The following is a 127,497-nucleotide window of genomic DNA, read 5'->3' on the forward strand; positions in this document are numbered from 1 at the left end:
TTACATGTTAGCATTGTTTGTTTGTAAGTTGCTGACTGCTGGGTTTTCTTCTATTCTTTTAAATAGTGTTGCACTTTTCCCGGCAGGCAGTTAAGTTATTAGAGATGGACTCTGTCCTTTTAAGGTATGGTTTAAATGGTTTGGGGGTGGGTCTACAGTATATTCTGGAGCTAATTTAGCTACAGTTCCATTATGTGACCTTCTCTGGTCACTCGAGTGCCCAAGTGCTGGTTACATTTAATTAAGGCTTTCCCAGTGTTGGGAATACACTGCTGGAGAGGATGGGGAAAAGTCTTGGCTCCAGGTGAGCATGAAGAATTTAGTCAGGAACCTCCCAGGTCTTGCTCTTTCCTTAGAAGTAGTCATTGTCTCACAAGTAAGTATGTAGTAGAGTTTCGGGGTTCAGTTCTGTGTAGACTTTCTCAGGCACACGGCTCACCCAACACTACCCAACGTGAGCCTCCCTCCCAAATTCTGATCTGTATAAGAACTAGATGCCGCTTAGGTTCCCCTGCTGTTCTATAGTCCGGGAGTGACTTTAGGCAGAAGCCTTAGACAAGTGGTAGGTCTCACTTCATTCTTTATTTATTTACTTACTTATAGTCAGGCAGTTTTTGGTGTTTGGAAATAGATTTTATCAAGTTGTTATGTAGTGTGTGAGTTTAGCTCTCATGGCCGAAAGGATTTTTTAAAAATTATTTTTGCTAATTATCAGCATTTTAACTAGTATTTAATAAGTATTAATATTTTTGATAAATATTATTACTTAACAACTATGATTTGATTGTTATTATTTTTGTACTTTAACATGCGTGCAGATGACCATGGTGGCTAGAAGAGGGCTTTGAATCGCCTAGAACTTGAGTTATGGGTGGTCATGAAGCTACCCAATGTGGTTCTGGGAACCCAACTCTGGAAAAGCCACAACTGCTTTTAACCACCGAGCCATCTCTCCAGCCACCAGTTCTTTCTTTCTGAGACAAGACCTCACTGTTGCCCAGGCGGGATTTCATCTCCTAGACTCAGGCAATTTTCCTGGTCAACCTCCTGATTAAGCAGGACAGTAGGGACATGGCAATGTCCAGACCTCTGAATGTTCTCATGTTGTCTGAGAGATCTAGCAAGGCCCCCTGGATCAGTTAGTTTTCACATCAGGCAGATCTTATATGCCCATCTAGCAACCTCGGACCTGGCTGGTGGTGGAATAAACCTCACAAAGCTGCTTCCTTTGTCTCCTACAGTGGTTGTCTCCATCAGAGGCTACTGAGTGTTTCCTGTCCAAAGAAATCTGGCTGGCACCACCGCAGTTCTATGAAATGAGAAGACTTGAAACTTTCGACTCTCTCTCTGCTCTGTACAGATTTTCTTCAGATCACCCTTTAGAAATAACTGAGAAATGGCTGCCGATAATACTTTTAACTGCTGATGGCTCCATCAGTCTTCTCCCAGGTGAGTTGGGGAAGTACCAGTGCTCTGGTTAGTATTCACCTTAAGATTATCAGACCAGCCCATATCAAAACATCAAAAGTGTTGTTATTAAGGCCAACATTAATGTTAATATTTAATAGGCTAAAGAGAGCATGAGGTAATCCAAGACTTACAGTGTTTGGCTGGGATGTGACTTGGTGGAGCACTTGCCTAGCTTGCATCAAGGCCTCAGTTTTAATTCTCAGTGCTGCTGAAATAGATGATAAAATAATTATAGTTCACAACAGAAGCACTGTAGTCATCCATTATGATGTGCCCAAAGAAAATGCTTGTCTTGGGGTAGACATAAGTAGGGATATTAAAATCCAACCAAGAGGGCTAGAGAGCTGGCTAAGTCAGTAGAATGTTGGCCTTGCAGGTGTGAGGGCCTAAGTTTGGGTCCCCTGAACCGGGGTAAAGAGCCAGGCATGGTGGTGCCAGGCACCTGCAATCCCAGCATTGTGGGGCGGAGTGGGAGGCAGAGCCAGGCGGAGCCTTGGAAGTTCATGGGCCAGCTAGCCTGGCCTAATTGGTGACATCCCAGGCCATAAGAAACCCCATCTGGAACAAAGGTGGAAAGTTCTGGAGGAACAACCCCTGAGGTTGTCCTCTGGCCTCCATGAGTAATTGCCTCTGTAGTCACGCACACACACTTGGTGGAGGGAGAGACCTAACTCTAGCAGGCTGGTCCCTGACCTCTTCCTGTGTACACACACACACACACACACACACACACACACACACACACACACTGACCTCTGCCTGTACACACACACACACACACACACACACACACACACACCCCTCTCTCCCTTTCCCCTCCTCTCTCAAATGTAATCAAAACTTGAAACAGGATGAGAAAGAGTCTGAGTGGTCGGAGGCTGTACTGCTGCTCTCTCAGAGGATCTGGGTTTGGTTCCTAATACCCATGCCAGGCAGTACACACACATGCATATGCATACCGTGGATTAATAATAAATTTAAAAATAAATTAAAAGTAGCAACAAGAAAAACACCAACTAAGCTTCAACAAGAAATACATAACAAAAAATACTGATTTATATCAATATATTGGGGTGATTTATAAAACAATGCTTTGCAGAAACAAATTTTTACTATTTTTCAGGAGATGAACTGTATGTGAAAGACTCAGATTTCTTAGAAAAACCAATGTCTACTGACAAAAAGACTGAAGAACTCGTGAAGGAAGGCAAAGTAGTTAACCGAATGGTGATCCACAGTCTCCACCACTATGAAATCTATGTGTCTCTGCTGTCCAAGGATAAGCTCGTGTACCCTAAGAACTACGTAGTGAACAAGAGCCTGCCTGCCCACTTGTGAGGTGCTCCACTTGTGGGGATCGACTGAACGTGTCTGAAATACAAGGACTGTGCCTGTAAAGTTGTGTCTGCCCTGTTCCCTGTGTTGTGTGTGTTGGCTGCCTGTCTTCAGACTGCACAACAAGCTCTGAGGGTACAGTGTATGAAGTGTTAAGGACCTGGTTACTGGATAAACGGCTTCACAATGGTTGTCTCTTCTGTGTTTTATTAGCTTGAACATTTAAAAAGGGGTGTCCTGCCGTCCTCCAACTGCCCCACGGGTTAGCAGGTTTCCTGACGTGCGGTGGAGATGGAGCCCTGGATCTTTCAGGCTTTCATCAGGAATTAATTTGGGGTACCTGACTAGATGGTGTTAAGTTCGAATGTGGCATTTCCTCCACGTGGTCCCGAACTGGTAGCCCTGTTTTGGCAGGTTGTGAAAACTGAGGGGCAGGCTTTAACTAGAAAAAGTGGGTTGCTGGTGTGGGTGGGTCTTGAGGGATTGAGTCCCACCTCTGTTCCAGCAGAATTCTGTTTTCTGACCGGAAGAGATCTGAGCAGGCTGCATCAGGTTTCTGCCTCTGTGAATACCACATTATCTTCAGCACCGTGAGATTGGCTGAACTAAACCCCAATTCTGTGTGGTCTCTGTGAGGCATTTGATCATAGCAAATAAACAGTGATTGAGGCATCCTTCAAGAGTGATGCCATGTCCTTGCCAGGTATCTAACTTGGTAATTAACATACATGGCCCACACCTTTAATCCCAGCACTCGAGAAGCAGAGGCAGGTGGATCTCTGTTCAAGGCCAGCCTGGTCTACAGAATGAGTTCCAGGGCAGCCAGGGCTGTTACACAGAGAAACCCTGTTTCAAAACAAAGGCGGGAAAACACAATATTTGGTTTAAAACCAAATAGCATTCATTTTGACATCTACATTTTATTTTTATTTTTTTTATTTTTTTTTTTTTTATTTTTTTTCCATCACAGGCAATTTATTTTGTTCTATTCATTCACAGTTAATACAAAAAATACTTGGAAACATTTCCATATACTGTTTGACACAGAAATCATCAAATAGAAGTATACAATGTTGACAGGAGGCAGTACATTTATAATTTATAACCCCAAATGTATTTATAAATTAGAAATGGAAAGATCTACAAATGAAATTATGAAGGTTCACCAAAGTCATTTAATCTGTCAGTTTCTCATTCATTTTTATGTCTTAATAATATTCTATTGTATGAATAAGCCACATTTTATTTCTCTCCAGTATTTGATAGCTATTTGAGTTGTTTTAACTTTTTTACTATTAGCAACACACTGCTGTAAACCTTCATGTACATGTTTCATAGGTGCACATTTTCAGTAGTTTGAGGATATATTCCTAAGGGTAGAATTGTTGAGTAACAGAGTAACAATGTTTTGCATTTTGACCAACCACCAAACTGTTTTGCCAAAGTGGCACACCATTTTACAATCTCACCAAATCCTTGTTTTTAAGGCTCTGATTTTTGTACAAAAGCATTCATTCTGTCAGACCAAACCAGGAAAAGTAAGCTATAGTTCAGAGCTGTTCTATTCCATTTACTATGCAAAGCCATTCTTGGCGTTTGCAACTCTCAGCCCTTTTGAGTATTCTTGCAGTGTTCACCTTTTCCTCCACCACTTTTTTTTTTTCTTCTTTTTTTTCTGGTTTATTTCTATCTATTACAAATGTATAAAAAATCCTCCATCAACGCTGCTGATAGCAGCAGAACCTTGAGAAATATACCTTTGGTTTGCCTCAGAAAAGGAACACATATTGCACTGTAAAGTTTATAAAATTGGCGCAAAACATTGTGATAATGTTACAATACCAGTTTTAAGAGTTCAGTGACTAATGGGGAGCCAATGGGATACATGCAGAACTGTGAAAGCGATCTCACTTAGCCAGCTGTACACGTAGACTGTAAATCTACATTCAGATCATTTCTGAACTAAGACTATCATCTCAGTTTATCTGTTGAGGTCAACCAGGAAACCCTAGAATATACCTTGATTTTTGCAAAAATCAAAATAGGGGGAGGGGTTTCTTCAGCATTTCAGTCCACGAGTAACAGTATCCTAACAGGCAAAATGTTCTCTCACTGTCAACATAGAATGAACTGCTGCTGGAGGTCAACTTGGGCTTTAATTTGCATTAGCACTTACATGCATAGTAGTCCAAATTGTTGATCTCATGACTTTAAAAAGTAACTCTAAAAAAGGAAAATGGCCCTTCTTGGAAGACTAAAGAAAGACATCCAGCCATAGTTGTAAAAAGTCTCATCAAAACAATATACCCTTTTATGAATTATGCCTCAATTAAAAAAAAAAATGTAGCCCCAAATAAGAAGCAGCTCTGAAAAAGAAAATATAACTTAAGATATTTGAAAAAAACAAGGTGAATACAGGTTCAAAAATAATTAAGATACATCTTCTTAAGGCTACCTAGAATTAGGCTTTAAAGAATTCTACCATTTCAAGTTTACCACTAGTTACTAGATACCTATTTACAAACAAGATGTTCACCTTTTTTGTTCCTTTATCAAGAGAAAAATCTACCTTCAGACTATGAGGGTGGTGATGGGGAGGGACTAGAAAACAAGATTTAAACAATCCCATGCAAATATCACATTTTTCAAATGGAAGAACTCCAAACTGCACTAGAAGATCCAATCACTAAGACACTTTCCATTGAAATGATTTAAGTATAACTACATGGCACCAAGGTTTAGGCCTAATATAGGCCTGACAACCAAGTCCTTGTTTTCTGGAAGAAAGGCCTCAAAAGTCCCACTCAATTCCACATAACAATACTTCAAAGATCAATTAGGTTTTCCTTTCCTTAATATTTTTGTTTTTGACTTCTAATCTTAAAGACTAGATTAAAACTTAGCTCATTTCCCCGAAGGCATTGCTTCCCTTTGCTCTATGAAAGAGTCCACCAAGACCTCTTCCTCAAAACCATCTAGCCCCAGCCTCCAGCCTGTGCTTGTGATGCATCTTTCTCAACATCCTGAAAAGGTAATGTAGGTAAAATATGCTCATAAACATTAAAACTAGTTGTTAGAAAGACGTAACTAGCTTTATAGTTTAAGTTTTAGAACATAAATACTTGCAGCTTAATCTGCACTGACAATGATTGTCGAAGCCCAGAATTCAACATTTACAAATTCTCATTCACACACACAAAACACACTATTATCACACAACTTGTGTCTTGACAGAATCTTCTGCTTTTTAAATCTTTGGCCTCCCAGTCAATCCCAAGTTCAACCAACTTTTCCAAGTTCTGGTAGTTACCTGGACCACTGAGGCATTGCCACAAGACTTCTTCTCTTTTGAAACATCCTTTTCCTCTAGATATTAGGATAGCTACACCAGCTTGTTTCTTCTGTGGTATATGTTGGTGTGGGATTATCTATTGCTTGATTTTTCATGGATGTGTTTAGCTTCTTTGGGTTGAATTTTCCCTTCTAGTGCTTTCTGTAGGGCTGGGTTTGTAGACAGGTATTGATTAAATCTGGTTTTATCCTGGAATATTTTCTTTACTCCGCCTATGGTGATTGAGAGTTTTGCTGGGTATAATAGTCTGGGTTGGCATCCGTGGTCTCTTAGTGTCTGCATGAGATTTGTCCATGATCTTCTCGCTTTCATAGTCTCTATTGAGTAGTCTGGTGTTATTCTGATGGGTTTACCTTTATATGTTACTTGGTCTTTTTCCTTTGTGGCTCTTAATATTTTTTCTTTGTTCTGTGTGTTTAGTGTTTTGATTATTATGTGGCGAGGGGACTTTTTTTTTGGATCAAGCCTATTTGGTGTTCTGTAAGCTTCTTGTATCTTCATAGGTATTTCTTTCTTTAGGTTAGGAAAGTTTTCTTCTATGATTTTGTTGAATATATTTTCTGTGCCTTTGAGTTGGTATTCTTCTCCTTCTTCTATCCCTATTATTCTTAGGTTTGGTCTTTTCATGGTGTCCCAAATTTCCTGGACGTTTTGTGTTATGACTTTTTTGTCTTTAGTATTTTCTTTGACTGACGAATCTATTTTCTCTATCGTGTCTTCAGTGTCAGAGATTCTCTGTTCCATCTCTTGCAATCGGTTGGTTATGCTTGTTTCTGTAGTTCCTGTTCGTTTTGTCAGGATTTCTATTTCCAGCATTCCCTCAGCATGTGTTTTCTTTATTGTCTCAAATTCATTTTTCAGATCTTGGAATGTTTCTTTCATCTGTTTAATTGCTTTTTCTTGGCTTGATTTGATTTCTTCCCATTTTTTGTTCGTTTTTTCTTCTATTTCTTTAAGGGAGTTTTTTATTTCCTCTCTAATGGAGTTTTTCATTTCCTCTTTAAGGGAAGTTTTTATTTCCTCTTTAAGAGAGTTTTTCATTTCCACTTTAAGGAAAGTTTTTATTTCCTCTTTAAGGTAGTTTTTCATTTCCTCTTTAAGGAAAGTTTTTATTTCCTCATTGAGGGAATTTTTTATTTCTTCTTTAAGGGCTTCTATCATCTTCTTAAAGTCATTTTTAGGGTTGATCTCTTCTGTTTCTTCTGTCATGGTATGTTTAGGTCTTGCAGGTGTAGAATCACTAGGTTCTGATGTTGCCATATAGGTCTTTATGTTGTTGCCTGTATTTTTGCACTGGCGTCTACTCATCTTTTCCTCTGTGCGGTGCAGGTGGTGTCTGTGTCTGAGAGTGCCTCTCTTGTTCTAATTTTTAGTCTTGGTTTAGTAGGGGTTCTTGGTTAAATTGGTGCTATTGGGCTGTTTCTTCAGGGACAGCTGATTTCAGTCGGTGAATTATATACTTATGATTCTGGTGATCTGGTTTCGTGGCTGGGTAGCGCCTTCTGTGTTCCCAGGTCACGTTTTGTTCATTTGTCAACTCCTCAGCTGATCTTGTTTCTTCAGACTTCAAACTTTAGGCATCTGAATCCTCTCCCAGATGGGTTTCAGCTGAGCAGGGTAGTCTCACCAACACCTCCAAGTTGTTGGGTTTCACAGGATCAGCAGTTGGGCCCTGGGTTGTCCCCAGACGGAGTGCCCAGACTTGCCCTGGTTCTGACCCACGGAGATAGCCTCTTCCCCAGGTGTTGGAGCTAGGGGCGTCCCCGTTCTAAGCTGCGTCCGCCCCTCTCCGTCCCGGGCCTGTCCACCCCTGTGGCCGGCCGCCACAGGCCCACCTGCATCCACTTGTCTCTGCCTCCGGGCCTGTATGTCCCTGTCAGCTGCCGCTGGGTCTGTCTGCCTCTGCGGGGGGCCAACGGGCCTGTATATCTCTGCCGGCTGCCACCGCGGGCCTACCTACCTCTGCTTGTCACCGCTGCCGGGCCCATTCACCTCTGCGAATTGCCACCAGGCCTGTATGTCTCTGCCGGTTGCCGCTGGGCATATATGTCCCTGTCGGCTGCTGCCGCCGGGCCCTTCCACCTCCGCGAGTCGCTGACCTGCGTCCGCCCTTCTTCGCCCTGTGGCCTGTCTACTTCTGTGGGCCGCCGCCGCCGCCGCCGCCGCCAGCCGCCGGGCCTGAACGTCTCTGTCGGCCGCTGCCACCGGCCCGTTCACCTCCGTCTGCTTATCTCCGCCACAGGGCCTGTCCACCTCTGTGGGTCGCCGCTGGGCCTATATGTCTCTGCCGGCTGCCACCGGGCCTAAATGTCCCTGTCGGCCGCTGCCGCTGGACCCGTCAACCTTGGCGGGCCGCTGCCACAGGCCTACCTGTGTCTGTTTGTCTCCGCCATCTTGAATCGAATCTACATTTTATTTTTTATTACACTTTTTTACATGCTCTTGCATGCGCGCGCGCGCGCACACAGACACACACACACACACACACACACACACACACACACACACACGAGTGCATGCCCTGAGCAGTGTGGAGGGGAGAGAACAAGTTACAGGAGTCTGTTCTTTCCTGCTGCATGTTGGTCTGGTCTGTGGAGCTCAGGTCACCAGCTTCGTTTGGCATACTCTGCTTGCCAAGCCATCTTGCTGATCGATGCTTCCCACATTTTGAAGACTTAGGAACCAGACCAGAGCAGGCTGGTGAGATGGCTCAGCAGTAACGGCACTAGCACACGTGCCCGGTGACCTGATTTTGATCCCCAGATCCCATGTAAAGGTGTGAAGAGAGGGCCTGCTTTTCAGAGTTGTCCTCCACCTCCACACATGTGCCATCGCATGTGTGCCCTCACATGTGTACACAGACACACACCAGAAAACTCATCACCCTTTGTGCACATAGGAAGTAGTTAATGAATGTAAAAAGGTTAGAAAGAGAATGTTAAATTCACGGGTTTAATGTGTTTGATGTGGGTGATTTCTTTTTGACTTCATTAAAGACAAATAATCTATTGACTAACGGTGAGAAATGATAGTTAAGGCACAATCTGTTTTGTTTGCTTTGTTTAAGACAGGGTCTCTACACAGCTCTGGCAGTCCTGGAACCCACTGTAGACCGATGGCTTCAAACTGACAATAGATATGCCGACTTTTGCCTTCTGAGCGTTCCGATCAAAGGTGTGCACCACCACACCTGGTGGGACACTAATTCTGTTTGGTAGATCTTTGTGTTATGTTTTGTAGTGGATTTCACTTTTCACGAAATGTCTTGATTTACCCGCTAACACAATAAAGTCAATAATAAGTAAAGCCATACATATTCCTAAGGGTGTGTGTGTGTGTGCGTGCGTGCATGCGTGCGTGCGTGCATGTGTGTGTGTGTCTGTCTGTCTGTCTGCATGCATGAGCATACATGGAGGCCAAAAGAGAGTAGTGGATCCCCTGGAACTGGAGTTACTGATGCAGGCAGCCAAACCCAAGTCCTCTTTAATACTCTTGATGGCTAAACCATCTCTCCAGCCCTTGGAAGCTGTGTGTTACTTAACCCCCATTAGAGGAATAAGAGAGAGCAGCGGTTCTTAGCTTGTTTCACGTCTTCTTAGCTTGTTCAAGCTGTCTGGAAATGTTTTCAGTTGTCGCAACTGAGGAGATGATTATAGTGCCACCTAGTGGAGAGACAGCATAGGTACAGGAAGATGGCCTGCAGTGTATAGGAATTAAGTTACCAGACCTGGAGTAAAATCAGGCTTGGTGGTACAGATCTCTGATCCTAGCTACTCAGAAGGCTGTGACAGGAGAATCAAAAGTTCAGGGTCTGCCTAGGTTACAAAGTGAGTTCAAGACCAACTTTGACAACCTTGTGACCCTGCCTTAAAAATTTAAAAGAAGGCTGCGTAGCGTGTGCAGAGCTGTAACTTTATTTTTTTATGTATTTGTTTTTTTCAAGACAAGGTTTTATTGTGCAGTCCTGGCTGCCCAGGTACTCACTCTGTAGGTCAGTCTGGCCATTTTAACTGTTGGTGCATACGCGTCCCTATTGGTATATGTGCATGTGAGTGGGGTCCCCACAGACCCAGAAGAGGGTGTTGGATCCCCTGCTGGAGTTTTTGGAGGTTGTGAGCCACTCCATGTGGGTGCTGGGAACTGAATTCAGGTCCCGTGCAAGCACTGCTGAACCATTTCTCTGGCCCAAAATCTATTTTTTTAAGTAAATGGTTCCAATATGTAAATTTGAGATCCATAGATAATAACATTCTCTGTGGCTTCTCAATCTACAAAAAATTCTTAATGATTGTTGGCCTTGAGCATAGTGTTCATGAAGGGCAGAAGCACCTTGGCCTGAGTACTGCCCTTTGGACTTCAGACTCCTAGAGCGGGCTGAGAACCTTCCAATGGCTGACCAACCTCCTCCCTAAAGCATAGCAATAGCCATTATTCATCTTTAGTTCTCTAGAAACCTCATGGCTGTTCCTAACCACAGAAGGAACACTTGAATCTGATTGGCTGGACTGAAAGTCTTGCATTGTATATCGATTGACAATGATGGAAAATTCAAGAAAGCCCCTAATCTCTAAATCCTGATCGGTGAAAATTATAACTGATTTGGCAACAAATGTTTGTAGATTTTACACTTATAAACCCCACTTCTGCCCCTACTCAGGGCTGTCAGGAGAAACGAGGCTCCCAAGTCCTTGTCCTGCAGCCCTGATGGATCAGGGACCTGCTTAGGTGGTGAATTATTAAGATCTTTGGAACCCATAAGTGTTTCTCTCCTTCCTTATGGCACATAACGGGCTAGGTGTAACAGTTCATTCTCGCAGAGCGTTACTGCTGGGAGGGACCTCGGGAATGGCATCATTCTGTCAGCGAGGAACTTGAGAAACAGATGCACGCAGCGAGTTTCCACCCTAGCTAGGAAGAGATAGTAGCCCTGAGAAAAGATAATGATTCCTCCTGACCCAAGGAGACCCTTGTCAGTGCAAGACCAGGCAATGATAGGTGCCTAGCTCCACTTATTGTGCAAATTAAGCTTCAATCCTCCCTCTTTTATCTCAGCCCAGGTATTATCCCTACTTCTAAAGATCCCCTTAAGAAAGTGCCTTTATGGAACCAAATACACGGTGTGATGCGGGTTGCCTAGCAACCGAGTAAACTTCCCTTCCCTACCAGAAAGCAGCACAGCTGCGATAAGCCGAGACAGAAATGGTACCAAGGAAAAAAAGAGTTTTACTTTACTGGTGACTTATACTGACACACAGACTCCTAACCTATTTAGAATCCCCTAATTGATTTTAGCCCTTAACTGACCCTACCAGAGAACTCCCATTAGTCATTTACAACCTTTTGGGTTGTAAAAGAAAGCCTGACAGTCGCTGCCTGAGGTAAACTCTTATCTGCCTTTATGACCCGGAAAGAATTCAAGACTTGTGACCTTGCTTTGGCCAGAGAATCACTGTATGTGTATATGAACTGGAAACTTCAGAGACTAGGGAGAACTAAGAACAATGAGAGAAAGTGGGAGAAGGGACAGAGAGGAGCTAAGTGTGAGAACAGAAAAGAAGCTGTGTGGAGAGATTTGACTTAGAAGAATAAAATGAATGGACTAAGAGCTCAGTGTGCTTAGATTCTTTCCATATCCCTGAGTTTAGATCCTCAGCTGATTCTTCCACGGGCCCTGGGAAAGGGCTGTAGGGGCTGGACCCCAGTAGCTCTTGTTAGTGCCACACCAAGCTGGGTCTCATTGATCTCCCTTAGCCTCGCCCTGGTGGATTCTAGGGAGGTGCCCTACCACTGAGCTATATCACCAGCCCCTTTTTACTTTTTCTTTATACAATTTTTTGAGAAAATGTCTCTTTTTGTAGCCCTGGCTGGTCCTGAACTTACTATGTACAACAACAAAAAGTTTGTGTGTGGGTACATTGTTGGTGAAGCGGCGGCGCTCGTGGCTGGCCGCTGCATGCCGACAGAAGAGAGCGCCGGATGCTGCGGTGGCGGAAGAATCACGAGCCATGGTTACCCTTCTAGAGCTTTATTAGGAGAGAGGGAGAGAGAAAGAGAGACTGTGTGGAGGACAGAGGGAATATGGGGGTGAGGGGGGTGGGGGGGAGAGAATAAGGAAAGAGGGAGCACAGAGAGGGCACACCCGCTTTTGTCGCAGGCTGGTGACATAAGGACATAATCCTTACATACGTGTGTCTGTTGATGTGTGTGTGTGTACACATGTCTGCTGGTATGTGTGTGTTTACACGTGTCTGTTGCTGCGTGCGTGCGTGTGTGTATACACGTGTCTGCTGAATCTTTCTCAATCATTCTCCACTTTACCTTTTGAGACAGTTTCTCATGGAACCAGTATGCCTCACCCAGACAAGCTGACCCGCCTGTCTCCACCTCCCCAGCACTGGGATTCTAGGCACTGGCCACCATATCCAGCTCTTTACACGTGCTGGGGATCCAAACTCAAGTCATCATGCTTGTGGCATTGAATCAGCTTCCCAGATGGTTTTTGTTCCAGGACAGGGCTCATAAAATTGTTTGGGCTGGACTTGAACTCACTCTGTAGCCCGGGCAGACCTCACAATGGTGATCTTCCGGCCACAGCCTCCTTAAGAGCTGGGATTACAGTGCTTTACCACCAGGCCCAGCCTGGTACCACAGATCCATGGGTTGATAAACTCAGGTAGGGATTGGGAAGATGTCTCAGTGCTTACTGTACAACCTCGGGTTCTGAGTTCTTATCCCTAGTGCCCCTGAAAAAGTTGGACATGTTGGTCTCCTGTAAACCTCAGTTCTGGGAGGTGGACACAGGCAGATCATGGGGACCGGTTCAATACCAGCTAAGGCAGTGACTACTAGGTTCAATGAGAGCCCCTGTCCTAAATAAAGTGGGTTACCCCAGCTTGACCTCCACATTTGAGATTAGCACAGTCTCCAGCCTTCATCAGAGAAACCTCTTATTGCAGAGACCTACAACTGGCCAACGTGCAGAGAAAAAGAACAACAGAGAGCTTGGCCCTAAATGGGACATTTATATTGCCTCGCCAAGGCTCGAGCATTGAGGAAGAGGGGGCAGAAAGAACGCAAGAGCCAACGGATGGGGAGATGTGCAGCAAAATGATGCCATCACATTCATGAACTCATTGCCACTGTGGTTATCTTCACAAGATTGGGCTTGTCAGCATCTCATCATGGATGGGGAGGGGCCTCCCTGAGGGAATATTGGCGTCAGTGGTTGCTGGGTGATGTGGCATCCTCTTCTTCAGTGGTGCAACATGCTCCAGTAATAGCCCCACCTCCACCCCTGCAAGTAATTAACTCAGGGGTTCACAGACAAAAAGACAGGCAAGTGGGAGGGGGCCTGTTGGGGAGAGGGTTCCAGTAGGAGGAGGAGGGGAGGGGATGGGGCTCAGATGACTAAAATTCACTGTATATGTCATGGTGGCAAATCTTGGTAGTCAACTTGACATGCCTGGGAGAAGGGAACCTTAGCTAAGGAATTGCCTCCATCATATTGGCCTGTGGGCATGTTGGTGGGCCTCTCTTGATTGTTGGTGGATGAGGACTCAGCCAACTGCCGGCAATGCTCCCTGGAGCAGCCAGGGGCAGCAAGCCACTAAGGTGTGTTCCTCCAGGGTCTCTGCTTCCGTTCCTGAGTTACATTCCTGCCTTGATTTCCTTCAGTGATGGACTGTAACCTGGGAGCCAAATAAGCCCTTCCCTCCCTGAGTTGCTTTTGGTCATGGTGTTTATTACAGCAGTGGGAAGAAAACTAGATCATATGTGGATAAAATGGTCAAACAACAAAAGATATGAGAAAAAGGTGGAAAGTGAGCAGAGGAAGACAGCCCAATGTCAACCCCTGGCTGCTACATGCACCTACACATACACGCGAGTGCGTGCACACACAGACACACACTCACACACACACTCTTTACACACACACACACACACACACACACACACACACACACACACACACACTCACAATGAGCCAGGTGATTATATGGTGATTATACAATTATACCTATAATTTCAGAACCTGAAAGGCTCACTTAGGAAGGATGCTGAGTTTGACACTAGCTTAAGGCTAGCTTGGTCCACACAAAGCCAGACTGGGCTAGAGAGTGAGACCTTGCCCTAATAATAAGTAATGCATAAATAAATAGAATAACCTGATTTTAAGGAACAAAAAGAAATAAGTTACAAATGTCCCAAATCAGTAATGGGATAGCTGGATGAGATATGTAAAATACTGATGGGGGGGAGTGCATATACTTAATAATTTTGTATCAGTTTCATGTAAAAGCTATAGAAATAATCATTTGTATGTGGACTCTGAAGATTCCCTATCTCTGAAAAGAAGTCATGGATAGAAATTCCATAGATAACTGAAGTATTAATCAAATAAAAATTCTCTTAATAAGACATTTATATTTTTATGTGTAGGTGTTTATGTGTACTGTGCATGTGCGGGTACCCAGGAGGGTACCTTAGCATTACAGTTACAGGTGTTTGTGAGCAATCTGATGTGGGTATTGGGATCCTAACTCAGGTCCTCTAAAAGAGTGGTAAGCATTCTTAATCACTGAACCATCTATCAAACCCATATAAACTCTTGAAATAGAAGTGTGTAGTAGAAACTCTAATGACAAGTATAGGAATTAATGAAATATAAGCAATAAGTCTGAATAATTATTTATGGCTAGAAAACATCACAAATATTTAAAAGAACTCAAATATTAGCCTGTTTAAAAAAACCTCAGATATTTTTTCAAGTAAAACTCATGAAGATTCTAGATTGCATTTTCATAAGTGTCTATGTAAGGGATAGGGAAGAATATGAGAGGAAAGAGTTGATAGTTTCATAAACGTTGATGCTACACAGAACAGAAATATACCTGTGGATAGTATGATGCAGACAGGGAAAACAAGTATAGGGGAACTAGTGACTGGATCCCCAGGGTCAGCTCCCTTTACGATACTTTTTAATTTTGTATTATCCCAGGTGTGGTGGCACACACCTTTAATCCTAGCACTCCGGAGGGAGGCAGAGGCAGGTGAGTCTCTGTGAGTTCCAGGTCGACCAGAGCTATGTAGTGAGACCCTGTCTCAAAAATACAAAGAGAAATTGTTATTGTTGTTGCTGCTGTTGTTGTGAGCCAGGGTTTCACCAACTTGCCCTAGCTGGTCTAGAACTGCCTACGTAATGCAGGTTAGCCTTGTATCTGTTCTCTTCCTGCCTTGGCCTCTGGACAACTTGCAGTTGTCTTGACCGTTCAGGGTCATGTACACGTAATTCTAGTTTGCTTAGACCATGTGAAAAAAAAAATTGTAAAACACAATCCCATAGCATGGGGCCCAGTCAAAGTAGAAAGTAAGTGTCCTGCACTGTAACCGAGAGAAGCCGTTTGATTTGCCCACACTTTCCAGAGCCTTTAAATACATATTTGTGGGTCCTTGTGAAATCAACCACAGCAAACCGTGTGTGTGTGTGTGTGTGTGTGTGTGTGTGTGTGTGTGTCAAGTTCTTCTTATTGTAGTCCAGGCTGACCTCAAACTTGAAATCCTGCCTCGTTCTTCTGCTGCTGGGTTTATAGTCATAAACTACCATGGCTTCAGGCCTATTTCCTGTGTGTATTTGTTCCTGTGTGCCTGTACCTATGGATGACAGAGGAAAACCTCATGTGTCAACAGTGATCCACCTTGGTTTTGTACATGTGCGCACACACACAAGTGAACACAAGGAAGCCACCATACCCTCTCTATTGTAGTACGTACCATCAACAGTGTCTCTCACTGAATCTGAAAGTCGCCATTCTGAGTAGGTTGGCTGGCCAGGCCAGCAGGCTCCTGGGAACTATGGTGTCTTTCCCTCAGTTCTGGGATTACAGGCATCCAGAGCCATGCCTAACTTTTTACATGAGTGACGGGATTTGAATTCAGGTCCTCATGTGTGCACAGTAAGTTCTCTCGCTCACTGAACCATCTACCTAGTTCCACTTTTTTCTTTTTCTTTTGTTTCTCCATCCTCCAGGCTTGCTGGTCATCAAGCCTCAGGGATCTGCCTATTTCTTCCTCTGTGGTACTGGGATTGTACCACCACATTTGGGTTTTTAAAAATGGAATCTAGGGATTGAACTCGGGTCCTCATGCGTGTATGTGGCAACAAGCCCTTTATCCATTGAACTATCTCCACAGCACCAAGCTTACTTTTTTGTTTGTTTGTTTCAAGTCAGGGTTTTCTGTGTAGCCCTGGCTGTCCTGGAAATTGCTTTGTAGACCATGCTGGCCTCAAACTCACAGAGATCTGCCTGCCTCTGCCTCCCGAGTGCTGGGATTAAAGATGTCATACACCATCACCTCCAGTTCCTCAAGCTTGCTCTGAAAACTGGATGCTATGTGCACATTGTTTCCCAAACACATGACCCCCTCTCCTCCAGTTTCCACACTTTCTTGAAGCCAAATCTCTTTGCCATCTTGAGTACTTTACCAGAAGATGAATACAATTGAATACAAACTGAAGCAATTTTGTTTTCTTCAGAATTCAACCATTAAAGAATTCTTTTGTAAAACCATTTAGGTCTATCACCTTTTCAGAGTCGTGGTTCCTTTAATTTTAATGGACTATTTTCCCACTTCGTTTTGTTTTTTGGAGGTGCCTGAGGAGCACTGACAGCTAACCTTCCCTGTGCTTCTGAGTGGCCTTTGTTTCAGTGTGACAGATCACATCTAACTCAGAAACGCTATCCCCCAATACGAGATGAGAAAATGAGGAGTTTAAAGAAGCCCTGTGCTAACACAACAATGAAATACAGGTGTGGGCAGAACCTGGCTCAGGAGGTGAGGCCTTGTCTGGGATGTGGTCAGGTGGAAATGATACCAGGAAGCCGCAAGACCTGAGTGGCTGATTAGAAAACGGTACCGTGGCTGCAAGCCAAAGTCAGGTATTGATATGGGAGAGATCCAACAGAAGCACTATGCTGGAGGATGGAATCTGGTCCAAAGGTAGTGGAGAGCAGGGTTTCCTGGCAGGCAATACTGGTAAAGCCTTGGCTTGCATGCAGCCACTCCATCCTGGGGGGGGGGGTAAGTAAGACCCTGTGCACTGGAGGAGAGGGACTCTTTTCTAACCTTGTAGTTCACCGCCACGCCTCAGGGTGGCGCTGTACGCAGCCAGGCCGTTATCCAGGCCGTTGGTGCGCAGGTGCTTTCTAGCCCTCGCGAGGCCTGTGCGCAGGCGCAGGGTGAACAGCGCGGGCCGTTGAAGGTGCGTGCGCGGGGCTTGCGAGGTCCCTAGTGCCCGAGGCAGGCTGCAGCGTCCTCAGTGTGGTGGTGAGGGACGCGAGCTGTGGCACCCAGAGAGCTGTGTGGTGTAAGGGACTCTGCATGAGAAGGACGAGGAGGCGTCGGCGGGATGCTGGAGGTCCTGGTGCTAAAGGTGAGGCGCACCGGCCACCTCCCTCGAGGCGCCGCCCCACGTGCGGCTGCCATCTTGGGGTCCCCGAAGCCCAGCTGCCGAGGCTCACTTTCGGAGGGACACAGTTGCACACCCTGGTAATGTAGGCTGCAGATGCGATGGCGAAGGCTAATAGCCATCAACTATCCAGTATTAGGGCATGAAGGGAAAATCACAGTGAGTTCCGGGCCAGCCTCGGCTACATCCTGAGAACTTAGTTCACAGATACCACCTCCCCAAAATTAAATATTCATTGATGAACTGATCTGTTACAATTAAATTTATTATGTAAAATTTGCCCTTGTGACCTTGGTACAGTCATTTAATCTAACATATTTGTGTTACCTGTGAGAGTGCATGTGCAGATATAGAGGTCAAAGGACACCTGACCTGAAGGTTGACATGAAGTCAAGCCTGTTGGCAAGTACCTTTTACTGGATCGGCTTACAGGCTCTCCTCCTCCTCCTCCTCCTCCTCTCCTCCTCCTCCTCCTCCTCCTCCTCCTCCTCCTCCTTTTCTTCTTCTTCTTTTCTTCTATTTTATTTTATTTTTTCAAGACAGGGTTTCTCTGTGTAGTTTGATGCCTGTCCTGAATCTCGCTCTGTAGTCTAGCCTGGCCTCGAACTCACAGAGATCCACCTGGCTCTGCCTCCCAAGTGCTGGGATTAAAGGCGTGCACCACCACCACCCGGCCCCTGTTTATTTTAATTAATTTATTTATTTTAGGGTCTCAATTCTGTAACCCTGATTTGCTTGGTACTCCTTATGTAGACCAAGATGGCCTTGAACTTACAGAGATCCACCTGTGTTTGGCCCTCCAGTGCTGGGATCAAAGTCATGCTCTCCGACACCCAGCCATCATTAAAAATGTATTTTTTAATCTGTGTCTGTGTCTGTATATGTGCACGTGAGTGCAGGTACCCTCAGAGCTGTAGTTCCAAGCAGTTGTGAGTCACCCGATGTGGAGGATAGGAATGGATGAGAACTGAATTCAGGTCCTCTGCAAGAGCAAGCAACCAGTCGCTCCTAACCAGAGCCATCTCTACAGCCCACCAGGCATCTTTTCACAGGATGATTGGCCACCTGTTCATTGGGAAAATGCCATTTCAGGTCGTCGGTCCATTTTTTTTTTTTTTTTTTTTTTTTTTTGAGTGGTTCAGGTTTATGGTGTGGTTGTTGAGTCTTAGAAGTTCTCTTTACATTCTGAATATCAGTCTCTTACCTGAAAAGCATTTGCAAAAATTTTCTCCCCTTTTATGGTGCACTGGTTACTTACATTTGATATAACCTAGAGTCATCTGGGAAGAGTGTCTCAATTAGGAATTACATAGGTCAGGTTGGCCTGTGGATGTGTGTGTGTGTGTGTGTGTGTGATTGTTTTGGTTGTTAATTGATGTGGGAAGATCCAGCCCACTGGGGGCCTTGGCTTTCCCTGGCCTGGCATCCCGGATTGTATAATTAGGAAAGTTAGCTGAGCATAAGCAAGCATGGATGCAGGTGTGTGTGCTCACTCTGCTCTTGACTGGATGTGATGACCTAGCTCCCTCCCGAGTTCTGCCTGCCTTCACTTCCCTGCAGTGGCCGGCCACAGAACAAACCCTTTCTTCCCTTGCATTGTTGATCACCTCAGCAGAAAGGAGACCAAGACATGTGGGTCGCTGTTTATTGATAATCTTTCTGGAGGCGTAAAATACACTTTTGATCAGTTCAGTAGTTTATTTTCCCTTTTGTTTGATGTGTCATATCCAAGCAGCCAATGCCAAAAATAATGTGAAGCTTTTGTATTGTTTGCATCTCAGACTTAATAGTCATACATCTCACAGTTAGGACTTTGGTACATTTTGATTTAGTTTTCTTTCTTTTGTACATTTTTTGTGTGTGGGTACATTCATGTTCATCATGAGGAGGCACAAACTATAGCATATGTGAGAAAGTTGTAGAGCTAATTCTCTTCTTCTATGTTCACATACGTTTCAGAGATTGAACTGAGGTTGCCAGGCTTCCCCAGCAAGTGGCTATCCCTGCTGAGCCATCTTGCCAGGCCCTTGAAATAATTTTTCTATATGGTGTTAATAAGTTCTTTCCTTAGCATGAAATATTCAGTTTCCCAATAATACTTTTGGAAATACTATCATTTCCCCATAAAATGATTTCTGACCTTTGCCAACTATTATTGGACCACATTTAAAGGATTTCATCCTGGGCTTTTTATTCTTCTGGTCTTTATGTCTATGATTATATAATAGCACCACACTGTTTGCATTATTGTAGCTTTGTAGTAAGTTTTGAAGTCAGGTATGGATCCTTCTAGCTAGTTTGGTTTTGATACAATGTCTCCAGCTGAGACTGGCTTCCACCTCCTTCAGTAGCCTGGTCCTCTCCTCCATCAGGAGTGCTGGGATTACAGGCATGCACTACCATGGTCAGTTTTTTATGTGATGCTGGGGATTGAAACTAGGACTTCATGTATCGTTAGATAAGCATTCTACCAACTGATCTACATCCCCAACACTTTAGCTTTGCTGTTCTTTAGAGGTTTGTTGGCTACATAGGGGCCCTTAAAATTTTGTTTAGAAAAAAAGACATTAGGATTTGATAATAAGAATTGAACCTGTAGTCAGTGTTAGCATCTTCATTTATGTCAATGTTAATTCTTCCAATCCACAAGTGTAAATGTATTTCCAGGATTTTTTTAATTACTTATTTTTATTTTATATGCAATTGGTATTTTGCCTTCATGTGTGTCTGTGTGAGAGTGTCTGATCCCCTAGAACTGGAGTTATAGACAGTTGTGAGCTGCCATGTTGGTGCTGGGAATTGAACCTGGGTCCTCTGGAAGAACAGCCAGTGCTCTTAACCACTCAGCCAGCTCTCCAGCCCTGATTATTTTTTTTTTAAGATAATCTCACTCAGTAGCCCGACTTGCCAAGGACTCACTATGTAGACCAGGCTGGCCTTGAACTTAATGAGATTTGTCTCCCTCCTGAGAGTGCTGGGACTAAAGACATGTGCTCTGGCTCTTCCTGTATTCTTGTGTCTCAGTTTCTTTCATCAGAGTTTTATAGTTTCAGTAGTAGTTGTAATATATTTTTATAGGATTCTTAGGATTTTCTATGTAGACAGTTATGCTCATAAAAACTGTCAAATTTATTTTCAGTCTTCCTGACAGTCTTGTCTTACAGTATTATCTAGCACACTCCAGCCAATGTTCACTAAACCACTATTAGATTTTTATTTCCTGTGTTTTACTTCCTGTCCTTGAAATAGAGATCCTATTTGTAAATACTGCTGGGTGCCGTGGCACATTCTTGTAAGCCTAGCACTCAAAAGATGGAGGCTAGCTTGGGCTATGTGAGGCTCTGTCACAAAACCCCAAACACAGCAAAGTCCCATTTCATAACTAAGCTTCTTCAGACACTGTAGCCATCCGGTCCTTAAGTTCTTGAGCGTACTGTAAGAGCTACTTTCAAGTCCTTGCCAGTTAAGCATCTAGGCAACTTGGGTGTCCTCCCTCTCTCCCTTTCTAGGATAGAGCTCTGGACCTTGAGGTATTAGGTAAGTGCCTCCCACTGCGCTGGGGGTACCCAGCCCTGGGGTCACTGCCTAGTGAATTTTCTTGCCCGTGTATCATGGTTACATTCTTCATATGCCTATTAACTGGTTTTACTGGACCTTGATTTGTCCCTTCCTTGTTGTATTAAGCATGAAGGTGACTTTTTGCTATTAATTATTTGACTACAGACTACAAAATCAGAATGACTGATGTCTTTCCCCACCCTCCAATTATTATAAAATTCTTCATACATCCAATGATGGTGGTACACACCTTTAATCCCAGCACTCAGGAGGTAGATAGAGGCAGGTAGTCTTTGTGAGTTTGAGGCCAGCCTCAAACATTGCCAGTTCCAGGCAAGTCAAGATACATAGTGAAATCTTGTCTTTAAAAATAATAGCCGGGCGGTGGTGGCGGACGCCTTTAATCCCAGCACTTGGGAGGCAGAGGCAGCCGGATCTCTGTGAGTTCGAGGCCAGCCTGGGCTACCAAGTGAGTTCCAGGAGAGGCGCAAAGCTACACAGAGAAACCCTGTCTCGAAAAACCAAAATAAATAAATAAATAAATAAATAAATAAATAAATAAATAATAGCTGGGCGGCAGTGGTACACACCTTTAATCCCAGCACTTGGGAGGCAGCGCCAGGCAGGTCTCTGTGAGTTCCAGGCCAGCCTGTGCTACAGAGCAAGATCCAGGACAGGCTCCAAAACTACACAGAGAAACCCTGCCTCAAAAACCTGAAATAAATAAATAATAAAATCACACCTTCAGAAGAGTAGAAAATACTGCATCAAACTTTTATCGCTGCTCTCTGGTGTGTAGGATGCGGAGTTGTGGTGTCTTGTTGCTCTAGTCCCTCCTCTCAGCAGGCAGAGGTAGAGCATGCATTTGCAAAATCCATGGTGGTTTTAATTGGTGTTTTTAATTCAAATTTAACTTTTTCCACTTTCTAGCTTATCTCTAAAAATGATACTTTGTGCAGTTTTTAATTTTTATTTCTATGTGTGATTGGATAAGGATAGGCTCATAGATTTGATTGCTTGGTCACTGGGCATTATTTGAAGAGATTTGAAAACTTCCTTGTTGGAGGAAGTGTCTCAAGAGGTGGGCTTTGAGGTTTTCAAAAGCCTAAGCCAGGCCCACTGGCTCTCTCTTCCTGCTTGTGAATCTGGATGTAGAACTCTCAGCTCCTTCTCCAGCACCATGTCTGCCTGTGCGGAACCATGCTGATAATGGACTAAACCCCTGAACTGTAAGCCAGAAACAATTAAATGCTGTCATTTTTAAGAGTTGCATACTCAGCCGGGTGTTGGTGGCGCACGCCTTTAATCCCAGCACTCGGGAGGCAGAGGCAGGCGCATCTCTGTGAGTTCGAGGCCAGCCTGGGCTACCAAGTGAGCTCCAGGAAAGGCGCAAAGCTACACAGAGAAACCCTGTCTCGAAAAAACCAAAAAAACAAACAAACAAACAAAAAAAAAGAGTTGCATACTCATAGTGTCTTCACAGCAACAGAACACTGACTATATGTACCTGGGTTATACCGTGTGTGATGGTGTCCTTGAAGGCTAGAAGACGGCATTCGATCATCTGGAACTGGAGTTACAGGTGGTTTTGAGCTCCCAGGCTTGAGGTCTGGGAATGAACTCAGGTCCTTTGGAAGGGGAGCAAATGGTTTTAGCTGCCACTTTCTCTTCATCTCTTGTAGGTCTTTTTATTCCATTTTAATTTATTCTGTGCGTGTGTGCTTGGCAGCAGGCATGTAGAGGTCAGAGGACAACTTAACAACTTGTGGAAGTTGTCTCCTACTTTTTGGGTTCCAGGGATCAAACCACTCGGGTCTCGGCGGCAGGCAGGCACCTTTATGGCCGAGCCATCTCACTGCTCTGATTGTTTTTAAATAATAATGTATAACAAGATAAATTGAGATAGCTCTGACTTCAACCTTCTACTCTACTCTTCCCTTTCCCCAGGTAATAATTTATATTTGTTTGATTTATCTGTTATCCTATCCCAGCTTTTTTGGGGGTCTGGGGAGGGTGGTGCTGAGAGTGTAGTCCAGGGCGTTGCCCATGCTAGTTAAGTGTAATCTACCACTGAACCGTATCCCAGCCCCTCGTTGGCTTTCTTTCATTCCTCGTCCTGCCCCCATCCTCCCTCTAGTCCTTGAACCCCCTGTGTAACTATGGATGTTGTTGAACCCCCATCCTCCTCCCTCTGCCTCCTAAGTGCTGGGATTCCAGGTGTGTGCCAACTCCTCCCATTTTATGACATGCTGGAGGTGAGAGGAAAATGTCAGACATACAGGGCAAGTGTGTTACCGCCTGAGCTCCATCTCCAGCCCCCATCTCTCTTTGAGTGAATAATAGACTGTCAACATGCACTGCGTCCTGTGTGACTTTGACTTAACCTGACTGAGGTGAATGAAGAAGGGATAGATACATAGACACACACACTGAAAGACTGGGATATGGTGGGCTGTGTGTACTCTGATGGAGCAGCAACAACTGTGCTCAACCAGAACCTCAGTGAGTTCATGAGGGGTTAGCTGGTCCAAAAGGAGTCTTGGTATCAGAGCCTTCTGGAGTTGCAGTCATCCAGGAGGAGGAAGCTGTAGTTGTTTGTTTTTATACACACTGTCACCATCCACACTCCAACCAGAGGAAGGCTTTGCTGACTCCCACGAGTCTGAGGCATTGGTGTCCATGACGTGCCTGTGCCCATGTCAACAATACACATACTTAGGACTTTATCTACTCCTTACAGACTCACTCAGAGCTTCCTTGGCTTCCCACATTTACGTTATTTTATTTTGTTTTTGTTTTTTGTTTGTTTTGTTTTAAGACAGGATCTATCTTACATAGCCCTGGCTGTCCTGGAACATGCTCTGTAGACTGGGTTGGCCTAAAACTCACAGAGATCCACCTGCCTCTGCCTCTGCCTCCTGAGTGCTGGGATTAAAGGTGTGCGCCACCACTCCCAGCAGATTTTTTTTTTCTTTCTTAAAAAAATGGTGCCATGCGAACTCTGTGAGTTCAAGGCCAGCCTGGACTACCAAGTGAGTTCCAGGAAAAGGCGCAAAGCTATACAGAGAAACCCTGTCTCGAAAAACAAAAAAAAACAAAACAACAACAACAAAAAAAAGTTTATAAATACTGTCCATGGCTTGCTTATGTATATCATGTATATTTTGAAATATTGGAGATCAAGGGCATCTGTTTGCCTTTCTGGGGTGGGGTGGGGGTGGGGGTAGAATTTGAAACAGGAGTTAGACCCATATTCTAGACTGTTTTTGAACTTGTTATCCCCCTGCCTCAGCCTCCTGAGTACTACTATTATACACATGTGATGCCATGCTTAGTATCCTGTTTGGTTTTGAATTGTGCACATAATTGAGAATTGCTTGCCTATGCTTGTTTATGTGTTTGGGGATTTTCAGTCTGACCTTTTTTGTTTTTGTTGCCTGTTTTTGTTTTTATATTTTTTGTTTGTTTGTTTGTTTTTTTCAAGACAGGGTGTCATTATGTAGCTCTGGCTGTTTTGGAACCCGTTGTGTAGACCAGGCTGGCATCAAACTCACATAGATGTACCACCATATCTTCTTCAATCTGACCATTTAAGACAAAAGTGCTTGTCAAGCATTTGTTAGATCCCTTAACGTTAGAAATAGTTACTGTGACATAAGGTTTTATATATCACATGACTACTTCTAAATCATACATTGTTCTGTCTTCTTAAATATTTACAGATTGAAGATCCAGGTTGCTTCTGGGTAATTATAAAAGGATGTAGTCATTTTTTAGAACAAGAAGTCGACTATCAAAAACTAAACAGTGCCATGAATGACTTCTATAACAGCATGTGTCAAGACATAGAAATAAAGCCATTAATGCTGGAAGAAGGGCAGGTATGTGCCTTCTTATGTTGTCATTAGGCCTAAATGTGCTTCGATGTCGGTGTTTAAAACAGCACTCAAAATGCAAAGCGTTCTCCCCCTAGATGGTGCAGGCCTTGGGACAGTCAGCAGCTCCTGTCATCGCCTGGTGCTAGTTGACTTTGCCCAAGCTAGAACCTAGTCTTGGAAGAGGATGGTTGGGCAAGATTCTCCAACCGTGGGGGCTCCAGGGTCAAACTCCATTGGCCCTGCAGCAGGGACCTTCACTGGCAGACCTATCTCCCTGCCTGACTGTAAAAGCACATGGTCTGTCTTCCTGGGGCTGGGAGCCAGAATATTCTAGACCCAGTGTGTACATGGAGAGTCTTCAGCAAACAGGACGTGGGATTCTAGTTAGTGCTGGTGCCTCTTTTTCTTTTCTTTTTCTTTTTTCTTTCTTTTTTTTTTTGGGGGGGGGTTATTGTTGTTATTCAGGCTTTGGGCAACTTGTGTTATTTTATTCTATTTGTTCCATGTCGTGGCCCCTCTGTGTTCTTACAACATAAACTCCATCGTCCACAGTCTCTTGCCAGGCCTTTTTCAGGAGAGTGGGCTTTTACAAGAGTGTGATAGGAAGAGATTTATAAGCTTGTTTTGAGAAAAAAAACTAGAAAATATTTGTGTCCCCCCCCCATTATCACTATAACATGATGTATTATTTTTCATGTAACACTAAATGTTAGCTTGAAAAATGAAAGTAGTCAGCTGGTCTTGTAAGGTGTGTGTGCATGTGCATCTGTCTGTATATTTCAGATACCTGTTTACTCTTAAGCCCTCCCCTTTGTCCTCTATTTCGTGTAGACTGATAGCATAGTGAAATGTTTAAATAGATTTGATCTCTCTTTCCCTCAGTAATAGTTATGCCATGAACTTTCTGTTGTATTCATTTGGGAGATAAGGCTATGTTGGGAGGTTGCCTGTGAACTGAGATTGCGACAGCCTGGTCTCACCCTTGACATTACCATCAGTGGTCTACTTAATGGTCTCTCCATTCAGTAGTGGCTACCACTGCCTAGATCAGCTCTTTGATTTGTGTTTTTTTTTTTTTTTTTTTTTTTTTTGGTTTTTCCGAGACAGGGTTTCTCTGTGTAGCTTTGCGCCTTTCCTGGAGCTCACTTGGTAGCCCAGGCTGGCCTCGAACTCACAGAGATCCGCCTGGCTCTGCCTCCCGAGTGCTGGGATTAAAGGCGTGCGCCACCACCGCCCGGCCATGATTTGTGTTTTTGACAGAAGATTTTTCTCAGTCCCTCTGCATTCCGAGTTAGGATTCATAAATCCAAAAGTAGAATTTTCCCTCCTTTGTTAACTAATAAATTATGAGATAGTTAGCTAGGTGTGTTTCCCTCCTTTGTTAACTAATAAAGTATGGGATAGTTGGCTGGGTGTGGTGGCACTTGGGGGAGGCAGAGGCAGGTGGATCTCTGTGAGGTCCAGGCAAGAGAGCCAGGGCTCTGTAGAGATACCCAGTCTCAACAACAACAACCAAAACAGAAAATAAAGAAATAATTTGTAGTGTAAACACTTAAGAATGATTTTTTTTAAATTTATGTATGAGTGCTGTATCTGCACATACAACTTTATGCCAGAAGAGAGCACCAGATCTCATTACAGATGGTTGTGAGCCACTATGTGGATGCTGGGAATTGAACTCAGGACCTCTGGAAGAGCAGCCAGTGCTCTTAACCACTGAGCCATCTCTCCAGCCCTCTTAAGAATGATTCTTGGCCGGGCGGTGGTGGCACACGCCTTTAATCCCAGCACTCGGGAGGCAGAGGCAGGCGGATCTCTGTGAGTTCGAGGCCAGCCTGGCTACCAAGTGAGTTCCAGGAAAAGGCGCAAAGCTACACAGAGAAACCCTGTCTCGAAAAACCAAAAAAAAAAAAAAAAAAAAAAAAGAATGATTCTTATTCTTACAATTTTTCATCTTAGTGATTGATGCCCAGTTATCCAGTATTCAGAGTCTTCTCTGTTTATTTACTTCATTTTTCTGTTGTACTAGTGATGGACCCCGAGCTTCATGCAGGCCTCTGAACTGTACCACAGCCCCTTTGCACTTGAAAGTACCATTTTCATCTTTGTGACTTTCTTTTTCAAAAGCTACTGTGTCTGTCAGATGCCCTTAATCCAGGGGCTTGGTGCTGCTTCCCCAGAAGGAGCATCTTTCCTAAGCTGCTTTTCTGCACGTGGCTGACAAAAGATAGGGTATCAGGCAGCATGCAAGAGTGCAGTTTGCATGTCTCAAGACCATGGTAACTTTACAGCATCCTGGGCATTTCACATCCATGAGATAGGAATGGGAGCCCTGCCAGGCACTGCTTCTTGTGTTCCCTCTTTGTCTCTTGAAGAGGCATGAAGGAGAAGGCATTTTGTTTGTTTGTTTTTGTTTTTGGAGCTGAGGATCGAACCCAGGGCCTTGAGCTAAATCCCCAACCCCGAGAAGGCATGTTTTTATAGGGAGGTTGTCACTACCAGAAAGGTGTGTGTTTTGAATAGTAGGGATTGAAGCCGCGTTTCTGCATATAGATTCACTACCGAGCTACATCCTGTTCATTATGTGTAATCAGTGTTATACTTGATAGACTGCTGTAGAATAAGAGTTTCAAAATATGCTGAGTGAGGACGTTAACTGTGCAACATACCCCACAGGTGTCTTTGATTTTGGCATTCAATAGAAGTTGCCCTCATTCTTTGCCAGAATTCTCTCCAGCTGTAAAGTTCTTGTGGAATGGCTGCACTGTATTTTCCAACTTCAGTTTGCAGGGTGGCCTTATAAAAGCCTATGGTCAGCACATGGTTGGCCTGGGTGTAGATTGCCAATCAAGTGGCCTGCGGCCTGGTGGGGCCTTGTGGTCCAGTAAGGATCATCATGGTGGTTCCTTTAAGAGCAGCTGCAGGCATTCAGTTTTTGAAGACTTAGTGTATGGCAGGCAGTGTTGTCAGGCCTGCCAGCAGTCAGCTGGGTAGCTGGGCAGAGGTGTGCAGATTGAAGAAACAATGAAGAAGACAGAAAAGAGTCGAGAGGTCTGCCGGTCAGTGCCGCACAGCCCCGAGTTTATTTCACAGCCAGCTTATACACATTTTGAAGGACGGAGGTAGAACAATGCACAGCACAGGCATTCAACCACTATCTATCCTGCCTTGTGTCCAGGAGCAGGCAGTTTCATTTTCTATTTCAATGTACCTCCGGCTGGCATCAGCAGCCTGCGTCTAGATGGTGTGTTCCCCCTTGTGGGTTAATCAGGACTTTCTCACAGCCCTGGAGCAAGCAAGCTTGAATTCTATTGACTCAGAATAGACTTCAGATTCAAACTGGGAAACTGAGTCAGTTATGGGCTCCCACACAATGTATATTGCCCAAACAAACCCCAGAAGAAAGAGTTCATACAGTCGTAAAACCAGAAACTGTTTATGCCAGACAAAAAATAGATATTCAAGTGTGTGAGGCCGTGGGGAAAAGGAACCAGGGGCGGAAGTTTCTGACGTCCATCGTTCGTTTTGTTCTCTGACTAAAGAAGAGAACAGTGCATTTTAACTCGCATGTTGTAGAGACAGCCTGGCTAAGGAGCTACCCTGCTAAGACTGTTAGAGATCTGAGTTACTGCAGAACGTAATTTACAAAGACACTGGCAACAATAATAAAGTAACATCACCATGACAGTATACTATAATAAAAATTTGCTCTAGGGCTATTTTTAGGTGAAATGAAGGTTACTTGAACCAAGTGTTTCAGTCCTGTGACAGCTGGCCTGATGTCCAAGACAGGATGACTGCTGAGTGATTAAGAGACCGGTACTGTTTACATAGTATGTGCTGGGCAAGTGAGCAAGTCGTGTTCCTAGGCTCAATGAAGCAAGATGGTGTAAGAATTCCTTATGCGACTTGGAGCAGATGATAAGTAAAGTTATGAATTGTTTGCTTCTGGAACTTTCTTTATCTTTTCAGATTATAGTTAACTGTGAGCGATGAAAGGAAACTGCTATAGTAAGAAAACATTCCCTGAACTTCTGTCCTTGGGCAGTGGTCCCTGTAGCTCTAGCCTGTGATGAGCTGAGGGACTTCTGACGTCTCATGTGTGACCGGAGATTTGTTTTCATTTGCAGGTGTGTGTGGTGTACTGTCAGGAGCTGAAGTGCTGGTGCAGGGCTGTGATTAAGTCCATCATCTCTTCCGCAGACCATTACCTGGCAGAGTGTTTCCTTGTGGATTTTGCCAAGTATATTCCAGTAAAATCTAAAAAGTACATATGTGTTCATTTTGCCTTATATGCCTTAAGGAGACAAATGCCAGTTTTAAAGGAAAATGTCAATAAAGGAAGCACATTTAATTCTTATTCTTAAAAAATTATGTGTTTTAATTATGTGTACATGTGTATTGTGTGTGTGTCTGTGTGTGTGTGGCAGAAGACCATTTGATCCTTGGCAGTTATGAGCCACCTGATGTGGGTGGATAGGACCAAATTCAGGACCTCTGCCGTAGCAGCTTATGTTCTTAACTGCTAAGTTATCTCTCCATCAAAACCAACGTCAATTTTTAAAGGAAGGAGAGGCTCGGGAGCACAAGTGGTCAGAATGGGGCTCAGAGGTGGCTTCTGTTCTGAAAGCATAAGGCAAGCCTTTCTCCCTGCATCTCTTGGTGCCTCTGTCAACTGCTGTCCCCTCAGCTTGTTCATGGACACCGGAGGTCTTACAGGGAGATTTGGTTCAAGAATGATGCTGCCAAGAGGTAGAAACTTTTTGTCTCATAGAGGAGAAGGATGCAGAGAGACCACCGTTAGGGTACCCAGGACAAAGTATGCAAGCATACGTTCTTGGTTATCTGGCAGGACACAGGAACCAAATGTCCATTGGGCAGGCTGCTCCAATTCTGGGGCTGAATGTCATGGTTTACTGGAACTAATAGGCCAGTTTTTGTATTTGTGCCAACCTTTCCAGTTTCCTTCCCAGAATAAAAGTGGTCAGTTAAGTATATATGAGGACCCTTCTTCCCGTGGATAAGGCACTGTACAAAGTAGACTGCAGTTACTTCAGACATGTGGCAAATGGGACATTAGGGTTTATAGAGAGTGCAGGAAGAAGCAGCTTGTGTCCATAGCTTTACAATCTCGATTTTTTTTTTAAGGACGAGAGAATTACATGATGAAAGAGTCCAGGAAGAAGTTCAGTACAGCCACCATTTTTCTAACCTTTCCTAGATAACAAGCCTGTGTAGTTGCCCATGGAGGGAATGGTGGGGACCCAGGAAGAGAGCCAGTTGATATTTAAATGTGATAGGTTAAAGTGACCTGTAGTTTGCCTGAAGAAAAATAGCGTAATTTATCAAATCTTAGTCCTCCAGCTCTTGTGACAACATGTGCCTGTTTACAGGAACTTTTGTGTGATTCTGACACGTTGTGTGTGTTGGGGTTGATATTTAAGCCACAGTACACACATGGAGGTTAGGAGACAGCTTGCAGGGGTCAGTCCTCTTCCTTCCCTTCTGAGCCCCATGTGGCTGTCTTCAGAGGTCAGACTCAGGCAGCAGGCTTGGTGGTACCCCACCTGCCTGATTTTGGTGTTTTAAAATCTTAAATAGCAGCATGGTGATTCTGACACATGCCTGTAATCCTAGCACTTGGATATGGAAGCAGGCCTGTCGGAACTAGGTGAGACCTTATCTAAAAGAATAAAAATAAAATTTCAAATAGACTTCTTCACAGGTTCAATTGGTAGTCAAGCATTTCTCACCATTTGTAGCCTCATTAGATGTAGTTTTTGCTGTGCCATGAAATTTTAATCACATATTATGTATAATATGTAGTCCTTTATACATAAAACTTAAGTTGTCTTTTGCTCCATTGGGAACAGCTTATAGTCAGATGTCTCTAAGCATTGTAGCTATATTAGGAAAAGGAATAATTGTTTTCTATATAGAGATATTAATTATATAAGTGGGCTTTAAATGAATTTATTATGTGTAATTTTTACTTATAATAGAATTATTTGTATTTTACCTTTAAGCATCCGAGTTGCAGTAGAATCCTTTATGCAGCTTCCTTATAGAGCAAAAAAATTCAGACTTTACTGTACAAAACCCGTGACATTGCACATTGACTTCTGTGAAGACACTGCTGAAATTGTGTAAGTACAGCTTTTTTTTTGAAAGCTTAAAATATTTGCACCCTTTTAATTTTTGTATGTGTTTCCATCATTTGTTATAAAGAGCACAATCAGAAAGTAAAGTGTAGTTAATTAAAAGTTGATTCTACTTGCATGCAGGGTTGGGCGAACAGACCTGCAGTGCCATGGTTGTGCCATTGTAAAGTCAGTGTTCCCTCTAGATTAAATCTTTCCTGAGATGATCTGACATAAGACGACAGCCTTACTGAATAAGGGGATAGGATCTGGTGTCCTGGTTATCTTAGAAATAAAAGACTATGACCTGTCACACAAAACACTGCGGTTTTTAAATTCTCTTTCCTAGTAAGCAGCGTGGGAAATGAGATGAAAAGGCTGTGAAGTGTCCTGAAAAAACTTGTGTGGATTTCAGGGTGTTTGAGTGTAAGGACAATGTCTGTCTGTCTGTCTGTCTGTCTCTCTCTCTCTTTCTTTCTTCCAGCAAAATGAGTAAAATAGCTGTTCTAATGTGCAGATTTTGTATGTGGGGGCTCTCCAGTTACTTTCCTGTTTCTTTTTATTTTGAGTAGATTTGTATACTGCTTAGGTTCATTTGCCAGCAAGGTGAAGTTGCTTTACTTCTATGAATTTTTTTAATTTTTTTTTTTTTCGAGACAGGATTTCTCTGTGTAGCTTTGCAGCCTGTCCCGGAACTCACTCTGTAGCCCAGGCTGGCCTCAAACTCACAGAGATCCACCTGCCTCTGCCTCCCAAGTGCTGGGATTAAAGGAGTGTGCCACCACCACCCTGGCTACTTCTATGAATTTTTTCTAAAATTAAAAACAGGGAAATCTGATGGTTGTGAAAATGAAAGAAGTATAATAAGCTGGGTGTGGTGGTGTCTGCCTGTGATTCACATACTCAAGGCTGATGTGAGAGGACAGACTGCTTGTTGCTTTGGTGGTACTGTGAGATTTGGTCTCCAAAACAAGCAGAAACAATACAAAACATAAGTTCTGATAAGTGCAGTAGTGAAAGTGAGTATTTTCCATTTTCATCTTTTTTTCTTGTGAGAAATTTATAATGAGACTTCATTACCAAATTTTTTCCCAAGTGTTCACCCAACATAAACCTAACTGCTTTGAAAATGACCAAGCCTCCCTGAATGATATTTCCCCCCATTTACTGAAAATGTTTTTTTTCTCACATAATACATCCTGATTACGGTTTCTCAGTTCTTTCCCTCATCTCCTCCCGTTCCAATCCACTCCCTTTCTATTTCTCATTATAAAACAGGACTTTGAGAGCTAATAATAAATACATAACAAAATAAAATAGAATAAGATAAAACAAAAACTGCCACATCAGAGTTGGACAGGACAAACCAAGAGAAGGAAAAGAACCCAGGAGAAGGCACGGGAAGCAGAGGCTCGCTTGTTCCCACACTCAGGAATCCCATAAAATCCTTAAGCTGGAAGCCATAATGTATATGCAAGGGACCTGGTGCGGACCCATGCAGGCTGTGTGCATGCTGCCTTAGTCTCTTGAGTTCATGTGTACATTGGTCATGGTGACTTAGAGGGCCTTATTTTCTTGGTGTCCTCCATCCCCCCTGGCTCTTTACCCTCTTTCTGCCTCCTCTTCTTCGGGGTTCCCTGAGCTTTCAGGGGAGGTATTTGATAGTCATCCCATTTAGGGCTGAGTGTTCCAAGGTCTGCCACTTTCTGCTTCTGTGGCTGTGGGTTACTATTTGTTCCATCTGCTGCAGGAAGAAGCTTCTCTGATGCAGGAAGAAGCTTCTCTGAAGCCAAGGCACTGATCTATGTATTGTTGTTTGTTTTTCTTTTTGGGGGGACCCACCGCCCAGCTCCCAAATAAATCATAAATGGAGGATTACTATTATTTATAAATGCCCGGCCTTAGCTTGACTTGTTTCTTGCAAGTTTCCTTAACTGCTGGACCTGGTTCATCTTCGACAGCCCACTGTTGTTGTTTTCTTTTTGCTCTTTTGGGGGGCTGCCACCCAGCTTCCAAATAAATCACAGAGATGAATCTTACTTATGAATGCCCAGCCTTAGCTTGGCTTAGTGTCTAACCAGCTTTTCTTAACTTACATTATTCTGTCTACCTTTTGCCTCTAGGCTTTTTTACTTCTGTAAATCTTACTCTTACTCCGTGGCTTGCTGTGTAGCTGGGTGGCTGGCCCCTGGTGTACTCCTTCTTCTCTGGCTGCTTCTTTGATCTTTTCTCCTTCCAGATTTCTCCCTCTATATATCCTCTCTATCTGCCAACCCTGCCTATCCTTTCTCCTGCCTTGCTATTGACCATCCAGCTCTTTACTAGACCATCAGGTGTTTTAGACAGGTACAGTAACACAGCTTCACAGAGTTAAACAAAAGTAACATATCGAGGACTATGGGGTCCAGCCCCTCAATAGTCTCTGGGAAGAATCTACAACCAGCAGATAATTAATCTTTGATGAAAAGAAATGAATCTATGTACATGAAACTCCTTAGTCCATACATCTTATTATTTTTTGTCAGTTGTCTCTCTACAAGCTTCTACTCTGCTCTCATTTTTAGCTCCTTTCTTGCCTGATTTCTCTCTACATGTATCTGCTGACCCCTCTAGGTTCTATCTAAATTCCTTCATCTTAGTTCTGCCCCTTCTAGGTTCTCATCCGTCTAGTTCTTTCCCCTATCAGCTCCTCTCCCGTCTCCTTCTCTCTCATCTTGTTCTTCCCCATCTGGCTCTTCCTCATCTTCCATCTTGTTCCTCTAGTATTCTCTTCAGGACTCTCTTCTAGCCCTTTAATCTAGTTCTTCCCCATCTCAGTTTGTTTCTCTCCAGTTCTTACCCATCTAGTTCTTCCATTGTCTTTTCTCTTCTCCAGCTCCTTATTCTCTCTGTTCTCTACGTTCCTCCTCCGAAGTCTCCTAGAAATCCAGTTATAAACCCAAGCCATAGCAAGCCCCTGGTTGAGCAAGGTCACCAGGCTTGAATTCTACAGGGTCATAAAGGCAGGTAAGAGTTTTCCTCAGGCAGTGACCACCAGGCTTTCTTTTACAATCCAAAATGGGAGTGGTAAAAAAGGAGGTCAACTGAGTGCTAATGACTGTTAGTGTATGAAAAGGGGGGGTCTGTGTGTTCAGTCTACATTCTAAGAAGTGGTTAGGTAAGAAGTTAGGGATCTATAAAGTTAGTAAGGCTGTAAGAAAGGAGGGTCCGAGCTAAATTGTGTAAAGCTATTACTTAAGGTCCACCTGACCTAGTCAGTGTCTCCTTGTGGAATTTACCTTAAATCAGGAGACTAGCATGTGGTGGTCTGGACTTGTTATTTCTGTTAGTCCTTGAAAGTGGCTAAGGGACATATCTGATTCCAGTGCTGAAAGGGGAGAAACAGATGGGCCTGAGGGAAGGAAGCCTTTCCTGAGGCTGTTCTGCAAATACCTTGAATGTTTATGTCCAGAGAGTGATCAGTCCACACTGTTAGCACTTCTTAGGGAAAAATCAATTGGGAAAACTATGAAGGCACACATGATTTTCATAACAGAATACAGCTGATATATAACAAGCCAAATAACACCAAAAGCTCCTTGGCATTTGGCTTCCTCTGAAGTAATTCCTTGATCCCTTCAGGTAGTGGCTTTGCCATAATCAGCCGAGTTCATATAATAGATATATTCCTGCAGTAACACACCTTAAATAATATCCTACATCTATGAGTAGAGCAGATGTCATCCTGTTGATATCTTTAAACAATAACAAAGCCAGCAGTTTTTGGTTTTATCCTAGGTCCCTCAGCTATCTAGGCTCTGGTTCTTGGTCACCCAAGCACTGTCAGGTATGGGATCCATTTCATGGAGTGGGCTTTAAGTCAAATCAGATATTGTGGTTATTCCCACAAGCTTTGTGCCACTGTTATCCTAGCAGTGGATAGGCAGGTCACCATTGTAGATCCAAGGGTTTGTGTTTACATTTCTCTTTGGTAGTGCACAGAGTACCTTCCTATCCCAAAGACACTAGAATGTTGAGGTGAAGGCACCAGTATGTAGGCACCAGCTCCACTTCTCCATGTTCAGTGAGTTGTATAGATATGATCTTCAGCAATGCAGCCTTTCTGTCAGGTTGTGGAGAGCAACCTATAGTCTTGCCAACAACCTAAGTTGTTTGAGGTTTCGCATGGGACCCCTTTAACCAACAACTCAAATCATGGGACCCCTTTGACCAACAACTCAAATGTAACCCAATCCTAGTACTAGAAGCTTCATTTGGTGACAAGAGATGGCTAGTTGGGACCTTGTCTCCCCTATTACTTGGTGATTTCATTTAGATCACCTTCATTATATGTATATATTTTAGGAGGTTTTTGCTTTATTATGTTTCCATACTACCATGAAAGGGCCCTTAATTCTAGCTGTTTCTCACCACTTGATCCTCCCATTCCAGCCCCCACATCCATCCATAACTCTATATCCCTTTCCTAAAGAGATCTATCTGTTCCAGACTTTATACCTAACTCTATGATTCTACAGACTGTAGCTTGGTTGTCATTGACTTAACAGCTAATGCCCTCATACAAGTAAATACACACCATATTTGTCTTTCTGGATAAGGGTTACTTCACTCAGGATGATTTTTTTCTAGCTTCATCCATTTACCTGCATATTTCATGATGCTGTTTTTTTAATTGCTAAGTAAAAATACTCCATTGTGTTATTATACCACATTTTTTTAATGTGGTACATTATCTGTTTCTTTATTCATTTGTCTGTTGAGGGACATCTGGGTTGTTTCCAGTTTCTGGTTATTATGAATAGAGCAGCAATGAACATGGTTGAGCTAGTGTTTGTGTGGTAGGATGAAGCATCTTTTGTGTATATGCCCAAGAGTGGTGTAGCTGGATCTTGGGGCAGATCAATCCTGAGGTAGATCCTGAGGAACCACCACACTGATTTCCATAGTGGATGTACAAATTTGCATTACTGCCAGCAATGGGTGAGTGTTCCCCTTGCTCCACATCCTTGCTAGCATGAACTGTCATTTCTTTTATTGATCTTAGCCATTCTGATGGGTATAAGATGAAATCTCAAAGCAGTTTTGATTTGCATTTCCCTGATGGGCTAAAGATGGTGAACATTTCTTTAAGTGTTTCTCAGCAATTTGAATTTCCTCTTTTGAGAATTCTGTTTAGCTGTGTACCCCATGTTTTAATACCTAGTTGTGGTGGTTTAAATGAGAGTGGCCTCTAATGGCTCATAGATTTGAATACTTAGTCACTAGGGTGAAAGGATTAGGAGGAAGAAGTGTGTCCTTGTTGGAAGAAGTGTGTCCCTTGGCTTTGTAGTCTCTTTGTTGCTTCTGCCTGCAGATCATGTTGTAGAACGCTCAGCTACTTCGCCAGCACCATGTATGCTGCCATGCTTCCTGCCATGGTGATAATGGACTAAACCTCTGAAACTAAGCCACCCAATTAAACACTTTCTTCTACAAGAGTTGTGGTCATGGTGTCTCTTCACAGCAATAGGATGCTGTCTAGTTTTTTGAGTTCTTTATATATTTTGATATTAGCCCTCTATCCGATGTGTAGTGGGTAAAAAATATTTTGTATTCAATATATTGCTGAGAGTGATTATCAGCTGTTGGAGTTCCCAGTGGAATTTTGGGCCACTTACATATATTATCATATCATTTGTAAATAGGGACACTTGGACTTCTTCCTTTCCAGCTTGTATCTTCTTGATCTCCTTCAGTTGTCTTATGGCTCTAGCTAAGATTTTAAGTACTATATTAAATAGGTATGGAGAGAGTGGACAAACTTGTCCTGTGCCTGATTGTAATGGAATTGCTTTGAGTTTCTCTCCATTTAAGTTGATGTTGGCTATAGGCATGCTATAACTAACTGCCTTTATTATGTTGAGGTATGTCCCTTGTATTTCTAATCTCTCCAGGACTTTTATCATGAAGGAATACTGGATTTTTTGTCAAAGGCCTTTTTCTGCATCTAATGAGATGATCATGTGTTTTTTTTCCTTCCAGTTTGTTTATATGTTGGATTACATTGACAGATTTTCATATGCTGAACCATCTCTGCATCTCTGGGATGAAGCCTACTTGATCATGATGGATGATCTTTTTGATGGATTCAGTTTGCAAGTATTTTATTAAGAATTTTTGCATCTATGTTAATAAGGGAAATTGGTCTGTAATTCTTTTTCTTTGCTGGATCTTTATGTGGTTTGGGTATCAGGGTGACTGTGGCCTCATAAAATAACTTTGACTATGTTCCCTCTGTTTCTGTTTTGTGGAATAATTTGAGAAGTATTGGCGTTAACTCTTCTTTGAAAGTCTGGTAGGACTTGCACTAAAACCATCTGGCCCTGGGATTTTTTTGGTTGAGAAATATTTGATGGCTGCTTCTATTTCACTAGCGATTATGGGTCTGTTTAAATTGCTTATCTGATCTTGGTTTAACTTTGGTAAGTGGTATGTATCGGGAAAATTATTCATTTCCTTTAGATTTTCCAAATGGATGGAGTACAGGCTTTTAAAGTACGTCCTTGTGACTCTCTGGATTTCCTTGGTGTCTGTTGCTATGTCCCCCTGTTCTTTTCTAATTTTGTAAATTTGGGTATTTTCTCTCTGCCTTTCCGTTAATTTGGGTAAGGTTTTGTCAATCTTACTGATTTTGTCAAAGAACTAGTTGTTTGTTATATTCATTCTTTGTATACTTTTGTTTCTATTTTATTGACTTCAGCCCTGCATTTGATTATTTATTGCCATCTAATCCTTTTATGTGTATTTCTTCTTTTTGTTCTAGAGCTCTCAGGTGTGCTGTTAAGTTACTAGTATGAGATCTTTCCAATTCTTTTATGTAGGCATTTAGTGCTATTAACTTGCCTCTTAGAACAGCCTTCATTGTGTCCTATAAGCTTGGATATGTTGCGTATTCAATTTTATTCAATTCTAGGACGTATTTAATTTCTTTCTTGACTCATTTTTCATTCAGTAGTAAGTTATTCATTTTCTGTGAATAACAGCAAGCTTTCTGTTGTTATCCACTTTTAATTTGTGGTGGTCAAATAGAATGTGGGGTGTTATTTCAGTTTTCTTGTATCTGTTGAGACTTACTTTGTGTCCATGTATGTGGTCAGTTTTGGAGAAACCATGAAGTGCTGAGAAGGTATATTCTTTTGTGTTTGGGTGAAATGTTCTGTAAATATCTGTTAGGTCCATTTGGTTTATAACTTCGGTTAGCTTCAGCATTTCTGTTTGGTTTTTGTCTGGATGACCTTGTCTATTGGTGAGAGTGAAGTATTGAAGTCACCCACTATCACTGTGTGAGGATCATTATATGAGTTTAGCTGTAGTAGTGTTTCTTTTACGAGTTTGGGTGCCCTTGTGTTTGATGAATAGATGTTAAGAATTGGGATGTCCTCTTGGAATGTCTTATTTTCTCCATCTATTGTGATTGAGAATTTTGCTGGGTATAGTAGCCTTGCCTGGCACCTGTGGTCTTTTAGAGTCTGGAGCACATCTGTCCAGGCCCGTCTTGCTTTTAGAGTCTCCATTGAGAAGCAGGTATAATTCAAATAGTTTTGCCTTTGCCTTCATATGTTACTTGGTCTTTTTCCCTTGCAGCTTTAATAGTCTGTCTTTGTTATATATGTTTAGTGTTTTGATTATTATGTACTGAGGGGACTTTATTTTCTGGTCCAGTCTACTTGGTGCTCTGTATGCTTGATAGGCATCTCCTTTAAGTTAGGAAAATTTTCTTCAATGATTTTGTTGAAAAAATTTTGTGGGCCTTTGACCTTGGTTTCTTCTCCTTCCTCTATTCCTCTTCTTTTCTTTCTTTCTTTTTGTTTTTTGTTTTGTTTTTGAGACAGGGTTTCTCTGTGTAGTCCTGGCTGTCCTGGAACTTACTCTGTAGACCAGGCTCGCCTTGAACTCACAGAGATCCTCCTGCCTCTGCCTCCTGAGTGCTGAGACTAAAGATGTGCATCACCACTGCCTGGCTCTTCATATTATTCTTAGAATAGGTCTTTTCATAGGGTACCAGATTTTCTGGATGTTCTGTGCCAGAAGTTGTTTGTTTGTTTTGTGTTGTTTTAGACATTTTCTTTGACTGATCTATCCATTTCTTCTTATCTTCAGTGCCTGAGATTCTCTCTTTCATCTCTTGTATTAGGTCTATAATGCCTACCTTTGAGCTTCCCCTTCAAGTTCCTAAACTTTTCATTTCCAGATTTCCCTCAGTTTCTACTTCCAGGTCTGGAACTGTTTTTATTCATTTCCTTCCACTCTGTGTTTTTGTAGGTTTCTTTAAGGACATCTGTCATCTTCATCCAGACTGCTTTAAAGTCTTTGTCTTGTAATTCATCTGTGTTGGAATATTCAGGGCCTGCTATGGTAGGGTTTCTGGGCTGAGCTCTAGTGGAGACACTGACCTTACTTTTAGTGATTGTGTTTTTACACTGGCATCTAGGCATCTGGGATTGGGAAGATTGTAATTTAGATGTTGATGCAATTTAGATACCCGGTCTTGTCTTTGTTGGGTGAGTGTTTTGTTCCTTGGCTTCTGTTTCCTTTCTGGTTCTTAGGAGAGTGTGGTGACTGGATGTTGCCTTAGGAGAGTGTGGTGACTGGATGTTGCCTTGTAGGAAATTCTTCTGCCAAGTAAAATGTGTTTCTGGGTCTTGGGAACTGTTGCTTAGGAATGGGGATGAACTGGGTGTTAGGCTGAGGGGGTCCACAGGAGAGAGGAAAGCAGGGTGCTCCCCCAGGATCTTAGTCTGCTGGAAATGGGGCAGAGGGAGAGGCCACAGCAGAAGGTCTGCTACAGAGCTGAGGATGAGAAGAGGGGGGTTGGACTTGGAGGACTAGAGGGAGAGGTGGAGATCTGCACTAGACCACTTAAGTCCCTGGTCAGAGTGGGCTCCCGGGGAGTGCCTGCTAGGGTAGAGCAATGAGTAGGTGGAGGTAGATTAGAAGGGGAAGGTCTGTGTGATAGACAGAGATGAAGGCAGGGTCAGGGAGGCTGCAGCATGTATTCTGCTGCAGAGCTGGGCATGAGACCAAGGGATTGGATTTGCAGGAGCAGGGAAAGAGGTGAAGATCTACACTTAGCCTACCTGCTTCCCTGGCTGGAGTACCGTGTGGGTTCCCAGTGCACCACCACCAGCTGGCTAGTCTAGTGTTTGGTTTGGTTTGTTGTGTTTTGAAATAATCTCTAAAAAAAAAAAAATGGTGAGTGATCAAGGAAAGATACCTGACATTAACCTGACCTTCCACACATATCCTTTTTTTTTTTTTTTAGATTTGTTTATTTATTATACATAGTGTTCTGTCTGCATATATGCCTGCTTACCAGAAGAGGGCACCAGATCTCATTATAGATGGTTGTGAGCCACCATGTGGTTGCTGGGAATTGAACTCAGGACCTCTGGAAGAGCAGCCAGTGCTCTTAACCTCTGAACCATCTCTCCAGCCCTCCACGCATATCTTATGTTAGGATCAAGTGAGGGAGACCTTGGTGGGTTGGGACCAAGGTGTGCCGCTAAGAGACCACACTACACAATAGATCTCATGCAAGAGATTTATTGGGGAGGAGAGGAGCAAAAGACTGTCTCAGAGTGGGAACATGAGAGAGAAACAGACAGAATGGCTGGGAGGCAGAACGAGAGAGAGAGAGAGAGAGAGAGAGACAGAGAGAGAGAGAGAGAGAGAGAGAGAGAGAGAGAGAGAGAGGGAAAGGGAGGGAGAAGGAGGGAGAGAGGGTGCACGTGCACGTTGAGCCATGAGGGCAGGCTGCAGAGACAGACACCTGATTTCCAACACCACAAGCGTGTGCACACACTGCACACACATACCATACACAAATATAAAAAAAAATTGAAAAGATTCTTTTAAAAGTGATGTGGTTTTCCACATAATGCTAAGTGTTAATGGTGTTATTGGATATCTCTTCCTGTGTTCTTTTGTGCTTATTCTCTCACACACATCCAAAGAGAGGGGGGTGGGGATGGGGAACCGGCAGGCAGATACCCACCCATTCATACTATATTGAATTTTCTTTTGAGTTTGTTGCTCAGTAGGAACTTGATATATATTTTCTTTAAAAAAATTACTAGGAGCCAGGCAGTGGTGGTGCACACCTTTAGAGGCAGGCGAAGCAAGTTCCAGAACAGGCTCCAAAGCTACACAAAGAAACCCTGTCTCAAACAACAACAAAACAGTTTAAAAAAATTAGATGTTTTTCATGTGTAGTGTGACTTTGGAATCATTCTCTTTTGTTTCTTTGGTTTTGGTTTGTTTCTTTGGGGTCCCCCCCCCATCTCGACCAGCTTGCTTAGCGCACATCTTTACTACACATCACTAAGAATGTCAGAGGAAGAGATGTAAGCACTGCAAAAGCAGGACCACGTAGTGCTTAGAAAGAACAAAAATAAAGCTTGTTGCTCTTAGGTCCAGAGGAAACTCCAGTTCCCCGGACTCCAAAAGGCAGTCTAGATATCCAGAAGTGGGCCCAACCTGGACTATAGGAGGATTTCTGGTGGTTAGATGAAATCTGGCATTCCTTAGGATCTTGTGAAAGTGGTTCCCCTCTACTAGAAGGAGTCACTTCCCTTCTTCTGGCAGCTAGGACTTATGGTGCCTATGAGCATATCAGAGCTCTTGATAGCCTCCAGGCTCACTCAGTACCACGGGTTTCTGTTACACATTTCAGAGGTCTCTATCTTAGCCCTCCTCCTCTCCTCTCCTCCCCTAAACTCCTTCCGGCGGCGTTCTCTCCCACCCACACCCACCACGCCTGCTCCTCACTCTCCTAAACCTTGGCTGCTTTGGCTCTGCCACCACTCCCACCCCCACCCTTCTCCAGGCTCTGCTCCTGCTTCTCATTGCTTCCTGTTTTCTGTTCTCTCCTCTCTGCAGATAGCCATGTCAGTCTACTATTCTCTCTCTCTCTCTGGACTCTTCAGATGCCTCTGGCTGTTCTCTCCCTCCTAGCTACAATAAAAACCTTTCCCTTAACCACACCAAGGAGCAGTCATGTCATCAGCTTACACACTTACTACAAGAAAGCTCATGTTTGCAATGGTGTTAGTCATTAAAGCTGCTACCGCTGCCCTCTAATAACTACTTTAAAGATTAAATAAGGTGATGTACATGGCTAATGCCTGGACATAGTTGGTATTCAGAACTATATATTTCTTTTTACTGAGAGAATAAACATATTACTTTCAGGAAACTGTAAAGGGTCTCTAAAAAGAGCAAAATAAGCCGGACTGTGGTGGTGCATGCCTTTAATTCCAGTACTTGGGAGGCAGAGGCAGGCAGATCTCTCTGAGTTTGAGGCCAGCCTGGTCTACAGAGCGAGTTCCAGGCCAGGACAGTCTTTCAAGCTACACAGAGAAACCTTGTCTCAAAAAAAAACAAAAACAAAACAGTAAACTAAACTCCAGTGTACTAAACCTTGGAGTGAGGGCCACCCAGAGAGAGTAGCTGGCCTTCCCAGGGCGGCCTCTGGGGCTGGCTGAGCAGTGTGTAGTGCCGTTCTCTGGGGCAGCCAATGATAGATGGCGCACACTTGGGCTCTGTTCAAGGAGCTCGGACTCTGCTTGGGGAAAACGGATTTGTTGCAGGTAACTGGGGACAGTGGTGTGACAGAAGGTGCCATACGTTGGAATGGGAGGCGTGTCATCTCAGCAGGGCCTCTGTACCCGTCTGAGCTGTGCAGATGGCATGGTCAGATAGAGCTGGAGTCTGTGCCCCGAAGCAGAGCGGGCATAGGCTCCTGGTCTGCGTTGGATGCTTGATAGTTAGTGTGGAAATACCCATCATCCAGCTAACCAATTGGCAGTGCTGTGTTAGCCTGCGGTTTTCACTTCATGACGTGGATCTGTTTGCTGTTCCAGACCTGCCACAAAATGGGACAGTGCAGCTATCCAGTACTTTCAGAATATTCTAAGAGGTAAGGCCAGGGCATGTTTGCAGAATTGATACATATGGTGGCTTACACTTCTGTTGCCAGATGTCTAAGATCCACATGCATGACTGTTTGGCACTCCTTAAGTTACTCGGAGCCCCTTCCATGCCAGCTGTCACACTGATTATGTTCCTATAATTTTGCAGGTGGATTTGGATGTCAGTAATCGTCAGCTGAAATAAAAAAAAGCTGGCTGGTTGTGTAGAGGACCCCTCTCACAATAACAGCCCCTGCCTCTCTCTTAGATTGCTTTTAAATGCCGAGGGTGTACCAAGTGAATGTGTGTGTGTGGAGTTTCTTGATCCAGCATTTGGTGAAAAGCCTGACTTCTTTTAGGAGCAAGGGATAATAAGTATACATTTGTTGTGTAACAGTTATTGCTAACTGAAAGTATGTAAAATGTCTTTGTCGACTTTTGCCAACCTATGCAGGTCTGTCTGCGAGACCTGGGATTTGAAGACCTTAAAGAATAGGGTTGACTACAGTCTACTGCTGTAAACACCTTTCTTCAGTTTCAGTGTACTTTTTACATGAATGTAACAAAAAAAGCAGTAGTCCAAGGAAGGCTGAGTTCAGAAAAACATGATTAGAAAATCATGTAAATAGCTTCAAGTAAGCACACACTAATATTAACAGAGCAACCTTTTCCCAGAACTTTCTCAGGACAGAACAATTTAAACACAGTTGCCTAGCATGTACCATAGATTATATCTGAGAAAGCACAAAAGCAAGGCAGAAGCCATAACTGGTCAGTACACTGACCAGATTGGTTCTATAGCTGTGTTCTGACATCCAACAAGAATAAACATGTCTTATAAATTGAATGTAAATGTTTGTCACAGGAGGCATGAAATGACATCTAAGAACAATCCAGGGAACAAAATGCATCTTAGGTAAAAGGCCCCTCTCTGCCTTTTTTCCTGAAGCCTCTCTCACCGTTCCTCAAGGCGTTGTTGACCTTGTCATTCTTTTGACCGTGTTCCGACACTGTTTATGTTGCAGTATCTCCTAACTCATGTCGTCAGTATTGCTGTGCTGTGCCACCTTTAGGACTGTTCTGAAGTATGAGTGGATGTGAAAGGCCTAACTGTTACCAGTTATCTCGTGAAACTACGCTTGCTTTAAAACAAAACCAAACAAGCACACCTTAGTGTCAGCTCACTTGTCTGCCCATTTATTGCCATTCAGCAACTACCCAAGTGGAGGCCAAACTTTGTGCTGTGGAAGAAGATACCTTTGAGGTTTACCTTTATGCAACAATAAAAAATGAAAAAGTAAGTGAAAAATTTGGGGAGGAGAGGGTTGTTTTCTGGTTTTAGTTTTTTTGAGATAGTCTTGTGTAACCCAGGCTAGCCTTGAACTTTCAGTTTTGCTGAGGATGACCTTAATTTTTTTTTTAATAAAGTATAAGAAGATAAAACAAAAACTGCCACATCAGAGTTGGACAGGACAAACCAAGAGAAGGAAAAGAGCCCAGGAGAAGGCGCGGGAAGCAGAGGCTCGCTTGTTCCCACACTCAGGAATCCCATAAAATCCTTAAGCTGGAAGCCATAATGTATATGCAAGGGACCTGGTGCAGACCCATGCAGGCTGTGTGCATGCTGCCTTAGTCTCTTGAGTTCATGTGTACATTGGTCATGGTGACTTAGAGGGCCTTATTTTCTTGGTGTCCTCCATCCCCCCTGGCTCTTTACCCTCTTTCTGCCTCCTCTTCCTCGGGGTCCCCTGAGCTTTCAGGGGAGGTATTTGATAGTCATCCCATTTAGGGCTGAGTGTTCCAAGGTCTGTCCTCTTACTCTTCTGCATAATGTCTGGCTGTGGGGCAGTGTACTTATTCCCGTCTGCTTCAGGAGGAAGCTTCTTAGCTGATGGCTGAGCAAGGCACTGATACATGAGTGTAGAAGAATATCATTAGGAGTCATTTTGTTGCAGTTTTTAAAAGAACACTAGTATTTGGTTTTACCCTAGGTCCTTGGGCTATCTAGTCTCAGGTCCTTGGTCACCCAAGCAGTGGATGACTTTGTATTCTTAATTTTGCCTCTGCTCCCAAGTGCTAGAGATTGCAGGCATGGGCCACCATACCTGGTGAGATTTGTATTTTGGAAATGTTTATTCTTATTTTAAACTTTAATTCACACAGTGGGAGTTACTTTAACCATTGAAGGTCTAGCTTAGAATAGAAGCTGGTAGGGCTATTCCTTCAGTCATTCCTTCCATGTCTGTGTGTGTGTCTGTGCATGTGTACTAGTGAGAGACAGACACCTGGGGCCGTGCTGGGGCTCGTACTCTATCTCCCTTTCAGCCGCATTCCTAGCCTCTTTTGTTGGTATTAAAAACATTGACCTAAAGCTGGGTGGTGGTGACGCACACCTTTAATCCCAGCACTCGGGAGGCAGAGCCAGGCGGATCGCTGTGAGTTCGAGGCCAGCCTGGGCTACCAAGTGAGCTCCAGGAAAGGCGCAAAACTACGCAGAGAAACCCTGTCTCGAAAAAACCAAAAAAAAAAAAAACAAAAAAAAACATTGACCTAAAGCTGGGTGGTGGTGGTGCACACCTTTAATCCCAGCATTTGGGAGGCAGAAACAGGAGGATCTCTGTGAGTTCGAGGCCAGCCTGGTCTACAGAGCAAGTTCCAGGACAGCCAGGTCTACACAGAGAAACCCTGTCTTGGGAAAAAAAAAAAAATTGACCTGATCATTTTATTTGGATAGCATTCTTAGTTCTGTAATTTATTTAGTGTGTGTGCCCGTCTTGCTTGTTCATGAATATGTGTGGAGACCGGAAGTCAGTGTTGGTTGTTTTACCCTACTGCTTTGCAGCCTATTCTGTTTGTTTGAGAGTGCTGGGATTAAAGGCGTGCGCCACCACTGCCAGGCAAAGCATTAAGTTTTGATAGGATCTAGTTTTTTCAGTTTCCCCTTTTATGCTTAGTGCCCTCCCGCCAAATCTGTGCCTGGCCAGATGGAGTTAGCTTCCTCTCCCTCCAGGGTACATCTTGATTTCCTACAGCTTCTTATAGCTATTTTCTCGTGAAAACCATTAGGGCGTGCTAACATAGCAGGAGTTCCTGTCAAATTATGCTCCATGAAACATTTTTCAGGAATTTGGGGCTGAGTTTGAAATACTGATTGACTTTGTGAACATTGACTACACCCATCCAAATGGTAATTCATAAAATGTTTACATTTTTATAGGTTTGTGTAAATGATGATCTGGTTGCAAAGAACTTTGCTTATTACGTGTCGCCCATGGGGAATAAAAACCTTAATACTTTTGAGAAGCCCAGGCCCAGTCTCCATTCGGTGTCCTGCTCCAGTAAGCTCAGCCCGTCACTCACTCTGTGGCCGATGCTTCTGCAAGGAAAAGACTGTCCTGGACCAGAAAGTGAGTAGTATTTCATGTTGCTTCATCCTCCGCATACCAAGTTGTGTCTAAGCTCCTTCCTACTCGGAGACAGAAGCTCAGACTCCGTTTAATAACTAGTTTACTTCTTAGGAGCCTCTGATGGGTATTGTGGTCCTGGAGATGCTACTCTTTGTATTTATGAGACCAGGAAATTCAGACTTTATATTAATATTGAGCTACATTTTTCAAAAGTCCAAATAATACGTGGTTTAAAGATTTCAACAAAGTTGAACAAAGGTTTTGAATAGTTTTCAGACACTTTAGAGAGCTTTTTACTACAGATGATGCTTAGTGTGGACCATGGATGCAATTTCAAGTGTTCCTCTCTGCATTCAATTTTAGTCCCTCACACTGCTATTCCTTACTAGGTCTTCTATAATTTTTCTGCATAAGCAAGAGCAGAAGTAAATAATAAGGACTCTTTTTTGTTTGTTTGTTTGTTTATTTTGGTTTGGTTTGGTTTTTTTTTAAAGATTTATTTATTATGTATACAGAAGAGGGCACCAGATCTCATTACAGATGGTTGTGAGCCACCATGTGGGTGTTGGGAATTAAACTCAGGACTTCTGGAAGAGCAGTCAGTGCTCTTAACTTCTGAGCCATCTCTCCAGCCCTTCTTGTTTTGTTTTTTGAGACAGGGTTTCTCTGTGTAGCTTTGGAGCCTGTCCTAGATCTCGCTCTGTAGACCAGGCTGGCCTCGAACTAACAGAGATCCATCCTCCTGCCTCTGCCTCCTGAGTGCTGGGATTAAAGCCATGCGCCACCACCGCCCGGCCAGGACTCTTTTTTATTTCATGTTTTAGTTTTGAAATATTGTATGTTCTTTCAGACTCACGGGGCTTAGATTCTCTGGCACAGTCTCTCTAGCACACATGGCGTAAGGATGTTGCCAGTGACCTAGGGCCACCTGCTGCATTACTGGGTAATTCTTGCCAGTTTGGTTTCTTTCATAGCCAGCACAAAATCATACTCTGAGTGCACTGGAGAGTGAGCCCAGGGCCTCACACACGCTCTGCCACTGAGCTTTATTAAACCTCAGCCCATTTTTGTCTGTTTCAGACGTGGGTTCTTTGTTCTCTCTCTCTCTCTCTCTCTCTCTTTTTTTTTTTTTTTTTTTGGTTTTTCGAGACAGGGTTTCTCTGTGTAGCTTTGCGCCTTTCCTGGAACTCGCTTTGGAGACCAGGCTGGCCTCGAACTCACAGAGATCCGCCTGGCTCTGCCTCCCAAGTGCTGGGATTAAAGGCGTGCGCTGTCGTCGTCGTCGTCGTCGTGTCGCCGCCCCCACCCCCACTCCCCCCCACCTCCCACACCCCCACCCCCCCCACCCCCACCAACACCCCCACCCCCACCACCCCACCCCCCCCACCACCTCCCCCCCCACCCCACCCCCACCCCCACCCCCACCCCCACCCCCACCCCCACCCCCACCTGAATTCTTTGTCCTCAGAGTCTGTGTGCTGCAGTCCCTCTCAGTGTGGTTAGGTCTTCATGAGGAGACCTAACTCTGTGATGCCAGAAGGGGGAGGCCTGGCCCTGATAGACACCAAGCCCTTAGGACAAAAGAAAACCAGCACTGACTTGGTCCCCAGCACTTGCACACCGGAAAGACAGCGCCCCAGGAACCAAAGTGGCCAGCGCTTTGATCATGGATTTGCAGCCTCCAGAACTATAAGAAAATACATTTCTGTTGTTTAAGCAACTCACTCAGACTGATACAAATAGTTCTTGGGTATTTCTGTTTGAACATTTTTTTTCTTCTGTTTGCTTTTCCTCTTTGGAATTTCCTATGCCAGTGTGTGGAACAGGAATATAGATCTTAGTGATTGCCAGTTACACTGCATAAGAATTAAGTTTGTAGAAAGAAATAAAGGATAAGAGTTTAAGTAATTTCAACAGCTAGAGCAGCTTTAATTAACCTGAGAGGTGGCATCTCAGATCTGGTGCAGTGATCATGCAGATTCTAGGTTTCAAGCTGTAGCTAAGGATAGGAAAGGGGAAGGGGTTTTGTTTGGGGCAGAATGGGAAGTTTGACAGCTGAGTTTGGAACTGCAGGGTCTGTTGTCTGCAGCCAGCTGGCTGGTTGCTTCTGCAGTCTCCAGGAGTCTGGGGGCGGCAGCTGCTTTTTCTTTGGCAGTTCCCAGATAGCTGGCTGCTTGGGAATTTGAGCTCAGTTTAGGAACTTGGCTTTCTTTCCTTCTTTTTCTTTTCATTCTTTCTTTTCTTTTTGTGGAGGTTGATGTCCTGTACATTGTAGAAAGAGCATGTGTGTTGGATACATAATTGTGGCCTCCTTTGAAAAGTACAGCTTGCCAAGTTAGGAAAATTGCTTTATTCTTAGTAAATTGGTATATGAATTTCTACCACATTTTAGAAAAAAGGATTGAAGCAAAAATTTTTGAATTGCATTTATTTAGCGTGTATGCGTGCATGTGAATGTGTGCATATATATATGCCATGGGTGCCTGTGGAGGTCAGGAACAACTTACAATAGTCGGTTTTCGCCTTCCCGCATGAAGGACCTGTGATCAAACTCAGGTTGTCAGGCTTGGAAGCAAGGGCCTTTACCTGATGAGCTGTCCTGTCAGTCCCAAAGCAAGATTTTTAATTTTTATCCCTATAAGTTTAATATTAAATCTGCTAGATAATAATTCATGTGTTGAGATTTTGTAACAATGTTTGTTTTTATTATTTTTGTCCAATTTTATATAAATAGTTTTCAAGGTAGCTTTTTATTATCTTCATTTTGCAGATAAAGCTGTAAAATGTAAGGATTCCTTGAGAGACTCACGTAAAATTATGTTTGAGAAGAAGCAGCAGTGCCTCCCTTTAAAACACATAAACAAGGTTGTATGTTTAAATGTTCACTGAATATAAAGTTCATGTGACATTAATACTCCATTATGAACAGAAAGTGTGTTTCATATTTAGAAACCCATGAAGGATGTACTTTGTATGTTTGCTTTGATGGGGCAAGGTAGCTACCTCCTGCTTGTTGAGCTTCTGTTTCTGGGGAGTTGGAAGTGCTCTGTAAAAGGTTGTTGTGCTCACTAAACACAGATGTGTGACGGTCTGGATCAGGGGGACATTCACATAATTAATTTCACTTCTAATGTGCCTTAGAGTTCTTTTGACAAAGACAAATGAAAGTAATTATAGGGCATTTTAAACACTCATGTGAATACCAGTTGCCTGCTGTTTGACATTTTAATCTAATGATTATAGTGATGGCATTCTTTGACTCTGTGTGTGTGTGTGTGCGCGTGCGTGCGTGCACATATATGCATATGCATGCATGCATGAAAACTGTCTGGAATGATTGTTGATGAAAATAATTTCCATTATATTTTGATTCCAAAAATATAAATCTTAAAAGTGTGTGTTTTCTCCTTTTCTTCCTCCCTCCCTCTCTCCCTTCCTCCCTCCTTCCCCCCTTTCTTACAGTGTATTGAGTCTTCAGTATACTGGCCAACAAAAAGAGGCATAACCATATATGCTGATCCAGATATTCCAGCAGCAAGGTATTATTTGAAAAATCAGTTTAGCCGACTAGATCCATAGGACAGTATAATACAGCTTTACATAGTCATCTCTTCATGTTAGCGTTGGGGGAGGGGAACTTAGTTCCGGGACTACTGAGACTACCAAGCTGTGTGTGCCCAAATCCAAATATAAAAGTGGCATCATAGTTACATATACTCTACAACATTCTCATGTATATTTTAAGTCATCTCTAGATGACTTCTAATACCTACCTAATGCAATGCAAATACTATATAAGTAGTTGCTGTACTGTATTGTTAGGGAATAATGTCAAAGAATGAAATCTACGTGTTTAATACAGGCAGTTTGTTTTTGCCAAAATTTCCAGTCTGATTGGTTGATTGCACAAATGTGGAGTCCACAAATGCAGAAGGTCACATGTACAGTAAGTATGTAAAAGGTTGATGATAGACATATCTCCTACACACACACACACACACACACACACACACACACACACCACCACCACCACCACCACCACCACCACCACCAACAACAACAACAACAACAACAACAACAACAACAAAGGTGGTCTTGGAAATTTTGGCTCAAAATACACTACTTTAAAGGAAGGAAAAAATTCTTTTTACAACTGATTAGCTGGCAACACAGTGGACTGAAAGCTGGTAGTGGGTCTAGAATCCCTTTGTTGCCTAGTTGGACCCAGCTGTATCTATAAGGCACCTTCAGTGAACAGAGTGGCCATGATGTGAAGGTCGAGTAAATGCAGGCCACAGCAGCATAGCTGGGCAGGTTACAAATTTGGAGAAGCCCAAAGATGGCTCCTTGTCATCTCCCAAGTCTCCAACTGTAGCCCTGTCCTCTTTACGATGCATGGGATAGTATCGGTGAAATTAGAGGAAAGCTGTCCCACTTTCTGTGGATGTAGGACATATTGCTGATAGCTGCAGGGTTGGAGGTGGCCTTGGGGCAGGACCAGAAGAGAACAGAGACAAGAAGAAAACAGTGAGAACTCCTCAGGCTTGGGCCACAGGGCCCTGCCTCCTGTCTCTCTGCATGGCGGGCAGTCTTGATAGCTACATTTTGCTATGCAGTTGAGCATCTAGGCTACCCTCAGCTTGCCGGAGGAGGGGAAGATGAAGCAGTCTCCAGAATTGTGTTAGTTGCCAGGGTGTTTCTTACCCCGTGATTGCTTTGGGCCTGACCAGTTTCTGTTGTGGAACTAAACCAGTCTCAGCAGCAGAGGCTGTGGCCAGTACCAGGCAAGGGTCCATAGTCAGTGCTTAGCCTCTGTTCTCACAGACGCGAATCTAGGTAGATTAAGTGCTTCCTAACCACTGCTGCTTAAAATTTCTCCAGGAAGTAGTTATTTGTGGTTTGAACAAATTTGATAAAGTTTCCAGCCCAGTCTCAGCTTTGTTTTGAAGCAACTGATGGAAACTGTTCTGTCTCCAACTGGGTTCTTGTCAAGTAATCCTCCAAGAATGGAATAGGCAGGCTGTAAGGAATACAGACAGGGAAGTCCTTTGTCAATCAGGATGAACTGCCTTAAACATGGTAAAATAACTTAAAATGATGGCCATCCCAGATTTAAATGAAGCCTTTCAACTCTGAGTAGCCACAAGAACAAGGACAGGACCCTGTCCTCCAACAGTTCCTCTGTCATACAAGTAGGGCCTGTGGTTCCTCAGCAGTAGGGTCCCAGCATCTCGGTTCTAATGGGGACCATCAGCAGTGGCAGTTGCCTGTTTGAACTTATGAATAAATCTCTTCATGTGTTTTGGTTTCCAGTGGGTTTAGCCAGAAGCCAAATGAGAAGCCTCTGCGGTTGACTGAAAAGAAGGACTGTGATGAGAAGAACGGCTGTGTGAAGTAAGGCTTGGTTTGCTTGGCTGTGTGTTTCCCCTGACTCGAATTGTTTACTGAAACAGTTGTTGAAATGATAAGCAGGAAGAATTTACCTCTCTTGTTTTCACTTCAAACCTCCATTCTTACAAGACAGCAAATATCCAGGAAGTCCCCTGTAGGCTTTCAGCTGTGTCAGGGTGGAGTCGGTTAAATCTTAGTTCCAGTGTAAGGGGTCTTCTCATCCTGGTCCCTCGGTGAGGTGGACAGTTTTTAAATTGTGTTAGGTAGAGTTTTATACATTCTATGGCTCTTGATTTAGTGGGTGGTGTTTGCTTTCCTTCCCAGTTTTCTGATGATGAATGGGTTTGCCTCCTGTTCTCGTAACAGCAGAATAACTTCATTTGATACTTGTGTAGTCCATAAAACTGTCTGTACCCATGCTTCCGATTTTCCTATATTAGACTACCTGTAGCTGGAGTTTTCTCCAGTCCTGCCTGGCCCACAGTCAGGACAAATCTCTCTCAGCCACCAGTCCTGCAGTGGCTCAGACCCAACCAAGTAAACACACAGAGACTTATATTGCTTACAGACTGTATGGCTGTGGCAGGCTTCTTGCTAACTGTTCTTATATCTTAAATTAACCCATTTCTATTAATCTATAAGTTGCCACGTGGCTTGTGGCTTACCGGTATCTTAACATCTTCTCATGGCAGCAGCTGGCAGCATCTCCTGACTCAGCCTTCCACTTCCCAGAATTCTCCTCTCTCCTTGTCCCGCCTATACTTCCTGCCTGGCTACTGGCCAATCAGTGTTTTATTTATTAACCAATCAGAGCAACACATTTAACATACAGAACATCCCACAGCAACTACCAGCTGAAACTGTTTCACCTATGAGTAACTGGCTGCTCTGCAGTTACCAGACTGACAGCTTACAATAGTGGGTCCATGCTGTATCACTGTTCTTTATAAGTGTTAGCCTGCCGAGCCCCTTCCAAAGCCACCCCAAGCCCTGTATGTCCTGACTAGCACAAGCCCCTCAATGTTGAGGAATCAAGTGTGTTGAAGGCTGGTGTGGGGTTCACGGTGGGGCTGGTGGCTTCTAATACTGACACCCCCTCCCAGAGACTCCCTCCTGCCTCGTGCTTGTCATTTTTACTGTTATAAGTGACTCTTTTCCTTGGAACAAATAACTCTTTAGAAATTACAATTTACTTTGAGATGATAATTGTCTTCTCTTTCGTGTCTCTATCATAAAGCCTTGTCATACCTAGTAACTTGCTAAGTGCTCTTTGCTTAGTCCCGATTGGTGGAAAGTACAGTGGTTATTTGTCACCTACCATGTATTCCAGGGAGCTGAAGAAAGTCAGTATCCTAGTTAGGATCTCTAGTGCTCTGATGAAACACCACAACCAAAAGCAAACTGGCGAGGAAAGGCTTGTTTGGCTCCTTACACTTTCACATTATAGTCCTTCATTGCAGGAAGTCAGGACAGGCTTGAAAAGATTATTGCAAAAACATTTATCTAAAACCCAACTGGAACAAGGGCTAGTCAGGAAAAACAGTAGCTCTTGAGTCCCCAGGAGTGTGACTTAAAACACAGAGTAGGGCAGGCAAGATGGCTCAGTGGGTAAAGGCGCTTGCCACCAAGCAATCATGAATTCAGGCCCTGGGTCCCCACATCGTGGAAGGAGAGAACCTACTGCTTCAGATAGTTCTTTGATTTCCACACTTGCATAGACAAATGTGTGCAAAAATAATACATGGGTATTTTTTGTTGCTTTTTTTTTTTTTCAAGACAGGGTCTCTGTGTAGCCCTGGCTGTCCTGAAGCTCACTCTGTAGAGCAGGCTGGCCTTGAACTCAGAGGTTCTGAGTTCCTGCCTCTGCCTCCCAAGTATTAGCATTTAGTGTGGAACCAATGTAGGATTCAGCATCAGAGTAACTTGGTGGGTGTGGGCCAAGGTATGCTGCAAAGATCATACCATGCAACAGATTTTATATAAGAAGTTTGGGGGGGTGGCTGGGGCTGAGGTGATGGCTCAGAGGTTAGGAGCACCAACTGCTCTTCCAGAGGTCCTGAGTTCAATTCCCAGCACCCACATGGTGGCTCACAACCATCTGTAATGAGAGCCGACACACTCTTCTGTATATGAAATAAATAAATCTTAAAAAAAAAAAGAAGTTTGGGGGGAGGGCGATAAGGCTGTTTCTTAGTGGAGCCATGAGAGAGAGAGAGACAAATGGACAGGGAGACCAGAAAACAGAGAGAGCAAACAAGATAAATGATTTGGGATGGCAAGGATGTTGTATTTACCGGCAACAAGAACAGACCACAAAGCACATCAGAACCCACATTGAGTTTATTTGGTATGGAGTGAAGAAGGGGAAGGGATGCGTAGACTGGCTTTGAAAGAGGCATGACAGGAGAGGGAGTGTGAATCAGTGGAGCCTGCTTTCTAAAGGGGCCTTAGTGCGTGTACAAAGGTTGCGCAGCCACACACGTGCGTAGATTACATGGCGGCACACAGCCTAAGTCCCTGGGCTGGCCTGAATACTGACAGTGTGTGCATGGCAGTGGGGCCCTGTACGCGGCTAGAGATGCTGGAAATGCTGACATTCCACCCTTTTGTTTATTATAAGAAGGGAGAAGTTAGGGAGGCAGTGGACAGCGGTGAGGGTGCCAGGTTCTCAAATCTGCTTCCTGCTGACCTGGCGGGTGTTGGTCATCTTTGGGGGACTTGAGAAAGCTGGGGTGTTGCCTCTTGCACTTTGCTGTCCAGACTTTGTGGAGCTGGCAAGATGCTTGGCAGGACAGAAGATAAAATTAAGAAGAATTTTCCTTAGATCCTGGTATTGGAGAAATTATTTTGGCCACTCCACGTAGTTAAAAGGATATTTATTTAATGGCGTAACTCACAAATTAAGTGAAAGGTAGGTCGCAGGGTCTGGGGAAGGTGTAATGCAGTCCAGCGGTGTTCTCCGGAGCTCTGCACAGTCTACTTTCACCGTTCAGTGTCCCGGCACAGAGAGCACGCACAGAGAGAGCGCTGGCCCATCCAGCTCTCAGGTCTCCAGGCGCCTCCCCTCGCCCCGCCTCGTAGGCTTGACAGTTGCCAGAGTCTCAATGGGGGTTGGAACTTCCAGATCCAAGCTGGAATGGCTACCCACTACATCCTGATAATTTGGGGGTGGGGATGTCCCCAGACCAAGGAAAGGTGAGATAGTACTTATCTGGAGTGAGTCTGGCCTGTTTGGGGTGGGGGAATCCAGAATAACTCCCTGGAGCTTACAAGAATTCTTAAGTTTAAAAAAGATAAGTTTTAGACACATTGAAAAGCAACCCAAGGGAATTTAAAGTCCTGAGCTTGTGGCTATGATGATGTAGTGGTAGAGTGTAGTGTTTGATATTGTGCTCAAGCTAGATTAATGCTTATCAGAATTCTAACGATTATGGACAGTCACATAGCAAGAGAGCTAGGAATCTGGAGTGGGCTTTATTCTCTTATTACCAGTTAAGCTTTCCTATGTCCATCTAAGCAAACCTTAAGGCACCTGTTCCTTTACCATCATACCCTCGGGAGACACAGGTGACTGATTGCTGAGAGTAGTCAAAAATAAGGAGCTGTGTTACAGTGAGTCTCCCTTTAAGTATGGGGTATGAATATCTCTGGGGTGGTGTTGTTTCTTACCACCCAGCTACATTTGACAGTCTTTATGTCTCTAGCTCTGTGGCTAATAGTTGGTAGTCCTGTAACAACAGCTAGTTAGTTTAATTAGAGACTTTGAATATGGTATTGGAAATTGATGAAGCACAGTGTGATTAGTAAAGACAGGAGAAGGCAGAGGGGGGGGTCAGGAAGGAAAGCATATGGGGTTCCTGATCCAGTAGAGTTGAGTACGGTTGTGGGATGAAGCCTCATTCTTCTGGAATTAGAGACAGGGTAGTTGATATTGATTTCCTCTGGAACTTAAGAGAACAAGGCCCTGTTTGGGTTGTGGTATATAAGAAAAGATTATCCTGAGGTGGGGAAGTAAAGGGTTTGAGGTGAGATAGGGGAATGCATTGAGGGAGGTTCTCAAGCTTAGCAGCTATGGGCATTACAAGAATTACTTTGAAGGGGCCCTGCCATTTAGGGAAAGGGGGTGAGGGGCGTTGGTCTGGAGGAGAGAGAAGGACCTGATCCCCGATGTTAACTGGGGGTGGACAGGGGTTAGCATATGACTGGGGTAGGGAGTAGTCAGTAAAGTTCCATAGGAAGGAACAGAGATGATGGAGTAGGGGGGGTCAGTAGGTGATCAGGAAGAGGTGAGGCTTTGGATGGGAGGCCTGGGGTTAGAACTGGCCCTCCCAAACGTGAGTTAAAATGGTGCGATTGAAAGGGGTCACTTGGGGAGGGACCGGAGCCTGAAAAGAGTTTTACCCAGTCAAGGTGAAGTTCCTGTGACATTGTAACAGCAGTATTTTTTAAGGAGTGGTTAGTTTGTTCTGTCTTTCCTGAGAACTGGGGGTGATATAGACTATGAAAGTGCCAGGGGATGCAAAGAGCTGTAGATGTTTGTGAGATCTTGGAGGTGAGTTCAGGACCATTGTCTGACTGGAGAGAGGTAGGAATCCCAAACTGACTGTCTGAGCCCATTTGTTCGTAATTGGAAAAGCTTTAGTCCAGCCTGAGAACGTATCTACTAGAACCAGGAGATACTTAATGTGTATGACTCTACAGTGTAGGCACGTGAGTAAAATCAAGTTGCCAGTCAGTCCCCAGGAGGAAGCCACTAGCCTGGTGGGTAGCAAAAGGGATGTGATGATATTTTGATATTAGGGTCTGACCTTTGACAAAGTTTACAAGAGGCAGTAATAGTTTTTATAAAATATAAGCCCTCGGGTGGGCTGGAAGTGAGCCTTGAAAAATTGAGACAGAGCCTGGCTATTAGGATGAAAGAGCTGGTGTGGATAGGACAGAGTGTCGGGGTGACTGTGAGGATGTGGGTTGTGTATGGACTCGCTGTGGTGGCTGAGGTGAGTGTGGGCCCTGGAGGGCTGCTGCTCTAACTGCCTTGTCAGCTCCGTTATTTCCTGAGAGATGATGGAGCTGTAGCTCTGATGAGACTGGCAGTGAATAATTCCTATAGCTTTGGGGAGGTGGGAGGCGTTTAGCATGGCCATAATTTGACCTGAGTTAGTTATGGATCCTCTTTTTGTTGTAAATACTCCACACTCTATTCAGATGGCAGCATGGGACAGGAGGCTATCGAAAGCATATTTGGAGTCTATGTAAACATTATGGACTGTCCTTGTGCTCATTGGAAGGCACAGGTGAGAGCCAGGAGTTCAGCCTGCTGGTTAAGTGGTGTGGGCGGGGAATGTCTGTGTGTCAGCCACCTCAGGATCTGACACTGTGGTGTAGTCTGCTTTACGGGTCCCCGCATGTAAAAAGGAGCTGCCGTCTGTGTACCAGGGATAGGTGGCCCGAGGCATTGTGCCCGCCTGGATGGGTGAAGATGGGGCAGTAGATCTTCTAGGGCTCCAGTGCAAGAATGGGACGGGGGGTGGTCAGCATGGGGTTGAAGAGGAAGGCTAGAGATACTGAGGGGTGGGCAAGATTGAAAATAAGTGTGGCCCCTTCCGCTAGTGCCGCTTGGAGAGAGAACTCGGGGAGGAGGTAGAGTTTGTAAGCCTTTGTAAGTTAAGAGATGGGACAGGATGTGAGAGGAGGAGAGAGTGGTGGGTGACGCAGAGGTTGGTTTCTTTGCTCTGTGAATGAGGAGCTCGGCAGCTGCTGAAGCTCGTATGCAAGGTGCCCAGCCTGAGTGGTGAGCTCTGGTTTCTTTGACAGGTGTGCTACAGGTGCAAGGGGGTCCAGCTGGTGGTCTAGGACCCCAAGGACACATCCCTCTTTCTCTGTTATATAGAGGGAGAAGGGACCAGTTAGGTCTGGGAGATGAAGGGTGGGCCTGGAGGAAGGCTGTTGGAGCTTCTGAAAGGGCTTAGTAATGGGATGGAGGAGGGGTCATGTGGAGGGCCAGGGCTGCCTTGTGTAAGGGGCGAGTGAGGAGAGAAAAGGGGGGAGCCAGGAATGTAAGAAGCCAGCCATTCCTAGAAGTGATAAAATCTCTTCTTTAGTAGAGGGGACTGCCAGAGACTGGGTTAGGTGCTTTCTATCCAAAGTAATGGCTTTATGGGGTAATGGTTAGACCCAAGTAGGTGACCTGAAGGGTGGACAGTTGGACCTTGGAAGGTGAGACTCCTTAGCCCTGGCTGGACAAGAAGTGTAGGAGAGCAGAAGTGTTAGTTTGGCTAATTTGTAAGGATGGGCTACAAAGTAGAATGCCATCCACATACTGTATGAGTTTAGATTTGGGGAGAGATAGAGAGAGAGGGTCAGAAGCTAGGGCCTGGCCAAAAAGATGTGGGCTGTGCCTGGGTCCCTGGGGTAGGACAGTCCAGGTGAGCAGGGTGGTGAGGTGGGTGTCGGGGTCGGTCCAGGTGAGCTGGGTGGAGAGGTGGGAGTTGGGGTCTGTCCAGGTGAGCTGGGTGGAGAGGTGGGTGTCGGGGTCGGTCCAGGTGAGCTGGGTGGTGAGGAGGGTGTTGGGGTCGGTCCAGGTGAGACTGAGTGCTGAGAGGGATGGAGAAGAAGGTGTCCTTGAGATCTGGAACTGAGAAGTGGGGGGTTCTGAGGGGACAGTGGAGAGGAGAGGAGTGTGTGAGGGTAGGGACCACAGGATGGAGGGGGGCCACTGCAGAATCAATGAGCTGGAGGTCTTGAACCAGGCAGTAGGTTCCGTTAGATTTCTTAACCTGCAAGAATAGGGGTGTTGGCTGGGCGGTGGTGGCACACACCTTTAATCCCAGCATTCGGGAGGCAGAGCCAGGTGGATCTCTGTGAGTTCAAGGCCAGCCTGGTCTCCAAAGCAAGTTCCAGGAAAGGCACAAAGCTACACAGAGAAACCCTGTCTCGAAAAACCAAAAAAGAAAAAAAAAAAAAAAAAAAAAAAAAAAAAAAAAAAAAAAAAAAGAATAGGGGTGTTAAAAGGAGAAGATGTAGGGCAAAGCAGCTTTTTCCTTAGAAGGTCAGAGGTAATAGGTTGAAGTCTCCTAAGGCTCTGGAGTGAGAGAGCCTGCTGGGCTTGGGTAATGTTCCAGGTAGAGTCCTGTAACTGGATGGCAGTGGGGGAATGGTGCCTAGCAACAGCAGGGTTTTGAGTGTCCCAGACTTGGGGGTCCACCTGGGAGGCTGGCAGAGGAAATGGCATGTTGGAACCAGTAGGGCGGGTGGCTAGGAGGATGAGGAGAAGAGGAGCTGCTGGCAAGTCTGGGATCGGGCAAATGGGGGGAGCAAAAGAGATAGAAGTTTCCACTTTGGCTAAAAAATCTCTTCCCATTAAGGGTACAGGGCAAGTTGTTACAACCAAAAATGAATGGGTGAGAGGGGTACCCCTGAAAATGCAATTGAGTGGTGGGTCTGATGAGGTAGGTAAGGCTGTGCCCTACCCCAACAATAGGGAGACGAGAAGGAGAGGTGGGTCCTTAAAATTCCCTCAGCACCAGGTAAGTGGCCTCGATGTCCAGAAGGAAGGAGATGGGCTGCCCTGATCCCGTGATGGCTACCCTTGGCTCCCTGTCAGAGATGACAGTGCTCACATCAAGGGAGCCCCAGCAGCCTCAGTGGCCAGGCTTGCAAGGTTGGCTGGGGGGTGGTCTACACTTGATGTTCCCATGCCACGAGGTGCACAGGGGTAGTCAACTGACCAGTGTCCCTCTTGGTAGCACTTTGGGCATAGCCCAGGTGGCCCGAGGGGATTAGGACAAGCCTGGGCCCAGTGACCTTCCTCACCACAACTGAAGCAAGGACCCAGTGGTCTGCGAGCCCCAGGGGGTAAGGAGCCTGGGGAAGTCACTGAGGCCAATCAGATGGCTTTAGACAGCATTTGGTATTTTTGTTTACAGGTTTTTTTCATTCTCCCATGGTTCACCTTAAAGGCTAGCACTAAGGCTTCTGCCTGTGGGGTTGGGACCCTCTCTCTAGACGCTTAAGCTTGGTCTTAATGTCGGGTAATTTCTGGGAAAAGAAATGGGTCCTAAGGAGCTGTCTGCCCTCTGGGTTCTCAGAGTCTAGGTTAGTATGTTATAAGAGGGCTTTTGTGAGACATTCTAGAAACTGAGATGGATTTTTCTATCCTGAACGATTTCCTGGAGTTTCTTACAGTTCACTGGTTTAAGAGCAACCTTACAGAGACATCTCAGGAGGCAGGTTGTAATTTGGTCTCTAGCTAGAGCACCTCCTAGGGTGTTACAGTCCCATCTAGGTCTTGATCAGGGACTGCCTCTGCCCCAGGTGGATGAGCTACATTAGTCTGGTGAATTTTGTCAGTGTCGATCTTTCCTGATCCCAAATTTGCCTGCTCTCCTCAGGAAGTAGGTTGTTAGTTAGTATCATATATATATCCTGAAAGGTGAGACTGGGTAATATATTGGAATTCTTTCATGTAAGAGGTATAAGAACACAGTTTCTTTTCTATTTGAGAGTTTTGCTACTGCAAAGGGAGAACTGTGGCCAGGGTTCCTTAGTGGCTCAAGAATTCGTGACAGGAGGAATGGAAATCGGTGCCGAGTCCAACGGTTGGAGAGGAGGGAGAGGCTGGAGGAGCTGAGGGAGCAGCTGTATGTTGAGGTCAGAAAGCGGGATGGGGGCCGGGGGGTTCACTAGCAGGGTCCAGAGTAGTGGGGAGGGTTCCTCTAGTTCAGATTGTATAGCTAGGAGCACATGAGCCAGTGAGCAGGAAGCACAGACAGGGTTTGGAGCTTAGGTAAAAGAAAGCTTGTATTTAAGGCAACTCTTTCCATCTACCCATCTGCTGGCAAAAGTTAGAAAGCTCCCGTAAAATATGAGACTCTAAAGTGCCATTAGGCGGCCATTTTAACTGGTTTTCTAAGGGGTATTTGGGCCATTTTTGGGTGCAAAGGTGATTCGTTTAGAAGCCTTTAATTAGGGCATTAAGCATGGAGGTTTGAGATTTTCTAAAAGGCATCCCAGAGGAGATGCTGGGCTTGTTCATTCATTCATTCGTTCATTTATTCATTCATCCATCCATCCATCCATCCATCCATCCATCCATCCATGTATGTATGTATGTATGTATGTATATTTTATGTGCATTGGTCTGTCTATCTGTCTGTCTATCTATCTATCTATCTTTTATGTGCATTTGTATTTTGCCATGGGTGTCAGGTATCAGAGTCTAAATCCCTGGAACTGAAGTTACAGATGGTTGTGAGCTGCCACATGGTTGCTGGGAATTGAACTCAGGTCCTCTGGAAGTGCAGTCAGTGCTCCTAACCGCTGAGACATCTCTCCAGCCTCTGAGATGCTGGGCTTATATTGCTGGTAGGCTTATTCCCCATGAGTGAGGAAAAAAAAAGTCAGGTCCAGTGGCTTAAGAGAGGATCGATTGAGAAGGCATAGGCTGCTCAGTGAGTCATCAAAGAGCAGGGGCCCGAGGGACCCAGGGCCCAAGACATGAGAAAGTCACAAACTGTCCATTGAGTTGTCACTCAAAGAACGGGCTTAGGGACAGAAGGTCCGAGAGCCACAAACGGGGCCTCACTTGTGGGTGATGGACAGAGATGATTGTCAGTGAAAGGGACCAGCTGTAGCCCTGAAGGCGGTGGCTGGGGGTTCCTCAGCCTCCAAGAACACCGGTGGGGTGCCAGACAACTGATTCCCAGGGGAGCGTTTGTGCTGATCAGGAGAGGGAGACCCACCAACTGTAGCAGCCAGTGTCATGTGGCAGGACCTGGTCACCAGGTAGTTGGAATGTGGGCTGTAGTCAAATATTATTTTAAGGTGTGTTACTTTTGTTTATGTTGCATTTGTTTAACTCTGTGAAACAATCTGATGATCTAAAACACCTGATGGTCTAAATAAGGAACTGGCCAATAGCAAGGCCAGGAGAAAGGGTAGACGTGGCTGGCAGGCAGAGAGGATAAATAGAAGGAGAAATCTGGAGGAAGGATCTAGGGATGAGAGAGAAGAAGGAACCAGAGAAGGAGGAGGACATCAGGGGCCAGCCACCCAGCTACACAGCAAGCCACGGAGTAAAAGTAAGATTTACAGAAGTAAGAGAACAGGAAAAGCCCAGAGACAAAAGGTAGACAGAATAGTATAAGTTAAGAAAAGCTGGTTAGAAACTAAGCCAAGCTAAGGCTGGGCATTCATAAATAAGATTCATCTCTGAGCCGGGTGGTGGTGGCACACACCTTTAATCCCAGCACTCAGGAGGCAGAGCCAGGTGGATCTCTGTGAGTTCGAGGCCAGCCTGGGCTACCAAGTGAGTTCCAGGAAAGGCACAAAGCTACACAGAGAAACCCTGTCTCGAAAAACCAACAAAAAAAAAAAAAAAAAAAAAAAAGATTCATTTCTGTGTGATTTTATTTGGGAGCTATATGGCAGCCTCCAAAAAGAGCAAAAAGCAAACAACAACAGTGGGCTGTCGAAGATGAACCAGGTCCAGTAGGGTCTCAGTGCACCCCGGGGCTCCAGGAGGGCCTATTGAGTCTCAGCACCAGAATGCTGACAATGCATGTGCGGTCATAGAACCCTGGAAGTGGCTAGAGATGCCAGAAATGCTAACAAAGGACCCTTGAAAGGATTGATGACCAGTGATGGTGTAGCTGCTGAGTCCCTGAGGCCAGGCTGGGAGGGTGTTTAATTTCTAACATTCCTCCCTTTTGTTTATAAAAGATGAGGAAATAGAAAGGGGTGGTGTTGAGGCAGCAATGAGGGCATCATGCTCTTTAGACTACTTCCTGTTGTCTGGGGGTGTTGACATCTTTAGGGACCCAGGAAAGCTGGGATGCTGGCCAAGTCCTGGAAGAGCACCCACTGTCCAGGCTGTATGGGATCATCTGGGGCTAGGAAAGTGCAAGCCTAGTTGAAGCAGTCTGTGAGGCTGGGCCACCTGGGGCTAGCTGTTTTGAAGCTGAGGGTTATGGATGTTGAGGGAACGCCTGGACGTGGCAGATGGTGGATCAGATATATATTAGGGGCAAAAGAAAGTTAAGGAGTTTAGCAAGAATATTTTCCCTAGGTATACATTTGAAATTTTTAGGCCCATGGTCCTGGTAGTTGAGGGAAGGTAGTCCCAAGCACAGGGAAAGGGGAAGAGATCTACCCTCAGGAATAGGCATGTAGAGAAACAGGCTGTTATTGACAGGAGTTCTTATCTGGAGTCCATTTGAACCATGAAAGGTGGATTCAGGCCAGATCTCTGAAGCTTACAAGAAAATTTCTAAGTTTACAAAAAAGAAATTTTTTTAGCCATGTAGCATCCTCACTGTTTGTACAGTGCTGAGATCCACAGTGGAGAAAAGCTCAGAGCGGACAGAGAGGACAAAGGCTCACTTGATCTTGATTTTCAGAATGAATACAGACCATGACAGCTGGGCAGCTTTCATCTCTACCAGAAGACTGGGTGTATATAGATTATAGACATTTTTAGCACAATGAGAAGCACTTTTAAGTCTATACTTAGAAGACAACCAAAGGAAATTTAAAATTTTAAGCTTGTGACTATAATAATAGTTGTCAGTACTTACCAGAGGTAGATTAATAGCTTATCAGAATTCCATTGATTAATGTTAAAACTCTGAATTTTGAAGTCTTAGTACAATAGTAGCATATCGAAGGAAAGAACTCTAGAGCATTTTTCATTCTTTTTAAATACCTTAAATCACTCTCTTATAACTTGAGCTTTCATGTCCTTTGACCTTACATGACTTGCATTTACCTACCTTAACATCTTCTTAGACCCTAAAACATTTTCTTAGGTCCTGTGGTGGTTTGAATAGGCTCAGTCCCCATAGACTCGTGTGTTTGAATGCTTGGCCTATAGGGAGTGACACTGTTGGGAGGTGTGGCCTTATTGAAGGAAGTGTGTCACTGTGGGGGCAGGCTTTGAGGTCTCCTGTGGTCAAGCTATGCCCAGTGTGGCACACAGTTCACTTCCTGGTGCCTCTGGATCAAGATGCAGAACTCTCAGTTTCCTCTTTAGCACCATGTATGCCTGCATGCTGCCATGCTTCTCGCCATAATTATGGACTAAATCTCCGAAACTGTAAACCAGCCCCAATTAAATGTTTTCCTGCATAAGAATTACAGTGGTCACTGTGTTTCTTCATAGCAATAGAAACCCTAACTAAGACAGATCCTTAACTCTTAAGCTTTAAACTTCACACCTTTTTTCTATCCAATCATTCATCTCAAGATACAGGTGGTTGATTACTGAGAGCAGTCATTGTAAATTAAAGCAAGTTCCTTTAAAGAAATAGTAAAAAGATACTTTGAAATCTGTTTTGTAGTTTATCTCTTTTTGGAGTCTGATAGCAAGGTACACTGTGTCTAGATCTAGTAGTAGCTTTAGAAGAGTGAGGCCTGAGGCCTGACTTAGGTTTGGAAAGAAGTGAGAAGACAGCTGAAACCTCTGTTGCTGCCTTGAACTGACAAAGCCATCATTAGCCTAGTTGTCGACACCATCAGAGATCTGAGAAGGGCGGATTTCACCTGAGGAAGCAGAAGTACAGACCATGCAGCTTCCTAATCTATTGAAAATGACAGGGACTTACTGGCTACTTGGACAGTCACCCTAGGTTCCTCTGTGGCCATCGGGGGCAGAGGTCTCAGGCAACATCAGTCTTCAGCCACCAGGCCAGAAGACCCAGCAGACTTTCCTGTGGAGGGGAACTTCTGGGGCGACTGGCCTACCTTGTCTATGCAAAGCGGGGTAATCAACTCCCCAGTGTCCTGCTTGTCCACAGTTTGGACATGGTCCTGGCAGCCATCAAGGTGAAGGGCAGAATTTTACCCAGTGACCAGCTTTGCCGCGTTTAAAGCAAGATACAAGTGGAGTTCTTCCGTGTGCATCAACTTTGTAGAATGTCAGGGGTGCTGCCAGGAGCTGGCATGGCTCTCTTTCACAAAAAGCTTTTTTTAAAATTTAATTTATATTTGATGTGTGAGTGCTCTGCATGTATACCTACATGCCAGAAGAGGGCATCAGATCCTGTTATGATGGTTGTGAGCCACCATGTGGGTGCTGGTAATTGAACTCGGGACCTCGGGAAGGGTAGGCAGTACTCTTAACTTCTGAGCCATCTCTCCAGCCTCCACAAAAAGCCTTTTGATTAAACATTTTAAATGCCATATTCAGTAGATCTCTGAAAAATTTGAAGACTATTTCTCTATTAAGTATACCTGATTTAGTTACTTGCTTTAGGCTTAACTTTTAAAACATAAACAAGAGGCTAAATAAGGCTTATTCCTGTAATTCTTTCATACTTGGCATGACTACAAGGATAGTTCTGAACACATTAAATAATTTGATCATTTATAAGGTGACTAGCCATTAACTTTCATTTCTTAATTATCATTAGCAGTTTTATAAAGACTAGGACTTTACATTCTCTCCCTGTTAGGTTGAGCCTTAAAAATAGTATTTTGAATTGAAGCTCTTCCAGTATCAACACTTTTAATCATAGATACAGTCCATAGACTGGCAACTTTACTGATCCTTTTATAGTGCACCATTATAAACTAGGCAGAAATTGCTATGAATCTGAGTAGAACTCAAGGATTTATAAACCTTTGATTTTCAGATAAACCTTACTTATCAACATATAGTGTTACTTACCTAAATATTCTATTCTAGCAGCTTGGTGTTAAACAGTTAGCAAAGATGTAAGTAGTTAGACATACACTTTAAATCAGCTTTTGTCAATCTCAGTAGACCTTTGTAACAAGATATATATATACTTTTTTGTTTTGTTTTTTCAACACAGTGTCTGTGTGTAGCCCTGGCTGTCCCGAAACTCACTCTGTAGACCAAGCTGACTCCAAACTCACAGAGATCTGCCTGCCTCTGCCTCCTGAGTGCTGAGATTACAGACAGGTGCCACTACCTATACTAGGTGTAGAGGTCAGAGCTTCTCCAAAAGGTATACTAAAGGAGAACATGGAGGTAAAGACAGTGACACAGTTCCCATAGTGAGGGAGAAGTCCAAGGCCTGAAGTCCATGGCATCCTAAAACTTAGGGCTGAGTGAAGGACAAGCTGAACAGTAGATTGTTACCATATATTTCAGGAGCCAGGGCTAAAAGCCCAAGGAGACACAGGTGCCTGGTACCAGGACTTTTGAATGAAGCCAGAAGGCAAAAACCAAGCCCTACCCAAGGGAAATGGTCAGAGGTGGGTACCTCCACCTCCAAGAGTGCCAGAGACTCAGAGAGCATTTAAGACAACTGAGAGGGATCATTCACCAATTGCTGCTTATGAGTGGAAGGTCAAGCAATTGGTGGACCAAAAGGTGGATCTGTTGCAGGTGGACTAGAGATAAGTGATAGGGTCCCAGTGTGGCTTAGACCCCCAACAGGAACCCTAAGGCACCAGGAGATCCTACTAAGTCTTGGCATCCGTGTTAGGATTTAGCAGCAGAGAACCTTGGTGGGTCTGGGACAAGGTATGCTGCAAAGATCGCACCATATAGCAGACCTCACAGAAGAAGAAATTCATGCCCAAACTGGCAGTTCTCTTCAAAGAAGAAAAGCATAAGGATGCCAGCCAGTTCTAGGCAAATCTCTGGCAATGCTTGTTCTCAAGAAGTGCCAGCAGGTAGTGAAAATCCTGAAGGAGCAAGAGTGGCTGGCCTACATCAACCCGGACTTGACTTTGAAAGAAGGAAGAACAAGGACTACAAATGCTTCCACAAGAGACTACTCCTAGGACATGAAGTCCTGTATAGAAGTCATGAGATAACCAAAGAGATGCCAGAGGGTACAGCTAAGCTGCCTGCTACATCAGACTCTTGGAGCTTGAGCTGCTGCTGTACAGGGGTTTGATGAATCTGTCCAGAGGAGCCAACCTTCATTGAGGGTTACATGGGGAATGCATCAAGTCAGTAAGCAGCGTTCCTTCATGGCTTCTGCTTTAGTTCATACCTCCAGGTTCCTGCCTTGCCTTCTCTCAGTGGACTGCGACCTAGTTTGTGTAAGCCAAATAAGCCCTTTTCTCTCCAAATTGCTTTTGGTTAGTTTTTTATCACAGTGGTAGAAACCTAAGTTACCATGCCCATAGCCAGAAAAGGAGCACTTGGGATCAGCAGTACTGCCTGAAGGCTTGGTAACCGTGTTCATTGTTTATGGCACATTATTTCTGCAGTGAAGGCCAACTTAAAGGAGGTGCCCTTTCCTCAAAGAATCCTGCCTTGTCTTTGAGGACATTTTCAGGCTAAGAACCCAGTTAGCCTTCTCTGCTGAAGCTAAGATTTCTTTTCCTATTTGTCAGGATAATGGCATATTCGGCCTGTGAGCACCTTCAGCCAGGTGTGTTTCTTTCTTAGGTCTATCCCTTTCACGGAACTCATATGGAAACTCAAATAACAGTACATTTAGATCACCTCGTGTTAGGCCATCTTCCCTACTCTGGATTGCATGCTGCCCTTTCCTTTGGAATGTTGAACTCTTGAGTGGTGAAAAGTGTGTGGGACACACTTCCAGAGCAGAGGTCCAAACAACAGTGCTGTGTTCCTGGGGAGGCATGAACAAATGACTGCTCACTGTAGATAGGACACCGACACAGACAAACGTACGGATATCACCAAAATCCAGCTCCACAAGCTAGGGAGTTGGTTGGGGTCTCTTAGAGGAGCAGTAATGACTTAAGACAACCAAATCACAAAAGGCCACTCCAGCATTGGGAGCAGTTCTCAAAGCTGGAGACCTAGAGTGCGCTGCAAAACCTGCCCACAGCTCAACAGGTTAGTGTTCTTTCCCGACAGTTCAGCTGGTCTCTGCTTCGCTGATCTGAGGCTCTCTCTCATCAGTCCTTTCAACTTATATATGCTTGGGGAGGGGAGCCTAGTGTATCTGGTCAGTTTCAAGGAATTCCTGAAGCCTTTGAGTTGTCTACTTTCTAAATTTAGGGAGTGTCCCTGTGGTGGTTTGAAAGAAAATGGCCCCCAAAGGGAGTGACACTATTAGGAGTTGTGGCCTTGTTGGAGTGGGTGTGGCCTTGTTGGAGGAAGTGTGTCACTGTGGGGTTGGCCTTTGAGGTCTCATATGCTCAACCCTCATTCAGTGTGACACTCAGTTCACTTCCTGTTGCCTTTGGATGAAACTGTAAGGAGACTTAGCTCTAGCACCATGTCTGCCTACATACTGCCTTGCTTCCTGCCATGACGATAATGGACTAAACCTTTGAACTGTAAGCAAGCCACCACATTTAAATGTCTTCTTTATAAGTGTTACTATGGTCGTGATGTCTTTGCACAGCAATAAAACCCTAACTAAGACAATCCCTGAAAGATGGACTGTTTCACCTTCCCAGAGAACACCCTTTGGTTTCATCTGCCTGTAAAGATTCTGTGTCCTGGAGCTTCCTCCTTGTTATTTCAACTGCCCTGTAACCTCCTGTGTCTTAAAAAGCTTTTCCTCCAAGATGAAGGTTTGAGTCTTGGAGGAACTGCAACACAACAGGCAGATCTCTTTAGGGAGTGTTGGTGTTGAGTAGAAACCACTCTTTCCTCTGAGGGCCTCTCTAGATGCCAAGAACCTGAAGTTAGACAGATCTAAAGCATATTGTAGCCTCTTGCCAACTTCATCAGCCACCCTTGGATATATGTGGGATGAGATCCCACTCAGTTTTGTTGGAAGTGGGTCCCTGTAATGTTATTTTGAAAGAATATTTTGATGTTGAGACCAGATATACTGGGGACTCCTTTGATAACTGGTTAAGATATCTGGTATGGATGTGGAGAGTGGATGGCTCACCTTATGGTGGGTAGGAGATGGGGAGAGATCACATACCTGCACTGGTCTATCTCTGCTTTTGTTCCAGCTGGCCTCCAGCCAGTAGGATAGTATTACCCACATTTAGGGTTGATCTGCCCTCCTTAGTTGCAGTTCAATATGCTGATTGTATCAAAATGCTTCCATAGACACCCCAGGAGTGTGCTTTATTAATGTCCTAAGATTTTCTTAATCCAGTCAAGTTGGAAATAAGTTTAACCGTCTTAATGGCATGTCCTTATTTCATCTATGTCATAGTGTCATGTCTTTATCATATATGTGACTTTTCTGTTTTCCTAAAGGTGCTAATGATTTAGGGGATGTGTTCTTGCTATATTGTTGACATTCTTGATGTGGCATTTCTAGTTTTTGTCATCCTAAGGGCAGAGGCTTTTCTCAGGTGCCTTGTTCTCTGTGTGGTCTAGTGAGCCAACCAGGCTTCATTGGTGGTGGATTGTGAGTGCTGCTGCTGGCTATTGTTGAACTCAGTCTCCAGTTTCTTTACTTGGGTGGGTCATGCTCCCCAGGGAAGGCTCCTGCTGTCCCTGCCTCCCTGGTGAAGTAGTCTGTGGCTACCCTGGATCCTGAGTTGCAGAAGCTGGCTGGAGGCTCCTTCAGTGTGCCTGCTAGTGTAGCCTCCTCTTCTCATTGAGGTCCTTCCACCTGCAGCCATTCGTCTAGTGCCTGTGGCCTGAAAGCGTTAGCCTCCCAGAGACTTAAGCCCTGGACTTCTCCTGGGATGGGTGGGTAATTGTCTGCTGTTGAGACATGGAAGTATCCAGACTTGGCCCCCTTCATTTCAGCCGTTTCCTGTGTCACACAGCCCTGGAGCTGAGTCTTAATTGCTAAGCTTTTGTGTAAGTATTTCTCCCATGACTGGTTCAGATTCAGTTGTCATATATTGGCTAAGATAGTTACCACTTACCCATCTGTTTCCAGGTTTCTAAAATTACATTTGTTGTATGTTTCCTCTGTGGTTATCTTTCTCATTGTTGTTGTGAAGGCAGCTTTTCCAAGATGACATTTATATACCATAAAATGTACCCTCTTAAAGTGCAGACTGCAGTGGTTTGGGGCACATTCATACTCAGGCAACTAGCACCAGCAGTCTAATTCATCCCGGTCAGTTCTCCCCTTCCCACCCTAGGGATCACAGTCACTCTTCATTTCCTCATCCTCTGGCTAGTGCAAATGGCTGTTGTCTGAGTTTTTCCTGGTTGGGGTATTGTTTAGAGCGAGTCATATGGTGGATCTTTGTAACTGTCTTCCTTCACATGAGAACGTTTCAGCTCTCTCCTTTGCTGCCCTGTGAAGGAGTCTGCGCAGCATATTCCATTGTGCACTGCAGCACATTTTATTTCCCCGCTCATCAGCTGACAGACAGTTGGATCTTGTAGCTGTGTGGACAGGAATGGGGTTTCGGGAAAGACTATGCTTCACTGTGTGTAACTTAGACACCACACTTCTCCCCAAGTTCTCACCACAGGTTATGTGTGACTTCTCTGCTGCTCTCACCAGTCCTTACCCATGTGGAGGGGGCAGTGGGGCTGGGTATAAAGAAAAGCACTTTCAGATTACTTCTGCATTAGCAGAGGACAAGTTTCTATCTGGTATTTTCTGACTATAAAATAAAGCTAATGATTGACTAGACCAGTGGTTCTGACTTTAGCTTGGCCCCTTTCAGACAACTGTGTAGGACTTTGGTGACAGGGCTGGTAGCCCAGATGCCAGTCCAGGTTTTGAGTGGGAAACTGGAAACCGATGTGACCTCCATGAGGCCAGCAAAACAGCACAGAGTTTTCACAGATGTGCCCTGGAGTGGACAACCACTGTGTCTCTCCACAAGAGTTAAAATAGTAGTTCAACAGGGAAAAGGTAACGACTTTCTTCTTCAAACTGACCTTTCACCTGCTTTACAGATTACTACAGTTTTTAAATCCTGATCCTTTGAGAGCTGAGGAGATCTCTGACCTGCAGCAGGTATTACAAACCCCAAACCCTAAAAATAAAATGTCAAGCAAGAGAGAAACTTAGTGTTAGTAAGCCTCCTTCCTCCCTCAGGCTCTAGTCCCCCTAGATGGGCCTTTCCCGGGTCACGGCTTTAGCAGGATCCAGAGAGCTGCGGCTGTAGTGACTAGTTTATGTGGGGAACATGATCTTTAATTTGGGTGGTTTATGTGTTTTCCAGGAAGCATGTATTCCTAGGTTTTTACATGATCTTGTGTTTTCTTCTTGATAAAAAGCCCTTCATACTCTGCTGCCCACTCAAGGAAGACCTGGCTCTGGTTGTCTAATGTCTGTGTTGGTTAGTTGCAGAAGGTGAAGTCTGGCACACTGCAGCCTGGTGTGGTACTCCGGAACAGGATTGAGCCCTGTCTGACCATGGATAAGTCCCCTCTGTCGGCAGACCTGAAGAAGGTGAATGTGTTCTTAAAGCCAGACTCCTGAAGGAATTCCAGCCTTTTCCAACACAGGAGGGTTACTTTGTTCTGTTCTGTTCTAAGAGCAATGGGGCTGGAACCCAGGGTTTTGTGCATCCTAGGCATGCATTTTATCACTGAACAATATACCCCAATCCCATGGGAGGATTTTAAATAAACAGTTCTAAGGCTGCATTATATAATTCTTGCCTCTGAAATTCTCTTGAAATCTTTGTGATTTATTTCTCATGTATTTGTAAGTCTAGATTTCTTTTGCATAAAAGCCTATTGTGCAACTGTGAATCCTTTCTGAAATAAGTGCTTTTGGTTGAGACGGTTTCTCTGTGTAGCCCTGGCTGTCCTGGAGCTCACTCAGTAGACCAGGCTGTCCTTGAACTCACAGAGATCTCCTGAGTGCTGGGATTAAAGGTGTACATCACCATGGCTTTTCTGAAGTAAGTTTTTAAATGGGAGCTTAGAACACATTGCCGGAACATGTGTAATAGTTTTTATTTATCCCTTCTCTCCAAAATTTCTTCATAGCCCTGCGATTTCACTTGGTAAGTCAGTGTCCTTCCTGATGTAAAAAAAAAAAAAAAAAAAGCTAAGACTTGGTTTTGAATCATAGAAAGCCAAGCCACAAGGATGAGCAGACGGAGAGAAAGGCACTGTGGCCTTGAGTGGGCAGGAGATTTTACAGATCTGAGCAGGTAGACAGTGGCAGTGTGCCTGAATGGCTAGGGCAGGAAAGGTGGTGGACAAGTAGACATGCCAAGTTTGCTTCTTGCCTATGCACTACCAGTTTGTAGTGTTCTCAGGAGGGTGACTAAGTCACTTTCTGGAGAGCATTCCATGATACTGTTTGAAACTGTCCCAGTCAACAAGCCTGCCTGCCCCCCTGTCCTGCAGTGTCACCCTCTGAGATGCTGGTCGGGTTCCAGTGTCTCTCCTCGAATGAACCAACTGGCCGCCATAGACGTTCTGAAGATAACCTTTCACCTAAAAAAGAGAAAGAAACCAAGTGCAGTGCAGGAGAAGAGACTGCCAGACGGTTGGCGTCTGGTGCAGTGCTCGGCCCCCGCACAGACACAGGAGTCCTGAGCTCAGAACTTGGCAGTCAGCGTGTTCAGTATCATGAGACTCAAGTTCTGAAGAAGAAAACTGCCCCCAGAGATACAAGAACATATTGCCTCCGTTTCACAGTAACGAGGTTTTGTTTATGTTTCTGCTCTCGGGGCTGGGGATTTCCTTTCAGCTGGACCCCGGATCTTGCTGTATTTGGCCATAGTGACAGACACGAAAGGAGAGGAGGTTTGCTTGCTGGATGTGTCCCCAGGCCTTCTAGGGAACTGAAGTTGTTCTCACTTACTACATGCTCCCCAGGCCCTCCAGGAAACATGCAGCTGTTCCTTTGGCCATATCCATGCAGGTCTGTAGGAAGTGCCATTGTAGACACTGTGGGAGGGGGCTGCTCAGAAAAGAATGCCCCATAAGTGTAACCACACGAACCAAGAGGAGGCTGTGCTCTCAGCCGGCATGCTGTGGCACTGGTGTAAACAAGCGTGAGTCGTGTCAAGAGTCAACATGTGTCTTGAACATAGTAAACATTCTGAGAGCGGATTGGTGACTGAACAGGTGCAGGAAAGTGAGGGGGAATGGAAGCCAGTGAGAAGTGTATCTGGATTCAGCTGAGGCTCCAGCCTGCTCCGCCTGGAGAAGTAGTTTGTGAGCTAATAGAAAAGAACTGAGCTGCTCGATCTGGTGCTGTGAGTTAATGGCTCACTGTACAAGAAGTAGAACACCTAAGCTTTAAGGGGCACCGAGGTAGCTCACACCTGTAATCTCAGTACCTGGGAGGTAGAGACAGGAAGAACAGAAATTCATGGACAGCACGAGTTACGTGAAACTCTCAAAACACACAGTTGAAGGGAAGGAACATTCGGAAAGAAAGAGTGAAAAATATTTTTATAAATAGTAGGTTTGAGGTATATCATGCAAGTGAACTGAAAGGACAGAGGTGACCATAGAGTAAAGTTTAGGTTTAACTTGAAGTCTGATAACTGAAAATTGGATTGCTAGAAGCAAGGAAGAGGACAAGGGATTCTCGGAGGAGTGACAGCATTTTGTGGACCTGAGTGACATGAATCCTCATGTTGACAGTCAATATCTGGCTGGTACAAATGAACAGACAGACTTCGGTTAAGCACATGGCTGTGACCTATCTGAATACAGAGGTCACAAGCCACTGTAGAAGTTGTCCTACCACAGGTCAGGTTTCAGAATGACCTCAGGCTTGTACCCCTCTACTCTGGGGACCTAGCACTTGAGCATTCAGTCATTCTAGCCCTACAAACATGTCTACACTGTGCTCTCTGTGAGCTATGTGGGTAGAAAGGTGTTTCCTGGTTTGCAGTCTCAAGATGTACTTCCTCTACCCCATGTCCAGAGACTATGGAAGTCTCTTCTCCACAAGGCTGTCAAGAACAAAGATCACATGAGCTGTAGGCAAAGGAGCAAGCTGCCACAAGTCCCTTCAGCCCAGCCAGAAGCTCAGGGCGTGGGGAGGAGGCCAGCATAGAGGATTCAATGCCTTCTAGAACATTGTATTTGCGGTTGCAGACTTCTGCTGAAACAGTTCAGGTTTTAGTGATAGAGGAAGAGATTACTATGTCGATAAAGGCATGGGTTTTTGGTTTTGTTGTTTTTAATGTTAAGGTAGGTGAGGTGGCATGTGTGTGTAATCCCAGCTCCTGGGGAGCTGTGGCCAGGGGACAGGAGTTCGGGACTGGCGAGCTGGCTCCATGGTAAGAGCACTTGTTGCTCTTGCAGAAGGTACAGTTTGGTTCTCAGCACCCACCACATGTGGCTCAGCATTGTCCGTCCCATTCCAGCGAATCCAGTGCCCTCTTCAGACCTCCACAGACACTGCATGGACAGGTGCACAGGCAGGACATACTGCCAGAACATTCACACATGCAGTGAAGAAAGAAAAAAATGGAGAGTTTGGGGCCAGCCTGGCCTAGAGAGCAAGACCTTGTCTCAAAAATCAGATGAGGAATGCTTTTGACAAATGAGGCAGATGGGCTGGCAGAGCTTTCAGACAATAAGGAGACAAAACCACATTCTTGTTGCAGTGTGCTGTAGTTATCCAGTCAGAGGGCTGGCTACTCAGTAGATCCTTTAATGGGTTCAGAGAACCAATGGTCTTAAAACAGGAATTGGATGCTTGGGAAAGATTCCCGCAGAACCTGAAGTAGGACTTGGGAGCAGAACACAGTAAGCCACGTGCTGATATCCTGGTGGTGAGTGCAGTAAGGGAGCTGTGAGATGGGTTTTTTCTTTGTTATCATTCATCTCTTTCTCTTCCCTTCTTCCCCCACCATTTCCTGTAGGCTCTTCAAAGAAACAAGTTCCCGGGACCCAGCCACACTGCGTCTTACTCTTGGCCTCCGATTGCCCGTGGCTGTGATGTGGTAGTCATTTCTCACTGTGGAAATGACCCTTTGTTGTACCTGCCACCGCTGCTTACGATTTTGCAGATAGGGGGCTGCTACAAGTCATTACCAAGTAGAAATGGAGTAAGTTGGAGATCATTTTGAAGTGGATTAAATGTTTATTTTCAAATGACACATTTTTTTAAATAAAGCTGAGGTTATATTACTCATTTTTTTTTTTTTTGAGACAGGATTTCTCTGTAGTTTTGATGCCTGTCCTGGATCTCACTCTGTAGCCTAGGCTGGCCTCGAACTCACAGAGATCCTCCTGGTTCTGCCTCCCAAGTGCTGGGATTAAAGGTGTGCACCGCCACCGCCCAGCGTATATTACTCAATTTTTTTTCCAACTGTTAGTCTAGCAGCTGGACTATCAGCCAGGCTTGGTGACACAGGCCTATATTCCCACTGAGGCAGTAGGGTCACAGGTTTTAGGCCAGCCTGGGCCTTGTAGTGGTTTGAGTACAGCCTCAGACACACGTTAAGATCATGTTTGAATGTAACAAAACCTGGACTATTACAAAATAGCCTCTGCTTCCTGAGTGTCGGTGCCAGGTGATTCTTGCCATGATTCCCATCTGTGGCTTTTAGAGAGGAATGTAGAGTTTGTAAACTGATCTTACCTTAATTCATATCATTGCCACACCAGCCACATAAGATGGTCATGCCATGTTGTTCCTGTCTCACATGAGAGGGTTTAGTGCATGGAAAGCTGTTGGGTTCTTAACTACTGAACGTGTGTTAGAAGTTCGATTGCTGTTGTCTCATTCCACATTCGTTTGTTCCATAGCATCCCCACTATTTAATAGTCTTTCCCCATGAATAAGATGAGGGAAATGGGACATAAGCACCAAATGGTGGTGGGGAGTTCCTTGCTGGGCTTGGGCTCTAGAGGACAGTCATTATAAAACTTCCATCCCAGAACATGGTACAAAGGATGCAGTCTGGAGGGTCCACCGTGCACCATAAAGCAAGTGTGGCAAGGAAGCATGCTTAGGTTTAAAAGGATAGTGGGATTTATTTTCCCCTAACCCTGACATGCAGTGATTTGTCTTTGGAGTTTGCACTGGTCATGTACTGACTTCAGTGTGTGCATTTCTACCCCTTAATTAGGTTAAACAGCTGAACCCAGCTGACGATGGAAGTGCCATTTTGTGCTGAGACAGGCCTTTGTGGGGCAGGACTTGATAGCCAGCCCTTACTCTGCTTTCTCCTTGCCTCCATGGGCAGCCTGCTTGCAGGCCTGTGGAAAAGTTACACTTTTCTGGCCCTTCCTAGAGGAAGGAGGACACCAGTCTTGGCTCAGTGGGAAACATGGCAGTCAGGTCACCTTCTGGGGAGTCTGTGGGCTGTTGGGAGCTGAGTTCAGAAGCCGTCTAAGGAGAGTCAGAGGTGACCACTCTTTTAAGGCATTCATCCGTCCTGGAGCTTAGGAGCAGGAAATTGAGTCTCACATCTGGGTTCTTATTTTCTCACCGATATATTAGCTGTACAGCCTTGAGAGGTGACTTTACCTGTGTACCTCAGACTCTTACCCTGTGAAGTGAGGAAGACGTAGCCCTACTCTGTAAGAGTGTGTTATGATGGGATAAATGACTTACAGAATGCTTTGGTTTTAGCTTAAGAAGAACTAGCTCAGTGTTTCTAAACCCGCTCTAATGAAATTCTATATTCACTTTTCTCATCTCTATGATGATGATAGCTAACTAAAGACTGATTCTGTGCCACAGGACAGTGTGGATGTTTGGCATGTGCTATCTTTGATTCCTAACAACTGTCCACAATTATCTGAATCTGTTTGTCTTTGCAGCCTCTTGCAGTCATCGTGTGTCCTGGGTGGAAAAAGGCCCAGTTTATTTTTGAGTTGTTGGGAGACTGTAGCATGTCCTCCAGGCCTCTTCATCCTGTGTTGTTAACAATTGGACTTCACAAAGATGAAGCCAAAAATATGAAGCTTCCAAGAGGGTGTAAGTATCCTTTCCAAGCTGTTTGATTTTCTTTAAGGAAGACTTAGTGAGCTTGCCTAGGCAGCCTGGGACGTCATTGCTGGCCACTGGCTCTGACTTGACTTCCTAGTTACCAATGGGTGTCAGTGGTGAAGGCTCAGTCTTGACTCACGTCTCAGAACACTGCGTGATTTCACTCAGTTGTCATATGCTACTGACCATTCACTGTCATATGCTGAGCATGGAGTTGAGGAAATCTGCCCTTCAGGCAAGCAGAGCCTGTGGTAGCTGGGGTTGTGGTCAGGTACTGCAGCTAACACGGGGTGGACTGGGGCTTGGCTTGCTCGCCCAGTAGAGAGATGTCTGCTGAGAAGGAAGTGGAATCATGGTGAAGGAAGTGTTGGAGAAACTTGTAGGAAACCTGAAAGATGTTCATTGTTTTTTCTAAATGTAGGTGATGTGATTGTCACAACTCCACACAGCCTTTTGAGACTTCTCACATACCGAAGCTTGTTATTTCTTAGACTCTGCCACCTGGTTCTGGATGAGGTGCAAGTATTGTTCTTTGAAGCTAATGAGCAAGTGAGTATGGGCCCAGTGGGGGTCATTGCCTTCTATTGTGTGTTTCTGAAATGTGTCAGCTCCTCAGTGCTTTAAGCGTCAATCAGACAATATCCAGTTGGCAAATCAATTGGTTACTATCTATAATTTATAAGACAGTATGTTTTCCTGAAATTTCCTTCCTAATGGTAAATTTCCCTTTGAAGATCAGAAATTCCCAAAGAGATTTGTTAGATATTTCATTTCTATTTCTCCAATTATAGAAGGAACATTCTTAAAAGAAAATTAAGAAATAGAGGAGCACTTGAAAAGAGATCCACTATCCCTGGTCTTGTACTCAGAGGAAGTCAGTCTGTTTTGGAGTATTTCCTTCCTTTTAAATTGCTTTTTATTGATACATACAATTAATAGTAAGAGCTAGTTAGTACTGATTTAGAACTTAAACTTTGCAGTTAATAGTGCTATGCTATTCTGCAGCATGATTGTTACTGCTCAAAAGCATAACAGCTTATTTTAAACCTGTGCCTTGTACATGCTAGGGAAGTGCCCTATTGCTGAGCCGCATTCCCTTAAAAGACTGAGGTTTTGTGAATCATTTGTTAGAAGCAGTGTGACATGCTGACCAAGAGTGTTATTTGGGAATGTTGTTGGCCCCCAGGTAGAGTTCAGGCTTGTAAAGGTAATGTCTAGATGAACAGTTTTGTGCCATTGCTTTTCTAAAAGCAATGGGCAGTTTGGGTTGCTCTGGTCAGCATGCTGTCACACCATGCATACTGCTTGCCTGCCATTCGGAGACCTGGGCCTGGGTTAGGTTGTGTTTTCTATGCCAGTTGATAAACAGTGGGTTCCTATTGACTTAGTTCCTATTTCCTTGGCTAGTTAGGTTGAAAATTAATGCAAATTGATCATTGTGTCTATTCTTCAATGTGTGTTTGTTTTTAGTTGCTGGGGTCATCTTTCTATAATTGAGTTTTGAAATCTTTAATATAAGTATGCTAATCCCGTGTTACACACATTGTACACCAGGGTGCTGTTTGTAGCTTAATTCTGTCTCAGTGGAATTTTACAGTGTTTATTGACCAACATTTTCTTCTTTTAAAAAACTTTTTTTTTCTTTTTATCTTTCGAAAGGTTTTCCCCACATTGAAAACATCATATGGATAGTCCCTGAATTTTATGTTCTAGCTAATTCTTTAATCTATCTTGAAACAAAGATTACATTTACTAATTTTTCAGATGTTTGCCATATTAGATAACTTTAAAAAAAATGTTGAAGTGGAAGAGCGGGAGTCTGCACCCCATCAAATTGTGGCAGTGGGTGTTCACTGGAACAGACACATAGACCATCTGGTCAGAGAGTTCATGAAGGATCCCTACATCGTGATCACCGCCCTGGAGGAGGCAGCCCTCTACGGCAATGTCCAGCAGGTGATGGGGCGGGGCCGGTGAGCTCCAGCGAGTAACTTGTACCCCTGCTGTCTGTTAGATGGTGTCTCTGGGTTCAGCCACAGGGGTGTAAGTGGGAGTTACAGTTATATTGGTTCCCTTTGCATTCTTTCCTGTTACAATGAAAATCTCTCGGGAAGAAGTTCCGCTGGAGAGCTTTGACACCTCCGAGAACTCCTGTTTCTGTGTTCGTGGGCAGGTAGTGCATCTGTGCCTGGAGTGTGAGAAAACATCTACTCTGCTCCAAGTTCTGGACTTTGTTCCAAGTCAGGCCCAGAAGACCTTGATCTTCACCTGCTCTGTAGCGGAGACAGAAATTGTGTGTAAGGTAAGCCTGTCCTCATGCCAGGATGGTCTCCCGAGTCGTGGGAGCTGTAGCTGAGTCTGCTGGTCAGAAATAGACAGAAGCAGGTAAGGAGATGCAGTCTCACAGTGAAACTCCAGGCTCTGGAGGAGGGGCTGTGTTGGGAAGCACTGAAAACAGGGACCTGGCATGGAGGAGGAGCAGTGCCTTATGGCTGTGTCATGTGCAGTGTGAAAGGATTGGTCAGTGAAAAAACCTCACACCTGAGCCTGTGTGGTGGTGGCAGCGGCGGCGCACGCCTTTAGTTCCAGCACCTAGGAGGCAGAGGCAAGTGGATCTCTGAGTTCAGGGTCAGCCTGGTCTGTAGAGTGAGTTCCAGGACAGCCAGGGCTACACAGAGAGACCCTGTCTTGAAAAACTACTAAAAAAAGAAGAAGAAATCCAAAAAACCCACATCTGTACTCTTAAGAAACCAAGAAGAGGGGGAAAGGGAGGGGGCAGGAGGGGGGAGAACAAAGGAATCCGTGGCTGATATGTAGAACTGAATTGTATTGTAAAATTAAAAAAAATAAAATAAAATAAAAATTAAAAAAATTAAAAAAAGAAACCAAGAAGATAATAATGAGGTAATATCACGTAGTCAACATTGTAGACAGAAGAGCCAAACAAATTGTCTTACAATTTATTCAACTTAATCTAATTTTATAAACATTTCATGCAATAATGTAAAACAAAGCCAAATACAAGATTAAAAAACTCAGTACCAGAGCTGGAGAGATGGCTTAGTGGTTAAGAGCACTGACTGTTCTGTTCTTCCAGAGGTCCTGAGTTCAATTCCCAGCAACCACATGGTGGCTCACAGCCATCTGTAATGAGATCTGATTCCCCCTTTAGGTATGCAGGTGTACATGCAGAGCACCCATACATAAAAAATACATAAGTAAAATTTAAAGAAAACAACAACAAAAGAAAACTCAGTACCATGTCTTCCTTCCTTTCTTTCTTTTTTTTTCTTTTCTTTTTTCTTTTTTTTTTTTTTTGGTTTTTCGAGACAGGGTTTCTCTATGTAGCTTTGTGCCTTTCCTGGAGCTCACTTGGTAGCCCAGGCTGGCCTTGAACTCACAGAGATCTGCCTGGCTCTGCCACCCGAGTGCTGGGATTAAAGGCATGCACCACCACTGCCCGGCTCCATGTCTTCCTTTCTATCATAAGCTACAGCATACAGCTTAAAAGGCCTTATTGACAGTAGCACACATAATTGATGTGGACACATCCATGTGTATGTTATTTAAAAGAAAGGGAAATAGTGTTTAACTTAAAGTAGATCTTTAAATGAAGACTCCAGAACCTTGGGGGTGTTTCAGTTGATGGCCTCACTCTCAAGACTTACTGCTTTATGCCCTTGCTGGTAACTGAAAGTTGGCAGGGGCAGTTAACAGTAGAATTGAGCTTACGTGGTCCTGATGGTGAACTGATGGCTTTGATTTCCTCTCTAGGTAGTAGAAAGCAATTCAATATTTTGCTTGAAAATGCATAAAGAAATGGCTTTTAACTTAAAAAGTATTTTAGAGCAGTGGAAGAAGAAGTTAAGTTCTGGCTCTCACATTGTATTAAGTAAGTATTTTGATTTCTGTTTGTATTTAGACAAGGCTGAGCTAATAGGGATCATTTTTTTCATTTATATATCTCACATTCAGATTTCGTATTTTTAAGGTTTCAGAATTCATTAGTAATCTTCATTTCAGATGAAAAGTAGCCTCCTCCTTCAAGATGCATCTAGGCACCCCATGGCTCTCAGCTTAGCAGGAAGGGTTCTTTCTGGAGATCCAGTTTGGGTTTCATCTCTGTAGAAAGTCTTATGTTGATATGTGCATCTGTCTGTCCATTCGTTCATTCATGCACACATCTGTAATGATACTAAGGTTAATAACTGAACAATAAAGTTCAAAATGTACAGAGCAAGTGAGAAGTCCGTGGGCAGCCTGATTTATGATAGAGGAAGACATTTTTCAAGCTAAGAGGTCACTGCCCTCTGGAATTTCATCAGTAGGTTGTAGCATTTGGGGCAAAAAGAGAAAGATGTTACTTTGCATACGAAAAGTATGATGCAGGGCTGTAAGTGTGACTTAGTGTGTGCCTTCCCTAGTGTGCATGAGGCCTGAGTTCAGTCCTCTGCACCTCAGAGACGTAACATGTAGTAGAGAAACATGGGTGCAATGCCTGCTTGTGAGAGTTTATGCAGTAACTCCCGTTCCTGGGACCTTGTGGACATTCTTTTCTCCAGCCTTAACAGACGACTGCATACCACTCCTGGCCATCACCGATGCCACATGTGTGGTTCACTTCAGCTTTCCTTCCTCGCCAAAAGTGTTTGGTGGTCGCCTGTATTGCATGTCTGATCATTTTCAGAGTTTAGCTGAACAGGTTTGATCAATTTTTATTATATTTCTTGTTCCACTGTGTGTGTGTCTGTCTATTGGCAAATTCAGAGCCTACAAAGCTTTATTGAGTAAAATCAGATTGTTATGGGTGATCTGCCTCTTTTATTCACCTCCAATTTTAAGGGTTCTCCAGCAGAGCAGGGAGATAAAAGAACCAAATCTGTCTTGCTGCTGACGGAGAGAAATGCAAGCCACGCTGTTGGTGTCCTGCGATACTTGGAGCGAGCAGATGCCAAAATTCCATCAGAGCTGTATGAGTTTACTGCTGGAGTCCTGGAAGCCAAAGAAGATAAGAAGGCCAGAAGACCGCTTTGTCCATATCTTAAGGCTTTTGGATTTTGCAAGTAAGCTGATACTTTTTAAAATTGAGTAGTAACATGCATTAAAATTCATAGGTAATAAATTTGCCCCTTGATGAAAATATCACACACCTATGTCCCTGTGTTAACCCACTCAATGCAAAAGGAGCACCAAGAGGTTCCCACATGGACTTCCAGAAATGACTACCTTCTTATATAGATAGCTATTAACACTGCAAGCCCTGCTTTTTTTAAAGGACACATACTAATTGTACATATTAATGGGATTCAGTGTGATATTCCCATACCTTTCCCAGTTTCTAGCAAACACGGTTCTACTTTCCGGTCCACTTGATTTTTAAGTTTCCATCTGTAAGAGAACATGCAGTGCTTGTTTTTCTGTGGCTGAATTTCTTCCATTTCTATCCATTTGCTGCAAATAATAGGACTTCATTTTTCTTCATAACTAAATATTACTATGCTCTCTTTGTGTGTGCTGTTTTCTTTTTCCATTAATTTATTGATAAGCATTGTGTCAGTTTGCTTTTTTGCTGGTATTAAAAACACTGGTCAAGGGCAGCTTGGGGGGCGGGGCTGATTTCGGTATTTTACGGCTTTCTAGTCTGTTCTGTAACTATATTGCCATGTGGATATCCACTTTTAGTTAATGGGCCTGTGGCAGTTTGTAGTTGGGGCTGTTACATATGGCACTGCTCTGAATGTTTTCATGCATGTCATTCTGGGGGATATGTGTTCACTCCTTCAGTGGTAATAGTTAAGGAGAGACTTCTGTCTTTGAGGTCAATTGGCCTTTCCTGCAGATTATGGTGATGTGTCTGGAGGGGCTGGAGAGATGATTCAGCAGTAAAAAGCACTGGCCACTCTTCCAGAGGACCTGGGTTAGATTCTCAGCACCTCCGTGACTGCACACAACCATCTGTTACTCCAGTTCTAGGGACCCGACGCCCTCTTCTGGCCTTTTCTGGCACCGGACATGCCTGTGATGCACAGACAGACATACAGTCAAAAACAACCATACACACAATGAAAACACAAACTGTCTCTAGGAATAATAAAGAACTCCGTCTTCCCGTCCCTCCACTGTTGGTTAACTAGTGGAGCTGTCCCTGCCTGTGTGTTGTTGGTACCCTCCAGTCAGGAGCTACTCAGTGGTTAAGTGTTCAGAGTGAGACTTAGGATTGTAGCTGCAGCTCAGCTTCCTGGAGAAGCTCCAACACTTCATGTTAACTTACTTTGTTTTAAAATCTAGTCATTGCTGGGCAGTGGTGGCGCACGCCTTTAATCCCAGCACTTGGGAGGCAGAGGCAGGCGGATCTCTGTGAGTTCGAGGCCAGCCTGGGCTACAGAGTGAGTTCCAGGAAAGGCACAAAGCTACACAGAGAAACCCTGTCTCGAAAACACCAAAAAAGAAAAAAATAAATAAAATAAAAAAAATAATAAAATAAAATCTAGTCTTTTTTTTTTTTAAGAGACAAAAGAATCTGCCCTGACCGGCACCACATTAATCCAGAAATGGATATCCCAAGGAAATTATCCAATGAAGCTCTGCCAATGTTTGGACATATTAGGGTAAGTTCTGCTAGTATCCTTTGCTGAACAATCATTTTCATGAAGACTTTTTGTTTGTTTTAGTTTCTTACTAGTTTTTTAGGGCAATTTTGTACAATATGTTTTGATTTTATTTATCTCCTTCCAGATCTACCTCCTTACCCACCCAACTTTGTGTCCTCTTTAAAAAAAAAAAACAAAAAACAAAAACTAGAGAGCCCAGTTTGTGTAGCCCACATATTCTTGGATGTGTGGCCCTGCCCTGGAGCATGGTGGTCTGCTAGGGGCTGCACTCTTAGAGGAAACAGAGGCTGTTTTTAAATTAACCACTGTCTGTTGTGTTAGCTTGCTAGGGTTGCTGTCACAAGGCTCGACAGTTGGTGACCTACAACACCAGCGATGTTTTCACAATTTTATATCCGGGTATGGGCAAGGCTTCATCCCAGCCAGTGCAGGACAGACAGCCTGTCCTTGTCTGCCTTGTCTCCAGTCTCTCCTGCCTCCTCCTGACCCCTCCTGCCTCCTCCTGACCCCTCCTGCCTCCTCCTGACCCCTCCTGCCTCCTCCTGGCCCCTCCTGCTTCCTCCTGACCTCTCCTGACCCCTCCTGCCTCCTCCTGACCCCTCCTGACCCCTCCTGACCCCTCCTGCCTCCTCCTGACCCCTCCTGCCTCCTCCTGACCTCTCCTGACCCCTCCTGCCTCCTCCTGACCCCTCCTGCCTCCTCCTGACCCCTCCTGTCTCCTCCTGACCCCTGCTGCCCTCTAGGGCATAAACAAGAGGGAAGAGAGGCAAGAAAATGTGGGTGAGGGGTTGGGATTTGTATGGATTAATATGTTCAACATACAATACACCTGTACAAAAGCTTTAAAATACACATGAGGGGCTGGAGAGATGGCTCAGACGTTAAGAGCACTGACTGCTCTTCCAGAGGTCCTGAGTTCAATTCCCAGCAACCACATGGTGGCTCACAACCATCTGTAGTGAGATCTGGTGCTCTCTTCTGGCCTGCTGTCATATATGCTGTATACATAATATTTAAAAAAAATCTTTAAAAAAATAAAATAAAATACACATGAAGTTTGTTAAATAGATATATAAAGAGTTCAGTTAAAAAGTGAACAAAGGAGTATGTAAGTTTGTTTGTGTGTATGCAGTGCACCGGTACAGGTCAGAGATCAAAGGTCATTCTGCCTCTTTCTGGGATCTGAGCACCAAGGATCCATCTCAAGATGTCAGGGCTATGTGCTAGTACCTCCATTACTGAGCCATCTTTCTGACCTTAAAATGAAGTTTTTGAATGATGGAATTTTCTCTAAATTATCCTTGGTTAAGTTTAAAATGTGAGTGAGGTTATTTTTGCATATGGTGCTTATTCTACTTTGGGTCAATATTTGGCCTGCTTCCTGGATTCTCATTCTGTGCTTTTGTGCAAACCTTGGGTTCTTAGTATGTTTGCTGATTTCTGCAGACATCACTTGTGCAAGTTTTATTTCAGCTGTGTTCTACACATGACTGCTGTGTTTATTTCAGATAATACCTTTTTACATTTCAAATGCAACCAATTACTTTGGTCGTATAATTGATAAACACTTGGATCTTTATGCAACTCTCAATGCTGAAATGAATGAATATTTTAAGGACCCCAGTAATAAAACAGCTGCTGAAAAGGTGGAGAGTTTTGGGTTGTACGGACTAGAAGAAAAAACAATTTTCCAGAGGTAAATTATCAGTAATCTCCTCTCTACAGTTGTGAGACATGAATAATTTAAGCATTATTAAATACTTATTCTCACTACCATCTGTTGTATGAGTGTGTGTACCCTGAGCCTGGCCACCTCCCAGAAAGGTGGTACTTGCACACTATGCTCAAAACACTTGGTACAAATGTACATAGGCATCTACTAGCTCCTGAGCACAGAGTACAGTGGCCATGTTCTTCCAAATATCAATTTACCTCGGTGTGTAGCACACACACTCCTCTGTAACAGTGAATGTCTCTCAGATTCCTGTAAGAGAGGCATTGTCACTTTACAGAAAAGCAGATGGAGCTGGGCCTTGTTGAGGAAGTTGTCTAAGGCCAGCTCAGTGGGTGGCACAATTGGTGGTCCAGCCTGGCCACCCAGCCCACATGCTTGTTTGCACTTACCTTTCTGAATCCACAGTCGGCACTGTTGGTGTTGGTGTTGGCCTCATCTCAGCAAACAGTGTCTTTCCTTTGCTGTGCTAAGCTTAGTTCATGGATCAGGTCCAGGGTTGGTTGGTTCTGTCGAGAAGTGCTGCCTGTCCATGGCACTGTGTGCTTTGGACAGTGTCAGGAAGGACTGCTGCTGTAGGGTGGAGCCGCAGTGTGCAGAATAAGCTGGCTTCCTTTGGGATTCCCTCATGTCTCTGCTGTTCTTTAGGGTTCAGGTGTTGGAGGTGAGCCAGAAGGAAGACACCTGGGGTTTGGGGAGTGTCTTGGTGAAATTCATAGATGAAGGCGGAACCAAGCTCATCTCAAGAGACCAGCTGCTGCTGCTCCCCGAGAAGTTCCACACTCTGCCCCCTCAGGCTGTGGAGTTCATTGTTTGTAGGGTGAAACCAGCTGACAGTGAAATTGAATGGAACCCAAAGGTGGGTTACTTTACTAGCCTTTTATGTTTTATTGACTTAGGCAATACATTTAACCCAGAATATACAAAGAATTGATACTTATTTTAAGTGTGTGTATGTGGAGGGATTTTTTTTTAACATGGGGTTTCACTATGTTGCCCAGGGTAGTCTTGAACTAGATTCAAACAGTCTTTTTGGGTCAGCCTACTAAATAGTTGAGACTCTAGCTCCTGGTGTTTATTAGAGTCTTAAATTCCAGCCTTTGCTGTGTAGTTTTAGGTCATTAAAAGCATGATTTGCTGAGGTCTCTTCTGTTGCAAGAAAGTACTATGTGCCACCTTAAGTGGACTTCAGCACCCATGCTAGAGGTACCAAGCTCCGCTGTGTAGCATGAATCTTAAAAGTTCTTATTAATACAACAAACCCGAAGCCAAGTATTGGAGTGAACACTGGAAGATCAGAGCACCAGAACAGGCCACAGCTACCTCACCTCGCCGGATCCTCAGCTGGTCTTGTCTCCTCAGACTGGAGGCCTCTGAGTCCTCATCCAGAATGGGTCTCAGCTGAACTGCTGCTCAAAAGCCTGAATGCTTAACCAGGCAAAATGCTTCTAGTTTCTGGTCCTCATACCTTATATACCTTTCTGCTTTCTACACCACTCCCTGGGATTAAAGGCTCACTTTCTGGAATTAAAGGGGTGTGTCACCATGCCTGGCTGTTTCCAATGTGGCCTTGAACTCACAGAGATCCAGAGGGATTTCTACCTCTGGAGTGCTAGGATTAAAGGTGTGAGTGCCACCATTTTCTAGCCTTTGTATCTAGTGACTGTTCTGTTCTCTGACCCCAGATAAGTTTATTAGGGTGCACAATATTTTGGGGAACACAATACCACCACACCCCTGGCATTATAGTGTGAAAGCCAGTTATGTTTTGTATTTTAATTACTGTGCCCAAGAGACCCATGAAACAAAAATGCCTCTAACCTGTAAGCTCTTTGCCCAAAGATAGATATTCCTGAAATGCTGGTGGTTACTGTTTATGGGCGATACCAAACCACATGTTTTCACTCCGCTAAACAAGTTTGTTTGACCCAACTGCACTAGATGTGCTTGATCAATCATATATAGGCAGAAGGTAGGCAGGAAATGTGTCAGAAATATGTAAGGATGTATGCTTGCTGCTGACTGGATGTAGGCGGGAGGTACACAGGCTGGAAATACATCAGGATGTATGTGTGCCCTGACTGGATCTCAGTGGGGGTACACAGGTAGGAAATGTGTCAGGATGTATGCTTGCCCTTGACTGGACCTGATTGGAAATACGGTGGCCTTATAGGTTTGCCTTTTTTAGCCTCTGCAAAATGTGACTCATTGCCATTCCTGGCCAGTATTTAATTAAAGCTTGCTTCAAATTTGGCTCAGAACTGTGGTAGTGGTCTTCCTCTCGCCTGGCAGGGTTGACAGTAGTCATTGTCATTAGTGCTCTGTCTTAGAATGCATAACATATGGGTCATGGTTAAAAAAAAGGGGGGGGGGCGCTTCAGCTCGAAAAAGAAAACAGTGTGAATATCTATTGAAATAGAGTCACAGATTATGGATGTTCCTTGAAAGGCCAAGCGATTCTGTCAGGATTGGGAGGATGGATTAAAAATAGAGTGATAGAGAGAAATGCAAATCAAAACGACTCTGAGATACCACCTTACACCTGTTAGAATGGCTACGATCAAAAACACCAATGACAACCAATGTTGGAGAGGATGTGGAGCAAAGGGAACACTCCTCCACTGTTGGTGGGAATGTAAACTTGTACAACCACTGTGGAAATCAGTATGGCAGTTTCTCAAAAAATTAGGAGTCGAACTACCTCAAGACCCACTCTTGGGCATATACCCAAGGAATGCTGATTCACACCATAAAGATACATGCTCAGCTATGTTCATAGCAGCACTATTTGTAATAGCCAGAACCTGGAAACAACCTAGATGCCCATCAACGGAAGAATGGATGAAAAAATGTGGTACATATACACAATGGAGTACTACTCAGCAGAGAAAAACAATGAAAGCATGAAATTTGCAGGTAAATGGATGGAACTAGAAAAAATCATCCTGAGTGAGGTAACCCAAACCCAGAAAGACAGTTATGGTATGTACTCACTCATAGGTGGATTCTAGATATAAAATAAAGAACAATCAGACCACAACCCATAGAACCATGGAGGCTATATATATAGCATGGAGGTCCCTAGGACGACTGTGGCTTATAATAAATTTCGGTTTTACTCAATTATTGAAAAAAAAAATAGCCAAATGAATGGAAACACATGAACTATGAACCAAAGGCTGCGGGGCTCCCAGCTGGATCAGGCCCTCTGAATAGGTGAGATAGTTGATTGGCTTGATCAGTTTGGGAGGCAACTAGGCAGTGGGACCAAGTCCTGTGCTCATTGCATGAGATGGTTGTTTGAAACCTGGAGCTTATGCAGGGACACTTGGCTCAGTCTGGGAGGAAGGGACTGGACCTCCCTGGACTGAGTCTACCAGGTTGATCGCAGTCCTCGGGGGAAGATTTGCCCTGGAAGAGATGGGAATGGAGGGTAGGCTGGGGGTAAGGGGGGGGGGGGGGAGGGGGAAGAATAGGGGAACCCATGACTGATATGTAGAACTGAATGGTATTGTAAAATATATATATATATATATATATATATATATATATATATATATATATATATATATATATATTAGAGTGATAGATGCCAGAACAGGTCACAAAGGAAGAGCTATTTTCTCTGGACCCTGTGGGGTCACTAAAATGTCATCAGTCAGATAGGGTGTTAACAGCAGAGAAAAATGTGTATTCCATGCAGTGTAACACAGAAGGCCATCCCACTCAGACTTACATGGCAGTCTAAGGTGGGTGGAGGGGCCTGAGAGACAGTCCCATTCTTGCCAGAGCAATGAGTTCTTGATAATGTACCTGATTTTAGAAGGTTAAGTTGTAGAAGTTGCTTAATTGGAGATGAGATAAGCCAATTATAATGAACAAATTGAAAACTGGCTGGGTTTTAAACAAGATTAAATACTACCTAGGAAGTAAGTCACTATCAGGGATAAAGATACAACCTTGATGTTGCAAGTTTAATGAAAAATAGCCTTTTTCAGCTGGAAATTTTCCTCCTTTGTTCTAATAAGAACTTCCTGAGTGTCCCTTGTGTGTCTGTCCTTTGTGTGTCGGGGCCATGCTGAGTTCTACACCCATCAGCAGGAAAGCCATAGTCCTCATCCTTCAGGAAACCTTTTTGGTCTGTAAGATGGCTTGGCCAAGAATCTCACTGAAGGATATCCTTCTGTAGAAGTGGGAGGTCCTGGTTAGGCTTTCTGTTGCTGTGATGACCAAAAGCAAGTTCTGGAGGAAAGGGTTTATTTGGCTTATACTTCCACATAGTAGTCCATCACTGAAAGAATCAGGGCAGGAACCTGGAAGCAGGAGCTGATGCAGAGGCCATGGAGGAGTGCTGCTTACTGGTTTGCTTATCATGGCTTACTCAACTTGCTTTCTTACAGAACCCAGGACCACCAGAGCAGGGATGGCACCAACCACCATGGGCTGTGCCCTCCCCCAATTAATCACTAATTACAAAATGCCTTACAGGCAGGTCTGATGGAGGCATTTTCTCAGTTGAGGTTCCCTCCTTTCAGATGACTCTAGCTTGTGTCAAATTGATATAAAATTAGCCAGCACTCCAGGGTGGTGGTGGTGCACTCCTTTAATCCCAGCACCTAGGTGGCAGAGGCAGCCAGATCTCTGTGAGTTTGAGGCCAGCCTGGTCTACAAAGCGATTTTCAGGACAGCCAGGGCTACACAGAGAAACCCTGTCTTGGGGGAAAAAAACAAAACTAGCCAGCACATAGGACAAGTTCTCCTGTATGTTGTTCCCAATTCACTCACTGTCCCAAGGGCACCAAAACAATCTCATGACCAGGGCCAACTCTCTGCTGTCCTGCCTTATAAGGGATTCAAATAGGTGTGAGTGATAACTCAGACAGGTCCATGTCTGCTGTGGCCCTCCCAGAGAGGAAAGTGTAGTACTACACCTGTGGGAGAGCAGGGCCTTAGTTGTGTGTCATGGCTGCAGAGTTCTGTGCTCACGAGGCCTTCTGGAGAAGGAGTAGAGCCTACTTCACTTACTGAGCTGACAGGGAAGGAAACTTCCAGATGCTGATGGTTTTCTGAGGTTGATAGAGGAGATGGGTCCACCAGCCATAGTGAGACATCATTACAGGTCCAAAGGCATGGACCCCCACCTGAGTTCTCACATAGGCAAGTTCCTGCACCTTTGCCCGTCTGCTGCACCTCTGACAAGAACTGGGGCTGATGCCTACCTAGCCTCATAGAGCTGTTGAGAAGCGGGTGCAGCGTGTAGCATGTACTGTGTACTATACAGCATGTGTAGGATGAGATGCTTGCCCGAAGCTGCAGTTGAATAACAAAAGTGCCTTTTTTTTTTCAGGTTACTAGATACATTCATCATAAGATTGTTGGGAAATTGCATGATGCCAAAGTGGTACTAGCTTTGGGAAATACCCTTTGGATTGATCCAATGGTAAGTGTTTAGTTTTCTTCAAAAGAAATCTGCTTGGATGGCCCCCAGAAATGATGTAAAGGATCCTAGTCTGTTCCTAGAAATGAAGGTTTATTTGGGGTTCTTGTTAGGGGAGATGTTTTGAATGTTATTTGGGTCATGAGTTTGGTATGGGTTTTGTTTTGTTTGATGGGATATTTTACATGGTGACAGAGCAAGTGAGCACGTCTGTAACATAATTGATGGTTATGACTATTTCCTTACTGCATGTGGCATTTTCCAGTATTTACAATGGCATTTCATTTTACCCTTTGAAATATAAATCACAGATTATTACAGGGGATTCTGAGCCCCTTGCCCAACCTATTTGAGAAGTCACAGGTCAGTGTCTGTTGGCACAGTGCCTGCCTTTCCTAGTTCCCAAAGCCCTGGGGCCTGCTCAGTAATTACTAATGAGGAACCCAGTCAGTCCAGGCACTCAGAGCTGTGTTCACAGTTCCTACCACATTTCTTCACCGTGCATCCTAAGGCTAGACTGAACCCTTGAGTTCCGTGTGGGAAGAAAGCAGATGAGTCTTCCTACCCTGGAGTCAACATGGAGAGAAAATGTGACTCAGTGACATGTGGCTCAGGCCGGTATGTCTTGCTGACATTGTCCCTTTTCCTTGCACCTTAAGAATCCTTCACAGTCCTGCTGCATTAGACAAGCCTTATTTGTTATTATTTATAATATTCAAAGGAATTCAGTTCCTATCTTATTGAAAGTAAAATTTATAAGGATGGAAAAGCTTTAACACATTAAAGTGGGGAATTTGGGTATAAGATTTATGAATAAGGAAAAAGTCATTTTTAGGAAAGAAAAACATCAACTATCAGAGCAGGTAAGTAGAGATATTTAGGAGTTTTAAGTAGTATTATCATAGTTAGGATTATAATTTTCTTTATTAGAGGAAAAAAGCAAGTTTTATTAGGCAGAGTTTGTTGGGTTTTTTTGTTGTTGTTTTAATACCATCAGAATATGAAGTAAAAAAGAAAACTCTCTTGGAAACCATGTTTCCACAGCTGCACAGTGTGTGGCAGTATCTCCTGACACACTGAAGGGGGGCAGCGCCACAGCTCGTCTTCCCTTCCCAGAGCAACTCCCTGTCACTCTGAGTGAAGGTGACTCTTCTGGGCATCCCTCAGCTGGAGTGTGTGCCCGGGGTTCATCCTTACCCTTCCACAGAAAGGGGCACCTGACCTGTGTCCACACTTCTCCACACAGGAACCCCACTGCTGCAGATTTCACAGCTTACTTAAATTGCATGAATTGAAATGCGTTGGCCGCAGAAAAGACAAATAGAACAGTGTAGAACACGGTCCTTGGAGCCTTGGCGTGAAGAGTCCTTTCAAGCCACATGAGGACTCTGAGCCTTGTCCAAGAGGCCACAGGAGAGTAGGAGAGAAGAGCGCACGTGTTTGCATCTGGCTGCAGCATCCTAGACTGCTGTGCACTAGGGTATCTATCATACCAGGGTTCTGCCCATAACTCACATTATCGCCACAGCACGGGCGGGACTTAGAGGATGCCGCCGCCGTCACCTCAGTGATAAGATAACTGGCTGCCGCAGCAGGAAGCCCTGCATACTGAGACATGTGTCCAAGTGCATCTGACTAGTAGGAAGACTTGAGAGGCTGTGAGAGTGCTTGTGATCCAGTCAAGTTCAGATGTGACTCTTACAAATGTTTTCCCCCTTTGGTTGAAGGTGCATGTTACAAAACTTTCAAACCTAAAAACTTCTGTCATTGATTATAATGTTCGAGCTGAAATTTTATCCATGGGAATGGGTATTGATAATTCAGAACACGTAGAACAACTGAAAAGACTATACAAAGAAGCCAGACTGCCAGCTTTCGAGGACCTTCTGGGCCAGACCTCGTAAGTGCATTTCTGTCTCCCTTTGGAAAAGCTGTGCTAAGTTAGAGGAATCTCCTTGTTCTAGCAGTCAGCTTGAAGAGCTTTCAGGGTTCACCAACTTACCCCTCCCTCTAGTGTTGCAGGATGCTGTAACAAATCTCAGGCGTATTGTTTTTGTTTCTTTTACAGAGAGGACTGTTGTTGACATTGTATTTGTAGATAGCACAGTGTGCAGTTTGATAGTACACTTGGGACTCTGGGGGATGCGGATGGGGCTCCCCGGCTTTGTGCTTCATTTGAATGGACACGTGCTCTGTCTGCTCCATGTCTGGCTACATGAACTGAGCATGCAGTTCGTCTGCACTGTATGTAGATCTGTAGGGCTAAGTATGTATGTCCCTTTGAGTATGTCATGCTGCTGCTGACCTGGTGTGCTGCTGGCCAGGGAGGTGTCCAGTCAGGCTGCAGTGCAGCCTCCCCTGCCCGGGCATCTGCTGCTGTGTTTCAGGAGGGTTTCTGAGGACAGAACTGAGCCGTGCTCACTGCTACTGCCCACCAGTTTGTTGTCTTGACAGCGTGCATTGCAGGAAAGAGTGGTTTTCATGACATTTGCACACAGGCACATAATGTTCTTGGATCATATGGCCGCCATCGCTCTTCTGTTCCTCCTCCATCTTGCCTCTCATCCTCCTCCTTCCCCAGACAGTCCCTTTGCTACTTTGAATCTTTTTTTAAAAAATCCAAAAATCCAGATTCTGTGTATGAAAGAAAAGATGCAGTATTTGTCTGAGTCTGGCTTCTTTCACGTAATACGGTGATTTTCAGTTCTATTTATTTTCCCACAAATGACATGATTTCAAGTTTTACAGATGAATAAAACTCCGTGTGTGTCTTCTCCACATTTTCTTTATCCATTCTCCGACAGGTGGGCAGCTAGGCTGATTCCGTGGCTTGCCTATTGCAGATAGTGTTGCAGTGTCACACAGGTGTGAACTGCCCACCACTCCCATGCTAGCTCAGTGTCTCTCTGTGTACTTGCAAGATGGCTCAGGGGGAAGGGCACTTGCTGCCAAGCCTGATGACCTTATTTGATTGACAGAACTCACATGTTGGAACAAGAAAATCAACTCTTGAAACTTGTCCTCTGACCTCCATAGGTGTGCTATGGGATGCAATGCCTCCCAAGACATACAAAATATAATAAATGTAAATATTTTCCAATAGGTAGAACAATTTTCAAGTAACCATATGTAGTGAAGTCACTCTGAGAAGGTGTGATTATTATTGACTGTCAGCTTGATGAATCACCTAGAAGACAAACCTCTGGGCATGTACTGGGTTAGTTGAGGTGGAAGGGTGTGCTGAAATGTGAGCGCACCATCCCACAGGAGAGAGAGCTGGGCACCAGTGTTCGTGTCTCTGTGCTTCCTGACTGTGGATGCCATGTGACCTGCTCCTACACCCATAACTACCCACAATGGACTGAACCCTCAAACTGAGGCAGAATATGAGCCCTTCCTCCCGTTGATTTTATCAGGGATTCTGTCAGATACATGAGAAAAAGAACTAATACAGACAGTGTACTAGCAACCTCAGAGCGGAAGACAGACACAGCCTGTGTGAACTCCAGAGGGTCTGCACTGAGATGGGCATGCTGGTTCTTGCCTGTAATCCCAGGACAGAGAACTGAGGCAGAGGATTGCTGTACATTTGAAGCCAGTCTGGGCTCCAGAATAAAGTTGTATCTCAAAGAAAGGAAGGAGAGAAGAGTGCAGTTGTACCAAAAGCTAATTAGAGAGCAAGGTAGACACCTACTAGAGGTGGAGCCGAAGGCTTGAGTCTCCGCCTAACAGTGAGCAGTTAGGAGATGAAAGGACTTGGGCTCAGCTTCGCTGCCAGCAGGAGTGAGCAAGTCAGAGCGATGGGGAGTGCTCTGGCTAGAGGGCTCAGTGGTGAGGAGTGCCTACTGCTCTTGCGGAGAACCCCCGTTCGGTACTGAGTACCTCTGAACTGATCGCCATGGTGACTGCACACTTCAGATGCCTCCCCATAGGAACCACGTCCTCACCGGAATTTGTAGCCGTTTGTTTTCTTAACGCCAGTGAAATGGAATCTCAAAGCAGTTTTCATTTGCATTTCTCCAACCACTAAGGATGAACGCTTTTTCCAAGTGTTTATTGACCATTTGTATTCTTCTTTGGAGGATTTGTCTGTTCAGTTCATCAAACCATTTCTTGACTGATAATTCTGTTGTACTTTGTGTTTAATTTTTACACTACTTCACACATCCTGTCTGGTGACTTCTCTCCATTCCTGTGCACTTCCTCTCCACTCTGGTGATTTGTCCTCTGCTGTACAGAAATTAGCTTCCTGTAGTCTCATTTGTCAATTCCTGGAGTGATTTGCTGTCCTACTGGAGCCCTGGCCATAACAGGAGGATCCAGTTGGCCTCTGGGTTTACTGTTGTAATCCTCTGTGACCTTGGAAGGTTCTAAAATTATAGCCAGAAGGGGAGGAAGTAGCCAACGAGTCTGGCAAAGATAAAAATAGTTTGTAACATGAAATGTTTTTAGTTTTTGTTGGAAGAAATTGGATACTTGTGGAATTAGAATTCAAGTTGTTTTCTATACACTTCAAGGGAAGGAAAATCCTATTATAAGGCATTCTTTAATAATGAACATGCCATTACTGTTGAGATTTTATTTTAGACATTTTTAATTGATTCTTTGTGGATTTTATATCATGTGTTCCGATCCCATTCACCTCCCCATCCCTTCATTACCCTCGCTCTGTCCTTCTACCTCCCCCCACCAAAATAAAATTTAAAAGAAAAGCAAAAAAAAAAAAAAAAAAAACCCAAAAAACTAACATACAAAAGAAAAAGAAAAAAATCTCAGCGTGGAAGCTGTAGTGTGGCCCAGTGAGCCACACGGTGAACCCTTTAGTCCATACATCTTTACTTGCAAGTGTTCGTCACAATGAGTCATTGGTCTGGTTCGAGGCCGCTGGCTTCTGCTACATGATAGATCCTGGGCCCTCCCTGGGACTCCTCTTGGATATCCTGTTGTTGTCTTGTGTCATGGAGATCCTGGAGCTTTGGATCTGCAGGTCTGGCCCCTTCACACGCTCCAGCAGTTCACAGATGAGGTGGGTGTTGGCGGGGGAGCCATGGACATCAACACAGACTGCGGCTATGGCAGAGTCACAGACCCAGACATGGCCCTAGGTGGCAGCCCAGACCCCTGTTGTTGGTGTGGCCCTTGGTGGCAACACGGGCCATGGATATCAACACAGACCCTAACTGCGGTTGGACCATGGACCCAAACATGGTCCTTGTCAGCATCCCATGCCAGGATGTCACCATGACCCTGGTTGGCAGTGCAGGTCACTCAGATCAGTGTGGACCCAGCAGTTGTGTGGCCCTCTAATGCCAACGTGGCCTCAGGTGGTGACCCAGGTCCCAGGTATCTGCATGGTCTTCAGTGGCAACAGGAGCCTCAGACATCAGTTCAGACCCTGGCTGTGGCTAGGTCACAGACCCAGAAATGACCCAGGCTGCAGCTCAGCCCATACGATGCCATGGCTCCATTGGCAGCATGTCACTCAGGTCAGTGTGCTCCCGTACCCCCACCCAGCAGTGACACAGCCCTTGACACCAACCTTGCCAACAGGTGGCAGCTCAGATCCTGGGCATCTGTGTGGCCTTTGGTGGCAACATGGGTCAGGGGCATCAACACAGACCCAAGCTGCTGTGGGACCACAGACCCAGACATGGTCCCTGGCAGCATCCCAGGCCCAGATATCTTGGCCTTAGCTGGCATCTCAGGTCACCGGGATTAGCATGGCCCCAGTGGCAGTGTGGCACTAGAGTGCCAACATGTCCTCAGGTGGCAACCCAGCCCTTAGACATCTGCTTGGCTTTGGTAACAGGAGCCACAGGCATCAACGCAGACCCTGGCTGCAATAGGGTCATAGACCCAGACATGACCCTCGGCCTCAGTTCAGGTCTGGACCTCACTGTGGCCCCAGGTGGCAGCATGACCCTCAAACACCGACATGGCCTCAGGTATTGGCCCAGACGACAGGCCTCTCAGCACAGCCCTCCGTGCTAACAGGAGCCACTGACATCAACACAGAGCCTGGCTGCAGCAGGGCCACAGATCCAGACATAGCCCTGGGCAACAGCCCAGGCCAGATGTCCTCATGGACCCAGGTGACAGTGCAGCTCTCTTAGAAAGGCATGGCCCCTGTGGGGGCATATCCCTCAGACACCAACGTGGTCACAGGTGGTGGCCCACCCTCTGGGTGTCTAAAGGGCCCTCAGTGCTAACAGGAGCGATATCAATATAGACCATTACAGCTGCATCAGGGCCATAGATCCAGACATGGCCCTTGGCAGCAGCCCAGGCCCAGATATCACCATGGCCCCGGGGGCAAGCAGTCCACCCACATCAGCTGGCTCCTCACTGCCCTCCACCCGTCAGATCTGCTTCTCCCCAGCACATGAAACTCTCGTGGTTGGTGAAGGCAAATGTCCAGGGGCAGAGCTGTGGCTGTCCTCCATGTGCCTGGGCTTCATGGCTCCATTCTGCTGGTGGTTGATCTCTACCTGCCCTGCTATTGAGATTTAATCCTAACTCTGGGCAGAGGCTGTGAGAGTCCCTTTCACACGGCCTTAGCATTGAACAGAGAAAAGTCTTAATTTGGTTTTGGTCAGAGCCGAGGTCAGGGCCTAGACAGATGCAGAGCCTTTGAGGAATAGGATGAAGTGGTCTGGAAAGAGACAGCAGTTACATAGCACTGAGCAAATCAAGTTCAGGGAGACTGACAGAGTGGCGGTGGTGGCAGGGAGCCTCTAGGGCTACGGAGAGACAGCCTTTGAGAAGCATTCAAGAGCCAGCTGGGTTTGGAGCACTAGAGTCATAGTAGACGGTGGTAGAGTGTGCGTGGGTGAGTTTAGCATCTCTGTCTGTGAGGTTAGACTGGGTATGACAGGCATTCGAAACAACTGAAGGCAGTTTGTGCGGAGGAAGAGATACAATGTTCAGTGAGATGGGTTGGCAGGTGGGCTAAGAGGAAGTCCTGGGCGCTGCCTGATGGAGAGGTCACAGGACGGAGGGGTTGACATAGAGGGACTGGGATTCTGAGATGCAGTGACAGAGGGTGTTGGCACTATGGATAAGAAAAGATGTTTGGGTGGGGGCAGCTCATTGGAGAAAAGGCCCAGAGCTTTTTCTAGGGCATGGTAAGTTTTAAGGTCATTAGAAGGACAAGCTGTGCTGAGGAAACAGCTGGGAGAAAGGCCCTTGGTCTGCTGGCACTGAGGATGAAGATAAGGCCTGTGGGAGGAAGGGGCAGCCTGGGGGTCAGGGCCATGCTGTATCCAGGATGGAAGTTCAGTCCTCCGGCGGTGGCAGTGATGGAGGCCCTATGCCTCGGTTCACAGTTATCAGAAGCCTCTGGAGAGTAAGCCCTGGCTTCTTTAGAGATGTTGTATCTGTGTCATGTGAGTGTCAACCTGAATTCTCTCTGAAAGCCTGCACAGGATGAATCACTGAAGCACATTGTCATCTGTAAGCAAGGGAACTGGGGGCAGGGTTGTAAGGAGGTCGCTGCCTTGTATTGACCTTCTTACGTCTGAACTACATGACTGTGGTACTGGTTATTTTTGTTTTGTCAACTTGACACAGACCTAGACTTATTTGGGAAGAGGGAACCTGGATTAAGAAAATGCTTCTATAAAATGGGGCTGTAGGCAAGCCTTTAGGGTATTTTTTAAATTAATGCTTGTTGGGGGAGGAGCCAGCTCTTTATGGGTGGTGCCACCCTTGGGCAGGTGATCCTGGGTTCTATAAGAAAACAAGCTGAACAACCCATGAGGAGCCAGCCAGTAAGCAGCATTCCTTCATGGCTTCTGCATCAGCCCCTGCCTCCAGTCTCCTGCCCTGTTTGAGTTCTTTCCCTGCCCTCCTTCAATGATGGACTGTGACAGGGAACTGTAAGCTGAAATAAACCCTTTCAAGTTGCTTTGGGTCATAATATTTGTTTAAAGCAATAGAAACCCTAACTGATTATCTGCTTAAAAATCCAAAAGAATGGTGATACATATTTTTAATTTTTAATTTTTTAATTTTTTTAGACAAAGTTTTTACAAAGCCGTGGCTGTCCTAGAACTCACTATGTAGACCAGGCTGGCCTTGAACTCAGAGATCTGCTTGACTCGAATAAATTGGGATTAAAGCCATGCACCAACACTCTTGGACTATAGAGCTGTAGACCTGTAGATATATGTAGATATAGAGAGAGGTGGCAAGAGGCAGAGGCAGTCACCTGAATGAAGTAATCTCTAGTTAGCTAGTAGACAAAATCAGAGGGTGTTGTGTTAGATGTAGCAGGTTTCCGTGTGCATAAAAAAGATGTAAATGGAATTTTTTGAAGCCACATCTTAGTCTTGCCTCTCCACCACCCCATTCAACCTCAGAGCTGGAGAATCACCTCCCTGTTCCTACCCAGGGATAATTACTTTTGTATGAAAACAGTATTTCTACAAGTTGGCCCAAACTGGTACCGTAGGCTCTGGGAAGACACTCTAGGAGGCGGGTGGGAAGGAAGATGGACTCCCGTTTGAGGAGGGAACTGCACACGCCTTTCTTCCCAGAGCTTCAGTGAGCTTGAAGGGAGGCCAGTTGAGTGAAGGAGAGCGGGCCTTCCCGATGACAGGTGTCCCTCCCCACCCTGTGCTTGGGCGGGGGGGCAGAGGTACACAGTGAGCAAAGCCGGCCGCACTGTCCTTGTCCACAAGTCACAGAGGCTCCATTGGGTCCGACCCCAGGATGACAAGCAGGTGCTTTAATGCCTGTGTATGCCCTCTTCTGCTCTTCTGTTCAGAACACCCACCACGGTGGAAGATGGCATGTGTCTGCGGGGCACTCGGCAAGGAGATGGAGGTACAGAAAGAAGAGCTGCTTCCGAGGTGGACTCAGACAACCTGAAGCCTGGTTAGTACTGCCTTTCCAAGACGCTTTACTCCAAGTTGAGATTTCCCCGTCTTGAGACTTTCCTTTGAAATGGCTCGAGGAGGCCTGAGCATGGCAAGTGTGGCTCTGGCAGGCCTTACCCCCCCCCCATTCCTTTGCCTTGCTAAACTGTTAGATTGCACTCCTAAAGCCAGCCACCAAGGTTCCTTCCCTTATGTGTCCACTGCCTCCTCCTGAGGCTGACTACCAAGGTCCAGCAATCAAAAGTCCCCGTGGGCTACCCTGATTTACATGCCCGATCTAAACAACTCATCCTAACAGGGGGTTCCCCTTTCCCTCTAACAACTGTCCTTTGCCTGTGGGTCTGTCTCCTCTATCCAGAGGCAGTCCTTTGTCCCCCGGGGGCAAATACCCTTCCCTGTTCCTGTCCCTTCCCCCTCTCCCTGGTCCTCTGTCTCCTGTCTGTCTCTTATCCCTGCCCTCTGTCCCTCTGGGGCAAATCAGTCTCCCTTGTGCTGACACCTTGGTATTGGGGGTCTTGGGCCTCCCCTGGTCTTTTCAGCTTTCCCTGTGAGACACGGAGCAGAGTGCTGGCGGTGGCGGGCGGCGGCGATTCTTCAGTGATGCTCTAGTGTCTGAAGAGTGGAGTGAGCAGCGCTGTGGCTTTGTCCCTGTGCGCGTGCCTCTGTCCACACTTCAGTCACACGGGTTGAATGTTTCCAGAACCCTCCTTGTGACCCAACTCTTGTTATTCATTCCTGTCATCACCGGTGTCGCTGAGTTCGAAGCACGTGGCCTCCTCCAGCCTCTAGCATTGTAGCTGGTGTTTTTTGTTTTAATTGTTAGGTTATATTCTGTAATCTGAATATACCAGGTTGATTGGGACGCTGAGGTGGTTCTCAGGATTTTTTTTTTTTTTTTTTTTTTTTTTTTTTTTTTTTGCATTGCTGTGAATCAAACCTAGAGCCTTGTTTTAAGTTTGGAATGGCAATTTTAAATATTTTAGGTACAGAAGAATTCCATTGTCTTAGAAAATGTGTGCTCAGCAGTAGTTGCGTCTGAACGTTGAGCTGTTCTGGAAGGCTGCAGGTTAAGAGAGGACAAACAGCCTGGGTATCTGTCTGCCTGGCACACGGCGGCACTGTGACACAGTCCTCTTCAATGGAGCAGTTTCCATTCATTGTACTCTTTGAAAGTTGGTTATCATGTCAACAGTATGTCGGTTTCCTAGTGACGTGCACTTTAGTTTCTAATTATTTGATACTAGATACCTGAGATTTTATGAAATTTACACTTTTTGTTTGTTTGTTTGTTTTTGAGACAAGGTCTCTATCTCTGGATGTCCTGGATCTCACTATGTAGACCAGGCTGGCCTCCAACTCATAAAAATTGGCCTGCTTCTGCCTCTGAGTGCGGAGATTAAAGGCATGGGTCACCACATCCAGCTGAAATTTATACTCTTAACATAAATTCTTCATGTAAAAGTTGCTTGGGTACAAAAATATGTATGTTGCAATATAAATAACTTGTGGAAATTGTATCGTTGATTTTGACAGAAGTTTTATCTGAGGACACTGGCAGTGACTCCCTTAGCAGAACTGCGCAGCCGCATGTGAGAAGGTACGTGCTCCTGCCCCTGGGCACCGCCCCCAGAGCCACTGTGAGCTGACGAGTGCAAACCTTTCTGTCCTAGCTTTCACCCACAGATAAAGTGGTTCCAGAAAGATGATGTGGTCATCTTAAAGATAAAAATAAGGAATGTCAAAGACTATAAGTGTAAATTCTTTACAGATAGAGTCGTTTTCAGGTAGGTTTGTGTCTGTCTGATAAAGTAAAACTGCAATTGCATACAACATTTTAGATGGCCAACTTTATTTCCTCTTGTAAACCCAGTGCCTGGGTAGGAGACAAGTTTTACTTGGCTGATATGGAACTGCAAGGTGACATAAGGAAAGATGACTGCAGGTGTGTAATTAAAGATGACGAACCTCTAATCACGCTTGCCAAAGAGAAACGGGCATGCTGGTGTGGCCTACTCAAGCAGAGGGTGAGTTGCTGTGCCCGCGGCTGGCTGCTCCTGCCCAGGAGCACCTTGCACCTCCTTACCTGTGTCCACTGTGTGTTGCCCAGAACCCTAACGTGGCGTTTGACTTCGACCACTGGGAGGAATGTGAAGAGGACAGCCCCTTCTCCAAGGGTGAGATGGGCAGGCCCTGCTCCTGGGGCTGGGGGCTGGTGCAGCGAAAGTGGGTGGACAGACCAGCTGTTCTTAGGCTCTCCTTTGTAGAAATAGGCTGTTAATGTAAGCCCTAAACATTGGAGTTGATCTTGGTGCTAAATGTGCTGGTATGGGTACATAATGACCCTTAGTAGTAAATATGCTTCTTTGACTATTTTGAGTGCAGGGGAGGGAACCCATGTATGGTAGGAAAGCACTACACCATTGGCTACACCCTCAGTTCCTAAACACACCTGACAAACTCCTTTACGGTAGCCTTCCTAGGAGAACTCCTTGTTTAAGAGCAGACATACTTATTTTACCTGTCCTTGTTTGCTTAATAATTTGTGAGGAAAACAGAGCTAGACCTATGGGACATTTGCTGCACTGACCAAAATAAAATGGGGGTGGGTAGTTAACCTATACTAAACCATTTCTACTAATACCAAATCTTCCAGTTGTAAGTTCTAAAAACCTGTCCTGCAAAGTGGCAGCGTTGGTTGAGAACAGCAGCAGCGCCTCTTCAGAAAGTACCGACGGAAGTGAGAGTGAATGAGGATGTCAGTTAACAGAAGAGGGGGAGGCTGAACAGAAACGGACATGCAGCACCAGAGTCCAGGGTGGGGACCTGGCTGTCGCAGCACTCAGAGCTGTCCAGCCTGGGCAACTGCCAGAAACACATCCTCTCTGCTGTGACTCTGGGGTTGATTGGCAAGGAGCAGTGGCCCTGGAGACAGCAGAGAGCATGGTGTCTGGCTGGAACAATCAACTGTGGGGTGTCAGTGTCCATCTGTGCAGACGCAGGCCCACCCAGCTGGTGGAGGGCCACGGTGGCACTGGGCACATGGAATGCCTGCGGCAGCTGTCTCAGAAGACCCGGGGAAATGGTGGGGCAGAGCTCTGTTTAAATCATTTCTTTTTTTCAGATGGTCACATTTTCCAATGTTAAACCTCTGAGCAACATTTTGTAGCACATAGGAGGCTGGCTGTGCAAACACTCAGCTCTTGCTTTTCTGTTTTATATTAAAATGTACTAACTGGGGTACACTTCTGAAATGTGAGGTGGGAATACTTGAGTCTGTGCTCTAGAAGAGCTCCTGTAAGTGATGGGCATCTTTGTGGTGGATCATCAATAAAGCCCCAGTGTTCTTACGGAAATGTTGTTCTTAGGATTTTGCTCTGTGTCAAATGCACAGTAACATTTTATTCATACTTCCTAGAAAGTAAAATGCCAGTGGTGGCAGTAAGTTGGGGCGCGGTGACACCGACACGGACAGTTCCAGTGGGCAGAGCAGCGGGCACAGGCCAGCGGGTAGAGCAGCGGGCACAGGCCAGTGGGCAGAGCAGCGGGCACAGGCCAGCGGGTAGAGCAGCGGGCACAGGCCAGTGGGCAGAGCAGCGGGCACAGGCCAGCGGGTAGAGCAGCGGGCACAGGCCAGTGGGCAGAGCAGCGGGCACAGGCCAGCGGGTAGAGCAGCGGGCACGGGCCAGCGGGCAGAGCAGCGGGCACAGGCCAGCGGGCAGAGCAGCGGGCACAGGCCAGCGGGCAGAGCAGCGGGCACGGGCCAGCGGGCACAGGCCAGCGGGCACAGGCCAGCGGGCACAGCAGCGGACACAGGCCAGCGGGCACAGCAGCGGGCACGGGCCAGCGGGCACAGGCCAGCGGGCACAGCAGCGGGCACAGGCCAGCGGGCAGAGCAGCGAGCACGGGCCAGCGGGCACAGGCCAGCGGGCACAGCAGCAAGCAAGGGCTAGTGGGCAGAGCAGCGGGCACAGGCCAGCGGGCAGAGCAGCGGGCACAGGCCAATGGGCACAGGCCAGCGGGCACAGGCCAGCCGGCAGAGCAGCGGGCACAGGCCAGCAGGCACGGGCCAGCGGGCAGAGCGACAGGCAGAGCAGCGAGCACAGGCCAGCGGGCAGAGCAGCGAGCACGGGCCAGCGGGCAGAGCAGCGGGCACAGGCCAATGGGCACAGGCCAGCGGGCACAGGCCAATGGGCACAGGCCAGCGGGCAGAGCAGCGGGCACAGGCCAGCAGGCAAGGGCTAGTGGGCAGAGCAGCGGGCAGAGCAGCGGGCACAGGCCAATGGGCACAGGCCAGCGGGCAGAGCAGCGGGCACAGGCCAGCGGGCACAGAGCAGCGGGCACAGGCCAGCAGTGCACAACACAGGGTTAAGCATGGCAGTGGCGGCACCGTGGTGAGGAGGAGCAGGATACATTTCAAACCCCTGCCAGTGACCTGGGTGGAGCTGAGCAAAAGTAGCTGCCGCTTTACATGAGGGTGGACTTGCATGAGTGCAGGGACTGCCTGTGGTTACTGTTGTCTGCTGTAACACACACGCAGCCTTGCGTGTGCTAGGCCAGTGCTACCTCCTGAGCTACCTCCGCAGCTCTGCCCTTCGTTCAGTTCAGTGTGGTGTGACCTTATTAAATCCACTCCTGGAATGAGTGGTATGCAGTGTGCTTATGCAGCCCTTCCCTAGCTACCAACCCTCTCTTAGCTAACACATCCTGATAGCTTCTGGGGCTTTGTTTTTTATTTTTGAGACAGGGTCCTGGCTGGCCTGGAACTCACTGTGTAGACCAGGCTGGTCTCAAAATCAGGGAGATCTACCTGTGTTTGCCTCCTGAGCGTGTATCACGACATCTAGCATTCCTGATAACCTCTAAAAACACCTCTGACCTCTAGTTAAGACCCTTAACTCACAAAATTAAGGGTAGCTAAAAATAATAATATTAAACAAATATCTGAATACGTTTTCATTAAGAAACACTCCAGGAAGCACAGAGACAACCAGCCAAGCCAGTGGAGACCCATGAACTGTGGACCAATGGCTGAGGAGCCCCATGGAACTGGGCCAGGCCCTCTGCATAAGTGAGACAGTTGATTAGCTTGAACTGTTTAGGGGGCCCCAGGCAGTGGGACCGGGACCTGTCCCTGGTGCGTGAGCTGGCTGTTTGGAACCTAATGCCTATGCTGAGACACTTTGCTCAGCCTTGGTGCAAGGAGGAGGGGATTAGACCTGTCTCAACTGAAAGTGACTCCCCAGGGGAGACCTTGCCTTGGAGGAGGTAGGAATGGGGGGTGGGTTGGGGGAGGAAAGATGGGAGGTGGGAGGAGGGAGGACAGGGGAATCGTGGTTGATATGTAAAATGAATAGAAAATCTCTTAATAAAAAGAAAAGAAAAAAAAGATTTTAAAGGATTCTAATAACTGGGGGGGAAAAAGCAAAAGAAAAACACTAGGAAGAAATAACCACAAATTGCTTACAAAAATAAATTGATTGCAGCTTTGGGCTACAAGTGATGGACATTTTACTCCGGGTCCTTCTCTGGTGGGACAACTTCCATCAGCATCTGCAGGTGCATGGTGACCGGCCCTGGAACGGAAGCCGAGGCATGAGTGCAGTTAGAGCAGTGTGGTCACAGGTGACCCTGCCGTAAGGGACAGCGGATGCTCACATTATCAGAACTGCCCTAGTCACTGGCCAGTTTTTCAAAGGTTAGTTATTTCCTGCCAGAGAAGTGAGAACTCACTGTTTTCTATTCTCCCCGACAATCACACTGCAGGGAAACATGACTAAATTATGTGTGTTTGCAGCTTAGCACTAACGAATCTGAAGTGAGCAGGCCTACATTTGGTTTAAAATACAAAACTCTGTTTTTCTTTCATTAAGTGGTTTTTGTGCTTTCTTTGTTTGAGACAGGGTCTTGCTGTGTAGCCCAGGCTGGCTCCAATCAAAGGCATGGTTCCCCTGCTTCAGCCTCCTGAGAGCTGTGGTTGGAGGTGTTTGCCCTAACAGTTGTTAGAGTGAGCAGATCGGTCCTCTAGGTTGCCAGTTATCCTGTTGGGATGAACAACTACAACTTCCCTCTCTGCGGGCTTTGCTCTTGGAAGAAGTTAGTTGCTGGTGAGCTCAGGTCAGCAGGAAAGAAATTCTCCATCTTAATTCCTGTACTGCTGAGAGCTAAGTGAGGCACCAGCTTTCACAGCTGAGGAAGTGTGGGCAGGGGTCCGGCACCATCACACTGAAGGTGACCTTCCCCACCTTTGGCTCCACGTGGCTCTCATCCTCCAAGTCCCTGTGGTAAGTCACAGGTGTGCGTGCCAGCGTGCGTGCGTGCGTGCGTGCACGTGTGTCCACCACGTGGAAAGCTTTGAGGAACATTCTACTTAAAAGGCAGGTCTTTCTTTTTCGTTTCTGTTGAAGCAGGGTCTCACAGTGTAGCCCCCACTTCCGCCTCAGTGCTGGGATTGTAGGCTCACGCTAAGCCCAGCTGGAAGAGGGGTTTTTACTCACACTCACTCAATACCAAGTGGCTGTAGCACACAGCCTATGCTGGACCCAGGGTTCAACTGCACAGCCCAACCCTGTCTTTGAGGGACACACCATACAGGGAGGAGACACGCTAGGGTCCCATCACCACCGAGGGATGCTCAGGAGCCTCGACTTTTGTAAGTGGAGTTTCTTGGGACCGAATCTGCTTTTTAGCACAGAATCACTGGATGTGACACAGACTTGAAAAGCAAGGCACAGCTGACTTGAGTGGTACACCTGTGACCCCAGCACCAGGGAGGCTGAGGCAGGAAGACCCAGAGTTGGGGGCCAGCCTAGGCTGCAGAGAGACCCTGTCAAAACATAAAACCAGGTACAGTGCGGTCTGTTAGTGCTGCTTAGCACCCACTTTCTGTTTCCAATTGAGAGAGCTAATGCCACTAGCTTTTTAAAATACTTGTCCAGCGGGGTGTGGTAACCCATGCCTTAGATCCTAGCACTTGGAGGCAGAGGCAGGTGGATCTCTGTGAGTTTGAGGCCAGCCTGATCTACAGAGTGAGTTCCAGGACAGTTAGGGCTACACAGAGAAACCTGTCTCCACAAAACAAAACAAAACAAAAAACCCACTTATCTAAACAACTGAAGATCAGGACAGCAGAGACCTGTGGCCTCGGTGTGGGGGTCTCAGACCCTTGTCCCATACCTGCAGAACACAGAGACCCGTGGCCTCGGTGTGGGGGCTCTGGCCCTTTTCTCATGCCTCCTCCTAGCTATCATTTTGGGGCATCTCTGAGCTGTTCCTCTTAGCTGTCTGTCACAGGTCTCTCAAAAGAAAGCAGTGACCAGGGCTACACTGAGATCCTGCCTCAAAACAGCAGAAGGTGGTGTTCTGCAAAGCCCCCTCTGATGAGATTATGTAGATGCTTCTGAACTACACCAGCAAGGGTGGTCTTAATGGTAAATCGTTATCAATTAATGTGTATTTTGCAATACACAAGAAAATGGTGCTTTCCCTTCCTCGTTAGAGGACTTGATGGGAACAGAGGACATAAAGGTGGATCTGGAGGGTGGTGTGCTGGGGAGAGTCAGTCCTGAAGGGGAGGGTGGTGTGCTGGAAGACCCATGCTGAGTCTGCGGTCCAGGCATTACCCTCCAGTCCTTCTGTTGATACTTACTGGAGATTCTCTGGGCCCATTCGAACTTGTAGTGGACAAAAAGGAAGTAGAATATAAGTCCACTCAGTATGAATAATACACAGTAGAGATACTCCCAGGCTGGCTTAGTGATGATCGGGGCCAACACCAAAAGAAGCGATATGAGAATCACGAAGACAGGGATGAAGATGGGCACCTGCAAGGAGAACATCAGCACGTCAGCGTGGCGCCGCTCACGCTCCCTTTGTATGGTATTAGAAACAGTGCGAGTGTGCAAAAGTCCAGAGCGACCCCGCCCATCGTGTCACCGGTTGTCTTGTCTGCTAGAATATAAAAGAGCGACGCTTCATTTGAACTGTGACGAATGTGCATCTCTAGCAGATTAAGGCTTCCTGCTTTCACCTTCCGTATCCCTCCCCTCCCCTTGCCTTGTCAGATTGGAGAAACGGGGTGACTGACGGCGGCGTGCAGCCTGGCTCTAGCTGTGTGTGATTTCCTCCATGTTAACCATTTCCTGCAAACAGGTCGTTGGAGGTGAAGGAAGGAACACAGCTCTGACCGTTCCCGTGCCCTTGCCGGGGGTTGCTCTGGCTGTTTGGACCTTGATTTGTGTCTACGCTCTGAAGCCGCTGCTCCCCACCTCACTTTATTGTTCAGACCTTCTCCTAGTATGACGCTGGCCCTGACCCACCTGAAGGAGGTGTTTAAGTCATCTGTCAGTGTGTTGGACTCTGTTTCTCCTGCAGCTCTGGGAACAACCTTGCTGGGATTTGGTGAGTCGGTTTCCTAGCTGTCATCTCAGAGCTGTGAGTTCTGGCTTTTAGCAATCCCTTCTTTTTCTTTTTTAATCTTTGTCTTAAATGATGCTTTGAGTTGAGTTGTTTGTCTGATAAGATCACAACCTATTTCCTATTTATTCATTTGCCTGATGTGGTGGTTTGAAAGAAAATGGCCCCCAAAGGGAGTGGCACTATTAGGAGGTGTAGCCTTGTTGGAGGAAGTGTGTCACTGCAGAGGTGGGCTCTGAGGGCTCATGTATGCTCAAGCCACACCCAGTGAGACAGTTCACTTCCGGTTGCCTTTGGATCAAGATGTAGCACTCTCAGCTCCAGCACCATGTCTGCCTGCATGCTGCCATGCTCCCTGCTATGATAATAGACTGAACCTCTGAAACTGTAAGCTGCCACCTCAATTGTTTCCCTTATAAGAGTTGCCGTGATCATGGTGTCTCTTTACAGCAATAGAAACCCTAACTAAGACACCTGATATTTTTCCCTCTCCCCCTCCTCTGTCTGCACCTCCCTCTACCCCAGGGCAAGGTCTCATACAGATGGATGTATTGTTTGTTGGCCTAATCTCCTCTGTTCCTGATCCTTTGGGGGTCTGTTCTTCATGGTCACTGTGGTGGACGGGAGACTTGGGTGTGCATTCGCTTCCTTTGGGGGGTCTGTTCTTCACGGTCAGTGTGGTGGACAGGAGACTTGGGCTTGCACTTGCTTCCTTTGGGGGTCTGTTCTTCACGGTCAGTGTGGTGGACAGGAGACTTGGGCTTGCACTTGCTTCCTTTGGGGGTCTGTTCTTCATGGTCAGTGTGGTGGACAGGAGACTTGGGCTTGCACTTGCTTCCTTTGGGGGTCTGTTCTTCATGGTCAGTGTGGTGGACGGGAGACTTGGGCTTGCATTCGCTTCCTTTGGGCAGCACTGCCTTGTCTTCAGGTCAGAGTGTGGTGAGAAGGGTCTGATGCTGCTATTGTCTTTTTTGTTGTTCCTCTAGAGTAAACTGGGGATGGAGGCAGGGACAAGAAATCAGTGGCTGCCCAAGGCATCTTTAAAGCTCCATAACTGCACCAGGAAATAGTTGTGTTGCCTGCAGTAGCATGTGCTGTTGTCTGGGTAGTGCAGTCCTACCTGCAGCCATCCCTCCACCCCAGGGGACGTGTAGCTTTTAGAAGTGTCTGTCTCACTCTTTTCACCAGGGACTCTCACTTCTCCCGGAACTAGAGCTCTTGTTCTGGCTGGCCACTCCTTTTCTTTGAAACACTTGTTATCTTAGGTACTTGGCCCTTCTTCCCCAGCTCCTGGCTCCTTGATGATGCTTCTCCTGCGTGCTCCATCTCGGTGACTCCTGATGTGTCTTGATGCTCGGATGTAACATGGCTCCCTGGGGACAGCCTCCCCAGCTGGGCCCTGATGCTCTTCTGTACTTCTCTCTCCAGCAGCTGTTGTCCTCCACGGTTCTGGAAAGGCCTCTGTCCTAGAAAGGGGGCTTTGTGGGGAATTCCTAAGACCCTGGGGGAGAAGGGTGTTACACTGCTCTCCCACTCCCACTAGTGGGCCCCAGGTCTTCCCACTGGGGTCCCACCCAGGCTGCCCCTCCTAGAACGTGTGGGCCCTGGGTAACTGGTCCTTCTACCCGCAGTCTGGGGCTGTGGCAATCGCCCATTTTCCCTTGTGCATCATCAGATGTCGGCTGTGAGATTTTCCCCTTCGCTATTCCATCACTCTTCCTGTTTTTATTGGGGGTTTTGAAAACTTACGACTGCCACCTCAGTCTTGCCTGCTGGAGATGCTAAGTGAATCCTAGATGTGGAGGAGGTGGTAAACAGCTGACATGCACCAAGACCCTGAGACAGCTCTAAGCAGCAGAGCCTACAGCTAATCGAGCCCCCTTTCCCTGCTCCTGGCTACTGCAGCCCTCCCTCCCTTTCTTCTTAGATCTGTGCTTGTCCATTTCCAGAAGCATAAAGGAACATGGCTGTTCCTCATGTGTGTAGGCATGCATCAGCCATGTGGATGTAAGGGGACCAAAGCACACTGCATGTACACAGGCTGGGCCCAGGGCTGGTTCCAGTGGAGCCATCAGTGTGTAAGCGTGTTGGAGAGGCCAGGACCTGACAGAATCGGGTAGAGGTGGGGTGAGATGCTCTCTACAGCGTGATGTGTGAGTGCACCAGTGGCTACGTGGATCATCAGCCATCCTTTGAAATGAGCAGGAGAATGCTCAATGGTAGAGCAGTCAGGATGGCATTAAAATGGCTGCCTTCCATTTTCCCCCACCCCAGAAACTAAAGCTGCTGTGACATTCAGACACGGACTTACCTTGATGGGCCTTTCAAGGTCTTTCCTTGTGAATCTCATCACAACGAGTCCTAGGATTGTCATCCCATAAAACAGCCACGCAGCAAAACTGAAATAATTGACTAGGGAGTTGATGTCACCGGGGATGATGTAAATGGTGGCTATGATACCCTAGAGGAAGAAGAGTGACATTTCGGGTCATCGGTACACACCTACATTGTCCTTGTCCTCACAGAAGGCTGAAGCAGTAGCTTCCGCTGCATGTGGCCCTCCTCTGCCCCCACCAGGCAAGCCCCACCCCCTCCTCTGCCCCCACCAGGCAAGCTCAGCCTGACTGATAGTTGTTCTCAAGGCTCTACAGGAAGAGCTTGGACAACTTTTGAGTCTATGAAGTTGTGCCCTTGCATATGTACGCTCTATCTATCTATCTTATCTGTCTGTCTATCTACCTATCTCTCTCTCTCTCACACACACACACACACAGTCTTTGTAGCCTAGGCTGGCCTGAAACTTGTGATCTTCCTGCCTCAGCCTCCTGAATGCTGAGATTACAGATATAGACCACCATGTCTCACCTAAAGTCATGATTTTAAGCAAGACCATACACACACACACACACACACACACACACACACACACACATACACACACATTTTGTGCACCAGTTTTATAAGGATGACTTTAACTTGGGGAGAGTTTTCACTATGGATAAGCCCCTGATAAAATTCAGATCTGGTTGTGATGGCATTTGTGGCCTGGCCCCAGACCAGGGATCCTAGTTTCTGGGACTGTTTGCTGATCTTCAGAGTGAGTGGGGAAATGGATGTGAGTATAGTCCTCTGGTTCTGAGAAACCACAGCCAAGTTAGCAGGCTGGAATGAGAGGCCGTTAGCCACTGTGAAGTACCTTACTCCCCACCCTGGAGCTACAGGCCTTAATATCATTTGCCTCCGAACAGGTTAAGTACATATGTGTAAGAGGCAGAGTACATAAGCTTGTTAGAGCCTGGGCTGTGTCGGGGAAGGAGGAAGCTTGGCTCACTCAGAAAGTCCTGGCACAAGTCCACCCCGTCTCCTGCAAAGAGAGGCCTGCTTTCTAGCTCGCGTTGTCGGGTAGCCTTGCACTTACATAGAATATGAGGGCAGGGGCAGGCGTGAGGCGCTTGACACTGATGTACGAGAGCACTTTAAGCATGTGGCCTTCTCGGCCCGCCACATAGATGAGTCTGAAAGAACAAGGCAGGGAAAGACACACACACACACACCTCTGGGGTCACTGGCGAGGACGCGCCAGTGTGTCCTCTCCCAGGGGCTGGAGGGCCAGGTGTGATGGTTACTGCACCTGTGAGGAACTCATCCTGGTACTGTGGAAGTCATGAGGGCAGGGGAGGGTGGGCATGGCTTATGAGTAGATACCTGCTTGATTCCCAAAAGTTAGGCAAGAAGAAAAAAAGGTATAAACTAGTTCAAGGTGTAGAACCCAGGGCCAGGAAGCAAACACACCCTAGCCCCTGGGGCCCCCATGTTCTAAAGGCGCATTAGGCTTTGTTAAGGCACGTGTTGCACACTAGTGAGATCTAGAGAGTGGCAGGCCACACCTGTTCGTGTGACTAGTCCCACAGCCGTCCAGAGCTCCAGAGTTGAGCTGTAACAGAGACTGACAGCTTGTAAGTCCATAGCACTAACATGGCCATCCATTTCCAGGAAAGCCTGCCAGTCCCGGGTCACGTTTGTGCAAATGTTAACATGACAGAATGCCCAGGAAGGATCGTCAAGGGAGAAATGCAACACACAATGTGCCACCTGGAAGCTAAGCCCTGTTGGCCTAGTGACGCTCCCCTCCCTCTGCCTTGTCTTCCTGTGGCAGCACTGGCTGGCTTAGAGCCCAGGCCCACCCCTGCAAGCCATGCCCAACCCCAGTCAGCAAGGCTGTTCACCCTTGTCTACCTCACTTTAAGGCTCACGCCACATTCCTCATCTAGTCTTCAGAGTTTGTACACATATACCCAGCATGCTCTGGGCTCAGCCCCCATGTGGGGTTTAATCTGACAGAGCCCCAAGGATGCAAGGGGTGGTCCCCTCATTGACTCTGTTGTTCCCTGCCCACCCTGAGACAGTGACAAGATGGGGGTGCCCTACCTGCCCGCTGTAAAGCAGGTCCCATTAGCAGCACCGATGGTTGAAAAGGCCACAAAAAGTGGGACTACCCAAGATGCTGGGTAGAGAACCCGGTCTCCGAAGGTCTGGAGAAAAGCAGAGTGTGGTCCTGAGGGCCTTTGCTGGGCACACACATCCCCAGGTCATTTCACTGTGCACAGCCTTTGGGGGCCTCTACTGGAGAAAAGGGAGACTCCTCCGAGCGCCCAGTCTCTTGCTGGGGACAGGAGTCTTGCCCATTCTCAGTCATCTCACTTCCTGGCCAAATCTTATTGTAGATGGTTGTGGGACTTGAGCTCAGGACCTCAGGAAGAGCAGTCGGTGCTCTTAACCACTGAGCCAGCTCTCCAGCCCCCTCACCTCATTGTCAAGCTCCACCTCATGTTACCTCACCTGAACATTCCTCATTTGTCTTATTTCTTGGTCCTAGCTCACCTCACTTACTTCCTGGCCCTGGCTCACCTTGATTCCCTCACTTCCTGGCCCTGGCTCACCTTGATTCCCTCACTTCCTGGCCCTGGCTCACCTTGATTCCCTCACTTCCTGGCCCTGCCTAGTTTTACTTTACTTCCTTGGTGCCCTCACTGGGCATGATCTTGCTTTAACCCCGTCTTGGGGTCATGGACTTTTCTACCATCCTGCATGCTCTGGCACCCTCCCCCAGCTTCCGTCCCACAGCCCACGACTGGAGTCACCTCGTGCACTCACTTGTACTAGCCTTGCTCTGTGGACTCTGCCCAGGGTCCCTCTGCCATTGCTACACGCACCTGGGAGGGAGGCTGAGGCCCGGGAAGCCGCAGCCCCTGCATGTTGACAGTCTTCCCACTACCACTGGCCCCCGCCAAGATATGTACCCAGTCTTCCTACCCTGAGTCTCCCTCCTTCCCAAGTGCCCCAGCTACTCACCACAGCCACAGCCTGGGACTGCAGGAGCTCTGTTGGGGTCATCACTGTGAAGTAGGAAATGTTCACAAGGATGTAGCACACGGTCACGAGAGGAATCCCAATGACAATGGCCATGGGCAGGTTTCTGAGGGACAAAGGACGGGACCCAGAGTCACAACAGAGCATCCTGTGAGGCTGGGAAGATGGACATTTGCATCTAGTCCATTTCCTTCCTCTGCCACCCCGCTGACAGCTCTGCTGACACTGGAGTCCTAAATGCCCCAGCCAAGACAAGAGACGTTCTCTCCGGGCTGGAGAACTGAACGGCTTAAAGCAATATAAGGCAGAGATAGAGGAAGTCAGTGTTCTTCCTTCCAACTGTCAGCCATGCCGCTGTGCAGCAAAGACAGACCAGTGGGGTACTGAGCCCATAGGGTACTGTGGCTCACTCAGCGTCAGGTGCATTGCCAGGGTAGAGCACTTGCCCAGCGTGCTCAAGGCCCTGGGTTCCATGCCCACAGGGAGGGGGTTGGGAAGACACTGAGTGGGAGAGGAGTAGGCGGCACAGAACAAGAGGCGGCGGCAGCTCCACCTGGAGTCTGCAGAGGAGAAATACACGGGCAGCGCCACGCCCTGCCCCACGCAATGCTCTTACCTGTAGGGGTTTCTGAGCTCCTCAGTGATGTAGTTGAGCTGATTCCTGGACAAAGAAAAGTAAGGGTGACGCTGTGACTTGCTACGTGACTTTCTTGGCTAAGCTTGTGAAGCAATGATACACGTCTATTCATTTTAAGATTTCTACTGTAGTAGCTAAAGGCACAGCTCAGCTCAGAGTGTGTGCAGAGACTCCCCCAGTGAGAGGCTGGGGGTATGTCAGCGACAGAATGCTTTCCTAACATGCACAGCCCCGGGTTCTATCCCCAACAATAAAAATAGAACAAAATAAAATTGTGCAAGGAGTGGTGAGCGCTGAAAAGAAGAGGCCATAAAGAGAGCTTTCCCACACCAATGCAGGGTACCTCCTACCCCGTAGGCCCTGGTGGTGACAGGCCTCGCAACTGCCAAGAGCGTGGTGTCTGTCGGGAGCTAAGTCTTTGCTCCCTGTGGAAATCGTGTGACTTTTCAAAAAGATGCAGGATACTTTGAGAAAATGAAAGAGGTTGAAAGAAGGGTGAAACCTAATCCAGTGGGTGGGGGCGGGGGCGGTGGGGGCAGCATCACTGTGACCATGCTTCTGCCTGGAGGGATACACGCACAGTCCAGCTAATGTGTGCGGGGCTTCCACGGTAGGGCAGTGCCTCTATTCGGCTCAGATGGGATTCTCCTGGTAAGGATTCTAAACAGGGCTTCACCAACTACCCCTCACAGTTCCAGCTAGGAAAGGGGCAAGGGTGTGAACCCCATGATCTCATCCAGAGAGGCAGAGGGGCGTAGAAGGTGAGGTTCTGGGCACTTCCTATAGAACTGTGAGGTGAAGTTAAGGGTGCCACTGAGCCCCAGAAAGGAGACAACTTTGCTTTCTATAGCAGCTGAAATGAGAGCATCCTAAAGAAGCCACAGGGACACGGGTTTCTCAGAAGAGCTTACCACCCATCATAGGCCCAGAGTCCATTGTAAAATGCCAGGCTGATGGCACCCACAGAGGTCTGTGCGCCCTCAAAAGAATTCTGGAAGTTCTTCGTCTTTCCTGAGATGAAGCCAGACAGTGAAGAGTGAATGTCAGCTGGCCAGACCTCAGCTTTACCCCTACCAGAAAGAAGGGGCGACTCATGACCCCAGCTTATTAAAGGGACCAAAGCTACACGAGGATACTGAGGCAGGAGCATCTCAAGTTGGAGACAAGCCTGGGCTATATAGTGAGTGCCTGCATCACAAACAAACAAAAACCAACAAATAAGCATAAACACATAAAACATAAAACACACATGTGCTGTGGGATGTTCTGTATGCTGTGAAAATGTGTTGAGATGATTGATTGATAAATAAAATGCTGATTGGCCAGTAGCCAGGCAGGAAGTATAGGTGGATAAGCAGAGAGGAGAATTCTGGGAACAGGAAGGCTGAGTCAGGAGACGCTGCCAGCCACCGCCATGAGAAGGGAGATATAAAGTACCGGTAAGCCACGAGTCACATGGCAACTTACAGATTAGTAAAAATGGATTATTTTAAGATATAAGAACTAGATAGCAAGAAGCCTGAGCCATTAGGCCAAACAGTTTAAATAATATAAGTGTCTGTGTTCGAGTCTGAGTGGCTGCCGGCCGGAAGGGACTGGAGATAACTTCAGCTACACACATGCTCCCTAAGACAAGAAGTCCCATGCCAGATGAGGCCTGCTGCCCATCCTGCTGCAGCTCACCTTGGGCCAGGAAGACCAGTCCGCTGATGATGATGATGGCCACGATCACCAGCTTGGCCGCCGTGAAGACATTCTGAACATAGCTCCCAAGCCGCACGCTCAGGGCGTTCACTGTAGTGATAAGCACTGGGGAGGCCCAAGTGGGGTAACATTCTGTATTCATGATTTCCCCCAAAGTCCTGGAGATCTTTTTTCTATTCTTCCACCCACCCCCACATCCTCCATGAAGGGATAGAACTAAATGAGCTAGCCTCAGCACCTTTAAAGTGCCCACAATGTCGACTCTGGAAATCCCTCCCAGTCTCAGACCATGGAGAAGCCCCTCCCTGCAGCCCCCACAGGCCTGGGGTTTGCTCAACACCTGCTGGCATAGCCACCCCTTGGAGGCCTGCTGTGCCTCTCTGGGGAAGGCGGAACCAAAATTAGAGTGCCGGAGCACCAACCATGCACCTTCCCAGCCTTCTTCCGGGACCCAAGGCTTGGTACTCACAGATGGCGGCAGCAGCCAGGAGTTTCACGACCACGTCAGGAGGCTTGCAGCCCGAGTAAAAGGCTGCACACACATACTCGGAAAAGCTGAGGCAGATGATGGCGAAGGATGAGGGCTTCATGACGATCAGGCTGGTCCAGGAGAACAGGTAGGCAGGGATGGGGCCAAAGGCCTCCATCAGGTAGGGGTACTCACCCCCCGACTTGGTGATCATCGTGCCAAGCTCTGCAAAGCACAAGGCACCTGGAACACAGAGGATGGGACCCCACCCTTGTGAGGCTTCACCCTGCTTCACAGAGCTTTCCTCGAATGGGTGCTCACATTCTGAATCACCCAGTTCTGGCCACTGGACCTTTAACTGCAGCCACACTCACCCTTATTTACCACACACCCGTTGGAAGGAACCCACCTGGGAATGGTGATGCAAGCCTATAATCCCAACACTTAGGAAGGCTGGAAATTGGAGACCATGGGCTCCAAAACAAGACCCTGCGCTTGCATGGCTTGTCTCCACACTGGAAGGGCAGGGGTCACTAAGGAGTCGCCTCTATTACCTAGCGTAGCAAGGATTCCACAGGCTGCCCATATGATGAGGCAGGGCCCCACAGATTCTGTGTTGGCCAGCACAGACTTGGGGGAGATGAAGATCCCGGAGCCAATGATGGTGCCCACGATGATGCAGATGCCGCTGAGAAGACCCACCTGCGTGTGCAAGGATGGAGCTAATTCTCCCAGCCCGGAGTTCACAGGGCCAGGGCTGACTGCTCCCCAAGCCCCAGTGTGGCCAGAACAACCCCAACTGGCTCATGTCCCAGGTGTGTCCCCCCTGTGCGGCTGCCATGGGGATGCTAGGCCACTCTCCTTACATCGAGACCGCGGAAGCACCCCATGTTTCAGCTGTACCCATCACACCCATTTCACGCAGGGGAATTGAGGCTGAGAGGCTGAAGGCAAGGCTTAGCCTCATATAAGCACGGATTTAGAAACAGCCTGTAGAAAATGTCTCTAGCTGGTCAGAGCAGAAGAGAGTTCTTCAATGGGCATGACGACGGACACCAGGAATCCCCAGGGAAGATGAGGCATGACTTTGAGGCCAGCCTAGGCTACATAGTGAAACTCTATTTATACACTGTGAATAGGTGTTACTCTCATTGGTTAATTAAGGAGCTGACTGGCTGATAGCTGGACACATAGAGGTTAGGTGGGGCTTGCAGACCAAAAGAAAGCACGGGAAGAAGGGGGGAATCTCAGGAGTCTTGAGGAGATACAGAGAGAAGCAAGATGAACTTGCCATGTTAAAAAAAAAAAAGGACCCGCCACACGGCAGAGCATAATAAGAACTATGGGTTAGTTTCAGTGTAAGAGCTAGTTAGTAACAAACACAGGCATGTATAACTAATATTAAGTCTCTGTGTGGTTATTTGGGAGTCAGTGGTTCTGACAAAAAACTCCACCTACGAGAGAGGGGCTTGGGGGGGAGTTTTCCACCATCCAGACAAGAATCAAAGACGCAGAGTCCTGGCCAGAAGCACCAGATAAAGCGCAGGGACCTCACTGGAGACCGTGACAGAGCCTCCTATGGTGACCCTTGCGGTGCTCCAGCTTCCTAAGAAAAAAGCTGTTGAAGAAGGCAGCCAGATGGCCCAGGCGGAGGTCAGGAGTTCAAGGTCCTCCTTGGCTATGTAGTGAGTTTGAAGCTTTCCTACCAAAGAAAGAAAGAAAATCTGCACATTTCATTTTGTCTAAATTTAGTACCAATTAATGAGTCAAAAGTAAGTAAAATAAGAAAGAAGGAAAGGCTGACTCGGGTCTCTACTCCACACCACTGCCTAAGGCTCTGCAAACACACGTGGAGAAGAGGGGAGCAGGATCAGCTTCCCTCCAGCTCCAGGCTGGGTGAGGTGGCCTGGACTCCCTTCCTCGAGAACCCTGGAGTGCATACCCCTCCCCAGGGTATGGACTTGTCTCATGCCACCTGGAGGCCTCCAGAATCTTCCTCCTGCAGAGGGACTGGTAGTGTCCAAATGCGACACCAGTAGCCACTCAGCCACCAGCTGCCCACGTGTGGTCCCCGGGTTTCCTTGCTGTGTGGGGCAGCTCCAGGGTCCCGAGGCCCCAAGAAGAAACTGCTGGAATCAGGATGTAGACTGAAAGGACAGTGTCCCTGCTCAAAGCCTGGCTGCTGGGGACGAAGACTCCAGGCTGACTCATGGTTGGGAGAGATACTTCCCCATCAGGCCACAGAACTCCTCCACCTGCCAGGCACTGGGGCCCGGTGGCCCCACCCAGACCTCAGTCCTCCCGTGTTGCCCTTGGAGCCACCTGGAGCTCAGAGCCTATCTTGAGCTGCTCTGGGGCCCTGGTTCCTCATCCACGAGCCTAAGGGCCTCCTGGCCCTTCTTGTCTGGCTCCTGCTCGGCCAGTGCCTGGGACAGGCACAGAGTGGAGTGTCTAGCTGCAATCTACCTCCACTCCTGCCTCCGCCCCACCGTACAGCACCTCAGGGCATCAGCTGGCCACCCTGTTAGCTCCTCCTGCGAGCCTGGGCTCTTGGATGCCACCGCAGGACAGATGCTGGAGGCTCAGCCGTTCCCTGCAGCGCAGCGGGGACAGAGAGGACAGCTGTTGGAGAGGCCAGAGCCCTGGGGCCAGCCAGCAGAGGCCTCTCTGACCCTTTCAGAAAAGACCATTGGCTTGCAGGCTCCCGGAGCCCAGACAGGATTGCTAACACAGAAACACAAGCATGGACTTCAAAAAGTTTACTAAATTCACTGGGGAATGTGTAGTAGAATATTATTACAAGGTCGGTTACTTTTGTTCATGTTGCATTTGTTTAACTCTGTGAAGCTGAGTGTTACTGTGCCTGTCTAAAACACCTGATGGTCTAGTAAAGAACTGGCCAATAACAAGGCAGGAGAAAGGATAGGCAGGGCTGGTAGGCAGAGAGAATACATAGAGGGAGAAATCTGGGAAGAAGGAGCTAGGAACAAGAGGGGAAGGAGGAGGACACCAGGGGCCAGCCACCCAGGCACCCAGCTACACAGCAAGCCACAGAGTAAGATTTATAGAAGTAAGAGAACGGAAAAAGCCCAGAAGCAAAAGGTAGATGACTTAATCTAAAGTTAAGGAAAGCTGGCTAGAAACTAGGCCAAGCTAAGGCCGGGCATTCACAATTAAGAATAAGCCTCTGTGTGTGATTTATTTGGGAGCTGGGTGGCGGACCCCCAAAAAGAGCCATAAACAACAGCAGTTAGTGTGCAAGAGACAAGTCCAGATAACTGTCCGTTTCTTAATGTACATTAGAAAAGCCAGCCAGGGTGCCGGAGGGAGGGCAGCCAGCCAGGGTGCCAGAGGGCCGGCTCTGCAGTTAAGAGTGAGTACTGCTCTTGTGAAGGACCCAAGTTCTATCCCCAGAACCACATGGTGGCTCACAACTGCCTGTAGTTTACACCCCCAGGATGATCTGACACACAGACAAAAAAAAGAAAAAACCACAGCCTGTCATCCCAGTGCGTAGGAGGCTGAGGCAGAAGGATGTGTAGTTCCAGGCCAGCCAGAGCTATACAGCAGAGGGCCTTGGCTCAGTAACCAAGCAAGCAAGCAAGCAAGCCTGTCCTTCAAAGGCCAGTGGGGCTAACACCGCCGGGAGCTGCTTGGTCCCCCAACCCCACCACTTCCCACCTCTTTCTGGAGACTTGTGGTCTTGGGTTCATTGCTCTGGATGGATTTCTCATCCTCTCTCCGTCTCCTCAAGCTTGTCTCCTCCATCACTGCCCAGTTAGTTCCAGGAGCTGGGAGGAGAGCGTGCGCCTAAGCTGAGTCTGCAGGGCCAGAGATATGCAAAGGGGCTTCCTCAGGGTCCCTCTTGGGCATCTGGGTAGCGGCCACCAGCTCCAAAGGCGAGGAGCTGCTCCCGCTGGGCAGAGCACAGCCCTGGGCCCCGAGGATCCTCTGCTCCACTCCAGGATGAAAGGCAGGAATGCTGTGGGGACCACCCAGCTTCCCATGTCTCTTCCAAAGTTACTTTGTGTCCGCCTCCCCGCCCCCAGTTCATTTTAAACACTCTACTTCTAGGACCCCCGTGTCACTTTGTCAAAACCAAAAAGAGATTGTAACACATGCCATATGTAATAGCACACACCTGTACTCCCAGCACCGGGGAGGTCAATTCAAGGCCAGCCTGGGCTACCCAGCAAGTCAAGCCAACCTGGGATACATAGAAAGACTGTCAGAAAAAAGAAAGAAAGAAAAACTAAGCTAACTAAAATAAAACAAAAATTGAAATACACTTAAATGTACTAATGAGGGGGGGGGGTTGCTGCGGTAAACAGGCTCAAGGTACAGCTAGGTGATGGTGGTACCCTCTCCAAGTCTCTCTAAATCCCTTCTCTACCTAAGGCAGGGCAGAAGCGGGCCTTCTCATCACCAGGGCCTTACCTTGACGATGCTTGCTCAGCTGACCACCGCCCAGCCTGCAACTGCAGGGCTGAACCCCAGGAAGGGTCATGTCTCGTGCCTAGGCATGGAGGAAGCCAGAAGGTACAGAGGTCAACAAAGGTAATTATTAAACACCCACCTCCGCCCCTTTCCTTCCTTCTGAGCAGCAAGGCGTAGATGGATAGCACCGCACACAAAGAGGCCAAACCAGCTGGGCTTCGCCCAGGAATGTTCTAGTTTTGTTTACCTGTGCCCAGATCATTTTTGTAAAAAACGGATTCCTCCAGATCAACTACTTCCTGTGAGGAGCACTCTCGCAGGAAGGGAGACCACTCCTCTCCCTGGGGAATGGCGACAGACGAACTTCGGAGCCATCCATCCTCTGTCTCACTGGGCTGGGTCAGGGCATTCACCTTGGTGCTGAGTCCGTTTTTCTTCCTCAGCCAGGAATTTCCTTCAGGTCGTCCTGGGGCCCCAGAGGGAGCAGGCAGGAGGGTGGGTGAGGCCTTCCCATCCAGGGGGCGTGGCTCACCCAGGGGCCTCCATTTGCACCAGGACTCTAGCCAAGGGCCCTCAGATTCCCATCATGTGCGGTTCAAGGAACTCCAGACTTGGTCACGGGACCATAGAGATGAAAAAAGGGAACACGAAGATGGCGTCTGTTCCATCTTTACTTCCCCCAGTGGGGAAACTGAGACCCAGAGAGAGCCAGCAACAGGAGGTCCTGTACAAGGGTCCAGGTCCTGTGCCTCAGATCTGAGTGGGAGGAGCCCGAGGTTCCCTGGTGGGGCTCAGTTGGAGTCTTGGCTGTGATCTCACACCACAGGCCTCAATCACCCCCTTATCTCTCTCAGCTGGCATTGGAGCCAAAGCTGCTGCTGAGACCTTATCGAAGGACAAGGACGGGAGCCAGCAAGGGGTCCTCTATCTCCAGCCCCAAAGTGCCTCATTTAAATGTAACAGCATCCCCAAGGGTGGGATGGGCAGGGCAGGAGTCGTAGGGAGAAGGGTGGAATTTTCAGCCCTTTCTTAAGTCCTTCTGGAGAGCAAGGAATGCTAATTGTCCCAGAGCCAGGGAATTGACTGGGCCAGGGTCTTTTTGTTTGTTTGTTTTTATGGGGTTTTTTTCCTGTTTTAAATGCTGGGAATTTAAACACCCCAAGCCCCTGCCTTGATGTTATCCTGCACCCTCCCTGTGAGCCTGCCCTTGGAGTTCAAAGTGTACCAGTTGAACTTTTCTTCCTTCTCTGGACGCCAGCTGAAATCTGTCTGCTTGCTAGACACTCTGCTTGTCACTGTCCCTGAAGACAGCCCCTCTCTGTCATCCCACAATCCCCCACTGCATCGAATCTCAGACTTTTACTCTCAGACTTTTCTTTTGTGTATAAACTTGAACCTGCATGCCCGTAAGTGTGAGGCCAGAGGTCAACCTCAACCTTGGGGTGTGTGTGTGTGAGGGTGTGTGTTATGCACGTGAGGAGGAAAAAAGGACCACTTTTGGCTCAGCAGGGAAGGGCACTTGCCACCAAGCCTGACAACCTGAGTTCCATCCCTGGGACCCCACTTTGTTGTTGTTGGGGCTTTTTGTTTTGTTTGTTTTTTTGAGACAGGGTCTCTTGCTGGTCTGGTGCTGTGGACGGGGCTGGGCCAGCTGGTAGCGTCCCCAGGATCCACCTGCTCTCTGTCTCTCTCCAAATCCCACGCACCCAGAGAGTCTCTGAGCAGAGGGAAGGCACCAGAAGCCCAGTTCTGCATTCCTGGTGGCTACTGCAGCTCCTCCCCTGAAGTTAGCAGCCGCTAAGTCCCCACCTAAGCGCTCAGCTTTTGACCAGGCTTGGGCACAAACCCAGCTTGTGGCAGACACGTCATCACCCCTCACCTACAACCTATAAAATCTCCCTGCTTTAGTTCTGGAGTTTCTGCAGTTTCTCTGTCCTCAATCTCTGGGACCAGCGACCTCACTGGGAATTGATCTCCCATAAACCTGTTGTTATACTTTTTCAATTCATCTTGACCTGGCTTACTGCATCAGTGAAGAAACTTATTATAGGGGTGTAGGAGGAGGGGCCCGAACAGCTTGACCACATGGCTGCCATGACAAGCTTAGGGGCCCAGAGACAGCTGCCATGCTTTCACCCCAAAACTAAAGGCCTAAGACTGCTTCTTTTAGCTACAGGCCATAAGTTACTGGAACAGGCCAGAAGTTACTGAGACCAGTCAGTTCAGATTCCAGAAACCAGAAAGTGTAAAAGTACAGAGCCACAAAATAGTCACAAGGTAATGCCTGCCAGACTATGGAATGTCCTCTCCCTGGTTTCCAGGGTAACTGATCACAGAAATGCCTCCACCTGAGGGCAGCCAATGAGAAATGGTGGCGGGCAACCACTCCCTTAGAAGTAATTTCTAGAAGTCCCTAGAAGCGAGCCAATCAGAATTGTACCTGTACTAGCACCCCTAAATGATGTAACCTTGTGACTTTTCCCTTTAAAAACTGAGCTTGCAGACAGGTGGGCGCTTCCTCCAGCTTCCACTGCATTGGATGTATTGGACGAAGTCCCTGCCTAGGCTTGTATTGCTTTTGGATATCCAGAATTAAACCTTGCTTTTGCATTCCGGCATGCTCGTCTTTGGTGGTCTCTCTGGGGGTCACGATCTGGGCACAACACAGGAAAAGCCACAAGCTGACCCCACCCAGGGATCCACCCAAGGATGAGCCAGCATCTAAGGGGAAGAACCTAGATAAGATTATATAAGATTGTGGATGTCCCTGAGCCTAGCACACACCTATTTCCCTTTTCCCAAGATATTCCTTGACAAATGTTAGCCAATCAGAGTCCTGAACACAGGAAATCCCCTCACCCCAACCTCTGCTATGATAAAAACCCCACCCCACCCATGCTCGGGGCTCTCTGCTCTCACTGCTATGTGGGACAGACAGAGAGTCCAAGCTCAAGCTTGAATGAAAAAATTTAAAAAAGGACTCTGTCACCACTGTTATGAATTATTGCGTGGGGGGGACCCCAAAGGGCATCCCATGTGTGCATGGAAATAAGCCAGGCAGGTGCAGCAGTGGGCAGGTCCATCAGTGGGCAGGTGCAGCAGTGGGCAGATGCAGCAGTGGGCAGGTGCAGCAGTGGGCAGGTGCAGCAGTGGGCAGGTGCAGCAGTGGGCAGGTGCAGCAGTGGGCAGGTGCAACAGAGGGGTGGGCATGTGCAGCATTGGAATCGGCAGGTGCAGCAATAGGCTGGGCAGGTGCAGCAGTGGGCAGGTACAGCAGTATGCTGGGCTGGTGCAGCAGTGGGCAGGTGCAGCAGTGGACTGGGCAGGTGCAGCAGTGGGCTGGGCAGCTGCAGCGGTGAGCTGGGCAGGTGCAGCAGTGGGCTGGGCAGGTGCAGCAGTGGGCAGGTTCAGCAGTGGAATGGGCAGGTGCAGCAGTGTGCAGGTTCAGCAGGTGCAGCAGTGGGCAGGTGCAGCAGTGGGCAGGTGCAGCAGTGGGCTGGGCTGGTGCAGCAGTGGGCAGGTGCAGCAGTGGGCTGGGCTGGTGCAGCAGTGGGCAGGTGCAGCAGTGGGCTGGGCAGGTGCAGCAGTGGGCAGGTGCAGCAGTGGGCTGGGCAGGTGCAGCAGTGGGCAGGTGCAGCAGTGGACTGGGCAGGTGCAGCAGTGGGCTGGGCAGCTGCAGCGGTGAGCTGGGCAGGTACAGCAGTGGGCAGGTGCAGCAGTGGGCTGGGCAGGTACAGCAGTGGGCTGGGCAGGTGCAGCAGTGGGCAGGTGCAGCAGTGGACTCAGCAGATGCAACAGTGGGGTGGGCAGGTGCAGCAGTGGACTCGGCAGGTGCAGCAGTAGATTCTGCAGGCACAGCATTGGGCTGGGCAGGTGCAGCAGTGGGCTAGGCAGATGCAGCAGTGGGCAGGTGCAGCAGTGGACTCAGCAGATGCAACAGTGGGGTGGGCAGGTGCAGCAGTGGGCTGGGCAGGTGTAGCAATGTACTCGGCAGGTGCAGCAGTGGGCAGGTACAGCAGTGGACTCGGCAGGTGCAGCAGTGTGCTGGGCCGGTGCAGCAGTGGGCTGGCAGGTGCAGCAGTGGGCTGGGCTGGTGCAGCAGTGGGCTGGTGCAGCAGTGGACTCGGCAGGTGCAGCAATGTACTCGGCAGGTGCAGCAGTGGGCACGTGCAGCAGTGGGCACGTACAGAGGGGGCGGGTGCAGCAGTGGACTCGGCAGGTGCATCAGTGGGCAGGTGCAGCAGTGGGCAGGTGCAGCAGTGGGCTCGGCCGGTGCATCAGTGGACTCGGCAGGTGCAGCAGTGGGCAGATACAACAGTGGGCTAGGCAGGTGCAGCAGTTGACTGGGCACGTGCATCAGTGGACTGGGTAGGTGCAGCAGTGGCCTGGGCAGGTGCAGCAGTGGACTCGGCAGGTGCAGCAGTGGGCTGGGCAGGTGTAGCAGTGGGCAGGTGCAGCAGTGGGCAGGTGCAGCAGTGCGCTGGGCAGGTGCAGCAGTCGGCACGTCCAGCAGTCGGCTGGGCAGGTGCAGCAGTGGGCTGCGCAGGTGCAGCAGTGGGCTGGGCAGGTGCAGCAGTAGACTCGGCAGGGGCAGCAGTAGACTCGGCAGATGCAGCAGTGGACAGGTGCATCAGTGGACTCGGCAGGTGCAGCAGTGGACTGGGCAGGCGCAGCAGTGGACTGGTGCAGCAGTGGACTGGGCAGGCGCAGCAGTGGACTGGTGCAGCAGTGGACTCGGCAGGTGCAGCAGTGGGCTGGGCAGGTGCAGCAGTGGGCAGGTGCAGCAGTGGACTCGGCAGGTGCAGCAGTGGGCAGGTGCAGCAGTGGGCTGGGCAGGTGCAGCAGTGGGCAGGTGCAGCTGTGGGCAGGTGCAGCAGTGGACTCTGCAGGTGCAGCAGTGGGCAGGTGCAGCAGTGGGCAGGTGCAGCAGTGGGCTGGGCAAGTGCAGCAGTGGGCAGTTGCAGCTGTGGGCAGGTGCAGCAGTGGGCTGGGCAGGTGCAGCAGTGGGCTGGGCAGGTGCTGCAGTGTGCAGGTGCAGCAGGCACAGGTGCAGCAGTGGGCAGGTGCAGCAGTGGGCTGGGCAGGTGCAGCAGTGGGCAGGTTCAGCAGTGGGCTGGAGAGGTGCAGCAGTGGGCAGGTGCAGCAGTAAGCAGGTGCAGCAGTCGGCAGGTACAGCAGTGGACAGGTGCATCAGTGGACTGGGCAGGTGCAGCAGTGGGCAGATGAAGCAGTGGACAGGGCAGGTGCAGCAGTCGGCAGGTGCAGCAGTGGGCAGGTGCATCAGTGGACTGGGCAGGTGCAGCAGTGGTCTGGACTCTTGTGGCAGTGCGCAGGTGCAGCAATGTACTCGGCAGGTGCAGCAGTGGGCAGGTGCAGCAGTGGGCAGGTGCAGCAGTGGGCTGGGCAGGTGCAGCAGTGGGCAGGTGCAGCAGTGGGCTGGGCAGGTGCAGCAGTGGGCAGGGCAAGTGCAGCAGTGGACTGGGCAGGTACAGCAGTGGGCTGGGCAAATGCAGCAGTGGGCAGATGAAGCAGTAGGCTGGGCAGGTGCAGCAGTGGACTCAGCAGGTACAGCAGTGGGCTGGGCAGGTGCAGCAGTGGGCAGGTGCAGCAGTGGACTGGGCAGGTGCAGCAGTGGGCAGGTGGAACAGTGGGCTGGGCTGGTGCAGCTGTGGGCAGGTGCAGCAGTGGACTCGGCAGGTGCAGCCGTGGGCAGGTGCAGCAGTGGGCCATTTTTTTAAAAATGAGGAATCTTGACACATTGCCCAGGCTGGACCCCAGACTCTGAGCTCATGCAATCCTCTTGCCTTTGCCTGCTCAACAGCCAAGATCACAGGTGGTGTGGAGCCAGACAGCCCTCAAATCCCCTCCGACTCAGTCAGTCTCTATGCACAATTTGATTATGGATCTGAAATGTGAAGCTGCTTAACCTGTCCTGGTGGCATAGGCTTGTAATCCCAGCTACTCAGAAGGCTGAGGCAGGAGGATTATGAGTTCCAGGCCTGCTTAGTGAGACCCTGTCTCAAAATGCAGAGTAATATGAAGGCAGGAATGTAGTTCAGTAGTAGAGCACTCTTCTAGCATGTGCAAGGCCCCATGGGTCAATCCCTAGCTCCAGAATGTGTATAGGGGTCCCCTCGAGGACCTGTGAGGGTGTCAGGGGCGCCACACTGAACTGGAGGGATGCCCAGGGCCTCACAGAGTGCTGGGATTGTTGCATCTGAATATAAAGGTCCTTTGTCAAGGTCGTTTAGGTCAAAGGCAAGCCTCTTTCTTTTCTCACTTTATCTCTTTCTCTCAAGACAGGCACATGAACCCAGGCTAGCGTAGAATGCAAATCCCTGTGCCTCAGACTTGATTGCCAATGCTCATTATAGGTGAATGCACCACACCGTGGTAAACACTGTCTCCCTCTCCTGTGTGTGTGTGTCTGTGTATGTATGTGTGTGTGTCCTGTGTGTATATGTGTCTGTGTGTGCCAGATAGGGTTTCCTGTAGCTCAAGCTGGCCTGTCCCTCCCAAGTACTGGGATTCTTTTTTTTTTTTTAATTAATTTATTTATTTAGGTTTTCAGGGTTTCTCTGTGTAGCCCTGGCTGTCCTGGAACTTACTCTGTAGACCAGGCTGGCAAACTCATGGAGATCTGCCTGCCTCTGCCTCCTGAGTGCTGGGATTAAAGGTATGCACCACCATCGCCTGGCCTGAGATTATTATATTTTTTATTTATTCATTTATTTTTTATGTGTATTGGTGTTTTTCCTGTATTTGTATGCCTGTGTAAAGGTGTCAGGAACTGTAGTTATAGACAGTTATAAGCCACCATGTGGGTGCTGGGAATTGAACCCAGGTCCTCTGGAAGAGCAGCCAGTGCTCTTAACCTCTGAGCCATCTCTCCAGCCCCGTGAGATTATTTTTAATGCCAGTTTTCAATCCACTTCCACCCCATAGTGTAGTTAACCAGATACGGGGGTTATCTCACTGAAAATCATATGGATTTGATTTTTTTTTTTTTTTTTTTTTTTTTTTTTTTGGTTTTTTCAAGACAAGGTTTCTTTATGTAGCTTTGCGCCTTTCCTGGAACTCACTTGGTAGCCCAGGCTGGCCTCGAACTCACAGAGATCCACCTGCCTCTGCCTCCCGAGTGCTGGGATTAAAGGCGTGC

At 46.5% G+C, this 127,497-nt stretch overlaps 3 protein-coding genes across 6 annotated transcripts in view; 2 read left to right on the plus strand and 1 right to left on the minus strand.

Annotated features, from left to right (window-relative positions):
- The window catches only part of Nudt19 (nudix hydrolase 19), a 6,713-nt gene extending 3,717 nt beyond the window's left edge, over nucleotides 1–2,996 (plus strand). The window contains exons 2-3 of the mRNA XM_028877764.2: nucleotides 1,242–1,449; nucleotides 2,594–2,996. Coding sequence (XP_028733597.1) covers nucleotides 1,242–1,449; nucleotides 2,594–2,808 — 423 coding nt within the window. The 3' untranslated portion in view covers nucleotides 2,809–2,996. The remainder of the gene's footprint in view (nucleotides 1–1,241; nucleotides 1,450–2,593) is intronic.
- Nucleotides 2,997–17,394: 14,398 nt separating this feature from the next.
- Nucleotides 17,395–102,662, plus strand: Tdrd12 (tudor domain containing 12). 3 transcript variants are annotated; one of them, XM_028877765.2, is made up of 31 exons: nucleotides 17,395–17,588; nucleotides 24,905–25,063; nucleotides 29,191–29,327; nucleotides 31,087–31,206; nucleotides 43,101–43,156; nucleotides 44,360–44,445; nucleotides 46,366–46,555; nucleotides 49,326–49,420; nucleotides 50,018–50,094; nucleotides 51,869–51,949; nucleotides 70,680–70,740; nucleotides 71,071–71,178; nucleotides 74,573–74,758; nucleotides 76,482–76,638; nucleotides 77,072–77,199; nucleotides 78,415–78,606; nucleotides 78,824–78,952; nucleotides 80,425–80,542; nucleotides 81,213–81,352; nucleotides 81,493–81,713; nucleotides 83,159–83,258; nucleotides 84,770–84,957; nucleotides 85,642–85,852; nucleotides 90,341–90,433; nucleotides 92,158–92,330; nucleotides 99,198–99,307; nucleotides 100,843–100,906; nucleotides 100,980–101,093; nucleotides 101,180–101,333; nucleotides 101,417–101,483; nucleotides 101,963–102,662. In XM_028877765.2, exons 1-31 carry the CDS (start codon nucleotides 17,565–17,567, stop codon nucleotides 102,058–102,060), a joined length of 3,837 nt encoding a protein of 1,278 aa, XP_028733598.1. In that variant the 5' UTR covers nucleotides 17,395–17,564; the 3' UTR covers nucleotides 102,061–102,662. The 3 variants fall into 3 exon arrangements, with proteins under 3 accessions (XP_028733598.1, XP_037055283.1, XP_037055280.1); XM_037199388.1 differs by having other exon boundaries at nucleotides 101,417–102,056; XM_037199385.1 differs by having other exon boundaries at nucleotides 101,180–102,056.
- Nucleotides 102,663–104,692: 2,030 nt separating this feature from the next.
- On the minus strand, nucleotides 104,693–120,085 carry Slc7a9 (solute carrier family 7 member 9). 2 transcript variants are annotated; one of them, XM_037199394.1, is made up of 13 exons: nucleotides 120,043–120,085; nucleotides 119,583–119,692; nucleotides 116,456–116,603; nucleotides 115,902–116,144; nucleotides 115,412–115,537; nucleotides 114,640–114,739; nucleotides 113,708–113,752; nucleotides 113,074–113,197; nucleotides 112,150–112,253; nucleotides 111,140–111,236; nucleotides 110,033–110,182; nucleotides 106,955–107,129; nucleotides 104,693–104,882 (listed from the first exon to the last, which is right to left on the minus strand). In XM_037199394.1, the coding sequence occupies exons 2-13, from the start codon at nucleotides 119,667–119,669 to the stop codon at nucleotides 104,818–104,820; spliced, it is 1,464 nt and encodes a 487-aa protein (XP_037055289.1). In that variant the 5' UTR covers nucleotides 119,670–119,692; nucleotides 120,043–120,085; the 3' UTR covers nucleotides 104,693–104,817. The 2 variants fall into 2 exon arrangements, with proteins under 2 accessions (XP_037055289.1, XP_028733599.1); XM_028877766.2 differs by having other exon boundaries at nucleotides 119,583–119,722.
- Nucleotides 120,086–127,497: the final 7,412 nt, after the last annotated feature.

This window comes from Peromyscus leucopus, chromosome 1 (genome assembly GCF_004664715.2).
Source record: "Peromyscus leucopus breed LL Stock chromosome 1, UCI_PerLeu_2.1, whole genome shotgun sequence".
Lineage (NCBI taxonomy): Eukaryota > Metazoa > Chordata > Mammalia > Rodentia > Cricetidae > Peromyscus > Peromyscus leucopus.

Bases quoted from the DNA above. Each gene is read 5' to 3' on its own strand.
- Tdrd12 (XM_037199385.1), top strand. From the start codon at position 17,565: ATGCTGGAGGTCCTGGTGCTAAAG. The intron at 49,421-50,017 runs GTTGTATGTTTA...CCTTTCTTACAG, and splicing joins CTTTAAAACACATAAACAAG to TGTATTGAGTCTTCAGTATA. The intron at 51,950-70,679 runs GTAAGGCTTGGT...CCTGCTTTACAG, and splicing joins GAGAAGAACGGCTGTGTGAA to ATTACTACAGTTTTTAAATC.
- Slc7a9 (XM_037199394.1), bottom strand. From the start codon at position 119,669: ATGGAGGAGACAAGCTTGAGGAGACGGAGAGAGGATGAGAAATCCATC. The intron at 113,198-113,707 runs GTAAGAGCATTG...TTTGTCCCTCAG, and splicing joins GAGCTCAGAAACCCCTACAG to AAACCTGCCCATGGCCATTG. The intron at 110,183-111,139 runs GTAAGTGCAAGG...TTCTTCCTCTAG, and splicing joins CCCCTGCCCTCATATTCTAT to GGTATCATAGCCACCATTTA.